At 37.1% G+C, this 144,179-nt stretch overlaps 3 protein-coding genes and 1 pseudogene across 3 annotated transcripts in view; 3 read left to right on the forward strand and 1 right to left on the reverse strand.

The window, feature by feature from the left end:
- The first annotated feature begins 598 nt into the window (after window positions 1-598).
- On the forward strand, window positions 599-76,090 carry AADACL2 (arylacetamide deacetylase like 2). The gene is given in 6 exon segments (XM_053598851.1): window positions 599-727; window positions 3,185-3,200; window positions 37,535-37,604; window positions 39,504-39,567; window positions 39,569-39,676; window positions 75,488-76,090. Coding segments are annotated over 6 exon segments (990 nt in total).
- A 9,579-nt stretch (window positions 76,091-85,669) lies between these two features.
- LOC128591806 (arylacetamide deacetylase-like) lies at window positions 85,670-104,880 on the forward strand. The gene is made up of 5 exons (XM_053599568.1): window positions 85,670-85,899; window positions 92,255-92,477; window positions 94,889-94,958; window positions 95,996-96,167; window positions 100,308-104,880. The coding sequence occupies exons 1-5, from the start codon at window positions 85,762-85,764 to the stop codon at window positions 100,902-100,904; spliced, it is 1,200 nt and encodes a 399-aa protein (XP_053455543.1). The 5' UTR covers window positions 85,670-85,761; the 3' UTR covers window positions 100,905-104,880.
- Window positions 104,881-111,041: 6,161 nt separating this feature from the next.
- On the reverse strand, window positions 111,042-111,204 carry LOC128591810 (60S ribosomal protein L39-like; annotated as a pseudogene).
- A 23,701-nt stretch (window positions 111,205-134,905) lies between these two features.
- LOC128591805 (arylacetamide deacetylase) overlaps window positions 134,906-144,179 on the forward strand; it is a 15,243-nt gene continuing 5,969 nt past the window's right edge. The window contains exons 1-3 of the mRNA XM_053599567.1: window positions 134,906-135,212; window positions 140,383-140,605; window positions 142,541-142,610. Coding sequence (XP_053455542.1) covers window positions 135,075-135,212; window positions 140,383-140,605; window positions 142,541-142,610 — 431 coding nt within the window. The 5' untranslated portion in view covers window positions 134,906-135,074. The remainder of the gene's footprint in view (window positions 135,213-140,382; window positions 140,606-142,540; window positions 142,611-144,179) is intronic.

The following is a 144,179-nucleotide window of genomic DNA, read 5'->3' on the forward strand; positions in this document are numbered from 1 at the left end:
AACCTACTTTCATGTCTAGAGCAGTGTTTTTCAACCTTTTTTATCTTGCGGCACCCTTGAACCTGGGGCACACTTAAATTACGTTAATCAATAAAATGGAGTTAAAAAATAAAAGAATATACTTCCTGCACTTTGAACTTCTTTCAAAATTAATGTAATTAATGATCTTCAAAAATTTTTCGCCACACACCTAAGATCATTTCATAGCACACTAGTGTGCCATGGCACACCGGTTGAAAATCACTACTCTAGACCTTAGACTAATAATAATTGTTTCATCTCTGAAATCTTGAACTTTGGCATTCTATCCTTTGATTGTAGCGTTTGACCCACTCTACTTGCTCTTCCAAGTCTTGTGTTCTTGACTGTCACCTGGTACTCCCGACTTCTCAGCTCCCTCCTCTTTTTCCCTGTCCAGCATGAACCCACCAGTTAATCATCACAACCATGGCCAATCCTCAAGCCAGGGCCCAGTGGACCGTCCCTTCTCTTTGGATTGATAAGTGCTGAAGAAAATGAAAGAGCAGGTTGATGAATGCTATCACCAATTTGTGATTTACAGTTATGGCTGAGCCCTTGGTAGACAATCACCAGGGACATGGGCTTCAGTCACTCATCTGAGCTGTGTGCCACATCCTGGGCCACTTGGGATCAGCAGCAGGACTTCATTGATTTAATGATTAATTCCACTCCAGAGGAGAATTCTAAGGAAGCAGCCAGGGAAATGGTAACATTAGTCACACGAGACACCATGTTTTGGAGTTTCAATAAAACTCGCTGTTTTCACTGCCAAACTTTCCCTTGCCACCACATGGGAATGTAGCAGCTGTCTTTTTGGAACGTGACTGGAAAACTGCAGCCTTCTCTGCTTCCTTATGTCTTTGTTGCTTCTTTAGGTTAATAGTATCCTATTCAGAAATCAAGCAATCATTTTGCTACAGGTATGAGGGTTCTTGTTTCTGTTAATGTCGAAGGGCTCAGTAATAGGGTTACCAATTTCTGCAATTGGGATGTTGATGGTCGTTTACCAGAGTCTTCTTATCTCAGCTCAACTTCTCTTACTTAATTCCTCTTTCCTAACGTAGTTTTCAAACTAAAGTGAGAATAGAATCTTTAGGATCCCCTTTACTGAAGAATGTTGGAGGAATCGTGCTTCCTTCCTTGGGTGACCAACCATCCCCATTGGCCCAAGACTGAGGGGTTTCCCAGGATGCAGAACCATCTGTGCTAAAACCTGGATTATCATGGAAAAACTAGGTCATTGTGATTTTGTCTCCTTCCCTATTACCTTGAATTTTCCTTGTATAAGAAAGATACTATTTTAACATCTTTGAGAAGCAGCATTCTTCAGGGACCACTTACAAGCTAACCAGCTCTCCTGTGGAGCAGTTAATTCTACCCTGTTTCCCAGAAAATAAGACATCCTCCGAAAATAAGACCTACTTGCAGGAAAGATAAGACGTCCCCTGAAAGTAAGACCTAGCACATCTTTGGGAGCTCACCTTAAAATAAGACACTGTCTTATTTTTGGGGAAACAGGGTAAAACTAAATCTTTTTATGCACCTATGAAAAAATGATAAAAGTAGCTCTTCGTTTCTGTTTGGATGTGTGGTTGCAAATACCCTCTCCCCAGCGTTTCACTTCCTTTACAAGAGGAATACAGCTCCCTGTTTAGGAGGTTGGAGTGTGTGCACACCGCCATTCTAAGGTGTGTGCACTCTGTGGTGACCTCTTGCTCCCACGGTGCTTCTCAGGTTTACCTTTGCCCATCATCCCCAAAAGAGAGACCCACACCTGAGGAACCAAAAGGGCTTGACAGTACAGGTTCTCCTTGGACTGTGTTTCATGATTCTGCTGGGTTGACCTGTGACTCTTTTAGCCCCCATGGCCTGACCACAACTTTGCAACTCGTTTTTCTAATCAAAGAATTGTTGGGTTTGCTATAAAGGACCATGACACTTATTTTGGTAGAAAACTGTACCTTGCTTCAAGTCTGATACATTTTCTTTCATTGTCCTTCACTCTACAGCAGGTGTGTGCCCCAAGTCATACATGCAAAATGTGACCAATTCCTTGATTCATTGACGATGAGGTTTCTACTTCTATTTTTTATTTTTTAGTTTGATGTTTTTGGTGACCCCCAAGGAGAGGAACAGAGAACAGCCACCTTTATTAGCTGTCTGCCTTACAACTGTTACTTTGGGGAAAAGAAATTACTCGTGATTCTATTTTTTCCTGAATATTCTTTTCTTTCTCTTCTCTTGGGCACCTACCATGTTTGGAGGTTCTATAGAGAAATGGGCTTCCCCAGGACTCCATTTGGGCTCATATTTCAACCTGATAACCTGGAGATCAACTATGCACAGAATCTATGTATTTCTTTTTATCACTTTTATCCATTCTGCCACTTCTTTTTCCACTAGAAAAAAAAATTAACAAATTTTATAAAAATAAATAAAGACACCTGGACATTCTTTCAACATTGGTGGAGGGTCTTAAAATAAATTTAGTGTTGTTGCATTAAACATTTTTTTTATCTCTTTAAAAAAAGGCATTAAATATCCAAGCTTCTCATTTTCCTAAGGAAAATATTTTTCAGAAAATTACTAAGGCATTTCAGTATAGAAGAAACTGAAGAGAGCTCATTCACTCTTTTAGAGACTCAGAATTTCCATTTAAAGATGATTGTGGTAATTAAAACTTTTTTCTTTGTGGTTGCCAAATAAGCTCTTTATAAGAAAGAAAGGTTTCTTTCTGTGTAGTTTATATACATCTCTAATTTAATGAAGCTGTAATAATTAAAAGTTTAATTTACCCTTTATAAGCCTGGGTTTTACAGGTCTACGTATCAGCCTTCTAAATGTCAAATACTACTGTGCATTTATTACCGTGTGGTGTAGCAGTAAAGCTCCTTCAAAGGCTTAACTCTGCTCTGTAAATAATGAGACCTAAACCTAGTGATTTCAAGGTGCATTAGCAGGAGTGAAGAGTTATTAGATTTGCTTGTGCAAAGGCGAATAAGGAAAACTTTGTAAGACTCATTTAACTCTGAGGCTGAAAACTTTGCAAATCTGTTAGCATTACAAATTATAGTAAAATGCTATTTTTTTCCACAAAATTATTTACCTTCCAAATGAATGTATGATATATTGTACCTGTTTTTGAGTTTTTACTGTATTCCAGGTACTAGGAATGAAAGGTAAAATACAGAACTCTTCTTTTAAAGAGGTTGTGTTCATTATTCCCTGTGTGGCAATGGCCTCTATGTGTTCTGAAGTTTTAGGAATACTCTTCAGTTCCAATTGATAGTCCCCATAAAGCCAGCCATATTTTGAAAAATATGGTTACTGGATTTTCATGGGACATGCAGATTCTCTGTGAAAAATGATCAAAGTTTTAACTCATGACTTTGTACTTGAGATTCTGCCCATAGCCTCCCCCCCACATGAAGGCAAATGTATTTAATTTGATTACATTTTTCTTTCCTGTGTCTTTCATCTTCCTCTGAATTCATAGCAAAGCTGACTATTTGGAACATGTAAGTCATTGAAGAGGGTGGCAGGATGCCCAAGTTTTGGGTTTTCATCCCATCTTTCTGGTTTCTCTTCTGTAGTCTCCTTTTCTGGATTCTGCTTCTATAAATGACCTCTAAATATTAGCATTCTGTAGGACTTCACCTTGGACTAGCATCCTCCTTTACAGATATGCTCTCCTCAGGTGGTATCAGCCATTCCCACGGCTATCAACACCATTTATCAACTGCCTCCACAATAGATTTCTGTGCCTCACACCTCTTCTCTGAGCTCAGTTTAGAACCTGCCCCAATTTAAATCCTGCCTTTGTCCTTCACCTGCCCTATGGACTTGGGAAAATTACTTAACCTGAATAGGCTTCATTTTTTTTCAAGTGCAAAGTGAGCTTAGTAATAACCCTAAACTTGTAGGCCTATTATCCAGATTAAATGAGTTAATGCATAAAAGTGAGTTTAATAATGATATAAAACTTATGAGACCCAAATTACTTTATATTAGACATATTCTATATGTCTTAGTCAGTTTGGGGTGCTATAACAATACCACAGACTGGGTGTCTTAAGCAACAGACATTTATTTCTCACAGTACTAGTGAAAGATACATCTTTTGGAGTCTGAGAAGTTCAAGATCAAAGTGCCAGCAGAGCTGGTGTCTGGTGAGTGAGGTCCAGCTTCCTTGTTTGCAAATGGGTATTTTCTTGTACTTCACATGATAGTGAGCAGATAACGTGGTGTAACCTTTTATATCTTACTTTATAATGGCATACTAACTATTTCTACCTATGCCAGCTCTACCTTTAGGACCTAATCACCTTCCAAAGGCCCCACCTCCTACATTTTCTGGGAATTAGGATTTCAACATATGAATTGGTGGGGGTGTGGGAGGGGCACAGATATTTAGTATGTAACAGCATGTCAAATGGTGAAAGATAAAAGTTTACAAGCTAATTATTATAGGTGCTGTAAAAGCAGAAAATTGCTTAATTGTAATGGCCCAGCAATAACAAGACTTTTAAATGAACAGCATATATTTAAAAAATTGGTAAACCACAAGCACTCTCCAAATACCAGTGCAGTGAGTGTTTACAAGACCCATAGAAGTAAAAACACAGGTGAAAAATGCAAGAAATAATCCTGTTACAAATTATTCCATTGTGTGTGACCTCCGCCGTTTCACACATGGTGCCAATTTGCTATGTTACATATTTCATCTTCATATCATTTCTGATACTGGAGTTATAAATTGTGTAAAGACTTTGTCTTAGGCGTGTCTTGCAAATTTTACCCCATAAAAGAGCATTATTGCAATGTTGACTTTGTCTGTAAGAATTTTGCTTGTGCATAAAAACATTTAAACTTCCCCAATTAATCATTCCTCAAAAAAATATGCATTTGTGAAAGATAAAGTTTCTCAATCTCATCTCTCTGGGCTACTGCACAGTCAATGGTGACCTATCCAAGTTTTGATCAATTGCCTGTCTGTTTAAACCTGTGGGACTGTCATTAGTATACCCAGTTATGTTTGCAAAACCATCCGTGGTAATATTTCCTATTTTATTTTGTAAAGTGGCCTATGAAGTTTTCTGTCATGTTTATATATGTTTCTCAAATAAGTCTCCCTTTAAAAAGGGAAGTAAATGTCTTTTTAATAATTTTTAAAAATTATTTTCAGAATTTTGATCTTTCTGGATTGTGATTTTGAGGATTTTAGGCTTCAGGAATTTTCATTTTTGAGGATTTCAGCATTCAGGATTGTGACATTAGAGATTGTGACTTTGGAATTACAGCCCAAACTCCTCCTCTCTGGACCTTTTTATCCTCTCATATGATATTCTAGATATCAGTAAATTCTCTTCGTCGCCATAATTTTAAAAGTGTACTTGGCCCTCTTCATTTCACTGCCAACTCTCTAACCAAGTGCTTGTTTGTTCCTCTGCACTATCCTATCGCAGGAGACTTCTAATGCACCTCCCTGCCTCCTCTTTTAACCCGTCCTCTCCCACACCCCTCCACTTCTTTCAATCCGCTGTCCATGCTGTGCATTGTCAGCAGATTGCTTAAATTCTTCACTGGATTTCTATTTTACTTTTACTGAAGTCTATCTCCTTACCAGGGTGGAAAGGTTCTGTGTGGTCCAGCCTGCCTTGCTTTGCCAATGGCATTTTTGGTTATCAACAAAAATGAAGTGTGCTCCTGGGCAGTGCCTGTGGCTCAGTGAGTAGGTGCCAGCCCCATATACCAAGGGTGGCGGGTTCAAAACAGGCCCAGGCTCTGGCCAAACTGGAACAAAAATAGCTGGGTGTTGTGGCGGGAGCCTGTAGTCCCAGCTATTCGGGAGGCTAAGGCAAGAGAATCGCCTAAGCCCAGGAGCTGGAGGTTGCTGTGAGCTGTGATGCCACAGCATTTTACCGAGGGCCACAGAGTGAGACTCTGTCTCTAAAAAAAAAAAAAAAATGAAGTGTGCTCCCATTACTCTTACCAGGTTCGGGCTTTTAGCAGAAATCAAGCTCCTCTCTTCCCAGGGTCTTGGCGTTTCTAAGCCTGCACATTCTTCCCTCATGTCTCCATACATTTTGATCTTTCTCCATCTTCAAGCATCAGCTTAGATGTCACCTCTCAGAGAAGCTTTTTCTGGCCACAGTTTCCGAAGCAATTTCATCCACTCCAGCCTTATTATTTTTCATCACATCTCCCAATATATTCCCTGCAGGAATTCTTTTGTCTGTTTAATTTTCACGTGTGTTGTCTCTTGTCCTAGAATGAGTGACATAGTGGGACAAGAACCAGGACAGTTTTGTTCACCACTGTATTCTTAGTACCTAGTAACGTGCACAGCAAGGAATGCCTATTTAATAAATAGTGTTAGAGTGCATGAATGAAAGACTACCTCATTATCACTAAGATGCTAGTAAGCCTCTGGATTTCATCAAAATGGATCTCTTTTGAACTGAAAAGTAGGCATCTACCCTGTTTCCCCGAAAATAAGATAATGTCTTATTTTAAGGTGTTCTCCAAAAGATGCGCTAGGTCTTATTTTCAGGGGACGCCTTGTCGTTCCTGTAAGTAGGTCTTATTTTCAGAGGATGTCTTATTTTCGGGAAAACAGGGTATTACAAGGAGAGAGGATACTGAGGCAAAGACAGAAACTAAATTGTGGGGGTGGCAGTGGATGTTCTGGGTGTGACTAACCTGTAGATGTGGGTAGGGAAGGAGGAGAAGGTTGAGAAACTGATCTGGGCCTTGACCAAAGAGATGGGATCCTTGGATATCTAATTGTGGAAACCCAAGAAAGATGGTGGGATGCTGTGCAGGTGTCTCTCATGAATGCAGAAGAGAAAGGCTGTCAGTGCAGTGAGCAAACAAGCTGATTTAGGGATCTGTGATGTCCCTGCTTATACAGTCAGAGAGCCCAGAACATGGGAAGTCATTTCAGTGGGGGAGGCAAAAGAGGGCGGGGTCGCGATGGAGCCAGTCAGACACAGTAGCTGACTGCGTGGAACCCAGGATCACTTGCTTTACTGGCCTATTAGGGATCTCCTGGGCAGCTCTGCCTTGAGTGTGGTTTCTCCTTGTCTCAAAGGAGCTGTGTCTGAAAAACAAACTGGTAAACCCTCAGGCAGGAGGTAGGGCGTTTATTGAGAATTCTGAGTCATTTTTAAAATTTGTGTAAATGTCATAAAAATAAAAATATTCAAAACCATCTACAATGAGAATCAAATCTTTCTTTTACTCTTTCTCCATAGACTCCAGGTCTTTCTCCCAAGAGGAGATGACCAGTCCTGAATTCATGTTCATTTTAGAGGAGATTAGCCATTTTACAAACAAATAAGTACATATCCCACACACAAAGGTATTGCCAGAATAAACACACTGTTATTCATCTTGATTTTTTAATATAGCAGTGCACATAGATAGGCTTTATTCTTTTAAATCAGCAGTTCTCAACCTGTGGGTCTTGACTGTATTAAAGGAACTGTATTAGAGGTCTGTGGCATTAGGAAGGTTGAGAACCACTGTTATAAGTAGTGAACAATTATTCTATCATACGGATGTGAACTGAGAATTTATTTAGCTAGACCTTTAGTTTGTTTTCAATCTTTGGATCTTATGAATAACACTAAAATGAATGACTTTGCTATGTATCAATTCCTAATATAAATGAGGTTATAATTATAGAAGTGGCTTTTCAGGATATGTACATTTTAAATTTAAGCTACTGCTAACTCAGCCCTCTCAGAAGCTGGTTCAATTTGTATTCTCACTGAGGGTGCATGAAAGTGCTGCTTTCCAAACCTTTGACAAAAGTTTTCATTTTTGTTTTTTAAATAAAACTCCATGATCACTGTCAATTTGACAAATGGAAAATGTCTACCTGCATGTGTGGTTAAGAGCTATTTGAGATTTTATTTTTATTTGTTTATTTATTTTTCTTCTGCTACTATTGTCCATGGCCTTTGCTGAAATTTCAGTTGGGATGTTAACACTTTCCTTGTGCAGTTTATTATCTAGTAATAAAATTAACACATTGTCTGTGGTTTAGTTGTAGATTTTTTCCCCAGTTTTATTTTGCCTTTATAGAATTTTTTCTTGGCTTTGAGAAATTCTTTTTGTTTGTTTGTTTTTCTTTTCTTTTTTTTTTTTTTAGATATTCTCACTCTGTCACTCTGGGTAGAGTGCCATGGCGTCATCATAGCTCACAGCAACCTTGAACTCTTAGGCTCAAGTGATACTCTTGTCTCTGCCTCCTGAGTAGCTGTGATGACAGTTGCCCACCACAATGCCTGTTCTATTTTAGTAGAGACAGGGGACTTGCTCTTGCTCAGACTGGTCTCCAACCCTGAGCTCAGGTACCTGCCTTGGGCTCCCAGAGGATTACTGCACGAGCCCCTACACCTGGCTTGAGAAATTCTTTTGGTAGTTGAATTTATAATTCTTTCAATTGGCTTATGGGTTTTGATTCAAATTTAGATAAACATTCTTCACTCCAAGTTTATTTTAAAATTAAGCTGGGGGCATCAGCATTCCAGATTTTAGTCTGTACTACAAAGCCATAATGGTCAAGACAGCATGGTACTGGCACAAAAACAGAGACATAGACACTTGGAATAGAATTGAAAACCAAGAAATGAAACTAACATCTTACAACCACCTAATCTTCGATAAACCAAACAAGAACATACCGTGGGGGAAAGACTCCCTATTCAATAAATGGTGTTGGGAGAACTGGATGTCTACATGTAAAAGATTGAAACTGGACCCACACCTTTCCCCACTCACAAAAATTGATTCAAGATGGATAAAGGACTTAAATTTCAGGCATGAAACAATAAAAATCCTCCAAGAAAGCACAGGAAAAACACTGGAAGATATTGGCCTGGGGAAAGACTTCATGAAGAAGACTGCCATGGCAATTGCAACAACAACAAAAATAAACAAATGGGACTTCATTAAACTGAAAAGCTTCTGTACAGCTAAGGAGATAATAACCAAAGCAAAGAGACAACCTACACAATGGGAAAGGATATTTGCATATTTTCAATCAGACAAAAAGCTTGATAACTAGGATCTATAGAGAACTCAAATTAATCCACATGAAAAAAGCCAACAATCCCATATATTAATGGACAAGAGACATGAATAGAACCTTCTCTAAAGATGACAGACGAATGGCTAACAAACATATGAAAAAATGTTCATCATCTCTATATATTAGAGAAATGCAAATCAAAACAACCCTGAGCTATCATCTAACCCCAGTGAGAATGGTCCACATCACAAAATCTCAAAACTGCAGATGCTGGCGTGGATGTGGAGAGAAGGGAACACTTTTACACTGCTGGTGGGACTGCAACCTTTCTGGAAGGAAGTGTGGAGAAACTTCAAAGCACTCAACCTAGACCTCCCATTTGATCCTGCAATCCCATTACTGGGCATCTACCCAGAAGGAAAAAAATCCTTTTATCATAAGGACACTTGTACTAGACTGTTTATTGCAGCTCAATTTACAATCGCCAAAATGTGGAAACAGCCTAAATGCCCACCAACCCAGGAATGGATTAAAAAGCTATGGTATATGTATACCATGGAATACTATTCAGCCATTAAAAAAAATGGAGACTTTACATCCTTCGTTATTAACCTGGATGGAAGTGGAAGACATTATTCCTAGTAAAGCATCACAAGAATGGAGAAGCATGAATCCTATGTACTCAATTTTGATATGAGGACAATTAATGACAATTATGGTTATGGGGGGGGAGGAAAAGCAGAAAGAGGGACAGAGGGAGGGTGGTGGGGCCTTGGTGTGTGTCACACTTTATGGGGGCAAGACATGATTGCAAGAGGGACTTTACCTAACAATTGCAATCAGTGTAACCTGGCTTATTGTACCCTCAATGAATCCCCAACAATAAAGAAAAGAAAAAAAAATTCCCCTGCCATGTTTTTACCTATATATTTAATTGTTTATGTTCTTTATGATGATGCCATCTATTGAATAAATTATATTTTCTTAATTGATTTGAAATGACACTTTTATTAAATACCAAGTCCTTTTATATATTTGATCTATTTATTGCTTTATTTTGTAACATTTTTTATTATTATTACTAATTATATGTGCTTTTTGTACCTTTATGATAGTCCTGCTCTGGTTTACTTATTATGGTTTCATAATATGTTTTCACTTCTTATAAATTAAATCCTTCAGGACATTTCCTTTCACCATTTTCCTAGTGATTCTCCTTTGTTATTTTTGTGTAGGAACTTGAGAATCCGCTTGTTTCTTTCTAACATGTCTTACTGATTATTTTTATGGTCTTGAATCTTCCTTCCTACAGACATGAACTTTGCATTTACTCTTTTTGTCTCTCACGTCCCACAGGGGCATTTTAAAAAAGTTTCCTCTGGAGAGATCACACCTGCTTCTATTTAATTTCATTATTTTGTGTTTTGTGTTGTTTGCTAATATTGTAATTGGGGCTATTTTCTAAAATGTATCTTTAACTTGTTTTTATAAATGAATCTTTTGATTGCTATACATTAATTTTAGATTTGGTTACTTCCTGAGTTCTCTTATTATACATTTTCATTGATTTTTTTGGTTATTTAGGAGCACTGGGTTTTTTACTAAGATATACATCTAAATCACCTAGGATTAAAAAAAAAAAAAAAGACTGATGCCTGATTTTTTAAGGTTCATACTTATGTAATAAGCCTGCATAAGTTCTAAACATCTATGTGTTATATAGTTTCACAGGTAACTTTTTTTTGATAGCTATGAGAGTACAAATGTTTAGGTTACATTGTTTTAATTTCCAAGGTAAAGTTCAAGTTATAATTGAGCCCTTCACCCAGGGAGTGTGCTGTGTACCCTGACATTGGGCACGTTAGGTGAGACCTTGCCAATCACCCTCCCTCCTCCTCTTTGCCTTTCCCTACTCCATCCCCTCTCTAGAATATACTTGTATTTGTCTTTTGTGTGGACATGAAGTTGTTTACATATTGGTTTCATATGTGTTTCAACTCCATCCAATTAAATACAAATAGAAAAAAAAACACACGTTAAAAAAATTATACATTGACTCGGTGCCTGTAGCTCAAGTGGCTAAGGCACCACATACACCAGAGCTGGCAGGTTTGAATCCAGCCTGGGCCTGCCAAACAACAATGACAACTACAATAAAAAAATAGCCGGGCGTTGTGGCGAGTGCCTGTAGTCCCAGCTACTTGGGATGCTGAGGCAAGAGAATCACTTGAGCCCAGGGGTTGGAGGTTGCTGTGAGCTGTGATGCCATAGCACTCTACTCAGGGGCAACAGCTTGAGTCTCTGTCTCCAAAAAAAAAAAAAAAAAAAAAAATTATGCATCATGATCAGGTAGATTTTCTCCCAGGGGTGTAAGTATCCCATAAATTACATTTATGCATAAGTCCATAAATGTAATTCACCACATAAATATAAGCAAAACCAAAGATATACAATCCTCTCAATTGATGCAGAAAAAGCATTTGACAAAATTCAGCATCCTTTTCTGACAAGAACACTTAAGAAAATAGGCATAGATGGGACATTTCTTAAACTGACAGAGGTCATCTATAACAAATTCATGGCCAATATCACATTGAATGGAGTAAACCTGAAAGCATTTCCGCTTAGAACTGGAACAAGACAAGGTTGCCCACCATCGCCACTACTCTTCAACATAGTGCTGGAAGTCCTAGCCAGTGCAATCAGGCTGGAGAAGATCAAGGGTATTCAAATGGGCGGCGCCTGTGGCTCAGTCAGTAAGGCGCCAGCCCCATATACCGAGGGTGGCGGGTTCAAACCCAGCCCCGGCTGAACTGCAACCAAAAAAAAAAAAAAAAGAATACTTGAAGGGTATTCAAATGGGGACAGAGGAGCTCAAACACTCGGTCATTGCAGATGACATGATCTTATACCTAGAAACCCCAGGCTCTTAGAAGTGATCAAGAAATAAGGTAATGTTTCAGGATACAAGATTGATGTTCACAGGTAATTTTCAAACCTACCCAGCACAAGAACAGTATTTAAATGAAAAAAAAAAAAAAGAGAGAGATAAAAGTGCTAAGTTCAGGCTGGTTGATATTAGAGATAACTTTATAGTAAGGAATCCATGGCTTTCTGAATATTAAATGTGTCCACAAAGTCTAGATTATAGACATAACCATTTCGTCTCTCTCTTTCCCTTTCTCCCTCCCTTTGTACTTACCTGAAAGCAAAACACCAATAATGCAACCTTGAAGCATGTATATAAATGAAATCTAGGCAACCTCTCAACCTTCACTTCCTCAGTTTGTTTTACATTAATGTGTTATTTTTTTATGTTCTGAGAACTTGTTGGCATTTCTCTATATTAATGATCCTAGCATGTTTTCTCTATTTACAAGCAGATTTTATGTAAAAAATAAAGGGAACTCAGGTCACTGAGCTGTTTTCTTGGATACAGTTTCTGTTTTATTAAATAGAACTGCTTATAAAAATTGTACAGCTGCACAATTACTGAAATTCCTGCTTAGCAATGAAAGTTCTGGTATCTGCACATATGTTTCCCTAGTCTAAGAGCCTTTAAAATTATTTTTTGTTTCAATAGGGAGAGACTGACAAATAAATACACAGTTGCAATTTTGTAAGCTACATTGTATCTGTGGAGTATTCAAGACTTTTAAAATAATATGAGAAAAGGAGACATTCTTGACATATTCAAACAACTGTTTTTTTTTTTGGCCGGGGCTGGGTTTGAACCTGCCACCTCCAGCATATGGGGCCAGCGCCCTACCCAGTTGACCACAGGTGCCACCCTCAAACAACTGTTAAACACAAGGCATGGTAAGGTTTACTGTGGAAGGTAAACGCATTTGTACTTTTCATTCTTTAGATTCCTTACTGTCTCTAAATAGTAAGTCGCTTAAATGTTTTTGTCTTGCCTGATATGAATTATCTATTTTCAATATTATTCTGGAAAATATTATTTGTTTATGAAATTCACCAATTTTCTCAAAAATGTATAGGTTGTTTGTGTTATAAAATGAGTGATTTCTTCTTGGAAGTTTGTGGGGGGAGTGGAGTGGCGGTTAGGTTGTGGGGAGCTGAGGTTAATCTTGATTTTTTTTAAAGGCATGCTGAATTTGCAAAGCTACAAAAACCTGTTGATTTTTTTCTAGACTATCCTGAATTTTGTTTTGCCTTTATTTATTGATTTCCAATTTCAGGAGCTTCATTAGTCTTCTGTCTGTTGTCTGAGATTGGCACATGTAGTATTTTAGCTTTTTAAGGCACTTTAGCCTCATTCTGAAGACCGTGAGAGCCCATAGGACCAACTGTCTTGATACTGTCTCTGAAACAGCCCTTTGTGGCTTTGTCATCATCTCCAAAGTATTATTTTAAGATACGAGTGAAGTTCAACCCTTTTTCTAGTTGCGGAAGATGAGGGTCGATTATCCTTAGAAGGAGAAGAAAGAAAAGAATGGAGAGAAAAAGAAGCTTCTTAGCATGCAAACCCCTGGATCTTGACCTTCCTAACCGGATACAAACCATACTTGGATTAAAATTTTGGGAGTGATAACAAACAGCATCAAGAACTGAAAAATTACACATAGTAAAGGAATAGTCAGGAACCCCATTTCACAAAATAACCCTGGTAAAGCCGTTTTTATTTAAATGAATTTTGGAAAACTAAGGTGATTTCATATAAACATGCCTTTCTTTGTTAATGGTTATTTCACTTTTTTCTTACAAAGTATTCATTGTTCAGGAAAACAATGGTCATCCAAGGGAGAAACATGTTACATATGCAGATGTTAAATGGAAACAAATCAATGTACTGCAGAATTTGTATGTATCTATCTATGAAAGCACAATAGAAGTTCTTAGTTCCAGTGTTTAGCAAGTCCTTTGTGTGTTATTAGCCTGCTGAGCTACAATACCCACACACTACCAGCTGGGTGGCTTGCACAGCAGAAATTGATTTTCTCACAATTGTGGAAGCTGGAAGTCCAAGACCAAACTGCTGGCAAATTTGGTACCTGGTGAAGAATAACTGTCTTCTTGCTAATTTCTCACAGCTTTTCCTCTATCAGAAGGAGCGAGCTCTGGAGTTCCTTCCTCCTCTCATAAGGACACAGTTCAATTGGACTAGAGCAGTGGTTCTCAGCCTTCCTAATGCCTCCTAATGCCTTGACCCTTTAATACAGTTCCTCATTTTGTGGTGACCCCCAACCATAAAATTATTTTCGTTGCTACTTCATAACTGTAATTTTGCTTCTGTTATGAATCGTAATGTAAATATCTGATATTAGGCACCCAAATGGGTCATGACCCACAGGTTGAGAACTGCTGGACTAGAGACTCACTTAATGACCACACTTAACCTTTATTACCTTCCTAGAGGGTCTACCTATCTCCAAATAGAGGGTGAAGGGTTCAATCTATAAAGTTTGGGGAGGAAGGAACTCAATTCTGTGCGTATACTTTTAAAAAAAGTTGTCTTTGATGATTAAACATGATGAGCATTTTTTCATATGTCTGAAGGCCATGCGCCTGTCTTCTTCAGAGAAGTTTCTCTTTAAATCCCTTGCCCAGCCTGCGATGGGATCCCTTGTTCTTTTCTTGCTAATGCATTTGAGTTCTCTGTGGATTCTGGTTATTAAACTTTTGTCGGAGACATAACCTGCAAATATCTTCTCCCATTCTGAGGGCTGTTTGCTTGCTTTACTTACTGTGTTCTTGGCTGTGCAGAAGCTTTTTAGTTTGATCAAGTCCCAGTAGTGTATTTTTGAAGCTGCTTCAATTGCCCGGGGAATCCTCCTCATAAAATACTCGCGCAGACCGATTTCTTCAAGGGTTTTCCCTGCACTCTCCTCTAGTATTTTTATAGTTTCATGTCTTAAGTTTAAATCTTTAATCCAGTGAGAGTCTATCTTAGTTAACGGTGAAAGGTGTGGGTCCAGTTTCAGTCTTCTGCAGGTTGCCAGCCAGTTCACCCAGCACCATTTGTTAAATAGGGAATCTTTTCCCCACTGAATGTTTTTAATTGGCTTGTCAAAGATTAAATAACGGTAAGTAGCTGGATTCATCTCTTGGTTATCTATTCTGTTCCAGACATCTACTTCTCTGTTTTTGTGCCAATACCATGCTGTTTTTGAGACATCATCTAACTCCAGTGAGACTAGCCTATATCACAAAATCCCAAGACCAGAGATGTTGGCGTGGATGTGGAGAAAAGGAAACACTTTTGCACTGCTGGTGGGAATGCAAATTGATACATTCCTTTTGGAAAGAGATATGGAGAACACTTAGAGATCTAAAAATAGATCTGCCATTCAATCCTGTAATCCCTCTACTAGGCATATACCCAGAAGACCACAAATCACATCATAATAAAGATATTTGTACCAGAATGTTTATTGCAGCCCTATCCATAATTGCTAAGTCATGGAAGAAGCCCAAGTGCCCATTGATCCACGAATGGATTAATAAATTGTGGTATATGTACACCATGGAATATTATGCAGCCTTAAAAAAAGATGGAGACTTTACCTCTTTCATGTTTACATGGATGGAGCTGGAACATATTCTTCTTAGTAAAGTATCTCAAGAATGGAAGAAAAAGTACCCAATGTACTCAGCCCTACTATGAAACTCATTTAGGGTTTTCACATGAAAACTATAACCCAGTTACAACCTAAGAATAGGGGGAAGGGGGAAAGGGAGGGGAGAGAGGGGGGAGGTCTGTAGAGGGATGGGAATTGGTGGGATTACACCAGTGGTGCGTCTTACAAGGGTATATGTGAAACTTGGTAAATGTGGAATGTAAGTGTCTTGGCACAGTAACTGAGAGAATGCCAGGAAGGCTATGTTAACCAGTGTGATGAAAGTGTGTCAAACGGTCTGTGAAGCTAGTGAATGATGCCCCATGATCCTATCAATGTACACAGCTGTGATTTAATAAAAAAAGAAAAGAAAATATCTTTACAAGACTATTCTTTTGTCTGCCACAGGAGCTAATTAAATTTTTTTCTATATAGTTAAGAAAGAAACTTTATTTATTTTTTTAAATTTCTGATTAATATGAGAGTACATACAATTAGGTTATGTTGTTGGCGTTTTTCAGACAAAGTCCAAGTTGTAGCTGAGCCCTCACCCAGGGAGGATGCTCTATGCCCTTACTTTGTGCCCGTTAGGTGAGAGCTTACCAGTCCCCCTCCCCTTTCTCTCTTCCCTGCTTTGTTTTCTTACATCTTCTCTCCCCATACTTGAATTTAACTGTTTTTCTTTTATGTCAGCATGTAGTTGTTTTTCTGTTCATTTCATAATTAAACATTTTTTAAAATAAATAAAAGTTGTCTTACAGCTAAATAAAATTGGCTTTGTAGAAACCCCCCCAAAACTGCAATTAGTTTTTGCATGGGCAAACTCAATTAGTTTAATACCTCTAAAATAATTTTTTTTCTTATCATTAAGGTTTTCTGAGTCTTATTTTTCTCCCCTCCCCTTTGAGATTTCCAGGGTGAAATGGAAGATGAAGGTTACAGGAAAGATAATAAATAGAACGGAAAAGAATGCTGTTTTGAACAAAAAGTGAGGGGATATATTCTGAATCAATTTGAAGAATGGAACTAAAAGTTATCAAAAGCAAAATGAAAATATACACCCTCCTCCACTGCTTGCTTTCTTCTCTGTACCTTCCAATGTCCTTAACACTGAATTGTAAGCTTAAAAACAATCAAAATAAACTTCGCACCAATCTTTGGTGGTTTATCATTTTAGTTTTTTTTTAATTGTCTGATCAAAAAAATATCAAGGCCATGGGTTTTTTCTTTCTGTCTTTAAATTTTTTAACTTTCTTTTGTGTGGTAATCATTTCTATAATCTGTGGATCTTTGAAAGATGAGTTAAACTAATGTAGTGGTATTATAGACAGAAAAATATTTTGAATCTTAAAGACAAAAGATGTGTCTCTAAAATGTTTTGTCCAATTTCGCTAAATAGTGGTACTGTGAATGTCAAGAAAGGGTTTGGCTAGGTAAGGAAGAGCTTCCTTTAAACATTTTCCCACAAAAACAGGAGTAGCGACATATGTATAGCTTGTATTTTGGCATCTAGCCTTTACTCAGTAAGCCCTCAATGAATTATGGAATGAAGGAAAGGGCTCCCCATTGAGTGGTGATCAAGTACAGGCTAAGGGGAAATTATTTGTCCGGTCTGGGAGTTTCACTGTTGATCAGCCAACAGTTTTGGAAAAACTGACTTTTCTTGGAGCTTGTCTCCTAAGCTCTGGAAAGTTGTGAGCGGTCTCTCTGATTTGAATGTCAAACACCTACTGAAGTTTCCTTAGATTTTCTCTCTGGCAGATCGTTTTGTTCCAAGGACATTTATAGAGAAACTGAAATTCCAGCAGGAGCTCAAAGGGGTGTTTTGATTCCTTTTTCTCCCTGTAATGTGTCAAAAAAGAGACAGAGGGCAGCAGAGTGCAGGACAAATGACTGCTTCTGTTGGCTTTGGGGGTGCAGAGATATGGCTAAAAAACAAAGGCCCTTGACCAGACAGGTTTGAGGAGCTTTCTGGGTTTTTGTAGGGGTGCACTGCAGAGAATTATGGAACAGAAGGCATCTGTGTAAGGCTGCTTCACCTTCAGGCGGGCATGGTGGAGTGTCGGCAGGTGGTGACCAAAGTTCTGTTTCCTTAGTTGGGCAAAGTCATTAGGTGTGTAGTGAGAGCTGCCTCAGATATTTGCGTCAGCTGTGCGAGCCTCTCCAGGGCAGGAGTCCTCTCCTCCCGCTTGTTCGTGGAGCTTCCCCGAGCATTCTTCTTTCAACTCCAGACTCCTTATTTTTAACACCCCATCACCACCTCATGAGCCCTACTTCAATTCTCATTTTCTCCTTAACATTTTAGGAGTGAACTGATGAGCTATATATGTAACTGGTTTGTAGATATGTGAATATTGTAAGGATGGTGCCAAAAAATATACACATTTTAAGAAAGAAAAAACTATTAAATTGGTAATGCTAAAGCCACATTTTAACTTCTATAATTACAAGAGCTGCCCAGACATGACTTATATTCATCTTTTGTTTTAGACAGACTCTTACTTTGTTGCCCCCACTAGAGTGCCATGGTGTCAGCTTATCTCCTAGCAACCTCAGAGTCCCGGGTTCAAGTTATCCACCTGCCTCAGCCTCCCAAGATTATAGATGTCCGCCATAACGCCCAGCTAATTTTTCTATTTTTAGGAGAGATGGGGTTTTGCTCTTGCTTAAGCTGATCTCGGACTCCTGAGCTCAAGTGATCCTCCTGCCTCGGCCTCCCAAAGTACTGGGATTACAGGCATGAGCTACCAGGCCTGGCCTATTATCAGTATATATTATTACAAATTTAATATAGTTTTTTTCTTTCTTAAAATCTTATACATTTTTTGGCACCCTCAGTGTATGCATAAATGCTCTTATGCAAGTGACATTTTATTTCATAATTTCCATGTGCAACAACTTGTTCTCATGAAGAATACTTTCACAGCATTTATTTGTCAGAGAAGGAGTTAATACAGAACCTTTCTATAAGGAGGGGGGAATACTCTGCAGAGTAAGTCAAAGCCTCTTTGCTACCTAAGTAAGTAGGAAATAGCATAGATTATTCTAGTTTATTCAAGCACAAATAATCAACAGATCTATTTGGCAAATATTCATCTACTACCGACCACATGTACGATACTCTCTTTTTGTTCTTCGCCCCACAGATAACCTCTCTCTCTTTTGTCACATGAACATGTTGAGATTGAAGGACTATTTTCTGCTTAAAATCAAATCTTGGACTCCCCAGAACAAAGCTATACCTACCTAGATACCAAACACTTCTTATTACCCAGTAATTTGTGATGGATGAATAGTTAGTGTTACTTTTGGGCAATAATTTGCATCTTGATTTTAAGCTTAGCTCAGTGTAGGTCTAAAAATTAGGGTATTTTAGTGTTTAGACTAATTGTACACTGAGTCTTCTGTTCCGAGATAGGAGCAGAAATCTAGAAAAACAAATAAGCAATGGAAATCATAACCAAGATTTTTGAATTTGGAAAACTGAGTTCTGGTTTTGGATAAAATTAGAATTTTTTTTTTTTGTCAGAGAAATATTTCTTTTTGTATTTATGTTTCTTTCTGTGTATGCTCCCATCCTTCTAATTAGTTTTAGGCTTTCTGGAGGGTCTTTCAAAAATCTTAGGCTCAAAAAAAACAAGAAAAAGAAATCTCAGGCTTGAAAGTTTGTTTGGAATTATTTTTTATTTCTTGAATAAAAGGTAAGAAACTAAGTCAAGAACACGTCTATGTTGATTGTTAGAAGATTTGAAAGTATTTTTTCTAATAGCCACTAGCTATGCCATGATGACAGATGTGGTAAAACTTTCTTAGCAAATTTCTCGCATTTCAATTCATCACTTTATTTGCTCTTTTACTCATTAAAAATCATTTGCTGTTATATTGTCAGAGGTATAAAGTAGGCTGGAAATACTAGAATTGAAATCCTCCTGTGTGATAGCCAATGGTTGAAAGGTGTGAAAGAATGAAATTGGTAAGGAAACAGGAGAGGAAGAAGGAAAGGGAACTAAGTGCAGGACTCAAGATAAGATTCGTTCCTAAACCCTGTTCAAACTAATGAATATCACAAGGGTAGGAAAATAGGAAATTTAATGGTGTAAAGCAATGTTTTATTTTCTTCCTATAAAGATATAATCCCCAAACTCATCTTGTAGTTGAGCAGATAATACAAATATAGTATTACTTTTCAAATTTAAGAAATATTTCAGGGTGGCACCCGTAGCTCAGTGGGTAGGGTGTCAGCCACATACACCTGGGCTGGCGGGTTTGAGCCTGGTCTGGGCCAACTAAACAACGATGACAACTGCAACAAAAAAATAGCCAGGCATTGTGGTGGGCACCTGTAGTTCCAGCTACTAGGGAGGCTGAGGCAAGAGAATCACTTAAGCCCAAGAGTTGGAGGTTGCTGTGAGCTGTGACTCTACCACAGAACTCTACCCAGGGCAACATAATGAGACTTTGTCTCAAAAAAAAAAAAAAAAAGAAAAGAAAAATATTTTAATCAGATGAAAAATACAACTTTGATTCCTTTGACAATTATAAAATTGTGTTTAATATAACCTTTCCTAAAGAGACATTATTTTATGTTTGCATTTCTTTGAGAACTCTCACATGATCAGGAAATAAGCATTTATTCTAATTCCCATTTTTTGGTAATATTATTGTGCAATGTCATTTGCAAATTATTTGTAGTAGCTTGGGTAAAATTTCCCTTGCATAAGCAGATAACTCTCCAAAATTTAGTGGTAGTAGTGGTTTTTTAACATATGTTAAGTATTAGCATTTATTTCTCTTCTGTGTTTTTTCTCCTTTTCAACAAGTAGTCTAGTAAAAATGGTATTGCTTCAACTTTGGAATGTGTAGAGCATCAAGGTTGTCGGGAGAATAGAGTCTGAAACCGGTTCTCCCTCTAAGGGGAAGGACCTGTCACATTCCACAGCTCTGTTGCAAGGGTCAAGTTCACTGGGTGACCAGAAGTACAAGTAGGTGAAAGGGCCAGAGCTTTAGAGGCCCAATAACAGATAACATTGGCAAAAAGGAAGAAGCAAAAGTGAGTTGTGTTATGTATAACAGGCTAGTTGTTCTTTATTTCTTGTGTAGTCTTTGAGTACCTTGTAATAAATATTTTCATTTCTGAGATGATTTTGTCTTTTCTATTAATTTTTTTCAGAGTTCAATCAACTATTAATATTTTTCATTTCTACCTATTTCTTTGGTCCATTTCTATTTTTGGTCCCCATTTCTAACTCAAGGTAGTTTTTTTCTATCCTCGAATGTTTGTTGAGTATGTTTACTCATAAGTATGACTATCAGCTTAAAATTCTTTTCCTGTCCCCTATGTTTTTTTTGTCTTTTGTTTTTTTGAGGATGAGGGCATGGAGGAAATTTTCCTAAGTTGGTATGTATGAAAGTTTGTTTCCCCAACATTTTTCAATAGCCCTGTATAGATTTCAATTTTCTTTTACTTATTCCAAAAAGTATCGGTTTTGGAACATTTGATACCATTCCCAGTTTAATTACCCCCTGCTCTTCCAAAACAGCACAGTACAGGTGCTTCAGGGGCTCTGTTGGTCTATTTGAGGAATTCAATTAGATAACCCATGTAAGTATTTGGAACAGGGCATAGAAAATAGTAACTAATCAACAAATGTTAGATACTATTCTTATTAATTTCATGGAAAGAGTTTTCAATCTTGTGTTGATCGAGAGAGTCTTCAATCTAATATTATTATCTTTATTTTCAAAGATGCCCCTTGCTATAAGGTAATCATGGTGTGAAGGGCAATTACTTATGTGCAGAGGAATTGTATTGCATTGTGGAAAGAGCACCAGTGACATCTTAACTTTGCCACCTACTTGTGATTTTGATCAACTTGATTTCTCTCAGCTTCAGATTTCTTATAGATAATTTAGAAACACAACCATTTTTCCTGGATAAGTCACAGTATTTTTCTGAGGATTGCATGAGGTAATGTATATGAAAATATGTAGACTGCACAGGTGTACAGAAATATGAAAAGGAAACACGAGCATAAAGGACTTGGGTTAATTTAGGGGCCTGGGGTGAGGGATGGTTATATAGCTATAGAGTTATGTGATAAACACCTACAGAGGTCACTGTCACATGGGTTATGATATAAATATAGTCCAAGGGTTACGTGTGTTCTGAAAAATCACACTGACAGTATGCACCTGAAAATTCTGAGTTTCTTTTTGAAGTCTGTGTTTTTGCTTCTGTGGTGGCTAAAGAAAAGATAAAAAAATCATAAAACAAAACAATAAACAAATAACAAGTCCTTGGGTTGCCAGAGATAGAGGTGAAAAAATACCAAAATGCAAAAAATATATAATGCCTCCACAGGTGTAAACTGAAAGCAAAACAATTGCCAAAGTCTTTAGGATGTTATGAAGTTGATGATAGTTATTTACCAAATTGCTGTCAGGAAGCATTTTTCAATACCTGGCCCTGCCTTGGTCTTCGGCAGTTTAAAGCTAAGTTCAAAAACAATTTAGAAGAAGGATTTCTTCCTGGTGTCTTATAAACCAGTCCTGGGGCTCGTTTTGATTGGATTAATTTAGATCAGGTGCCAACCTTTTAACCAATCCTGAGTTTACACTAGGCGTCAGCAGCCCGGAGGGAAGACTTACTTGAACCAGTTGGACGGAGAGTGAAAGAGAGATAAATATCCAAATGAAATCTGAGATGTCATTCTCAGAGGAGAGGAGAAAGGGATAATTCTGGGGAGGTAAAACATACACAGAAGCATAAATATAATAACTTATTGAATGTCCTTCTCTGGGTGTCTCTAGCCTTCTAATCATTCTAATCTTATGTTTGAGGCTATAATATTTTCTTCTGTTTTATACTTCCTATAATATTTACCATAGAGTAAGCTAGAAAATGTTACTGATACAAATCTTAAATAATTATTTCTTGTGAAATGTTCAACCAGGCTATGCAAATTGCAGCTTAAGGAAGGAAGTAAATACTGATTGCCTTCTCTGAACTTTTGAGACCAAAATATTCCTTGGTTTTAATCCATAAGATCCCATCCAACTGCCCATTCTATAAGGCGAGGCGTGTCTGCCTAAAGCAGCATTTCTCCCATTTTACTGTATTCAGACATTGTCTGAAATCTTAAAATGTAGATTCTGATTCAGCAGATCCAGAATGCTCTCTAACCTGGATTTCTACAAGATGATGCCTGTCCCACTGGTTTGAGGGCCATACTTTAAGTAATGAGGTCCAGATGTCATATGCCTTAGGCTTTCATGGTGAAATTGAAATGGTTCCTTGCACTGTTTGTTTGGTCTCAAAATAATAATATGGTATCTTTGAACAGAAAGCTTCAAGGCATGACCTCTGAGCTAAGATGCAAGGATTCCTCAAAATTCTTTTATGTTTTCTGATATATTTTACTTTATATGGATATGTATATAAAACCCTGGGTGGGCCCTTGTGTGGGGGGCTACCCTTGGTATTTCCTGAATGGGGGTTTCCAGTGGCATTTCTCATGGGCTTGGAAGGCACCAGGATCCCCAATTCAGTTCTACCTGCCCACTTTCTTTTCTCGTCATTCTGTGTCCCTTCACTTTCTATCTTCTTGGAAGCCATGGACCTTATAGTGCCTGTTTTGTCCTTCTAAGGACTAGGCTAGCAGATTAAGAGTGTCTTTGAAACATTTTCAATATCAAAGTTGGCCAGGGAACTTTAGTGTCTGAAATTATTCTGTGCCTACCAGGAATGGAAAGTGTTAACACCCTTGACCCAGGAATCCTAGCTTAAAATCTGATGCTTCCACCTGTGAGTTTTGCATGTATAATTAAGTTTTACATCCACTGTCGGAAATAATCTAACAAAGCAAGAGAAGACACTTTCATTACCCCTGTGTCCATAATAGACCATATCATACTTCTAATATGGCGAGTTAGCACTTTTTATATCTCCCAATTATCTTGGAAATAGAATATTTATATTGTATTAATTTTGTGTTAAATGTAGACATTTAAATATAATTCAGTTTTTTTTTTTTTTTTTGGCTGGGGCTAGGTTTGAACCCACCACCTCCCTACTCCTTGAGCCACAGGCGCCGCCCTATAATTCAGTTTTTTAAAAAAATTTTTATCTAAGAGTAATATGAGGGTACAAACCATTGTGTTACACTGTTTCTGTTTAGCAGGCCTGGGCTGGGTTCAAACCCACCAGCCCTGGAGCATGTGGCTGGTGCCATAACCACTGAGCTCAGGTTCCTAACATAATTCAGTTTCTATAAACTTACGTGAGCATGCCTGAACTTTTCAAAACATTGGCAGAATAAAAGAAAGAGGTTGTGTCTCTCTCAAATTCTGAGAAACTTAGCCTAAAATACAATGGCTACATACTTAACTTTTATAATATAAATCTACCAATGTAGCTAGCAGAACTTCTATTTTGCTTTCACTTTAATCATTAACTGCTTTTTCACTGAGATAAAGAAAACTAAATAATGAAAATTATGCTTTGATATGAATGTCCAAGCCTTCTAAGTAAAATTCTTTGTAAGTAGGAGATAGCAAGTAGAGAGTTGATCTGAGATTATATAATAACTCTAGGAGGAAAATTCAAACTAATGAAAGATACTTAACTGTTTCTTTTTTTTTTTTATTAAATCATAGCTGTGTACATTAATGTGACCATGGGGCACCATACACTGGTTTTATAGACCGTTTGACACATTTTCATCACACTGGTTAACATAGACTTCCTGGCATTTTTTTAGTTATTGTGTTAAGACATCTACATTCTACATTTACTCAGTTTCACATGTACCCTTGTAAGATGCACCACCAGTGTAATCTCACCAATCACCCTCTCTCCACCAAACTCCCCCCTCCCTCCCCTCCCTTTCCCTCTTCCCCCTATTCTTAAGTGATAGCTAGGTTATAGCTTTCATGTGAAAGCCATAGATTGGTTTCATAGTAGGGCTGAGTACACTGGATACTTTTTCTTCCATTCTTGAGATACTTTACTAAGAAGAATATGTTCCAGCTCCATCCATGTAAACATGAAAGAGGTAAAGTCTCCATCTTTCTTTAAGGCTGCATAATATTCCATGGTGTACATATACCACAATTTATTAATCCATTCATGGATCAATGGGCACTTGGGCTTTTTCTATGACTTAGCAATTATGAATTGGGCTGCAATAAACATTCTGGAACAAATATCTTTCTTACGATGTGATTTTTGGTCTTCTGGGTATATGCCTAGTAGAGGAATTATAGGATTGAATAGCAGATCTATTTTTAGATCTCTAAGTGTTCTCCAAACATCTTTCCAAAAGGAATGTATTAATTTGCATTCCCACCAGCAGTGTAGAAGTGTTCCCTTTTCTCCATATCCATGCCAACATCTCTGGTCTTGGGATTTTGTGATATGGGCTAATCTTACTGGAGTTAGATAATATCTTAAAGTAGTTTTGATTTGCATTTCTCTGATGATTAAAGATGATGAGCATTTTTTCATATGTCTGTAGGCGGTGCACCTGTCTTCTTCAGAAAACTTTCTCTTCAAGTCCCTTGCCCAGCCTGCGATGGGATAACTTGTTCTTTTCTTGTTTATACATTTGAGTTCTCTGTGAATTCTGGTTATTAAACCTTTGTCGGAGACATAACCTGCAAATATCTTCTCTCATTCTGAGGGCTGTCTGCTTGCTTTACTTACTGTGTTCTTGGCTGTGCAGAAGCTTTTTAGTTTGATCAGGTCCAGCTTTGTATTTTTGAAGCTGCTTCAATTGCCAGGGGAGTCCTACTCATAAAATACTCATGCAGACCAATTTTTTCCAGGGTTTTCCCTGCACTCCCTTCTAGTATTTTTATAGTTTCATGTTTTAAGTTTAAATCTTTAATCCATTGAGAGTCTATCTTAGTTAATGGTGAAAGGTGTGGGTCCAGTTTCAGTCTTCTGCAGGTTGCCAGCCAGTTCACCCAGCACCATTTGTTAAATAGTGAATCTTTTCCCCACTGAATGTTTTTGATTGGCTTGTCGAAGATCAGATAATGGTAAGTAGCTGGATTCATCTCTTGGTTATCTATTCTGTTCCAGACATATACTTCTCTGTTTTTATGCCAGTACCATGCTGTTTTGATCACTATCGATTTGTAGTATAGTCTGAGGTCTGGTAGCATGATTCCTCCTGATTTATTTTTATTTCTGAGTAATGTCTTGGCTATTCGAGGTTTTTTCTGATTCCATATAAAACGAAGTAGTTTTTTTCCAAGATCTTTAAAGTATGACAGTGGAGCTTTAATAGGGATTGCATTAGAATTGCATATTGCTTTGGGTAGTATGGACATTTTAACAATGTTGATTCTTCCCAGCCGTGAGCATGGTATGTTTTTCCATTTGTTAACATTTTTCAGCTATTTCTTTTCTTAGAGTTTCATAGTTCTTTTCATAGAGATCTTTCACGTCCTTTGTTAAATAAACTCCCAAATATTTCATCTTCTTTGGCACTACTGTGAATGGAATAGTCCTTAACTGTTTTTTCAGCTTGACTGTTGTTGGTATATATAAAGGCTACCAATTTATGAATGTTGATTTTGTAACCTGAGGCACTGCTGTATTCCTTGATCACTTCTAAGAGTTTTGTAGTAGAATCCCTGGTGTTTTCCAGATATACAATCATATCATCTGCAAAGAGTGAAAGTTTGATCTCTTTTGACCCTATATGGATACCCTTGATCCCTTTTCTTCCCTAATTGCAATGGCTAGAACTTCCATTACAATGTTAAAGAGCAGTGGAGACAATGGGTAGCCTTGTCTGGTTCCTTATCTGAGTGGAAATGATTTCAATTTAACTCCATTCAATACGATATTGGCTGTGGGTTTGCTGTAGATGGCCTCTATCAGTTTAAGGAATGTCCCTTCTAATACCATTTTTCTTAAGTGTTCTGATCATGAAGTGATGCTGGATATTTTCAAAAGCTTTTTCTGCATCAATTTAGAGAATCATATGGTCTTTGGTTTTTAATTTGTTTATGTGCTGAATTATACTTATAGATTTACGTGTATTGAACCAGCCTTGAGACCCTGGGATAAAACCGACTTGGTCATGATGTATAATTTGTTTGAGGTATTGCTGGATTCTGTTTGTTAGGATCTTGTTGAATATTTTTGCATCTATATTCATTAGTGATTTTGGTGTATAATTTTCTTTTCTTGTTGGGTCTTTTCCTGGTTTGGGGATCAGGGTGATGTTTGCTTCATAGAATGTGTTGGGTAGTCTTCCTTCTTTTTCTACATTTTGGAACTGGTTGAGTAATATAGGTACTAATTCCTCTTTAAAGGTTTGGTAGAATTCTGATGTGAACCCATTTGGTCCCGGGCTTTTCTTTTTAGGGAGGTTTTGTATAGTTGATGCTATTTCAGAACTTGATATTGGCCTGTTCAACATTTTCACTTGATTCTGGCTAAGTCTTGGAAGGTGATGTGCTTCCAAGTATCGGTCAATTTCCTTCAGATTTTCATATTTCTGAGAATAAAGTTTCTTGTAATATTCATTAAGGATTTTTTGAATATCTGAGGAGTCTGTTGTTATTTCATCTTTGTCATTTCTGATCGATGAGATTAGAGATTTTACTCTTTTTTTCCCGATTAGGTTAGCCAAAGGTTTATCTATTTTATTGACCTTTTCAAAAAACCAACTTCTTAATTTATTGATCTGTTGTATACTTCTTTTGTTTTCAATTTCATTGAATTCTGCTCTAATTTTGGTTATTTCTTTTCTTCTACTGCGTTTGGGGTTGGAATGTTCTTCCTTTTTCAGTTGCTTGAGATGATCCATTAAGTTGTTAACTTCCTCTCTTTCCGTTCTCTTGAGGAAGGCTTGCAGTGCTATACGTTTCCCTCTTAGGACTGCCTTTGCAGTATCCCAGAGGTTCTGATAATTCATGGCTTCATTGTCGTTTTCTTCCAAAAATTTGGCAATTTTCTTTTGATATCATCTCTGACCCAGCTATCATTCAGCATAAGGTTATTTAACTTCCATGTTTTTGTATGAGTATGCAGATTCCTGTTGTTACTGAGTTCAACTTTTATTCCATGGTAGTCCGAGAAGATGCAAGGAATAATTTCTATTCCTTTAAATTTACTGAGGTTAGACTTGTGACCTAAAATGTGATTGATTTTGGAGTATGTTTCGTGGGCTGATGAGAGTATTCAGTTTTGTTGGGATGAAATGTTCTATAGATGTCTGCTAAATCCAAATGTTGGATGGTTTGGTTGAAATCTAAAATTTCTTTGCTCAGCTTCTTATTGGAGGATCTATCCAACGCCAAAGGAGTGTTGAAATCTCCAACTATTATGGAGCTGGAGGAAATCAAGTTGCTCATGTCTGTTAGAGTTTCTCTTATAAATTGAGGTGCATTCTGGTTGGGTGCATAGATATTAATAATTGAAATCTCATCATATTGAGTATTACCCTTAACAAATATGAAGTGACCATTCTTATCGTTCTTTACTTTTGTTGGTTTAAAGCCTATTGTATCTGCAAATAAAATTGCGACACCTGCTTTTTTTCTGATTACCATTTGCCTGAAATATGGATGACCGTCCTTTCACCCTGAGTCTGTATTTTTCTTTTAAGTTAATATGTGACTCTTGTATGCAACAAATATTTGGCCTGAGTTTTTGTATCCAGTCAGCTAACCTGTGCCTTTTTAGAGGACAGTTTAAGCCATTCACATTAATGGAGAATATTTATAAGTCTGGTAAAATTTTGGGTAGCAAGTTTTTTGAAAGTCCAGTGGACATTTTTAATCCTTTTGCCACTGTGGAAGTTGAAGTTTGATCAAAAGTTTTTGAGTGAGTTTACTTTTGTGGTAGAGGATTGGGCTGGTCATTATGGAGGATAGGTCTGAGAATATCCTGTAGAGCTGGTTTTGTTATGGAAAATTTCTTCAACATATGAATGTCATTAAAGTGTTTAATTTCTCCATCATAAATGAAACTCAGTTTAGCTAGATACAGGATCTGGAGTTTAAAGTTATTTTGCTTTAGGAAAGTAAAAGTCGATGACCACCCTCTTCTGACTTGAACGGTTTCCGCATTAAGATCTGCAGTCATTCTAATATTCTTCCCTTTGTAGGTAATGGATTCCTTACATCTAGCTGCTTTCAGAATTTTCTCCTTCATATTAACTTTAGTTAGTGAATTATGATATGCCTGGGGGATGTGTTTCGGGACTGAGTTGTGCTGGGGTTCTGGAACTGTTTGCTATCTGAATTTCTGAATCTCTTGGCATGTCTAAAAAATTCTCTTTCATAATTTCATGGATAAGGGCCTCTGTGCCTTGTGAGGCCACTTCATCACTTTCGGGTATTCTAATGAGGCGGATATTAGTCTTCTTCGAATTATCCCAGAGCTCTCTAAGAGAATGATTCATTTTTGTTCTCCATTTCTCTTCCTCTTTGAGAGTTTGGGAGCATTCAAAGGCTTTGTCTTCAATATCAGAAATCCTTTTTTCTGTTTGCTCCATTCTGTTACTGAGGGATTCTACTGTATTTTTCAGATCTTTGAGGGCTGCAAATTCTTGCTTCAGTATGTCAAAATCTTTGGTGGTTTTGTCTTTAAATTCGTTAAATTCTTGAGACAACTTTTGAATTTCTCCTCGAATTTTGCCACCTGAGTAGATGCCCGGCCTCCTCTGGTTGCCCAGGGAAACAGAGGGTGTGGCTTCAGACTATCCAGGAGTGAGCCCTATTGTTGCTAATAGATGGCTGCTGCTCTGCACCTTGGGGCACCACCTCTCCAGTTTGGTTCCCTCTCAGCCGAATGTCCTCTCCTCACTCCTGTGCCCCAGAGTCAGCACTGACCAGCTGCAGTTTAGGCCCTGTCTATACCCCTTGAGAAATCACCCTAGAATCTGGACTTCTGGGGGAACAGGCCTCCAGACCTCAGAGTGAGAGTGGAGGGGAGTGCTGGGAGCTCAGAGGTGCAGGTTGAGAATATATTCAGTTTTATACAGTTTTATGCCTGGCAGGAGAATGCCATGGCATCCTAGTAGGGGAGGTAGGTCCAGTTTTTAGAGGGTCTTTCCCATGTAGTGTAGTGGGAGAACCTTTGATCTCTTCTCATTTGTTTGTGGGGCACTCCGAGCCATTTTCATGGGGGAAGGGACTCCCATCTGCTTGGTTATGGATCTTGTACCTTTTGTTTGTATCCTTGGGGGTCGCGGCTCGCCTCAGCGGGGTTGATGTGCGTTCATCAACCTTCTCTCTTGGTGTAGCTCAAATCCACCAGGTTACTTGCTAAATTTCTGTCCTTTAACTCTCCTTCTGGATGGGAGCCTCTGTGGAAAGCTGGCTTTAGTCCGCCATCTTGTCTCCGCCCCCTCTACTTAAATGTTTCTAATTACCAGATCTCTCTTAAAAATGGGTCCAGGACTTTGAGGATGTAAGAGTAAATGAATCTCTCACATTTGGATTTGATTTTACTTAAATTAAATGTTATTGCCTCAAAATGCAATTTGCTTAGAATAACGCTTTTTGAATTTTAGTAATCATTTTTGAAGTTATGGTGAAGAATTATGCATATTCCTTTAATGTTCATATTTGGAAAAGAAAGCTTACTTTCTAATGTTTTCAAAATTATAAATTTAATGTCACTGAGCATAAACTTAAAGAGATTAACTGGAAAATTTGCCTATACATTTATTAAATTAGCAGATCAAATATACTGCTTAAGCAAATTTTATTAAAAAAAGTATACCTGTTTTTTATGTTAGTATGTTATTTGTCATGAGGTATTTGTTTTCTTGAAAATTGATTTATATAGAAGTATTCATGTTAGAAGTAAATATGATCATTTGAGTTTCTTTCCATCATCCACAAGATAACTGTTATCAATATTTAGCTTAACACTTTTTTTCTATACATCTTAATATTATTGAGCTTCTGTAAAGATATTTTTATTCAGATATTTTTGCTAAACTTTTTAACCTAAATATTTTCCATGTTACTAAACATTTTGGGCATGATAGTTGCTTCATAAGCGGCTTTGCACTATTGTATCCTGTAACTGTATGGTATTTTGCTTTGGAGATCCCTATGATTACCTTGTTTCCATTTTCTCCATTTTATAAATGCAGCCAGAAGCACTTTGTGCACAACTTTTTTGTATAAAACTTTTACTGTATTTTTTTTTTTTTTTGAGACAGCATCTCACTCAGTTGCTCTATGCTAGACTGCCATGGCATTAGCCTAGCTCACAGCAACCTCAATCTCCTGGGTGCCTCACCCTCCCAAGTAGCGGGAACTCCAGATGCCCACCACAATGCCTGGCTAAGTTTTCTATTTTTAGTTTTGATGGGGGTGGGGGAGTGTCTCTCTTGCTCAAGCTGGTCTCAAACTCCTGAGCTCAAGTAATCCACGCACCGTGGCCTCCCAGGGTGCGAGGATTACAGGCATGAGCCACCACACTCAGCCACTTTCTTCTTTATTCAGAAGAATAAATAAATTACTAGATCAAAGAATAAAAATATTTGTCAATCTCTAGTGTCATCATTTTTTTTTCCCCAAAAAGGGTTGCATTGATTTACACTACTCTTAGAAGTGGAATTCCTTGAATAAAAACAAGTCTACCTCAATGACAGGCAAAATGTTATATCTTGTTATTTTAATTTTTATGGATTTGTTTATAAGCCTATTGAGATGTTAAGAGAATTAGCTCTTTTATTTTCTTATGTACTGTCTTATATTCAATAAAGTTCTCAAAGGTAAAGAAGAAGGCTGCACTTTTCCTGGCTATGTTGTGGAGGAGAAGGGATCTATGGATATATGTTTTCCTATTCATTTAGGTCCTCTTTCATTCCTTTTAACAATGTTTCATAGTTTTTGTAGAATATGTTTTGCATATCTTTCGTTACATTTAATCCTAAGCATTTTTGTTTCATTTCATTATAAATAGAATTGTTACCTTATTTTTGAATTATTCATTGCTAGCATCCACGAACATGATTGCTGATTGCTTTTTATGTATCCATCTTACACATTTGTGATATAGTTCAACATGTGCGTCTGTCTTCCATATTTCTGGCAAATTGGCAGATGGATTAGGCGTCATGATCAACCCCAGGTTGTTTCTGCTCAGAGTAGGTGGGATTGTGTTGTTTCATCAGAAGACCCCACTGACTGTTTCTTGCTCCTTTTTGGAAGCAATCATTAATGCTTAGTGCCTGGACCAATTAACTTGGGTGGTTGAGAGTGATGCCCCTGTAATTGCATCATTTCTTGTTCATGTGTTAGCTGTAGTGATTTTATAATGGACCTTTTTCTCTCATACACTTTAAGGTTGCTCAGTTGTATAGTTCATATGGGAAAGTCAGGATAGATTCTTGGTCCTCTTCTATCTTTATAAATGGTTTTCAAGCCAATTTATAAAGATAGAAAGATAGAATTGCTGGTTTGAAGGTGTTGTTGATTCACTTTTGAAATATCATTATGAATCCATTGATTAAACATTTTTGATGGGCTTTGATCTATTGCAATTCTTCTCCACATTAAAGCTAAAACTGTTCCACCTCCATATTAAACTGAACCTCTTTAAGTTGGCTCCTGAATTCTTTTGACATAACCATTATAGGACCTGACAGCTTCCTTGCTATTTGGTAAGACCAGGTATTCTAGGCTTAACTATTACATTTCTTGCCCTGGAATCATTTTTCAAGAAGTTCTAGTTACAGGTTGAAATGATATTTCAAAATCATAGTCTAGACACCAGAAACTGTACTGCTCAAGGTTGGTTATTGCACATCATTTGTAGGCTTCTTTAGTTGATAAAGCTAAAAAATTTTATGTGTATATGCCCACAAAGAGTTATATTTAAGGACTAAGTACTCTATGATTATGTAAGTGCTGTTATAAGTGCTTTTTTCCTCCAAGAAAAGGACAGTTAAACTTGGTTTATTTCCTATGAGAAAGTTCTGCCCAGCTTCTCCGAGCACCCTCTGGCCTCCTGTTTTTATTTGTGCTCCTAAAAGACTCATATTAAGGTTTTTCCTCACATTTCCAGGTAGCCTATTCTGAAAGTATAAAGTCATAGAAACAAGTGATTGTGAAAAATTTTGCCATCTGTATAAGAGCAAAATTATTTTTACTTAAATTGTAGTTTTAAAACTACAAATGGGCACTGTAAGTGCTTAGACTCTAGATACTTTGAGATAAACTTACTTTATTATAGAATATTTGTTTTGTTCAAAGTATTCCAGCATTTTTTCTACCCTTTTTTTTCTTCTGATTTAGGGGTCTTTCAAAAATAGCTATGTAATCTTTAAAAACACTACTTTATAAACATACAATAAGATAACACATAAAGGAATTAGATAATTCTGGGGGGCCACACTGATCATTCTCTTCTATGTGGTACTTGAGTTTTCCTTTTGTATGTAAAGTTCTTTTGATGAAAACTACTTTGGCCTAAACAAGCCTCAGGTATATGATATATTTAATATGCATTTATTTTTCTTTTGTACAGTTATGTGTTTATGCAAAGGATGGTTTATGAAACAAAGTCATTTGTTTCCCTTTATGCAAGTCCTAACCTGATAATTAATAACAGGTTTTTTTCAAACAAGAAAGAAAACCATTTTGAATTAAAACTCTTAAAGTAGTCCTTCTAGTATTTAGGTTTCATTTAAAGATTATTTGTTAAAACAAGTCACATTAAATGGGACCCTCTGCAGAATAACCATCCTTTCGATGAATCTATGGTGAAAACCACAGTCCTGGTCTTTTCTCCTTAAGACACGGAATGTTGTTAAGATCCTAAAATTATCATAAACAGGTGATATATATACCTTAATTTCTGACACAAACTGGGCTACCTTGAATGATTTGTTAAAACTCCCAGGTATATTTTTTATATTAAAATCAATACTTGTGGTGTGGCAGATGGGCAGAAATCTAAATGTGTAGGGCATGCCCAACTGCATCACAGACAGCCTTATGGAAGAGATATTTTTAAGAGAAAATATAACTAGTCCACAAAATATACAGTCTGCAAACATCAAGTACAAAGCTTCCCTTTACAGTTCTTTTAACACTTCTTAAACGTATTGCTAATTTTTGTTTGTTCTACCTCTTATAATTTCAAAGGGCAAAAGCCTTACATGATTTGGTTCTTTAGAATTCTTCCAAATGAGTGTTCTTTCTTTTTTCCTGGAAATATTTAAGTAGGTTATTAATTCTTTACCCATCAGCTTATTTAGGAATTGGCTATTATTAGATACTTGTATGTAACCTCTGATTCTCTCCATTTTAAAATAGGATGAATGTATAAAAATTTTGGCCTATGTGGCACTTATTTTCTTTAGGTCATGTTTGTTGTTTTGGATTTTGTTGTTGTTGTTATTGTTTGCTTTTAATTTGCTCAATAAAAGGGATGTAAGCCTTAGTTTCTGGGATAATTTCATTTCATTCATTCTGGTAAGGGAAATTACATTTCACCAGGGAACTTGAGTAGTTTTTTTTTTTTTTTTTTTTTGAGACAGAGTGTCACTTTGTCTCCCTTGGTAGAGTGCTGTGGCATCATAGCTCACAGCAACCTCATACTCTTGGGTTTAAGTGATTCTCTTGCCTCAGCTTCCCAAGTAGCTGGGACTACAGGCCAACCACAATGCCCGGCTATTTTTAGAGATGGGGTCTCAGAACTCTTGCTCAGGCTGGACTTGAGCCTGGGAGCTCGAGGCCTGCCTTGGCCTCCCAGAGTGCTAGGATTATAGGAATCAGCCACCATGCCCGGCCTTAAGATTTACAAATTAATTATTAAACCAAGAAAGCTTATAGATAATAAAGAAAAGAAAACAAATAATTGAATAGAAAATTGATCTTCAAATATACATGTAGTCTGCTCTTACAAAGAAGCACTACATGGTTTCTTTTGTGGATAACACAGGTTTTTTAAATTATCAAAAAAGAATCTCACTCAAGAGCTTGTTTTGTGTGTATGTGTGCTTTTTTTTTTTTTTAATTGTTGGGGATTCATTGAGGGTACAATAAACCAGATTACACTGATTGCATTTGTTAGGCAAAATCCTCTTGCAATCGTGTCTTGCCCCCAAAAGGTGTGGCACACACCAAGGCCCCACCCCTTCCCTCCTTCCCTCTCTCTGCTCTTCCTTTCTCCACCCCTCCCTCCCTCTTTCTCTCTCTGATCTCCCCTTCCCCACCCCCACCGTGTACTTAATTGTCATTAATTGTTCTGATATCAAAATTGAGTACATAGGATTCATGCTTCTCCAGTCTTGTGATTCTTTACTAAGAATAATGTCTTCCACTTCCATCCAAGTTAATACAAAGGCTGTAAAGTCTCTATTTTTTTTAATGGCTGAATAGTATTCCATGGTATACATATACCACAGCTTGTTAATCCATTCCTGGGTTGGTAGGCATTTAGGCTGTTGCTACGTTTTGGTGATCGTAAATTGAGCTGCAATAAACAGTCTAGTACAAGTGTCCTTATGATAAAAGGATTTTTTTCCCTCTGGGTAGGTGCCCAGTAATAGGACTACAGGATCAAATGGGAGGTCTAGCTTGAGTGCTTTGAGGTTTCTCTATACTTCCTTCCAAAAAGGTTGTACTAGTTTGCAGTCCCACCAGCAGTGTCAAAGTGTTCCCTTCTCTCCGCATCCACGCCGGCATCTGTGGTTTTGAGATTTTGTGATGTGGGCCATTCTCGCTGGGGTTAGGTGGTATCTCAGGGTGGTTTTGATTTGCATTTCTCTAATACATAGGGATGATGAACATTTTTTCATGTTTGTTAGCCATTCATCTATTTTCTTTAGAGAAGGTTCTATTGCAGTTTTGTTTTTGGCTGGGGCTGGTTTTGAACCCGCCACCTCTGGTGTATGAGGCCAGCACCCTACTCCATTGAGCCATAGGCACCACCCTGTGTGCTTTTTTTATACTTTTGAAAAAATTTCAAATCTGAAAGGACTGGAGTTCTTAATATTTATTACTCACTGCTGTATTTATTTTCAGTCTAAGTCAAGATTATAACCATTTCTTATAAATATTCATTATTTAAAAACAATCTATGACTTATATATAATCTTTTTTTGAGTGACAAATTAAGATTATAATTCAAAACCAGAATAGTAAAACTATCAATCTGTCTTTTACCCAGAAGGCTACTAGACAAGGTCAATTATTTGTCCTTTCACTTCATAAAAGAAGGTATGGAAAGATTGAAGTGATTCGGATATTTTAAGTAGCAAATCAGAAGGATGTGCTATTGGTTGCTAGAGTAATATTACTGACAATAAAAATATCAATAGTGGTAAAGCTTAGAATGCAGTTACCAGTCATGACTCTAAAAGGGGCATATGGGGGACATACAATTTTTTTAAATAGAACTATTTAATAATAAACTCTTCCCATGAAGCCCAGGTTCCCTACTTGTTTCTGATGATGATTCTAAGAGGCATATGCAGCAGATCCAAACATGAAAAACTTTACCTTTATTGAAATTTCGGAAAACTCCCATCATAGAGTGGTGCTGCTACATGGAGAATCACTGTTTAAGTTAAGTAATGAAATTAAACAAATGAATAGAATTGAGAAAAGTTCAACAAATTATTATTGTATTTTTCTATTTCAACCTGTCTTTTTCTAAACTTCATTTGCTTCTAAATTATTCGAGAACCTTTTAAAGCCATGTGAAATAGAGTGAGCAAATGTAACTTATGAGGGTTAGGCAAACAGAAATAAAACATGAAAATTTAACAAGGGACAAATACTCAGATTAATAGAAAAAAAAATGCTAAAATGGTTAGGCTGCAATTTTGGCTTTCTAGTTTTCTCCTCCCTAGTTTTCTGACAACTAACATGGGAAAAAATATAATCAGTTACAAATTACACAGTGACTAGTTAAAAGAAAACTATTTAGGTAACTTAGAGATTGAAGAAGTTATCTAGTGGACTAGCCTCAGGGAGCATTTGAAGAGCACGTGACTTCTTAGTTAAAGAAAGATGATGAATTTCCAGGATTTTTTGGTAAATAAAGCAGTACCAGGTGTCACAGAATTTGCCAAGGTATTGTGGCCAGGCCTCTGGGGGTAAATCAGACTTGTGGATACTTGTGAAAAGATTGTGTGTGTGAGAGGGGAAAAGTCTGTGGATTGGGTACTGACATGTCAAAATTCACATGTACATCCAAGTCTGTGCACTAGATGATGTCTCAAAATCTGTTGCTCCTCATTAAACTCTGTCTTAATGTGAATATTACTAGACCATTTCATGATGTACATGAAGGATAATGTTATTAAGCACTGCTTACTATATGAATATATACTATTCCTTCCTTTCTCCCCTGATTTCTAAACCAATTGAAAAATTACACACAGAATTCAAGTAAATGAACATAAAAACATTACCCTTATTTCTAATAAAGGCTTTTGTGAATCTATGTTTAGGTGTTGTTGGTAGTGTCATTCTTGAGTTAGAGAGATTAGCCCAGGTGTAGAGGATGGTGTACTGACCGATCATATACCTCTTCCCTGTGCACCTTGCCCCTTGGAAAAGCAGAGCAGGGTAGAACTCACCAGGACGCAAAAGGACCTTGGAAGGGCCATGTGTACAGACAACAGATGGCAAGTGAAAATTCAGTGGGCTGGGCCTAGTTTTTCTTTCTCTAAATACCAATTGGCAAAGTCATCTTCCCACCTCTGGAGAGAGTGACAAGAGATTAAGACAGAATGTGGCATGTGGATTCAGGTCTCTCTGCGAGGAAATGCAATAGGAAATAAAATTCCCATGTGACATTCACGAAGGACAGCTTTTTCCATGTTCGTAGTTATAACAATTCTTGTTGCTTTTAATTATGTGGAATATATTGACATTTATGTCTTCCTTTCAGAGATGACAGCTTTTGACTTCCTGAACAGATGGACAGCAAACAAACTTGACGCTGTTGTTGTAAGTGTAGAGTAAGAGTGCGATTTTTACCTTTACTTGTTGGAGGTTTGATTGCCGAATCAAGTCAGCTATGTTGACATATAATTTTTAAAAATTAATATACTTTACTTGTTACCATTGCAACATAGACAGCTTCTCAGAGAGGTGCAGTATCCTATGACTTTCCTGTGATTGTGTGAATCTCTGAGTTATTTTTAAATACCATTGCTCTAGTCACATAAAACTCAGGTCTTGTAAGGCTTTACTTAGGCCCCACATAACATAGCTGGACTGGGAAGTAAATTAGCCATTATACATTTGGGATGTTGGATTGTATTTGCATCAGTAAGAAACATTTAATTTCAGAATAATTTTTGTTGGAAGTGATGTAGGCAGTGAAAGTTGAGACTACCTGAGAGTTTTAAGCCTCCCTCAGGAAAAGTGATCATAAGACTTTGACTTTGGATTTTGCCAAAACATACCAGATTGTTTTAGATAGGTTTAGTATTTTTTTCTCACCCTGTTATACAGTGCTCTGGAATCTGAAGTCCAGAATGCATAGTGAAATTCATGAACCACAGGGGGAAATTGTTTTTCTCCTACCTCTTCCCTAGTCCCTAATAACAAAAAACTAGACTTCTAATCCAATAATCCATATAGGACTCAATATAGTTTTTTGATTTTATTTATTTGTTTATATTTTTTTAAACCTAGAAAGCCACAGAGGTTTAGAGATAAAACGAAGTGAGGATATGATGAGCTAAGAAAGTGTTTGCTATTATAGTTATGTTTATTCACAAAAAATCAAGAAGAATATCCTGTTTTTAGGAATATTTCTAACTAAGGCCATTCTCCTTTTCACCATCATAGCTTTTTGAAGTAATGTAAATCTTATTATTATCAATCTGTTTTAATATAATGGCATAAGCCTGGCTTATATAATCTATCTAATCTTTATAATTTTTGTTGTTCTTTGCCCCTCAAAGTCTAAATCCTCTCATTCTAAGTAAAGATACAACATCTTTTTGATGTATACCTATTATTTAGGATTTTCTAGATAGTTTATAATAAAATTCTAAGAACATTATCACCCATATTTAATGTTAAGTATAGATATTTACAAAATTTAGCATTTGGAAGTCCAAAAGGAGTTAGCTCTGAGAACAGGCTAGTAGAGGTATTTTCCTGTTTTATTGGTCCTCATATATTGGGGAAATATCCATTTGCACCCATTAAAACAATGACGTGATAATTTCCCTTAAAAATGAATTTATCAGAGATAAACAAGCTCCCTACCATATTTAAATTATATTTCAAAAATTTTATCTAGAATTAATTGCTGGTCATTATCCTTGATGAAGTGTATGCATCGAAGGGAGGGGGGTGGGGCCTTGGTGTGTGTCACACTTTATGGGGGCAAGACATGATTGCAAGAGGGACTTTGCCTAACAATTGCAATCAATGTAACCTGGCTTATTGTACCCCCAACGAATCCCCAACAATGAAAAAAAAAAAATAGAACATTTGCCTAGAACATGTGCTAATATCTGCTGCCTTCGAAAACACATGGTGCTTTTTTAACAAGGACTTTTAAAAAGGTTTACATCACTAATTACATTGAGAATATGATACAAGCTATAAAGCATTTCCAGTAGAAAATACTGTTAAGCTAAAAACTTTGCTTACCATCTTGACAGAGTTCATTACATGCCTCTGACTGCTCACCGACAAGGCCATCCATTGACCTTAAGTCCAAGATTGGGAAAACTTTATATGCTGATTTTTATTTGAATCAAGAGGTGGTAGAAAACTCAGGCTTGATTTTTAGAAGAGTGAATAATAAGGTTTGATATGAAATTGCATCTACTTGGTATTTGAAAGCTAGATGGACAGATATAACCATAAATGCTTTATTGTTCTTTTTTTTAAAGCTATAGACTAGCTCCTCAACACCACTTTCCTGCTGCATTTGAAGATGCCATTGGTGTAGTCAGATTTTTTTCTACAGGATAAAATCCTTACAAAATATGGAGTGGATCCCACCCGAATCTGTATTTCAGGTGACAGTGCTGGGGGAAGTTTAGCAGCAGCAGTAACTCAACAGGTACATCATATATGTCTTTACGGTGGGGGCTGGGGATTGAAGCTTATTTTTTTCTTGTAGATATTCAGTTCTTCCAGCATCATTCATTGAAAGGACTATCCTGTCCCAGTGAATTACAGAGCATTCAAGGAAACATTCATTTGACCTTAATGTGACAATTTCTCTATTTATCTGTTCCACTTTGTTCGTTCTTTTTAAAAAAATGTTTCTAGTACTTCATATCTTTGCTATAAAATATTAGAATATCTTGTCAATTAAAAAAATAATGTTTAATTAGATTTTGATTAGGATTTCATTGGACCTATAGATTTGGGGAAGACTGACATCTTAATAGAGACTTTACGTATTTCATGTTTACATGGATGGAGCTGGAACATATTCTTCTTAGTAAAGTATCTCAAGAATGGAAGAAAAAGTATCCAACGTACTCAGCCCTACTATGAAACTAATTTATGGCTTTCATATGAAAGCTATAACCCAGTTATAACCTAAGAATACGGGCAAGGGGGAGAGGGAGGGGTGGGGGGAGGATGGGCAGAGGGAGGGTGATTGGTGGGATTACACCTACAGTGCATCTTACAAGGGTACATGTGAAACTTAGTAAATGTAGAATATAAATGTCTTAACACAATAACTAAGAAAATGCCAGGAAGGCTATGTTAACCAGTGTGATGAAAATATGTCAAATGATCTATAAAACCAGTGTATGCACCCCATGATCACATTAATGTACACAGCTATGATTTAATAATAATAATAATGAGACTTCCAATTAATATATGTGGCACAACTCATGTTTTATTAGGTCCTTTTAAGTTTCTCAGGATTTTGATTCTATTTTCAGTGTAAAAGTCATACACGTCTTAAATTTATTTGTGAGTTGTTTTGTGAAAATTTTAAGTAAAATAATATTTTTCACGTGTTTACTGATAGCATGTAGAAATATAATTGCTTTTTATATTGGCCTTTTACCATCTTATCCTCAATAAATTCACTTGCAATTTTAGTAGGTTTCCTAAGATTTTTATAAACCATCATTTCATCACCAATTATAAACAGTTTTAATTCCTCCATTCTTATCATGTGTATTTTTCCTACCTTTTCTTGGTTGGTACACTGCCTAGGGCCTCCTATAACATATTTGATATAACTGCACTGCTTTGGATTTCAGGAAGGAAATTATTCAATATTTCATCAACCAATATGGCATTAATTGAAGGCTTTCCAGAGTTAACTTTTATCATACTGAGGGAGTAATTTCTATTGGTAGGTTGCTGATGCTTTTGCATAAAGGAGTATTGAATTTTTCAAATGTTCCTAATGCATCTATTCAGATGATCATGTGATTTTTTTCCCTCTTATTCATTTAATCTGGTAAATTATGCCAATTGACTTTCAAATGTTAAGTTACACTTACATTCTAGGCATGAGCCTCACATTGTCATGATAAATTAAAATTTTTATGTATTGCTGGTATCCATTGCTAGATTATTAAAGAGTGTATGTTTTTGAGAGCTTGATCTCTATTTTTTAAAGCTCTGTCAAATATAGATAGAAGGATTATATTAACTTCATTAAATACTTTGGGAATCATTCAAACTTCTCTATTTTCTTTTTTCTCTTTTGAAATTTTGTTTTTTTCTAAACAAAATTTAGACATTTGATATGCACAATGTGATGCTTTGATATTCATATACATTATGAAATGATCACTATAAACAAGTTACCTAACGTATTCATTACCTCACTTATTTTCCACTGTTTTGTGTATGATGAGAACATTTAAAATGTACTTTTTTAGCAAATTCCAACTATAGAATAAGGTATGATTAAGTATAGTCACCATGCTGTACATTCGATCTCCAGAATTTATTTGTTCTGCATAATGGAAACTTTACACCCCTAGACTAACATTTCCTCGTTTTCCCCACCCTCTCTATCACCTTGCAACGAGACCCTCAGCTCTTGACAACAGCCATTCTGCTCTCTGCTTCTGTGAAGTTGACTGTTTTTGATTCCTTATAGAAGTGAGATTATGTGGTATTTTTGTCTGTGCCTGACTTTTTTCACTTAGCATATTGATCTCCTGGTTTATCAATGTTGGTCATACCAATGACAGGACTTCCTTCTTTTTGAGGGCTGGATAATATTCCATTGTGGGTGGCATGCACATGTATAGATGAACATACACACCACCTTTCTTTCATTTGATAGTTAACAGGCATTTGCATGATTCCACATCTCGGCTACAGTGAATAATGCTGCAATGAATATGCATGTTCATTACCAATTTTGTTGCCTTTAGATATCTACCTAGAAGTGATATCACTAGATATGGTAGTTCTGTTTTTTAATTTCTTGAGGAAACTAAAAAAAAAATCGTGTTTGCAATAATGGCTGTGTCAATTTACATTCCCACCAACAGTGTGCAAGGGGTCCCTTTATTCTACATTCTTACCAACACTTTTTACCATTTGTCTTTTTTTATTATTAAATCATAGCTGTGTATATTAATACAATTATGGGATACAATGTGCTGGTTTTATTTACAATTTGAAATACTTCCATCAAACTGGTTAACATAGCATTCACTGAATTTTCTAAGTTATTGTATTAAGACATTTATATTCTACACTTAGTAGATTTAACCTGTACCTTTGTAAAATGCACTATAGGTGTGGTCCCACCAATTACCCTCCCTCCACCGACCCTTCCACCTCCCCTCCCTTTCCTCTCTCCCCTTCTTCTTGGGCTATAGTTGGGTTGTAGCTTTCATATGAAAGTGTGGGTGTTTATAAATTGGTTTCATAGTAGGTCTGAGTACATTGGATACTTTTTCTTCCATTCTTGAGATACTTTGCTAAGAAGAATATGTTCCAGCTCCATCCATGTAAACATGAAAGAGGTAAAGTCTCCATCTTTTTTAAGGCTGCATAATATTCCATGGTGTACATATACCACAATTTATTGATCCATTCATGGTTCTGTGGGCACTTGGGCTTCTTCCATGATTTAACAATTATGAATTGGGCTGCAATAAACATTCTGGTACAAATATCTTTGTTAAAGTGTGATTTTTGGTCTTCTGGATATATACCTAGTAGAGGAATTGTAGGATCAAATGGCAGGCCTATTTTTAGTTCTGTAAATGTTCTCCAAACATCTTTCCAAAAGGAACGTATTAGTTTGCATTCCCACCAGCAGTGTAGAAGTGTTCCCTTTTCTCCACATCCATGCCAAAATCTCTGGTTTTGGGATTTTGTGATGTGGGCAAATCTTACTAGAGTTAGACGATATCTCAAAGTAGTTTTGATTTGCATTTCTCTGATGATTAAGGATAATAAGCATTTTTTCATGTGTCTGTAGGCCATGAGCCTGTCTTCTTCAGAGAAGTTTCTCTTCAAGTCCGTTGTCCACACTGAGATGGGATCACTTGTTCTTTTTTTGCTAATACGCTTGAGTTCTCTGTACATTCTGGTAATTAAACCTTTGTCAGAGACATAACCTGCACAAATATTCTCTCATTCTGAGAGCTGTCTGCTTGCTTTACTTACTGTGTTCTTGGCTGTGCAGAAGCTTTTTAATTTGATCAGGTCCCAGTAGTGTATTTTTGGTGTTGCTTCAATTACCTGAGGGGTCCTCCTCATAAAATATTCTCCCAGGCCTATTTCTTCAAGAGTTTTCCCTGCACTTTCTTCTAGTATTTTTATAGCTTCATGTCTTGAGTTTAAATCTTTAATCCAGTGAGAGTCTATCTTAGTTAATGGTGAAAGGTGTGGATCCAGTTTCAGTCTTCTACAGGTCACCAGCCAGTTCACCCAGCACCATTTGTTAAATAGGGAATCTTTTCCCCACTGAATGTTTTTAATTGGCTTGTCAAAGATCAAATAATGGTAAATACCTGGGTTCATGTCTTGGTTCTCTATTTTGTTCTATACATCTACCTTTCTGTTTTTGTGCCAGTACCATGCAGTTTTGATCACTATCGATTTATGGTATAGTCTGAGGTCTGGTAGCGTGATTCCTCCTGCTTTGTTTTTATTTCTGAGTAATGTCTTGTCTATTTAAGGATTTTTCTGGTTCCATATAAAATGAAGTATTATTTTTTCGAGATATTTAAAGTATGACAGTGGAGCTTTTATAGGGATTGCATTAAAATTGTATATTGCTTTGGGTAGTATGGACATTTTTACAATGTTGATTCTTCCAAGCCATGAGCATGGTATGTTTTTCCATTTGTTAACATCTTCAGCTATTTCTTTTCTTAGCATTTCATTGTTCTCTTTATAGAGATCTTTCATGTCCTTTGTTAGGTAAATTTAAATATTTCATCTTCTTTGGCACTACTGTGAACCGAATAGAGTCCTTGACTGTTTTTTCAGGTTGGCTATTGTTAGTATATATAAAAGCTACAGATTTATGAGTGTTGATTTTGTAACCTGAGACACTGCTGTATTCCTTGATCACTTCTTAGAGTTTTGTAGTAGAATCCCTGGTGTTTTCCAGATATACAATTATATCATCTGTGAAGAGTGAAAATTTGATCTCTTTTCACCCTACATGGATACCCTTGATCACCTTTTCTTGCCTGATTGTGATGGGTATGTCTTCCATTACAATTTTAAAAAGCAGTGGAGACAATGGGCAACCTTGTCTGGTTCCTGATCTGAGTGGAAATGATTTCAATTTGACTCCATTCAATACAATATTGGCTCTGGGTTTGCTGTAGATGATCTCTATCAGTTTAAGAAATGTCCCTTCTATACGCATTTTCTTCAATATTCTGATCATGAAAGGATGCTGGATATTATCAAAAGCTTTTTCTGCATCAATTGAGAGAATCATATGGTCTTTGTTTTTATTTTGTTTATGTGATGAATTATATTTATAGATTTATGTATCTTGAACCAGCCTTGAAACCGTGGCATAAAACCCACTTGATCATGGTCTATAATTGTTTGATGTGTTGCTAGATTCTGTTTGCTAGGATCTCATTGAATATTTCTACATCAATATTCCTTTTTTTTTTTAATTTTTAAACTATTTTTTTTTATTAAATCATAACTGTATACATTGATATGATCATGGGGCATCATACACTCGCTTCATAAACCATTTGACACATTTTTATCACAGTGGTTAACATAGCCTTTCTGGTGTTATCTCAGTTACTGTGCCAAAACATTTACATTCTACATTTACCAAGTTTCGCAAATACCCCTGTAAGATGCACCACAGGTGTGATCCCACCCACCCCCCCTTCCCACTTCCCCCTATTGTTAAGTTGTAGCTGGGTTATAGCTTTCATGTGAGAGTCCCAAATTAGTTTCATAGTAGGGCTGTGTACATTGGGTACTTTTTCTTCCATTCTTGGGATACTTTACTAAGAAGAATAAGTTCCAGCTCCATCCATGTAAACATGAAAGAGGTAAAGTCTCCATCTTTCTTTAAGGCTGCATAGTATTCCATGGTATACATATACCACAATTTATTAATCCATTCGTGGATCGATGGGCACTTGGGCTTTTTCCATGACTTAGCTATTATGAATTGGGCTGCAATAAACATTCTGGTACAAATATCTTTGTTATGTTGTGATTTTTGGTCTTCTGGGTATATGCCCAGCAGAGGGATTACAGGATTGAATGGCAGATCTATTTTTAGATCTCTGAGTGTTCTCCATATATCTTTCCAAAAGGAATGTATTAATTTGCATTCCCACCAGCAGTGCAGAAGTGTTCCCTTTTCTCCGCATCCACGCCAACATCTCTGGTCTTGAGATTTTGTGATATAGGCTAGTCTCATTGGAGTTAGATGATATCTCAAAGTAGTTTTGATTTGCATTTCTCTGATGATTAAAGATGATGAGCATTTTTTCATATGTCTGAAGGCCTTGCGCCTGTCTTCTTCAGAGAAGTTTCTCTTCAAATCCCTTGCCCAGCCTGCGATGGGATCCCTTGTTTTTTTCTTGCTGATGCGTTTAAGTTCTCTGTGGATTCTGGTTATTAAACCTTTGTCAGAGATATACCCTGCAAATATCTTCTCCCATTCTGAGGGCTGTCTGCTTGCTCTGCTTACTGTGTTCTTAGCTGTGCAGAAGCTTTTCAGTTTGATCAAGTCCCAGTAGTGTATTTTTGAAGCTGCTTCAATTGCCCGGGGGGTTCTCCTCATGAAATACTCACCCAGACCAATTTCTTCAAGGGTTTTCCCTGCATTCTCCTCTAGTATTTTTATAGTTTCATGTTTTAAGTTTAAATCTTTAATCCAGTGAGAGTCTATCTTAGTTAATGGTGAAAGGTGTGGGTCCAATTTCAGTCTTCTGCAGGTTGCCAGCCAGTTCAGCCAGCACCATTTGTTAAATAGGGAATCTTTTCCCCACTGAATGTTTTTAATTGGCTTGTCAAAAATCAAATAGCGGTAAGTAGCTGGATTCATCTCTTGGTTCTCTATTCTGTTCCAGATATCTACTTCTCTGTTTTTGTGCCAATACCATGCTGTTTTGATCACTATTGATTTGTAGTAAAGTCTGAGGTCTGGTAGTGTGATTCCTCCTGTTTTGTTTTTATTTCTGAGTAATGTCTTGGCTATTCGAGGTTTTTTCTGATTCCATATAAAATGAAGTAATGTTTTTTCAAGATCTTTAAAATATGACAGTGGAGCTTTAATACGGAGTGCGTTGAAATTATATATTGCTTTGGGTAGTATGGACATTTTGATAATGTTGATTCTTCCCAGCCATGAGCATGGTATGTTTTTCCATTTGTTAACATTTTCAGCTATTTCTTTTCTTAGAGTTTCATAGTTCTCTTTATAGAGATCTTTCACGTCTTTTGTTAGGTATATTCCCAAATATTTCATCTTCTTTGGCACTACTGTGAATGGGATAGAGTCCTTAACTGCTTTTTCAATTTGACTGTTGTTGGTGTATATAAAGGCTACCGATTTATGAATGTTGATTTTGTAACCTGAGACGCTGCTGTATTCCTTGATCACTTCTAGGAGTTTTGTAGTAGAGTCCCTAGTGTTTTCCAGATACACAATCATATCATCTGCAAAGAGCGAGAGTTTGATCTCTTCTGACCCTATATGGATACCCTTGATCGCCTTTTCTTCCCTAATTGCGGTGGCTAAAACTTCCATTACAATGTTGAAAAGCAATGGAGACAATAGGCAGCCTTGTCTGGTTCCTGATCTGAGTGGAAATGATTCCAATTTAACTCCATTCAATATGATATTGGCTGTGGGTTTGCTGTAGATAGCCTCTATCAGTTTAAGAAAAGTCCCTTCTAGACCAATTTTCTTGAGTGTTCTGGTCATGAAGGGATGCTGGATATTATCAAAAGCTTTTTCTGCATCAATTGAGAGAATCATATGGTCTTTGTTTTTTAATTTGTTTATGTGCTGAATTACATTTATAGATTTACGTATATTGAACCAGCCTTGAGACCCTGGGATAAAACCAACTTGGTCATGATGTATAATTTGTTTGATGTGTTGCTGGATTCTGTTTGTTAGGATCTTGTTGAATATTTTTGCATCTATATTCATTAGTGATATTGGTCTATAATTTTCTTTTCTTGTTGGGTCTTTTCCTGGTTTGGGGATCAGGGTGATGTTTGCTTCATAGAACGTGTTGGGTAGTCTTCCTTCTTTTTCTACATTTTGGAACAGGTTGAGTAATATAGGTACCAATTCCTCTTTAAAGGTTTGGTAGAATTCTGACGTGAAACCATCTGGTCCCGGGCTTTTCTTTTTAGGGAGGTTTTGTATAGTTGATGCTATTTCTGAACTTGATATGGGTCTATTCAACATTTCCACTTGATTCTGGTTAAGTCTTGGAAGGTGGCGCGCTTCCAAGTATCGGTCTATTTCCTTCAGATTTTCATATTTCTGAGAATAAAGTTTCTTGTAATATTCATTAAGGATTTTTTTGATTTCTGATGAGTCTGTGGTTATTTCGTCTTTGTTGTTTCTGATTGATGATATTAGAGATTTTACTCTTTTTTTCCTGATTAGGTTGGCCAGAAGTTTATCTATTTTATTGACCTTTTCAAAAAACCAGCTTTTTGATTTATTGATCTGTTGTATTATTCTTTTGTTTTCAATTTCATTTAGTTCTGCTCTAATTTTGGTTATTTCTTTTCTTCTACTGGGTTTGGGGTTGGAATGTTCTTCCTTTTCCAGTTGCGTGAGATGTCCCATTAAGTTGTTAACTTCCTCTCTTTCTGTTCTCTTGAGGAAGGCTTGCAGTGCTATAAATTTCCCTCTTAGAACTGCCTTTGCAGTGTCCCAGAGGTTCTGATAGTTTGTGTCTTCATTGTCGTTTTGTTCCAAAAAATTGGTGATTTGTTTCTTCATCTCATCTCTGACCCAGCTATCATTCAGCATAAGGTTATTTAACTTCCATGTTTTTGTATGGGTATGCAGATTCCTGTTGTTACTCAATTCAAGTTTTATTCCATGATGGTCCGAGAAGATGCATGGAATAATTTCTATTCCTTTAAATTTACTGAGGTTAGACTTGTGACCTAAAATGTGGTCAATTTTGGAGTAAGTTCCGTGGGCTGATGAGAAGTATGTGTATTCAGTTTTGTTGGGATGAAATGTTCTGTAGATGTCTACTAAATCTAAATATTGGATGGTTAGGTTTAAATCTAAGATTTCTTTGCTCAGCTTCTTTCTGGAGGATCGATCCAACACTGCCAAGGGAGTGTTGAAATCTCCGACGATTATGGAGCTGGAGGAAATCAAGTTGCTCATGTCTGTTAGAGTTTCTCTTATAAATTGAGGTGCATTCTGGTTGGGTGCATAGATATTAATAATTGAGATCTCATCATATTGAGTATTACCCTTAACAAATATGAAGTGACCATTCTTGTCCTTCCTTACTTTTGATGGTTTCAAGCCTACTGTATCTGCAAATAAAATTGCAACACCTGCTTTTTTCTGATTACCATTTGCCTGAAATATGGATGACCATCCTTTCACCTTGAGTCTGTATTTGTCTTTTAAGTTGAGATGTGACTCTTGTATGCAACAAATATCTGGCTTGAGTTTTTGTATCCAGTCAGCTAACCTATGTCTCTTTAGAGGACAGTTTAAGCCATTCACATTGATGGAGAGTATTGATAAGTCTGGTGGAATTTTGGGTATCGAGTTTTTCAAAGGTCCAGTGGACATTTTTAATCCTTTCACCAGTGTGGAAGTTGGAGTTTGATCCGAAGTTTCTGAGTGAGTTTACTTTTGTGGTATAGGATTGGGTTGGTCATTGTGGAGGATAGGTCTGAGAACATCCTGAAGAGCTGGTTTACTTATGGCAAATTTTTTCAACATATGAATGTCATTGAAGTATTTAATTTCTCCATCATAGATGAAACTCAGTTTAGCTGGATACAAGATCCTGGGTTGAAAGTTTTTTTGCTTTAGGAGATTAAAAGTTGATGACCAGCCTCTTCTGGCTTGAAAAGTTTCAGCAGAGAGATCTGCAGTTATTCTAATATTCTTACCTTTGTATGTTACAGTTTTCTTTCGCCGTGCTGCTTTGAGAATCTTCTCTTTTATGTTAACTTTAGTGAAGCTAATTATGATATGTCTGGGGGATGACTTATTGGGGTTGAATCGTGCTGGGGTTCTGAAGCTGTCTGCTACTTGAATTTCAGATTCTCTAGGCATGTCTGGAAAATTTTCTTTCATAATTTCATGCAGAAGGGCCTCTGTGCCCTTGGAGGCAACTTCATCATTCTCAGAAATTCCTATAATCCTTATGTTGCTTTTTTTCGAATTATCTGAGAGTTCTCTGAGTGAGTGATCCGTTTTTGCTCTCCATTTCTCTTCCTCTTTGAGAGATTGGGAGCGTTCGAAGACTTTATCTTCAATGTCAGAAATCCTTTCTTCTGCTTGCTCCATTCTGTTACTGAGGGATTCTACTGTATTTTTCTTTTCTTTTTTTTTTTTTTATTGTTGGGGATTCATTGAGGGTACAATAAGCCAGTTACACTGATTACAATTGTTAGGTAAAGTCCCTCTTGCAATCATGTCTTGCCCCCATAAAGTGTGACACACACTAAGGCCCCACCCCCCTCCCTCCATCCCTCTTTCTGCTTCCCCCCCATGACCTTAATTGTCATTAATTGTCCTCATATCAAGATTGAGTACATAGGATTCATGCTTCTCCATTCTTGTGATGCTTTACTAAGAATAATGTCTTCCACTTCCATCCAGGTTAATACAAAGGATATAAAGTCTCCATTTTTTTTTAATGGCTGAATAGTATTCCATGGTATACATATACCACAGCTTGTTAATCCATTCCTGGGTTGGTGGGCATTTAGGCTGTTTCCACATTTTGGCGATTGTAAATTGAGCTGCAATAAACAGTCTAGTACAAGTGTCCTTATGATAAAAGGATTTCTTTCCTTCTGGGTAGATGCCCAGTAATGGGATTGCAGGATCGAATGGGAGGTCTAGGTTGAGTGCTTTGAGGTTTCTCCATACTTCCTTCCAGAAAGGTTGTACTAGTTTGCAGTCCCACCAGCAATGTAAAAGTGTTCCCTTCTCTCCACATCCACGCCAGCATCTGCAGTTTTGAGATTTTGTGATATGGGCCATTCTCACTGGGGTTAGATGATATCTCAGGGATGTTTTGATTTGCATTTCTCTAATATATAGAGATGATGAACATTTTTTCATGTGTTTGTTAGCCATTCGTCTGTCGTCTTTAGAGAAAGTTCTATTCATGTCTCTTGCCCATTGATATAAGGGATTGTTGGCTTTTTTCATGTGGATTAATTTGAGTTCTCTATAGATCCTGGTTATCAAGCTTTTGTCTGATTGAAAATATGCAAATATCCTTTCCCATTGTGTGGGTTGTCTCTTTGCTTTGGTTATTGTCTCCTTAGCTGTACAGAAGCTTTTCAGTTTAATGAAGTCCCATTTGTTTATTTTTGTTGTTGTTGCAATTGCCATGGCAGTCCTCTTCATGAAGTCTTCCCCCAGGCCAATATCTTCCAGTGTTTTGCCTATGCTTTCTTTGAGGATTTTTATTGTTTCATGCCTTAAATTTAAGTCCTTTATCCATCTTGAATCAATTTTTGTGAGTGGGGAAAGGTGTGTGTCCAGTTTCAGTCTTTTACATGTAGACATCCAGTTCTCCCAACACCATTTATTGAATAGGGAGTTTTTCCCCCAAGGTAAGTTCTTGTTTGGTTTATCGAAGATTAGGTGGTTGTAAGATGTTAGTTTCATTTCTTGGTTTTCAATTCGATTCCAAGTGTCTATGTCTCTGTTTTTGTGCCAGTACCATGCTGTCTTGAGCACTATGGCTTTGTAGTACAGACTAAAATCTGGTATGCTGATGCCCCCAGCTTTATTTTTGTTACTAAGAACTGCTTTAGCTATACGGGGTTTTTTCTGGTTCCATACAAAACGCAGAATCATTTTTTCCAAATCTTGAAAGTACGATGTAGGTACTTTGATAGGAATGGCATTGAATAGGTAGATTGCTTTGGGAAGTATAGACATTTTAACAATGTTGATTTTTCCCATCCATGAGCATGGTATGTTCTTCCATTTGTTAATATCCTCTGCTATTTCCTTTCTGAGGAGTTCATAGTTTTCTTTATAGAGGTCCTTCACCTCCTTCGTTAGGTATATTCCTAGGTATTTCATTTTCTTTGAAACTATGGTGAAGGGAGTTGTGTCCTTAATTAGCTTCTCATCTTGACTGTTATTGGTGTATACAAAGGCTACTGACTTGTGGACATTGATTTTATATCCAGAAACATTACTGTATTTTTTGATGACTTCTAGGAGTCTTGTGGTTGAGTCTTTGGGGTTCTCTAAGTATAAGATCATGTCGTCAGCAAAGAGGGAGAGTTTGACCTCCTCTGCTCCCATTTGGATTCCCTTTATTTCCTTGTCTTGCCTAATTGTATTGGCTAGAACTTCCAGCACTATGTTGAATAGTAAAGGTGACAGAGGACAACCTTGTCTGGTTCCAGTTCTAAGAGGAAAAGCTTTCAGTTTAACTCCATTCAGTAAAATATTGGCTGTGGGTTTGTCATAGATAGCTTTAATCAATTTTAGAAATGTGCCACCTATGCCTATACTCTTCAGTGTTCTAATTAGAAAAGGATGCTGGATTTTATCAAATGCTTTTTCTGCATCTATTGAGAGGATCATGTGATCTTTATTTTTGCCTCTTTTAATGTGGTGGATAACGTTTATGGACTTGCGTATGTTAAACCAGCCTTGCATCCCTGGGATGAAGCCTACTTGATCATGATGAATGACTTTTTTGATGATAAGCTGTAATCTATTGGCTAGGATTTTGTTGAGAATTTTTGTGTCTATGTTCATGAGTGAGATTGGTCTGAAATTCTCCTTTTTGTTTGCGTCTTTTCCTGGTTTTGGTATCAGGGTGATGTTTGCTTCATAGAATGTGTTGGGGAAGATTCCTTCTTCCTCAATTTTTTGGAATAATTTCTGCAGTACAGGAATAAGCTCTTCCTTGAAGGTTTGATAGAATTCTGGAGTGAAGCCATCTGGACCAGGGCATTTTTTAGTTGGAAGCTTTTTTATTGTTTCTTTGATCTCAGTGCTTGAAATTGGTCTGTTCAGGAGGTCTATTTCTTCCTGGCTAAGTCTAGGGAGAGGGTGTGATTCCAAATATTGATCCATTTCCTTCACATTGTCAAATTTCTGGGCATAGAGTTTCTGGTAGTATTCAGAGATGATCTCTTGTATCTCTGTGGAATCAGTTGTTATTTCCCCTTTATCATTTCTGATTGAGGTTTCTAGAGATTTTACTTTTCTATTTCTAGTAAGTCTGGCCAATGGTTTATCTATTTTATTTATTTTTTCAAAAAACCAACTCCTTGTTTCATTAATTTTCTGAATGATTCTTTTGTTTTCAATTTCATTGATCTCTGATTTGATTTTGGATATTTCTTTTCTTCTACTGAGTTTAGGCTTAGATTGTTCTTCTTTTTCCAATTCCATAAGATCTCTTGTGAGACTGTTGATGTGCTCTCTTTCTGTTTTTCGAATGTAGGCATCTAAAGCGATGAATTTTCCTCTCAAAACTGCTTTTGCAGTATCCCACAGGTTTTGGTAGCTTGTGTCTTCATTGTTGTTATGCTCAAGGAAGTTAATGATTTCCTGTTTTATTTCTTCCCGCACCCATCTGTTATTCAACAGAAGATTGTTTAATTTCCATGCCTTTGGGTGGGGTCGAGCATTTTTGTTAGAGTTGAGTTCCACCTTTAGTGCCTTATGGTCTGAAAAGATACAAGGTAAAATTTCAATTCTTTTGATTCTGTTGATATTTGTTTTGTGTCCCAGGATATGATCAATTTTGGAGAATGTTCCATGGGGTGATGAGAAGAATGTATATTCTTTATCTTTGGGATGGAGTGTTCTATATGCGTCTATCAAGCACAGTTGTTCTAGGGTCTCATTTAAATCTCTTATATCTTTGTTTAATTTCTGTTTAGAGGATCTGTCCAACTCTGTAAGAGGTGTGTTAAAGTCCCCTGTTATGATGGTATTATCAGATATCATATTGCTCAGACTGAGTAAGGTCTGCTTCAAGAATCTGGGAGCATTTAAATTGGGTGCATAAATATTTAGAATTGAAATGTCTTCTTGTTGTAGTTTTCCCTTGACCAATATAAAGTGACCATCTTTGTCTTTTTTGACTTTAGTTGCTTTAAATCCACATGTATCTGAAAATAAGATTGCAACTCCTCTTTTCTTCCGAATTCCATTTGCCTGAAAAATTGTCTTCCATCCCTTGACTCGGAGCTTTAATTTGTCTTTTGAAGCCAGGTGTGTTTCTTGCAGACAGCAAATGGATGGCTTGTGTTTTTTAATCCAGTCAGCCAATCTATGTCTCTTCAGTGGGGAATTCAAGCCATTAACATTTATTGAGATAATTGATAAGTGTGGTAGTATTCTATTCGTCTTATTTGGTGAGAGTCCATTGCTTAGTTTTATCTTTTGCATCAGTGTGGAGGTTAGGCTCTGTCGTTTAATTTCTGAGTTCTTACTTTGCTGCTGATCCATTGTGGTGGTCAGTGTGCAGAACAGGTTGAAGTATTTCCTGTAGAGCTGGTCTTGTTGTGGCGAATTTCCTCAATGTTTGTATATCCGTAAATGATTTGATTTCTCCATCAATTTTGAAGCTTAGCTTAGCAGGGTACAGAATTCTGGGCTGAAAATTGTTCTGTTTAAGTAGATTAAAGGTAGATGACCATTGTCTTCTTGCTTGGAAAGTTTCATTAGAGAAGTCTGCGGTCACTCTGATGGATTTGCCCCTGTAGGTCAACTGGCGCTTACTCCTGGCAGCTTGCAGAATCTTTTCTTTTGTCTTGACTTTGGACAGGTTCATCACAATGTGTCTTGGAGAAGCTCGGTTAGAGTTGAGGCGACCTGGGGTCCGATATCCCTCTGAAAGCAGTGTGTCAGAATCTTTGGTGATGTTTGGGAAATTTTCTTTTATAATATTCTCTAGTATGGCTTCCATTCCTCTGGGGCATTCTTCTTCCCCTTCTGGAATTCCTATAACTCGTATGTTGGAACGCTTCATAAAGTCCCATAATTCTGACAGTGAACGTTCTGCTTTCTCTCTCTTCTTTTCTGCCTCTTTTACTATCTGAGTTATCTCAAAAACTTTGTCTTCTACCTCTGAAATTCTTTCTTCTGCATGGTCTAACCTGTTGCTGATACTTTCCATTGCATCTTTAAGTTCCCTGATTGACTGTTTCATTTCCTTCAGCTCTGCTATATCCTTTTTATATTCTTCATATCGTTCATCTCTGATTTGATTCTGTTTTTGGATTTCCTTTTGGTTATTTTCCACTTTATTAGCAGTTTCCTTCATTGTTTCCATCATTTCTTTCATTGTTTTCAACATGTGTATTCTAAATTCCCTTTCTGTCATTCCTAACATTTCTGTATAGGTGGAATCCTCTGCAGTAGCTACCTCATGGACCCTTGGCGGGGTCGTTCTGGACTGGTTCTTCATGTTGCCTGGAGTTTTCTGCTGATTCTTCCTCATGGGTGATTTCTTTTATCTGTTTCCTTGCCCTAATTTTCCTTTCACTTCCTCTTGCTCTTTAAGATCTTGTGCCTGTGGACTAAGGGTTACAGGACTAGAAGGGTGAGAAGATTGAAGAGCAAAAAAGGGATGAAAGAAAGGAGGACCAAGTGATAAGAAAAAAAAAAAAAAAGAAAGATAGAGGAAGGAGAGGGGGTGGGTATAAGGAATATTGACAAAAAGAAGAGAGGCACAGAAAGAGGGAGACAGGGCAATATAGGTGTACAGTAGGGTACTTTGACACAACCTTAAAAAACCCCACCTTCTGGGGGTGCCCCAGTTGGGTGGTTCCCTTGAGGTCAGCAGCTCTTTGCTAACCTGATCAGACACAGTACCCCACCTCCACCAAGTAGAGAGGAAAGACAAAAATGCTATAAATCAAACCAAAACAAGCAAACAGAAAACTTTACGGGGATACAATGGGGTGAAAAACCAAATGATAGAGGTAGAAACACTAGCAAAAATGAAGTTGTAGTTATTAAAAAAGGCAGCAATGGGAAATTATAATTAAACTAGAAAAATTGAGAAAGAAAAAGGGATCTGTATGGAAAAGATTGAAATTAAAAAACAAAAGAACATCAACAATGTCAAAATAAACAAACAAACAAAAAAAAAAAAAAAGAAAAAAATACACAACCAAAAACAAAGCAGTTTGTATATGTTATTGAATATTGTCTGGGCAACACGTGGTCTTATGGGGTATGAGATGTTAGTCACAGTTCTGATACGACTGGAGGCAGCTGATTTCTCAAACCCCAGCAGGTAGACACCCTAAATCTCTCTTCAGCCCACTTAAAAGGCACTTTGAACTTGTAAACTTGCTGAGCAGAAGCTTTCCCAGCTTTCTTGCTGGAATCACTGCTGAAGTGGCTATCCACTTACCCAGGGTGCCAAAACCGGTCTCACTCTGCCCCTGAGGGTTAGGGCTGCAAGGCGGCTCAGACCCCACCCTTAGGCTACTTGGTTGCTGGGTTACCAGCTCCCACCCGTTTCTAGCTCTGCGACCATGAGGGCGGAGCTTGCCGGGGCAGATCACTGACAATGGATCCGTGTGACCCACCGCCAAACACTATTAGCTCCGTCTGGCTCAGCGGCTCAGACTGGGGCCCTAGACAACGGCCAAAGTTCTCCGCACTCCCGCTCAGGCCTTCCCCAAGGCAGTTCAACTCAGTGCCAAGTCCAAGGACATCAAAACAGTTCACAGGTAAGGCCTTTCTGGTTTGCAGTCTCGCTGCTACTGAACTTACAGTTGTGGGCGGGTTTAGACGGATTGAACACATGCGACCACTTGCCGGTTTTCCACTGTTTTAGTCCTCCTCTTGGGGTCCAGAAGTCTCTCGCTGACTCCCTGTAGCCTCATAGGAGTGATGATAGGCAGTTCCCACCAGCCAGAGATGCCTGGAGTCCTATCTCCCCCGACTCACGGTGCCCAGATGCAAGGAAGCTGTTACTCAGCTGCCATCTTGCTCCGCCTCCCCTCTACTGTATTTTTCATATCTTTGAGGGCTGTAAGTTCTTGCTTCAGTGTGTCTAAGTCTTTGGTGGTTTTGTCTTTAAATTTGTTAAATTCTTGAGACAATTTTTGACTTTCTCCTCGAATTCCTAATTCCATTTTATTAATCTTGTCTGCAATCCAAATTCTGAATTCTATTTCTGACATCTCAGCCAGTTGTTTATGAATTGGATCTTCAATCACATCTGCCGTATCTTTTCTTGGGGGGGTTGATCTATTCTGGTTATTTATGTTACCAGAGTTTTTCCGCTGATTCCGCCCAATGGTTATTTTACTCCCTTTGGTTTTTCCCCTGGGGTTTTATCGAGGGCCCATACAGTGTTGTGGCCTGAGAAACTGGGGCTCTGTCTGGTGTGGTGGAGCAAAGTGGTTCTGTCTTATTTTCAGCTGGTTTCTGTTCGATCCTATTGCAACTTCTACTCTGGCTTGAAGTCTCAGCTGTGTGGAAAAATCAGCAATTAAGTCACCCTGCCTGCCCACCTCTGGCCCCAGTTGGAAAAGGAGAATCAAACCTTCCTACAATCGCACACCCAGGGCACCGCCTGAAAAGTCCTCAGTCTGTTAGCCCAGTTCAAAAGGTCCAAATCAGCTGTCTCAATCGGCACTTGTCTCGGGTGGGAAAGTTCAAGATGTCTCTGGGAACTGGATCACAGGGGCCTGCTGACTCCTCTGACACGGCTCACCCCAGTGCAGCGTGGAGTCAGGAGGAGCCACCCAGCAAACAGAGCAGTCTAGGAAGGTTGACGTCTCCTTCCCCACTTTGCCCCTCTGTCGAACCCAGTCACTGGTATCTCTGCAGATGGCTAACCCAGTTGCCTGCAGTGAACAGACACTCCAGGGGTTTGGACCTGCCTGAATCACAAGGAAGTCTGCCAGGCCCCCGCAGACTGCCGCTATCTAGCAGGAGGGGATGGGGCCTGACATCGTTGAGTGTTTGATGTAGGTGATGGGAAGGAGGTGTTCACTCAGGCTTAGCCCCGTCCCTGATGGATGCTGCTAACAGAGCAGAATAGAACAGAACAGACAACTTTGCGGGGTTCTGTCTCTGTTCCTGTCGAAATCGCCTACAGAAGACGGGCTGTTTTGAGTTCAAACATCTTTGCTGCTGGAAATTTGCGTTCGAACACCTCTCTGGGTCGGCCCCGCCCTGGAAGCTTCCCGGGTTTGTGAGCCGTGTCAGGAAATCCCCCGCTCACCGGTGGCCTCCTCTGGTTGCCCAGGGAGACAGGGGGTGTGGCCTCAGAATATCCAGAAGTGAGCGTTCTGCCCTTAAAGAAAAAACGGCTGTTGATCTACCTCCAGGGAACTGCTGCTCTGGTGTGGGCACTCAGGCGATCCTTTTCTCCTCTGTCCTGCGCCCCAGAGTCAGCACTGAGCGGCCGTAGTTTGTGCTGGGTCCACTCCCCTCAAGAGATCCCCCAAGAATCAGAACTCTTGGGGGATGGGCCCCCAGACCCTGATTGGGAGTCGGTGGGGGGGGGGAGTTAGAGTTTCATTCAGTTTTACGCAACACTACGGTCCGGGGAGGGCTCCTGCACTGCACCGCAGGGAAGTGCCGCCAAGGCTTGATTTCCCCTCAGCAGAGTGCCCTCTCCTCGCTCACGTGTCCCAGAGTCAGCGCTGACCTGACGCAGCTCAGGCACTGTGCACTCCCCTTGAGAAATCACCCAAAGATCCAAACTCCGGGGGGATAGGCCCTCAGACCCTAGTGAGAGTAGGGGCTCTCAGCTCTCAGCGGGGAAGCTAGAGTCTTATTCAGTCTTGTGCCCCGTAATGTTGCCCGGGGAGGGTTGGTGCACTGCACCACAGGGAAGTGCCGCCAAGGCGTGACTCCCCTTCAGCCCGGTGCCCTCTCCTCACTCGCGCGCCTCAGAGTCAATGCTGACCAGTCGCAACTCGGGGACTGTCCACTCCCCTTGAGAAATCACCCAAGGATCCGAATTCCTGGGGGACAGGCCTCCAGACCTCAGTAGGTGGGAGGGGAGCGCCGGGGATTCAGGGTTGCCAGCAAAGGATTCCCAAAGTTTTATTCAGCCCTATGTCCGGCAGGAGAACACCACGGCACCCCAGTAGGGGAGGTAGGTCCAGTTTTTAGAAGGTCTCTCCCTGGAGTGTAGTGGGAGGGCCTTTAATTTCTGCTCGCTTGTTCAATTGTGGGGCTCTTGAGCCGGTCTCATGGGGGAGGGGGACTCCCGTCCGCCTGGTGGTGGATTTTGTACCTTTTGTTTGCGTCCTTGTGATCACAGTTTGCCTCAGCGGTGTTGATGTACGTTCTTCAACCTTCTCTCTTGGTGAGGCTCAAGTCCACCAGGACACCTACTAAATTCCTGTCCCTTAACTCTCCTTCTGGACGGGAGTCTCTGTTGAAAGCTGGCTTCAGTCCGCCATCTTGTCTCCCTCTCTACATCAATATTCATTAGAGATTTTGGTCTATAATTTTCTTTTCTTTTGGGGTCTTTACCTGGTTTGGGGATCAAGGTGATGTTTGCTTCATAGAATGTGTTGGATAGTATTCCTTCTTTTTCTATATTTTGGAAAAGGTTAAGTAATATAGGTACTAGATCCTCTTTAAAGGTTTGGTAGAATTCTGATGTGAAGCCAACTGCTCCTGGGCTTTTCTTTTTCAGGAGATTTTGTAGGTTTATGCTATTTCAGAACTTGATATAGGCCTGTTCAACATTTCAGTTAATTCTGACTAAGTCTAGGAAGGTGGTGTGCTTCCAAGTATTGGTCTATTTCCTTCAGATTTTCATATTTCTGAGAATAGAGTTTCTTGTAATATTCTTTAAGGATGTTTTTAATTTCTGAGGAGTCTGTTGTTGTTTCATCTTTGTCATTTCTGATAGATGAAATTAGAGATTTTAGTCTTTTTTTCCTGGTTAGGTTAGCCAAAGGTTTTTCTATTTTATTGACCTTTTCAAAAAACCAACTTTTTAATTTATTGATCTGTTGTATAATCCTTTTGTTTTCAATTTCATTTAATTCTGCTCTAATTTTGGTTATTTCTTTTCTTCTGCTGGGTTTGGGATTGGAATGTTCTTCCTTTTCCAGTTGCGTGAGATGTCCCATTAAGTTGTTAACTTCCTTTCTTTCCATTCTCTTGAGGAAGGCTTGCAATGCTATAAATTTCCCTCTTAGGAGTCCCTTTGCAGTATCCCAGAGGTTCTGGTAATTTGTGTCTTCATGATCATTTTGTTCCAAAAATTTGGTAATTTCCTTCTTAATCTTGTCTATGACCCAGCTATTGTTCAACATAAGGTTATTTAGTTTTTGTATGAGTATGCAGATACCTGTTGTTACTGAGTTCAACTTTTATTCCACATTGGTCTGAGAAGATGCAAGGAATAATTTCTATTCTTGTAAATTTGCTGAGGTTATACTCATGACCTAAGATGTGATCAATTTTGGAGGATGTTCTATGGGCTGATGAGAAGAATGTGTATTCAGTTTTGTTAGGATGAAATTGTCTGTAGATGTCTGTTAAATCTAATTGTTGAATGGTTAAATCTAAAATTTCTGTGCTTAGTTTCTTATTGGAGGATCTATCCAACACTGCCCAAGGGGTGTTAAAATCTCTAACTACTATGGTACTGAAGGAAATCAAGTTGTTCATGTCTGTTAGAGTCTCTCTTAGAAATTGAGGCGCATTCTGCTTGGGTGCATAAATGTTAATAATTGAAATTTCATCATGGGGTCACATCATGGGGTCCAAATCATTCCCAATACTGATATCAAGATGTTTTCCCTAAGGTTTCTCTCAGTATTAGCTTTACAGTTGGGGTTGATTTTTGTATATGAAATGAGATGAGGGTCCAGTTTCATTTTTTTGCATATGGATAGACAGTTTTCCTAACAACATTTATTAAGGAGTCTATCTTTTCTCTTTGAGTGTTCCTGGCACCTTTGTCAAAGATCAGTTGACCATTGTTATGGTTTGCTTTGTCCAGCAAAACTCCTATTGAAATTTGATACCCAATGTGATGGTGTTGGGTCATGGGGTCTAGTGTGAAGTGTTTGGGACATGACCATGGATCCTTCATGAATAGATTAATGTTTCCCAGAGGGAAAGGGTGAGTGAATATGTTCTTGCTTTCAAGGGAATGTTTTGGTTCCTGAGATAGCAGGGTATAAAAATTCTGACTTTTTTGGTTTCTCTTTCTTGCTTTCTTTCCCACCAAATGAACACTTTGTATACACAACCTCTCTTTGCACTTTCCTCCATGAGCTAGATTAGCCAGAGTCACTTACCAGGTGCAGCCACTCAGTCTTAAACTTTTTAGCCACCGGAATTGTAAGCCAGTCTTTATTTACAAATTTACTCAGTTTGAGGTATTCTGTTATAGCAACACTAAATGAACCAAGAGAACCATTTATTTCTAGGCTCTCTATTCTGTTCCTTTGGTCTATATGTCTATCTTCATGTCGGTATCATGTTGTTTTGATTACTATTACTCTGTGGTATATTTTGAAATCAGATACTGTGATGCTTCCAGTTTTGTTCTTTTTACTCAAGATAGTGTTAGCTATACCAAGTCTTACATGGTCCCATATGAATTTTAGGATTGTTTTCTCTATTTCTACAAAAAATATCATTGATAGGACTTGCATCCAATTTGTAGATAACTTTGGTTAGTATGAACCTTTGAACAATATTCATACTTCAAATTCATGAACAAGGGTTGTCTTTCCACTTATTTACATCTTTTTCAGTTTCTTTCATGAGTATTTTATTGTTTTCTGAGTAAAACAATATTTTATTGTTTTCTGATTTTTTCACCTCCTTGGTTGAATTTATTCCCAAGTACTTTATTTATTTACTATATTTATTTTTGATGCTATTGAAATGGGGATGTTTTCTTATTTTCTTTCTTAGTTCATTGTTAGTATGTAGAAATGCAAATAGTTTTTTGTTTGTTGATTTTGTATACTGCAACTTTACTGAATTTGTTTACTTGTTCTAATAGGATTTTGATAGAGTTCTTGCAGTTTTCTATAAATAAAATTGTGTAATCTGCAAAACACAGACTACTTTACTTCTTTTCTGTTTTGAATGCCTTTTATTTCGTTTCTTACCTAATTGCTCTGATTAGATCTTCCAGTATTTTATTGAATAGATGTGGAAGAATGGGCATTCTGGTCTTGTTCCTGATCTTGGAGAAAAAGCTTTTAGCTTTTCACTATTGAGTAAGACATTAGCTATGACCTTGTCTATATGGCCTTTATTATGTTGGGCAACATTTTTTTGTACCTAATTTGTTGTGTTTGCATAATGAAAAGATATTAAATTTTCCCAAGTGCTTTTTCTGCATCTGTTGAGATGATAATGTAATATTTATCTTTCATTCTTATAATATGATGTATCACATTTTTGATTTGCATTTACTGAAGCATCCTTCATCCCAGGGATAGGATTTATCAAGAGGATAAATCCCTCTTGAGCATGGTGTATGATCCCTTTAATGTGCTATTAATTTGGTTTGCTAGTATTTTATTTAGAATTTTTTCATCTATTTTCCTAAGAAACAGTTTGCCAGCCTATCCTTGCCTTTTATGACCTTGACATTTTGAGCAGTGCTTTTTTGCTGCTATTTACTCATTAATTCAACTTTCTCTACCTACACATCTAGGTTGATAAGTTCACTTATGAATCTATGTTTATAATTTTCTCTAATTATACATTTATGTTCATAAAGGATAGTTTGCCAGTCTTTCTTTGTTGTTCATTACCATGACATTTTTCAAGAGAGCTGTGTTTTTCCTGATATTTTCTCTTTATGTCAACTTTTTCACTTTTTTTATAGAAAGAAGCATGATGAATTTAGTCTTCTTCAGACTTCTTTTTGAGAAATACTACTCTGTTCTTTTATAAGTATGACTAGATGTAAAAACATAAAGCAAAATATTATGCTAAGTGCCTTTCCATTTATTTTTTAAATTAAGTATTAAAATAAAATATTGAGGAGTACAATAACAAAGGAAGTTTATGTACACATTTATACATATAGATAAATGTGTTTTTTGCCTATCTATAGAATAACATATAGATATCTATATAGTTAGATATAAATTTTATATTTTATACTTGCAAATATACATTCATATACACATATATGAGTATATATACAGATACATATGCCTATATGTATATATTAATCTGCAACATCACACACATTCACACAGCCCTCTTGTAAAGCCAAAATGGCAGTGATAGCAAAACCTTACACTTCTTCACCCTAAGCCTCCTTTCAACCTAACCTGTTGTATTTAATCATCTTCATGTTTAGAGTTCCAAGTAAATTTCTTTCAGAGGAAAAGTAACTTGTCTTGGGATATGCTCCTCATCTCAGCAAAAGAAGTATCTCAATATGATCATTAGATTAAATAAAATACTGGCTAACTTCCTGAGATCTGTAAAACTAAAACCCGCTTACTAACAGTGCAATTCTGAAATTTATAGGAGTACCACTCATTGACATTTGAAAGCTTTCATCAGATAGACTGTGGCAACAAAGTTGTTTTACTTAGCAGTGACATATGGAGGTCAATCTGGCAGTTAAGAAAGTTGTTTTGCTCCAACAGGACATCAGAAATTCAGCAATTGTACTTTTGTCTTTTTCAGGTTTGGGATAATTGTTTTTCTTCTCACCATTAGTGAATGAAATTCACAGTAATGTAATTAATTTGTCACTAACTATAACCTTTTCTTTTAACATGAACTCATAACAGATGAAGGAACTATGCTTGTATCTATGCTAAAATTTTAGATTCCAAGTGGTACATGATTATACTGAGGATAATTTTAATGCAGCACTGTTTTTCTTAAGTAGCTAGGTTATTTTACATGAAAGTTTAAAGGTAAGATCATATTGAGATATTTCTTTTGCTGAGATAAGGAGGTATCATCCAATGTCAAAGGGTACCACAAGTCAATCTCTTTTTCTTAAAAAAAGCATCGCCATTAAGACATATTTGTATTAGCTGGATAAAGAAAGAATAATATGCAAAGAATCTCTCTTTCTTGCTCTCTCTGATCGCTGTCTGTCCTCTAAAAGACCTAACTTAAAATTATTTTTGATTCACAAGTTAATTTTTTTGTTTTTTTTGTAGAGACAGAGTCTCACTTTATGGCCCACAGTAGAGTGTCATGGCATCACACAGCTCACAGCAACCTCCAACTCCTGGGCTTGAGCTATTCTCTTGCCTCAGCCTCCCAAGTAGGTGGGACTACAGGCGCCCGCCACAATGCCCAGCTATTTTTTGGTTGCAGTTCAGCCGGGGCCGGGCTTGAACCCGCCACCCTCGGTATATGGGGCTGGCGCCTTACCGACTGAGCCACAGGCGCTAAGTCTATTGTCTATAGTGGCCAAATGACCATTAGGCATACACCTCTTTTAAATCCTTTATTATTTCCAAAAACAATAGAGGACAACTGCTCAACCATCAAACACAATTTCTCTCCATCAATGCAATATATATATATATACATACATACATACATTGTCTTCTCCTTTATTTTTTTATTATCCAAAATTATCCCTCCATCTTTGCTGAGTTATTTTCTTCTCACCTCCTACCTCTTCAGGGACCTTTCTCTAAAGGTTATAACCTTTTTGTCTAGTACTTTCAAAATATCTAACTTTATTTGCTCTTTCACTTGAGCATATAATGAATATGCAGACTTTCCTATTCTTAAAAGAGAAAACAGAAAAGAAAGACAAAGCTAATAAGCCTTTTTTAACCCTTTAATGTTTTGTTCTGTCACTAGTCTTTCTATTCAAGAAATAGACTTCAATTAATATCAAACTATACTCTATTTTCCTACATGCTCATAATGCACGTCCTCCTCAGTCATCACTGCATGTTTTACCCTGCCTATTTCTTTTAACTTGCTGAGGCTAGGTTTGTCAATTACCTTTCCTGTTTTCCCTAAATCTAAGGGCAATTTTTATTATTCTTATTTTAAATAACTCATGTTCATCTTTTAAAACTTTTTTTTAAAGTTTTCTTAAAAACTTTTCTTCTTGCCAACTTTTATCTTAGAAAACTCTTTTTTCTATGATGTCTACAGTAGCACCCCCTCATTTTTCTGTTACTTCTCTTCCACTATATTTTATGTGAGATGTACATAAAATTTCTCTGTACTCTGTACTCCTTTAAATCTGGCATTTCCCAGGCTTCCACCTTGGTTATTCTGTCTTTTATGTTACTCTCTGACTGATTTATCTGATGAAGGCTCTCAAATATGTACCTTTTACTGAGGCCCCCACTATCCTGTGCTCACATCTCATATATCCAAATAGATTTCTATACCCTGATGTTCTATAAGTTTTAGAAACATCCCCAGGCAAACTTATTGTATATTATCTTTTTATTATCAATAGCAATTTATACATAGCTACAGTATAGTGATTATCTTATTACTTATTTCATGTGCAAATCCCTGACCAAACTCTAAGTATTTTGGAATCTGAGACAACAACTTTTTTTTTAAGTCTCTGTATTTCTTAATCATGGCATCATACCTGTACACTTTTTTCTTCTCCCTGCACTCTTCAGAACATCCCAGGGTCCCAGGGTTTAACTTCTCTGCCTCTTTTCAACCTATTTTATATGATTAGGAATTTTCTATAACTGGACCTGTCATGTAACAGAACACTGTTTCACAGGTTATCCTCAATGTGTCCCTGTGGAGCAAATTTAGAGCTTAAATAAACACTTTGGTTTGCACATCTGTGGAACCAGCAACAATTGATTGCTCATCTTTGGAATTAGGTATAGTGGGATTTGCTATTTGCCTGAGAAGGATGTGAGTGGATTCTTTTTTTCCCCTTTGTTTATGTAGTCACTGTTTCTTTCCTGGGCTCTTTGTCCAAAGAAATCAAAGAAACAGATACTATGTTAGAGGAAAGGTGAGTTATGGCACGAAATAAGTTCAGAGAGGTTGGCAAGGGCAAATTATGAAAGGATATTGTGAGATTTTCTTTTTACATGACTCTGAGGACATTGTGAAGTCACTGAAGAGTTTTAATTACATTTATCTTAAAAATACTATTGTCGCAAATTGAGGGTAGATTGGAAAGTGGGATAGAGTAGAAAAGAGAGCAGTAAGGAAAGAACTGCAATACTTTGAGCAACAAATAGAATGCTGTTGATTAGGGTGGTGGCAGTGAGAATGGAGAAAAGTAGATGGATTAGTAAAATATAAAGAAGAGTTGATAGGTTGGGGAGGATTGTTGGGTTTGGGGGAATATGCATAAAGAAGAATCAAGTAGCATTGATGAGGAGATGGGTTTGAGGGTTTTGACATGTATACAAAAAGAAATTTAATATAAAAAACTAATCAAGATGTCTTCCTTGAAAAAATGCTCATTGAATATAAACAAATCATGACTTGTGAAAATGTGAATGGATTCGGATACAAGGTGAGCTTCTTGGAGCTAGGTTTGTGTTTGAAAGTAAAGATGGGGCTGGTCAAAAATATCTATTCAGGAGAAATAAGAGAAATGAAAACAGGAGAGAATTTGATAACAAACCAGATTGGGCAAGTGATAGAAATGATGAAAAGGAACAGAGTATAACAATGCTACTCTATTGTAGAGTAATACTGACATAGAGTTGAGGGGAGGACATGTTTTTCAGAAGGCTTACGAGTTTAAAGCTGAGGTTTATACACAGGTTATTAAGATGCTTGTCCAGACACTATCTCTGCATCCTTAAACAAAATGGAGCTGAGCCAGTATTTCCTCTGGTTTGCTTACTGGATAATCAACAAACATTTTCTGAACCATGTCAAGGATTGACTGTTGGGTTCCTTTTACATTAGTTGCAATGATAACAATATACATAGTCAACATTTACTGAATGCTTACCATAGGCTCAGAACTGCAATTTAAATGTTTATATGATCCCCATAAAACCACATGTAATATTTACTAATATTATATTAATTATTTTAGAGATCAGGTAACTGAGGTTTTATGAGGTTAAGTAACGTGCCTAAAGTCATAGAGTAAATCGTCGTAAATACAGGACTCAAACCTAGTTACAAAAATCTTAATCATTGAGCTACATTGAATTCAGGTCTTTCTTCTTTGTTCACTGGATGTAGTATCACCATAAGTACAGCAATTTTGATTGTATTACTGTCCTGCTTTAGGAGATAAGGGGAAGATGAGGTTTGTGAGTAAGAAATAAGGAGCAGAACAGGGTGAATCTGCAAGGAGGAGAGGAGGTTGATCATCTTGAGGTCTTTGGAGGGTTCTATCTAGTTTATGTTGAAATTTTTCAGCTTCCAGAATGATTGAAATGTGTATACTAGGAAGGCAAAAATCCTATGTTGGAATTTATTCCCAATGATTGATAGTTTATCTGGATGGTCATTGACTATATACCATTAGAATTGGATTCCGAATGTTGTTGGGATGGTTGATGAAAAGGAACATTGAGAAGGGGGTAGTAATCACTGTTGCTATTGAGATTGGGTGGTCTGAATCAAAAATAACAAATGCAAGCTGAGCTTAGTGAGCAAAACTTAATCATTTGCAATGTAGAAACTTCTCTAATAACAGGTTAGTATTTTGCATACATCCATCTTTCCTTGGCTGATGGGCCATGTATAAGTTGGCATGGACATTCATTACTTTGAATAACACACTAAAACCAAGGAGTTAGATGATAGGGTCCCTTCTAAGCCAGTGGCTGGGTTAAGGACTGTAATATAGCAACTTGGCAACATATCATTTGCCAATGGTATGGGCGATGTACCACTCTCTAGGAGTTTCATGTTTTTTGTATGGTCTCAGGGTACTTGGATAATGAAAGAGTATTCAATAATTCCTCAGACTGTCTTGAATGGGCTTTATACCAAGCATAGGTGTCTATGGCAGATTACTGCCTTTAAAGGGTTTCAGAATGAAATCATGGAATAACACAGGGCATAAAGTCATGAAGAATCCTCTCTGACAAGTCTTTTGAAATAACACACTCAGACAAAATTAAGAAAGAAGAATAAAGAGGAATGAACAAAGCCTATGTGACATATGGAATAAAATAAAATGCCAAAATATTCAGATAGTTATCATTCCAGAAATGAAGAGAATGTAAGGAGTTAGAATGTCTATTTTAAGAAATAATGGGGCTATATGTTCTGATTAATTGTTCTATGTCTTTGTTCTTCTGCAAGTACCATGCTGTTTTGGTCACTATAGCCTTGCAATATAGCCTGAAGTCTGATAAATTGATGCCCCATGATGTGCTGTTTTGGTTAAGGTTGTTTTGGTTATAGGAGGTCTTATTTGGTTTGACATGAAGTGGAAAATTATTTTTTCTAGATCTGCAATAAGTGACATTGATATTTTAATGGGGATTGCATTGAATCTGTAAATGATTTTGGGTAGCATAGAGATTTTAACAATTTTGATTCTGCTAATCTATGAGCATGATATGTTTTTCCATTTGTTTACATCCTCTGCAATTTTTCTCCCTGTGGAGGTCTTTCATTTATTTGAGAATATTCCTAGGTATTTTATTTTCTTTGTTGTTATTGTGAAAGTTATTGAATATTTGATTTTATTCTCAGATTGACTGTTGTTGGCATATTGGAATGCTACTGATTAGTGTACACTGATTTTGTAAACTAAGACTTGGCTGAATTTATTTCTTAGTGCTAGGAATCCTTTGGCAGAATCCTTGGGCTTTTCTCAATATAAGATTATATAAGAGTCTCAAGGTGCTGGTGAGGATGTGGAGAGAAGGGAAAACTTTTACACTGCTGGTGGGACTGCAAACGGAATGCAATCTTTTTGGAAGGAAGTATGGAAAATCCTCAAAGAACTCAAATTAAAAAAAAAAAAAAAAAGAACTCAAATTAAACCTCCTATTTGATCCTGCAATCCCATTGCTAGGTATCTACCCAGAAGAAAAAGCCCTTTTATCGTAAGGACATTTGCATTAGACTGTTTATCACAGCTCAATTTACAATTGCCAAAATGTGGAAACAGCCTAAATGCCCACCAACCCAGGCATGGATTAACAAACTGTGGTATACCATGGAATACTATTCAGCCACTAATAAAGATGAAGACTTCACATCTCTTTCTATCTGGATGGAGGTAGAAAACATTCTTCTTAGTAAAGCATCTCAAGAATGGAGAAGCAAGAATCCAGTGTTCTTTATTCTAACATGAAGGTAGTAGATGAGCTAATACAAGGTGCGAGGTAGGGAAATGAGTGGGTGGGTGGGGGGGGTGGAGAGGGAAGGTGGGAGGAGGAGGGGGATCATGGTGTATGGCACACTTCTTTCTTTCTTTCTTTTTTTTTTTTTTTTTTGAGGCAGAGCCTCAAGCTATTGCCCTAGGTAGAGTGCTATGGCATCACAGCTCACAGCAACCTCCAACTCCTGGGCTCAAGCGATTCTCCTGACTCTGCCTCCCAAGTAGCTGGGACTACAGGCACTTGCCACAATGCCCGGATATTTTTTGGTTGCAGCTGTCATTGTTGTTTGGCAGGCCTGGGCTGGATTCAAACCTGCCAGCTCAGGTGTATGTGGCTGGCACCTTAGCCGTTGAGCCACAGGCGTCAAACCTATGGCACACTTCTTGTGGGGGAAGGACACAATTATAATAGGGACTTTTTCTAACAAATGTAATCAGTGTAGCCTAATTCTCTGTATCCTCAATGAATCCTAAACAATAAAAAAAAATTAGATGTTATTTTTAAAAAAGATCATATCATCAACAGAGAGCAATAGTTTGACCTCTTCTTTCCCCATTTGGATACTCTTGATTCACTTCTCTTGCCCAATAACTTTGGCTAGGACTTCTAGCACTCTGTTTAATAGAAGTTGTGACAATGTGGAACCTTGTCTATTTCCAGGTCTAAGGTAATGTTCTTAATGTTTTGCCTTTCGGTATGATGTTGGCTGTGGATTTGTCCTGTCTGTCTTTTGTAAGTTTGAAGCATGTTCCATGTATGCCTATTTTGTTAAGAACTCTTATCCTAAAAGGGTGCTGAATTTTGTGAAATGCTTTTCCTGATTCTATTGAAAGGATCAGATGGTCTTTGTTTTTGCTTCTATTTATCTGGTGAATCACATTTATAGATTTGCATATGTTGAGCCATCCTTGCATCTCTGGGATAAAGCCCACCTGGTCATGGTGGATTATTTTTTTGATGTGCAGCTGCATATGGCTTGCTAGGATTTTATTGAGAATTTTTGCATGCATATTTATAAGAAATATTGGTCTGTAGTTTTCTCTTTTTTTGTTGTGTCCCTGCCTTGCTTTGGTATCAAGGTGATATTGCTTCACAGAACATATTGGAAAAGATCCCTTCCTTCTCAATGTTATGAAATACTTTCTGCAGTATAGGTACAAATTCTCTTTTGTAGGTCTGGAAAAATTTGGCTGTGCAACCATGTGGTGAGAACTTCTTTTTGTTGGAAGTTTTTCTTTTTTTTTTGAAATTGCTGTTTCAATTTTGTTACTTGACTTTTGTCTGTTCAGGAATTCTTTTTCTTCCTGATTGAGCCTAGAGAGGTAGTGTGTTTCCAAGAATTTGTCCATTTCCTCAACATTTTCACATTTTTTATAGAGATTTTTATTGTATTCAGAGGTGATATTTTGTATTTCTGTAGTATCAGTTGTAATATGTAACATCTCCTCTTTTCTTTCTTTCTTTTTTTTTTTTCCTTTTAGCACAAGGGAAGTTGAGATAAACTGAATCCTTTTTCATTTCTGATTGACCTTATTAGGTTTTTTTCTTTTTTCTTTCTCAAAGATATGATGTGTTGTTTTATCAGTCAAATTGTATGGATTTTATATAATATAGGAAAAATGTAGACTTTCTATTCTAAATAGATCTGTAGAAGAATTTATTTCTATAGTCACATTTCAAATATAGAATGAAAGAGTTATGAAGAAAGAAACTTTTTTCTTCCATTGCCAACATATCCCCATGCCTTGACTATACTGATTGTCATTAACTAAAACAATATATAGAGGACTTTATTTTTTGTTTCTGACTAATCCAGTGAGAGGTCTCTCAATTTTGTTTATATTTTAAAAGCATCAACTTTTTGTTTTATTGATCTTCTGTGTAATTCTTTTCAAATCAATTTCATTTAGTTCTGCTCTGTCCTTACTTTTAGTCTTCTTTTGGTTTTGAGAGTAGTTGGCTCTTCCTTTCCAAATCTCTGAAATGATTCACTAGATTATTAATTTGTGATCTTACTGTCTTTTGGACATAGCCACTTAAGGCCGTCAATCTTCCTCATAAGATAGCTTTTGCAACATCTAACGTTGAGATAACTGATGCCCCTTTTGTCATTTGCTTTGAAGAATCTTTGGATTTTCATGTTAATTTCCTTCTTGATCCAATAATTATTCAGCAATAGGTTGTTTAGTTTCCATGGTTTTGTATAGAGTTGAATGGTTTTTATAAATTGATTTCTAATTTTATTACATTGTGGTCCAAGAAGATACATGGTGGAATTTATATTTTTAAAAAATTTTTGAGGCCTGTTTTGTTGCCTAGGATGTGATCAATCATAGAGAATGTTCATTGAGCTGACAAGAAGAACGCATATTCAATAGTTTGGGGATGGAATGTTCTGTAAATGTCTGTTAGGTCATTTGTTCTAGAGTCCCATTTAAGTCCTTTGTTTATTTTCTGCTTGAAGGATCTGTTCTTTTCTGTCAATGGGATGTTGCAGTTTCTGACTATTCCAATGTTGCTGTTTATTGTTTTGTTTAAATAAAGTAGGATTTGCTTTATGAATCTGGGCACACCTGATTTAGGTGCATAGATATTGAGGATTGTTATGTCTTCTTGTTGAATTGTTCCCTTCACCAATATATAATGTCCATCTTTTTCTTCATGCTTATTCATTTGAAGTCTATATTATCTCATATGAGAATGGCTACACCAGCTTTCTTTTGGTTTCCATTTGAATGAAATATTTTCTGTCCCTTTACCTTAGGTCTGAATATGTCCTTTTGGGTTATATTTGTTTTCTGGATACAACAGATAGTTGGCTTGTATTTTTTATAATCCATGCACAGAGCCTATGTCTCTTCAGTGAAGAGTTCAAGTCATTCACATTCATTGAACGAATTGATGAGTGGAGAGGGTTTATATGCATCCTGTTGCATAGAACTTTATTGCTTTGTTTTACCTCTTGAACTACTAGGGTATCTGGGCTCTGACCTTCAGCATTTTTATGTTTTTACGCTGGTGAGTGTCTATTGTACTGATTGGTGTATGATGCAGATCTGAGTACTTCCTGCAGGATGGGTTTGGTATTGACAAATTCCCTCAGCATTTGCTTGTCTGAGAAAGTCTTTTTCTCCCCTCATATAAGAAATATGGTTTTGCAGGATATAAAATTCTAGTGTAGACATTATTCTGTTTGAGACAACTGATAAGGGTGCTCTAGTCCTTTCTGTCTTATAAGGCCTCAGTTGAGAAGTCTGCAGTTAGTCTGCTGGGTTTTCTTTTGTAAGTTACCTGATGCTTTTGCCTGGTGGTTAATATAATTTCCTTTTTACATGTTAGCTTTGGCCAGTCTGATGGCTATATGTTGTAATGATCGACTCTTGGTAATGAATTACCCAGGATTCTGGAATTATTGTTTTCCTTTGGAGTTTCCTTTCACTGATGCTTTTTTTTTTTTTTGCAGTTTTGGCCGGGGCTGAGCTTGAACCTGCCACTCCCTGTTTAAGGGGCCAGCGCCCTACTCCTTGAGCCACAGGCCCCTCCCCACTGATTTTCTTCATATACTCTAGATCTTTCACTGATTTACCCTCATCTGGAGCAGCTTTGTTTCTCATTTTTGAATTTTCTTCCCCCCACCCCAAGTCTAGCAAGAGATTTAGATATCTAGATATAGAAGACAGAGATATCTTCAAATATATATGAGGTAAAAAGATCTTTGCTATAACACATTATAGTCAAAATTTCTAAGGTCAAAAACAAAAAGAGAACTCTAAAAACAACAAGAGAAAAGCATCAAGTAATCTGTAGGGAACAGTTATCAGATTGACAATGGAATTCTCAGCATAAACCTTATAGGCCAGGAGAAAATGGGGTGATATATTCAAAATGCTAGAAGAAACAAGTGACATTCAAGGGTACAATTATCAGGAAATTTATCCTTCAATAAGAAGGAGAAATAAAGTCCCAGATAAATGAAACTGAGGGTATTCTTCACCATGAGAACAGCCATATAAGAACAGCTTAAAAGAGTCCTATATCCAGACATAAAAGAATAATATCTGCCATCGTGAAAACCCACTGATAGAAGAAATGCACAAGTAGGAAAAATAATGAAAATATTCAAATGTTACCAACCCACAAAACCACCAAAACATAATGATAAAAAGAGAAACAAAGGAAAAAAATATGGAAAACAACCAGAAATCAAATAATAATATGACAAGAACAAGACCCAGTATAGCAATAAAAACCTGCAATGTAAATGGATTAAACTTCCACTTAAATAATATAGACTGGCTGAATGGGTGAGGAAACATGGCCCAACTATTAGTTGTCTACAAGAAACTCATCTCTCTTCTCTTTACCCAACACATAAACTGAAAGTAGAGGAATGGAAAAAGACCATCACATGCAAGCAGAAACAAAAAGCTAGCAGTAGCTGTAATTATTTTAGATAAAAACCAGACTCTAAGCAAAAAAAAAAAAAAAAAAAAAAAACAGTAAAAAGTGAGAAAGAATGTCATCATATGATGATAAAGGAGATCATTTCTGCAAAAGACTATAATAATTCTAAAATGTATGCACCCAACAGCACAGCATCCAGATACATAAAGCAAATATTATTAGATATAAATACAGAGACATACTCTCTCTTAAGATCTAATACAGTAATCTTTGGAGACTTCAACATCCCATTTTCAAAACACTTAGAAAGAATATTAACAAAAAATATGGATTTAAACTGTACATTAGACCAAATGGATCTAGTAGTCATTTACAAAACTTTTTATCTGACAGCTATAGAATACACATTCTTCTGATCAGCACATGGAACGTTTTCCTGAATATCCCATGTGTTAGGCTACGTACAAATTTCATCAAATTTTAAAATATTAAAATTATATCAAATATCTTCTCAGGCCACAGTGGAATAAAAGTAGAAATCAATAACAATAAAGACTATAGAAACTGTACAAATCCATGGAAATTTAAAAACATGCTTTTAAATGACCACTTAGTCAAGAAAGACATTAAAGAGAAAAGAAAAAATCTTGAAATAGATAAAGATTGGAACACAACATACCAAAATCTGTTAGTAAAAGCAGTGAGCAGTGCCAAGTGAGAATTTTCTAACAATGTGCCTCTATATCAAAAATTAGAAATTTCAAATAAATAATGATGCCCCTTAAGGGACTAGAAAAGCAAGAACAAATCAACTTCAAAATTAATAGATGGAAAGAAACAATAAAGATCAGAGCAGAACTGAACAAAATAGAGACCAAAAAACAATATACAAAGGATCAGTGAAATGAAAAGTTGCTTTTTGAAAAAGGTAGGCAAAATTGATAAACTACTTCCTAGATTAAACAAGACAAAAATGTGATAAAATCCAAATAAACAAGATCAGAAATGAAATAAGACACATTATAAATTATACTACAGGAATATAAAACATCAATAGAGACTATTATGAGCAACTATGCACTAATGAACTAGAGAACCTGGAGGAAATGTATAAATTCCTGGATACATACAACCTACTCATATTGAGTCAGGATGAAATAGAAAACATAAACAGACACTCACAACAAGTAATGAGAGTGAAGTAGTAATAAAAATTCTTCCAACAAATAAATAACCAGGACTGAATGTCTTTACTGCTGAATTCTACCAAGAATTCTACCAAAATACCAAATATTTTGAAAATAATTATGAAATATAATTCTACCAAGAATTCAGCAGAAAACTTTTGCCCCCCTCCCTGCTTGTATAGTATGTTTTTGTCCCATATTAGTGAGAATGAGAGTAGAATGAATGAAGATAGGATGTTGATAGTAGTCTCCTTTGGTTAGTAAATCATCCACCTGAAGGTCCTGGGGAGAAATTAGGGATCTAGGAGAGTTTCTGTTAGAAAACTTTATATCATCTCATTTTCAGACTACACTTGCTAAACCTCTAGCATCCTAGGAGAACATTGTGGAGGTGATAGGATGCCATTTCCTTTTCTGAACTTCCTCTTGGGTTGTAATTTAGCTACTCTTTTGAGTTCAGCCAGCCATTGTGATGAGAGGTTGATTTAGAGACACATATTCTGGTCCTGAGTATTTTACTCAGTGTAGAAGCAGGTATTTCCATTTGCGGAGATACCAATGTTGCCAGAGATATAATTGCTCCTGGGAGATAAATTAAGGTCAGGCCTCAAACTGAAATAGGATACTTCTCTTTGGCTTGAAGAAGAAACTCCTTGTCAAACATTCCACATCTTCCCTTTGCACATAAAGCTTTGTGGACCTCAACAAGTTTTTAAAGAATTTTTTACCCTTTCTTTCCTAGACACTACACCATCCTCTCATAAGATATTTATCAACTAGCTTTTTCTCCTTAATATGGTCCATGTGGTTTTGCATTTGAATAATGTTTCTTAAATATTATGACATGATATAGAGAATGTTTGCCTCGAAGCCAAAAATATTATTTTAAAATTATTTTGTATTTTTATAAATATAAATATTTTTAAATTTAAAAAATAAATTATTATTTAATAGTTATATTTATTTCATTTACATTGGTTACTTTAGTCAAGATGAATTTTATAAACATATATACTCTCAATTTCCCCCCAAAATATTACTCTATAGGATTGGGTCATTTCCATTGGTGATTTTTGACCAAAATCATCATTATATGTATCTTTCTCTTCTTGTAGCTTTTTTTCTTTCTCTGTCTCTGTATCTCTCTCCTTTCTCTCCCCCATTCTTTCATTTCCCTTAACAAACAGAACCAATTTTTAAAAACTTTAATGTTGAAATAGGCTTGACATATTTATGCCATTGATATGCAAATATTTTGAAAATAATTATGATATATAATATCACATCAATTTACGTACATTTGTTTATCTCATGATTGTTTGCATGAGGAAAAAGAAATTTCATCCCTCTGGTCTTGGAACTTTTTGCCTTATAGGATATTATTATATTCTTTTCAGATACAGAATGATCCTGAAATAAAACATAAAATAAAGATGCAAGCTTTACTTTACCCATCCTTACAGTTAATTGATGCCTATTTACCATCTCACCAAAGAGATGAATATGATATAATTCTGACCAGGGATGTAGCCATAAAATTTGCAAGTTTATATTTCACCAAAGATGAAGTACTTCTTCAGGCCATGAGAAGAAACCAATACATGCCTCTGGAGTCAAGACATCTATTTAAGTTTGCTAACTGGAGTGTTCTTCTCCCTGAGAAGTATAGGAAGGGTCATGTTTATACTGAACCAGTTCTTGGAAGACTTGGCTATTCATTACCAGCACTTATGGACGAAAGAGCATCACCCTTGTTGGTCAATGATTCTTGGTTACAGAATTTGCCACTAACCTATGTTCTTACCTGTCAATATGATATTTTAAGAGATGATGGACTTATGTTTGTTTCAAGACTTCAAAATGTTGGCGTTCAAGTTGCTCATGACCATATTGAGAATGGAGTTCATGCGGCTTTATCATTTATGACAACACCAATTTATTTACGTCTAGGTCTTAGAATAAAAGATATGTATATTAGTTGTCTGGATAAGAATTTATAAATACACTTATGATGCAAATCAAAACTACCCTGAGATATCACCTACCCCAATGAGAATGACCCACATCACAAATTCTCAAACCTGCATATGCTGGCGTGGATGTGGAGAGAAGAGAAAACTTTTATACTGCTGGTGGGACTGCAAACTAATACAACCTTTTTGGAAGGAAGTATGGAGAATCCTCAAAGAACTCAAATTAGACCTCCCATTTGATCCTGCAATCACATTACCAGGCATCTACCCAGAAGAAAAAGCCCTTTTATCATAACGACATTTGCATTAGACTGTTTATCACAGCTCAATTTACAATCACTAAAATTTGGAAACAGCCTAAATGTTCACCAACCCAGGAATGGATTAATAAGCTGTGGTATATGTATACCATGGAACACTATTTGGCCACAAAAAAAGGTGGAGACTTCACATCTTTTGTATTAACCTGGATGGAGGTGGAATACATCCTCTTTAGTAAAGCATCACAAGAATAGAAAAGCAAGTATCCAATGAACTCTATTCTAATATGAAGGCAGCAGATGAGCTAATACGGGGGGGACAGGGGAATGAGCAGGTGGAGGGAGGGGAGAAGGGAAAGGAATGGGGGATTTTGGTGAATGGCACACCTCTTTGGGGTGGAACACAATTATAAGAGGAACTTTATCTAACAAATGCAATCAGTGTAACCTAATTCTTTGTACCCTCAATGAATCCCAAATGATAAAAATAGGGGAAAAAATGAATTTATAAATATATAATGTGTATGTATGGTCCTTACTTAGTGGGTTGTAATTTGTGATATTTTATAGTTGTTGTGCAAAAAACAGGTTATTTGTGTTGCCTAAATCTAGATTTGAATCAGTTGTAACAGTTACTGTTGTATCTTTGAACAGTTATCAAATTTTCTGACTTGCAGACTTTGCATATGTAAAATGTGGTAATCCTGTCTATTTCCCCCTTACTTATAATTTATTACAGATATGTTGGTCTTAATAGGGAGCAACATTTATTAAAGCTGAGAAATAAGAATGGTTATTAACAAATTAGAGGGGATAGTTCTCAGGCACAGAAATTGTAGTAGTGAGTAAAAAGAGAAAACACAAGAAGCAAAATAGCTGCTAAAAGAATATATGGAAACCATTGAACTAGATAAACTCTAAGGGCCCTGTGTTAACTGTCCCGACCCGCGGGACAGCAATGGGGGACGCAGGAACCATCTAAAGGAGAAAAACAAACAAGGGGCGCGAGAAAGGGAGACAAGACAGTTTTCTGATCAAGTCTCAAACTTTATTGAAAAACTTGTGCCTTATAAGCATTAGGGGAAGGAGGGTGTGTCTTGTTGGGAGGTTCAGAGGAGTTGCCAACTGGGGATTGGCTAGAATAAGCAAGATGGAGCATAAGGTGATTGGTTGGCTAGTTGCCAGGTAAAGTTACCGGGTAAAGGTAAAATTGTTTTTTACTTAAAGAGGAAGTAAGGCCGAGCTGTGCCTTATATGGCTTCCGACATCTCCTCCCTTTTTGTTTTAAGTAGGTGGGCATTAACCGAGAGAGGGAGTAGTGACCTGGCTCCTCTCGTGGATTTCCCAGATCCACATTTGTTATTTGCGGTATCTTTTGGAGAGGAGAGGTAAGCGAAATTTTTGATACCAACCTCTATGCAAGCCAGGTTTGCTCTCAGAGAAAAATCAGAGGGGGTCTGATCCTTCATTTGACTTCTCCTTGGGATCGGGAGGTGGAAGGATTGTGGGACCTTCTCTTGCAATGCTTTGCTGTGCACTCAACTCAGTGCCCATACTCTTTTTTCCTTTTATTAGGAATGGGTAAGTGTACCTCTGATCTATACACTGCCCTCATTATGAGGGGAAGCCATGAGATAAGGAATGGTTGGCTTCCTGGTCAGATAAAGCTAGGCGATGGTAGTGAATTTGAATTGGTTTTGCTAGTGCAGAGTCTATTTGTTGTTTAATGAAGGTGGTGACCTTTTTGAATAGCCAGGGGCCGAAGGAAAGGACTAATAGAAAACCTAATGGGGGGCCTAGGAGTGGGAGGAGATAAGGGAGAAGTCCATTGAGTCCTGACCAAAGGGGGTTATCACGAAGTTCCTTTCTTCTTTCTTCGAGCTGGTCTTGCAGGGTTTTTATCTTGTCTCAAACAATGCCTGACTTGTTGGTGTAGAAACAGCATTTTTCCTGTAAAGCCAAACAGATACCTCCCTGCTCTGCCGTGAGGAGATCTAGGCCTCTACGATTTTGTAGGACTACTTCTGCTAGGGAGTCTATTTGATCTTGAAGATCATGAATTGTTTCAGAAAGAGCTGAGACATCCTCTATTAGTTGACGAGATAGTTTGTGGTAGGAATGTATAGATATTCCTGTTCCGGTAACCCCTGTGGCTACTGCTGTAGTGATGCCTAGTCCTGCTATTAGTGGGATAAGTTGAATAGCTCTTTTAGAGCATGGATGTCCAGCTATATAATCAAGACTGGGGAGAGGAACAGGTTGATCTCCTAGTATAATAGAGATATCAGGGAGTAGTTGGGCGGTTATGCAATAGCCTGTCCAGTTACTTGGTAGGGCCATGTAGGCCAAATTTCCTCCACATACAAAAACATGTCCGGGAGGGGGGCATGTCCGGTGTGAGGTGTTGTTAGAAATGGAGGAGCAGTTTGTGAAGGTGATGCTTCCTAAGTCTACATCATAATTATTGTTCTGGGGAGGTTTATATATACAAGGTGTTTTTGTAAATTCTATAGGTTGGACTCTGAAAGGTAGACTGTCGCTACAGTTTAGATGTGAGTTGTTTAGATGTGAAGTGGAGGTGTTTGTTAGTAGGGCCAGGGGCATAGGTATGCCAAGAGTTAGACATAGCCAGCAGTTTGCCGTGAGGGTTGGGTTGGAATTATTTAAAGCTTGAAAGTGGCTTCTAAAATATCAGAGGTTTGGATGTCGAGATCTATGTCTCAAGATTTAGGTAAAGCTAAGGGGTGGTATTGTAGGGGAGTATATTTTTCTCTAATTATTTTTTCAATTTGTTTTTGAACCGCATCTTCTCTTATCCTATCTGATGGCCCACCGCCATCAGATGTGTGAATTGGTGGTTTTAGTGGCCAGCAAACATTTTTGCCAATAGTGCCTAAGCAAGAGACTTGGGCATATTTGGAGTGTCCCAGGTTATGAGTAGAATCAAGCTCACCTCCAAAGGAGCCAGAATAAGTTCTTTGTAAAATGGCTGTTAGATATGTGTTGCCGTTTGTGTGGGTGCCCTGCTGGACACTATTGTAGCACATAGAGTGCATTTGATGGGTTCTTTCGCACTCTGTGGGACAAGGTCCTGGTTCATTTTGAATTGGGAGTATTATTTTGGGTGCATTAACACACTGCCAGTTTTCCTTATGTCCTCCTCCTACCTGTGACGTGAAAGTTAAATAGGCAGTTTTGCCACTGCAATCAACTTGGCTAGTGTGGGAGGTGGGTATTATTGTAGTTGTTCCTCCCTTACAGTCACAAGGTGCCCCATATAGTTTTTGGAGTTTTAAGAGCGTTGTCGGGGCTGTTCGGGGGTTTAGGGGAAACTGGGGGGTTGTCAGGAATTTCTACCATGACAGAGGGGCAGGTGGAAGGAGGGCGAGAAGCCTCTTTAAGGACTTCTCCTACTTTGATGACATCTTGAATGTCAGGATCTAGTGAATGAACTTTTAACATGTCATGAATTAAATTCCAGTAGGAAAAGGCTGTAACTGGGACTTTGTCAGGACCAAAGGTGTGGTAAAAGTCCTGCAAGGCATCTCCTACTCGTTCCCAGCATTTTTGGCTGATTGTTCCCTCTAAAGGGAACCAGGAGCAGGTTTCATGAATAAAATTAAAAAATTCTTTAAGGTCCTTTCTTTAAACCCTTACTCCTCGCACTCTGAGTGATCCCTTGAGTCCGTCAAGGAACACTTCATGTGTACTAAGCGAATTCCCCATTATGTTGGCTGGATGGCTCTCCCAGGATTTCGGTTCACGCAAGTCTCCAGTCGACTCGGAACTTAAGTTTCTCTGTGTGACCACTCTCCCTGTGCCTTACGATCTCTGCTCCGTGTCATAGGTCGGCAGGTATAATCCGCCTGCTCAGACCCTCTCAGGCAGGACATCTGCCTACCGCCCTCAGGCTTAGCCTTTGGGAGGCAGCATCCCTGGGGGTGCCCTTGAGGTGGACGACCATATAAGACGTAGCAAGCTCAGAGTTTGTTAGAGAGTGTTAGGCAGAAAAACTAGTCCAAGTGTTTTGGAGTTCTCACTGCCGAAACGGGTACCTCTCGTCCTTCCCCGCTTTGGCGCTGTGAGCGTTGGTAAGTGGATTAGATCCGGGAGAGCCAATAATAACAGCCAAGACAAAGGGGTGAAATGTTTGAAATCTTGTAAGTTATTGTTTGCCTACCTTATCCTCTGATGCGTCTCATGGCAGGTGAACCGAGGCGATCTGAATGGGGAGTGCACGCGGGTCCTTGCTGCAGCTCTGAAGGGTGCTCGGCCGGGGCTTCCGTAGGCAAGTGTTCTCTTCCAGGGGGTCCTGATCGCCCCTTGTTGGGCGCCAGGATGTCCCGACCCGCGGGACAGCAACAGGGGACGCAGGAACCACCTAAAGGAGAAAAACAAACAAGGGGCACGAGAAAGGGAGACAAGACAGTTTTCTGATCAAGTCTCAAACTTTATTGAAAAACTTGTGCCTTATAAGCATTACGGGGAAGGAGGGTGTGTTTTGTTGGGAGGTTCAGAGGAGTTGCCAACTGGGGATTGGCTAGAATAAGCAAGATGGGGCATAAGGTGATTGGTTGGCTAGTTGCCAGGTAAAGTTACCAGGTAAAGGTAAAACTGTTTTTTACTTAAAGAGGAAGTAAGGCCGAGCTGTGCCTTATATGGCTTCAGACAGTTAACCACACGCTTGGTTGCTTGAAAAACAGAAGTTTATTCTCTTAAAGTTCTGGGGCCTAAAGTTCAAAACCAAGGCATTGGCAAGAGCCATGTTCCCTCTGACCCTCTAGAGGGAGCTCTTTGCTGTTTTATCTTCTGATGACTTGCTGGTGTTCTTTGACTATAGCCAAACTACTTTACCTTTGAAATAAAGCATCTTCAAATCTCTCTGCTTCATCTTCACATGATTTTCTCCTCTGCTGGTGTAGACATTGACCTGTATGCACATTTCATATCTCTGTCTAGAACAAGTAGTGATGTGGAACTTGAGAATCAGGATAAATACTCATTAAGTACCAAGAGAAGGGTTTGCACTGTAGTTTGTCTTGACCAAGTTTAGATGATACTTCCCCATAATCTTTTTTTGCAACATGCTAGTAAATTAGGCAGATGAAATTCTTAACTTCATCAGTCCAAATTTCTATAATATATACATCATTAGAAAAGACATTATCTATAAAGGATTCATAGCAACATGAGTTTTGTCATAGTAGCATGAGTTTCACTTAAAACCCATTAGTGCCAGTGTACTTGAAATTACTCCAAGTAATAGATAAACAATAAAAATTTCCCACTACTTTTAGCAATACAGTAATCTGTCAAAGTCTAAGACAATTTGAGCAAATAGATATGCCATGATGACTCAGGACCACCATATATATCAACATAATTTATTATATCAAAAACTTATACTAGGGTGGTGCCTGTGGCTCAGTGGGTAGGGTGCTGGCCCAATATACTGAGGGTGGTGGGTTCAAACCCAGCCCCAGCCAAACTGCAACAAAAAAATAGTGGGGGTGGTGCCTGTGGCTCAAAGGGGTAGGGCGCCAGCCCCATATGCCAGAGGTGGTGGGTTCAAACCCAGCCCCAGCTAAATAAATAAATAAATAAATTCTTAAAAAAAAAAAAAAGTGATTATGGCAGTCGCCTGTAGTCCCAGCTACTCAGGAGGCTGAGGCAAGAGAATTGCCTAAGCCCAGGAGTTGGAGGTTGCTGTGAGCTGTGACACCATGGCACTCTAGTGAGGGCGATAAAGAGAGACTCTGTCTCTACAAAAAAAACAACAAAAAAAAACCAACTTATAAAGATCATATGAGCAAATCAACAGATAAGGAAAATGTGTGACAAAATTAATAATAGCTGGTCCTAAATAATTTACATCAGAGGAAAATTTTAATAGATTAAAGTTTGTTAAAATGATAAAGGCTAAATTACCAAACACAACAGAAAACATTATCATAAATAATCAATCACTGAAATATTTTTCCATTGAAATTTAAATAAGAAGTGAGGACCATTTGTCGTGAACCAGCGTGGCAAGGGGAGCAAACCTAGTGGAATTGGTGGGGAATGAGGAAAATATAGCATGAGAGAAGAGACAGAAATGAAAGATGGGATCAGGAGGACTGACTGAGCTGAAGACTATAGCCAGCACCAAAGCACAAAATCAGCTTCATTTTATAGTATCTGTACAGGGTTGTCCAGGGGGAAGTAGCATAGACAATATGGGGAAATAGCATAAACAAGACATAGTTGTTAGTCTTACAGTACAATAGGAAAATGTAAATAACTTTAACAAAGACAAATCATCTTGTTAATGGTTTCTACTCAACTTTGTTAACATATGACAAGAAGCAAGAAGGGAAAGATCATGAGGATCTCAGCATAGTTAACAAAACAAAGGAAGAACTATGTGACTTAGTGGTTACTACTTAATTTTGTTAGCATATGATGAGGAGAAAGAAGGGAGTGGTCACAAGGATTTCTGCGTAGTCAACTAGACAATGAAAGGGCTACATGACTTCTGGCAGAGAGAGCATGAAGAAAGGAATTTGGCTGTTTTGGGAATGGAGGAAAAGCAGTTGGGGGTTCATTCTCTGAATGTTCCCCAGGCTGTGAGGGCCCTGTCAGTCTCACTTTCCACAACCATTATCCCTTAATATCTCATAAGTTCATACAATTTTTAATATAGATTGGTTTATTAACATTTCTACCTTACATCTATATCTTCTTTTCTTCACACTGGGATTCCCGGTTCTCTCATTGGAGATGACAAAGTTATCAATATGCATGTAGTATTACATAGTTGTTCACCTGCTTTTTCATACATTACACAGAAATCATCTTCTGGATAGCATACCAATACCATCAACAGTGTGATCAAGAGGGGATACCGAGAAGAGTGAGGACTAGGAGAACAGGTCTTTTTAAGAAGACCACAAGGATACACCTGCAGGGTCCTCTCCATGATGACTCAGCTCTTGGAAATTTGTAAACTTAACTTCCTGGAACTTGTAAATTTCCAAGTTCTGTGAAATCCTGTAGTGCTATAGGAGCTGGAATAGCATCTCCTGCTTGATTCAAAGTGGCCAATGAAAAGGATACCTGTGGGTTAAAACTTTTTGACTGTCGATAAAAAGGGAAAGACCAAGCCAGTTGAGGAGCATGGCCATTTGGAATTCTTCTATGCCATAAGCTCCCAGCTGGTGACTAAAACCCTTCCTCTTATAAACGTGGTGTTTGGGTGCTCTTTCTCTCTGTTGGACCTTGTCTTCCTGAAACATGATTATTGAAAATAGTTAAAATTTTTTTGCATGTTCTCTCCTTCTTTGCTTCCTACTTTAAAAATGAACTTTTTACTTTGAAATAAGTTTTAGAATTTCAGAAAAGTTGTAAAAATAATAGAGAATTGGGTGGCACCTGTGGCTCAAAGGGGTAGGGCACCAGCCCCATATACCAGAGGTGGCAGGTTCAAACCCAGCCCCCGGCCAGAAACTGGAAAAAAAAAAAAAAAAAAAAAAAAAAGCATGGAAGGCCATAAATAGACTCTACATCTGGATTATGGTGAGAATTTAGACGAATACAGGCTTCTGTAACAAAAATACCATCATCCAAGCCACTTAAATAATGAACATTTCTTATAATTCTGGGAGCTGTGGAGGGCAAGATAAAGGTTTTGACTGATTCAGTAGGTTTTGTCTCCCGGTTCATAGGTGACTGTCTTCTCACCATGTTCTCAACATAGCAGAATGAGACAGGATTTCTCTGTGAGGTCTCTTTTATAGGGACACTAATTCTATTCATGTGGGTTCCACCTTCATGACCTAATCACACCCACAAGACTCAGTCTCCTAATACCATTATCTTAGAAGTTAGGATTTTAGCATATAAACACAGTATTCATAACACACTCCATACATTTATAACACACTATATGGACATACTAGCTCTTTTGGATTTCTTCTTTTTATTAATTTTCAGAGTGTTAAGAATAAAGACTTCTGAGTCAGAGGATACAGGCTCAACTGTTGGTTTTGAAAATGTATAATCATGTGACCTGGTTTTGGAAATGTATGATCATGTGACCTTAGGAAAGAAAGATAGCTTCTCTTAATATTAATTCTTACAGTCTCATGTTGATACAAGGAGTGAGAAAGTATTTTTAATTTGATATGAAGGTTAAGTCATGCAGTACATTAAACTTGACATGAAAGTTGCTTGCTGCTCAAGAAAATTATTATGGTGTTTGATCACCTGATTCCTTGGGTCACTCAACAATCCAAACTGGTTATGTTGTGTAATCTCACCATTCAGAAGATTGTTTTGTTGTCTCATGGATTTTAACTACTTCTGCTTAGAAGTGATATACATGACTTCACATCAGATTCTATGCCTGGCATTTGTTCCATAATCTCACTTAACTTCCAGGGATCCAAAAATTGTAGAGCGTGTTATAGTTTGTTCAGACTACTATAACAAAGCACCTGGACTGGATAATTTATAAGCAATAGAATCTTACTGATCACAGTTTTGGAGACTAGAAAATCAAAAGGTTAAGGTGAGCAGATTCAGTGTCTGGTGACATGCAGTACATTCCAGCTGTATCCTCACACGATGGAAAATGTAAACAGACTGCCTCAAGCCTCTGTTATAAGGGCAAAAATTCTATTCATGAGGGCAGAATGCTCATGACATAGGCATTTCATGATGAAATGTGGGGAGACACAAACATTCAGATCACAGCAGAGGGGGCACGCGAATTTCATAGAACAATAAATGTCTCTGACATTTCTACTTGGGTTTTTATGACCTTGTTAAGTTCAATTGCTTTTCTTTTATTGGGCTGCCACAGAAGACTGTACTGACTTCATTAAATACAATTGAATGAACTTGTACAACTTCCCGAACTTTCCACAGTCTCAGTTTTTCTCTCCAGTATGACATTAATACTCTTGAGAGGACTACAGAAGTTTTAATTATTTTAGTACACTGGCTGAAGTGCAGGGTAAATGCTCGAAAACTCTGAGCCATCTCCATGATCGTTGTATAACTGCAACACAATTAGTTTTATTCACCAATAATTGTAATTGTAGCAAGAAAGTAAAAGTAGTGTATGTCTGTCTTACTTCCCCAAATCTCACAATACTTTCAAAATATTCTATTTGTTCTTCTCTAAGATTTGTTATTTGAGACACATACTGAATTTCCTGTATTTTCAAATGGTCTTTTGTTAAAAAATAAAATATTCCACACCTAATAATTGTGCAATAAATGTTTATTTATTAACTGCCTATGAAATAACACCGTCAGCAGTGGAATTTGTAATCAGGAGGTTAGGTAACACTTTATGACGGTGTTCAAAGTGACTATGAAAAGTCAGTGTCTGAATGTTCCCAAAGTGTATTTGCTGTGTTGCCAAATTAGAAAGAGCATAAGGGAAAGATCATGGGAAGAAAAACAATTTTGTTTCTGATTATAGGGGTCCTTGGGGCATATTACTTTTATATTCCTCTCCCAGATAATATTGAGGAACCTTGGAAAGTGATGCAGACTTACATACCTGTGAACATCATAACAAATGTGGTAAGTTCTGAATTTAATCACCTCTGAAAATACTTAAGTTTAATCAAGAGAAAATAATTACCTATTTTCTTTTTAATTTCTACTCTCTTGGAAATGTTGCTTTTAAAGTTTGCTTGCCAGTTTTAAAAACTTTAAAAAATACGGTACCTTTATTCCTTAATGCAGACCTCTCACAGAATGAAGATAAAGAAGATATTCAATTAGTCTTAATTTTAAATAGTAAGAAATAAAATGTGCTGACTAAGAAAAACAAACAAATACAAATCTTATTGTGAGTTTCACGGCATGAACTTGGTCAGAAAAAAGCATGTCTGAAGTCTGAACTTCAGATAAGGTATGATAGAGCAGCACTGTGATAGGTTATATGACATTCTAGGCCATAATCTTGGATTCAGACTTGAAAATGCATTCTATCTGAAATATTCTAGGAAAAGATCAACTGGTGAGCCAAGGGAAACAAGGTGCAAAAGTTGTAGGAAGGTCAACAGCTGAGACTACAGGGAAGCTGGCTTGGCAGCTGCCCCCTAGTGTCCATGCTGGCCTCAGAAACCTTTGTTTCTTTTACAGTGAGACTAATTAAGAAATGAAACCATACATTATTTCCCTTAAACTTCTTCATAGCAAATTACCTCCCAGTAGCAAATAATAATAATTATTGTTATTATTATTCAAGGACACATAGCCTCGGTATTAAATATATGGTTCATTATCTATTTCCCTGGATTTTTTTCAGGTGTTTCAAGACTCTCTTCTGGAGTTTAATGCTCCAAATAAGTGTGATACATGCCTTATTTTCATTTTCTTGTTAGGTATCTCATCATCTTTAGTAACTGTATTAGCACATACCATTAGCTCTCCATATAAGTGGTTTTCAGATCCCATATGTAATGCATTTTTGATGTACTAGTTTAGTTGAAAAAAAATCCAGGGCAGCGCTTGTGGTTCAGTGAGTAGGGCTCCGGCCCCATATACCAAGGGTGTTGGGTTTGAACCTGGGCCCGGCCAAATTGCAATAAAAAAATAGCTGCGCCTTGTGGTAGGTGCCTGTAGTCCCAGCTACTCCGGAGGCTGAGGGAAGAAATCGCCTAAGCCCAAGAGCTGAAGGTTGCTGTGAACTGTGATGCCACTGCACTCTACCGAGGGTGACAAAGTGAGACTCTGTCTCTAAAACAAAAAAAAGAAAAAAAAAATCCAAATATAAGTGGACCCAAGCATTGTAAACCCATGTTGTTCAAGGGTCAGCTATATGTTGTTGCTGGATTTGGGTCAGTTTCACTGGAATATAGTCTCAATTCTTATTTTTTTTAAGTTATTCTTGAATTAAATATAAAATATTTATTTTGATTCATTGTTTTATTTTGAAATATTGTATAATGTATTTTTTCTTCTCTGTAGCAACTTTTCTCTAGTCTGTTTTCTTCAAGTGTTGGAGATTGTTATAATTTTTCATATGATTTGTAGAACCTTACATGAAGGGTATGTATACCACTTTTGTTTATGTATATTAAAATATATGTATTATATATAAAATTTTATTTATGTATTTCTGTTATTCATATATACAACTAATTCACCCATCAGTCTATACATATAGGTAGGTAGATATAGATAGTAAATCCTCCTTTATATTTTCACGGGGCATGAGTGGGCAGGGAGCTGCGGGCCAGCCATAGGAAACAACAACCCTGCTGGACCCTGGGCAGGGTTTCTGCCTAGTCTCTCATACCCATGAAAGTTCTACAAATACAGAGGAATCTTTGACAGATGTGTCCTCTGTCACCGTCTTTCTTTTTGGGGACTTTTCTAATGATGATCACTAAAGGGCAGCATATAGGTGGTCGGAAGTGACCTCTGGCTCTGATTTGGGCTAAAGTCTCCCATGCTAGCATTTGCTGTCTTTGTGGCTTAATCCCTTTCATCTTAATATTTTCATCTAAAAACCTGGGAATATATTACCACTTACCAGGTTTTAGTGAGAACTAAATGAGTGCGTGCCTGGCCAACAAATACCTGGCAAAGGCTTTATCTCTTTCTCCATACAATTGCCAGCGTCATCACTTCATGATTGTGATTTTACTTCCAGACATAATCATATGAAAATTTTTCCCAGCTAAACTTTAACAATATTGAAAAAAAAAATACTGAAACTAGTGCCCTAGTGACATTGTGGAAAAATAAAAGTTTTATGGAAATGGACATGTAGACGTAGATAGAGGGATGGGCAGAGATATGCATATGAAAATGGACTTGGCCATGGATTAGATACAGATTGAAAGAAGATATATAACTCAGTAGAAATACCTAGATTACACTATATAAGTGAATATATATCATGAAGTTTTTAGTATCTATATCTTTCTATCTCCCTGTTAATTTCTTGCTATCTTTTATAATTTTCCTTTTTTTTTAAGACAGAGTCTCACTTTGTCACCCTTGGTAGAGTGCCCTGGAATCATAGCTCACAGCAACCTCAAACTCTTGGGCTCAAGTGATCCCTTTGCCTCAGTCTCCTGAGTAGCTGGGACTACAGGTGCCTGCCACAATGCCCAGCTAGTTTTGAAGATGGAGTTTTGCTCTTGCTCAGGCTGGTCTCAAACCTGTGAGCTCAGGCAATCTACCCTCCTTGGCTTCCCAGAGTGCTGGGATACTGTTTCTTTTAATTACAACTTTTTAACTTCAGGAAAAATCTAATGACAACTCCTGAATACATCTATATTATAACATTCTTGATTTGGGATGAAATTAGTCTGAGACCATATTAAACTAAATAATAAAGAATAATAACTAGGGCGGCGCCTGTGGCTCAGTGAGTAGGGCGCCAGCCCCATATGCCGAGGGTGGCGGGTTCAAACCCAGCCCCGGCCAAACTGCAACCAAAAAATAGCCGGGCGTTGTGGCGGGCGCCTGTAGTCCCAGCTGCTCGGGAGGCTGAGGCAAGAGAATCGCGTAAGCCCAAGAGTTAGAGGTTGCTGTGAGCCGTGTGACGCCACAGCACTCTACCCGAGGGCGGTACAGTGAGACTCTGTCTCTACAAAAAAAAAAAAAAAAAAAAAAGAATAATAACTAGAAAAAAATCCTTCAATATATACATTAGAAAAGTATGGACAGATTATCATGTAGTTTAACTCAAAGATAATATTTTGAAATGCTTACAATTTAAAAAATATTACTGGTTTAAGTAATTTATTTAACAATTTTATTTACATATGAATATCATAGATACATCATTTATTTTGCTGTTGGCTATTTATAACATATTAAGCTGTTTGTTAATATTCCTAAAGATACGTTGTATTCTGAAAACAGCTCCCTGCAATGTAGTCTCAACAGAGATTCCCAGGATAATTTAAACCATTTAGCCCAAAGAAGTTAATTTCCAAATAAAATGATTTTGCTAATACTGTGAAATTCCTCGCCTTTGTTCAAGTCTTTGCTCTTGCTTGCTTTTCTAAATTAAACACAATTTTTCAGATCCAACAGATGAAGATCAAGTAGGGCACTCATCAGAAATTTTCTTGGTCAGTTAGAATTGATCTTACTTCTCTTCCTACTGTGGAACCCTATTCAAGATCTTTCTCATTCTGCTTTGTATTGGAGTGTATTTATGAGTAGAGTGGAACTTATTCATAGTCTGTGAAGATTAGTAACTATATCACAAGCATCTTAAATCCATCATGGCTTCTAGCACAGTGTTTTGCATACAGTAGGCATTCGGTACATTTTATTCGGTCATAACATACTCCCGTGCATTGAAGACCTGCTCTTTCCCAGAAGAAATTACACTTCAGGAACTCCTCAAAGGTTTGCCAAAAGGGAGTCCCTGCAGAGACTTCATTTCTACCAACTCATCTCTGAGGTCTCTGAAGTGGGGGTTAATGTCCCCAGTGCAATTAAACAGGACTCATCAGTGAACTTGCCAACCCAATAAACACTCAGGTTAGCAAAAAGTAATGTTAATGTGTCTTTTTCTTTAAAACCTCCAGAGAAATTGTGCCTTATAATCTTTCTTAAATGCATCTACTCCTGAAACTGGTTGTTGCTGCTTCTGCTAGGGGAGGCTTGATGAGATTTGGGAGTTCAGGGTGTTCAGGTATAATAGAATCCGTAGAAATGTTTCTAATCCAGTGCTAAGAATATTATTTAGAGGGGAAGGTTAGACCAACTTTAAATCTCAACTAAGACGTTCTGCAAGACTGTGAATTCACTTTGCATTGCATTTCCACAATCTGCAAGATCAATCAGTGGTTCTATTTTCAGACAGAGATGTAAGACCTAAGGCTTTTCTTTCAGGAAAGGTATTGTAGTTATCTGCTATTCTGACTGTGATTTCAGATGCTAAGAATGTAATTTTTTATTTTTGTTTGTGAATCCTTCTATGTACTGTGGCTGCTTGACGTCATCATCTTCTCCATAATATTTTTATGCAGTAGCTACTTGGTCTTTCAAAACTCTCCCTTAATAGAAACTACAACAGGTGTTGAAATAACTATTTTGCTATTCCACTTCATGCATTAACAAACTCATTTTACACTAGCAATTAAGGTTATTATTGTTTTTATTTTATCATTATTATTATTTTTTTTGAGACAGAGTCTCACTCTGTCACCATGGATAAAATGTCGTGACGTCACAGCTCACAGCAACCTCAAACTCTTGGGCTTGAGCAATCCTCTGGTCTCAGCTTCCGGTGTAGCTGGGACTATAGGCATGAACCACCACAGCCAGATAGTTTTTCAATTTTTTTAGTGGAGACAGGGTCTCGCTCTTGATCAGGCTGGTCTCAAACTCTTGAGCTCAAGCAGTCCACCCGCCTTGGTCTGCCAGAGTGCTAGGAGTATAGGTGTGAGCCACTGCTCCTGGTCATCATTATTGTTTTTAAATCTACTAGATCGGATACCTAATTCCAGCACATGTTAAATGTTCTCTTTTTTGAAAACGCCCCTTCTAGACTGTATTTTCAATCAATTATTATTTTGTCAGAACACAGACCCTACTATACGTATCTCAATAGGATTTGATTCAGAATACATAATTTGAGATACACAGTCTTTAGAATTGGGGAATGAAGTAAGTTGACAATAATTGCAGCGTCCTGTGTTATGTAAGTAGTAATTCTCAGGAGGACAATCAGAAGCATTGAAAGCCAAGTGTTTGTGAATGTCCTGAATACCAACAGTAGCACAGAGAAAAGAATTTACTCTATAATTACACTGGTAAGGAGTTCTGGGAACTGTTTTCCCTGACTTCCCTTTAGAAGTATGGTGGGGATGATTCAGTGTTGAAAACAGACAATTTTGCCTATGCCTTTGTATGTGTTTCATCTTTGTATAATGAGAAACAGGTTGGTTGATCAAACAGCTGAATTGATCGTCTAGCTCCATAGTCCACATGTTTCTGATTTTGAATCGAAACAAGTCTTTTTGATTCTTTTTTTTTTTTTGTAGAGACAGAGTCTCACTGTACCGCCCTCGGGTAGAGTGCCGTGGCCTCACACGGCTCACAGCAACCTCTAACTCTTGGGCTTACGCGATTCTCTTGCCTCAGCCTCCCGAGCAGCTGGGACTACAGGCGCCCGCCACAACACCCAGCTATTTTTTTGTTGCAGTTTGGCCGGGGCTGGGTTTGAACCCGCCACCCTGGGCATATGGGGCCGGCGCCCTACTCACTGAGCCACAGGCGCCGCCTGTCTTTTTGATTCTTAAGGTCCCCACATTACAAGTCTCTTATGATTTGCCTCGCTTTTACCTCTTGAGGTCCCTTGTCTTTCACGCATCCCTATTTGGTCCTGACATCATAGCTTTACCGAACCACATGCATTTAGGGAGTGCCCCCAAGGCTATTCCCATGGCCTCAAATGAGATTTCTTCCTTTAGCCAAACTCTACTCCCCTTTCAGTACTCATGTCAGAGTTCACTTACTACTTGAAAACTCCTCCCCGATTCTCATATCCTGGCAACTAGTAGACTCACTGACCACTGCCCAAGTTCTTTATATGTATCTGTGAGACATGTGCTTATGTTGCTTTGTAACTGCTCATAGATCCATTTCTCCCACTTGACTCTGAACTGAAAGAACTTGCCTTGTTTGTCTTTGGACTCAAACTATGATATTTAGCATGAAATCTGTCAGCTTGTAATCTTCAACAATTTTCTTTTCTTTTTTTTTTTTTTTACCTGAGGCAACAATTGTAGTAACACAACTAAACCTCCAGTATTTCTAACTCAGCCATTCAGATTCATGTGTGAGGATATGACACAGGACCCTTAAGAACACGTATGTGTACCTTTATGCTCGTATGTAATGCTGGCATTGGATATTTGTAATATAGTTATCTTTTTCCTGTCTCCTCTTTTAGGCTCTGTTTGCTGAACTCTTGGGAATCAGCCATTTCATAGACACTCTACATTTCTTAATGAGCTTTCAAGACGTTCCACCCACATCTGATGAAAATGTCACTGTGATGGCAACGACTTTTAACAACGTTCCTGTTCGTATATATGTGCCAAAGCGGAAGGCAAAGATGCTAAGAAGGGGTTTATTTTACATTCACGGTGGTGGTTGGTGTTTGGGGGATGCAGGTACGTGTTCCCTTGTTGAAAGTTTTAGTTTACCACACAACATAGATTTTACTGAGATGTTGCCTTCAACATATCAAGACATGTAAGCCAGATAACAAAGCATTTCAGTTGTCTAAAATTTATTCCTTTGAAGCTATCTTGGCTTAAAGAACTATTTTGAATCTTTTTCTGAAAGAGGGAAAAAAATCAATATCAAAAGCTGTAGCAAATCACAGGTAAGAAAAAAGTGTTTGATGAACTTAGAAATTTATTATTAATAGCAGTTTGATGGAATGTTGCGGTAAAAGACAGAAATGAAGTGAGTTAAACAGTGGTTAAAATATGAGGAAATAGTGATAGTGACTCTAATCTTTCAATAAGTTTGTATTTAAAGGAAATGAGAAAGGTGTTAGAAAAGCAGCACAAAATTGAAAAGAGATATTTTAATTTAATTTTATGTTATATATTTTACTTTATGCATTTACATAGTTTTATAAACATATATAATAAAATGTTTTACCATATATAATTTTATTTGATATATACTTTGAATTTTTTAATTTTATTTATAAATCTGTTTTATATTATGTATATTTAATATTATATATATTTTATATTTGTGTATGGGAGGTCTATAAGCATAATTATAAGCTGAAATTAAGATGGTGGAAGGATAGGTATGTTGGAGAAATATCTTTTTCCTCTCTGTCTCCTCTTTTAGGCTCTGCTGACTCTTGGGAATTAGCCATTTTATAGACACTCTACATGTCAGTGAGGGCTGGAGGAAGGGCTGGGGGGTCATGTGACCTAGAGACTATGGAAGGGAAGTGGACTCAGTCTACCGTGGCAGGATGGGAAACACATGAGAGGAGGAGCACGTCTCCCTTGACGAAAGAAAAGGAGGTGGTGAAGGGCATTGATGTAGACTGGGAATGTAAACTGGAGCAGTAACTAGGGGATCGCGACTATCACTTTCTATAAATTCAGACAGTGCAGTCATCAGCTGAGAAAGCAGTGATGTTCCTCACACAAAATCTGACTATGACACACCATAATTTCCACAAATCTCTGCACCCCAAATACATTTTTTAATTTGTTTGTTTGAGACAGAGTCTCATTCTGTCACCCTGTAGAGTGCTGTGGTGGCATCATACCTCATAGCAACTTCAAACTCTTGAGTTCAGGTGCCTCCCAAGTAGCAGGGACAGCAGGCATGCATCGCTATGCCTGGCTAGTTTTTCTATCCTTAGTAGAGACGGGGTCTCGTTCTTGCTCAGGCTGGTCTTGAACTCTTGAGCTTAGGCAATCTACCACCCTTGGCTTCCCAGATTGCTAGGGTTACAGGTCTGAGCCACCACACCCAGCCCGAAGTACATCTTTAAAAACTTTTCAATCAGTGGATCCTTGAAGAGTAGTTATGTTTGCTAAGGTAAAGGAATTAAATACGAATATAGTCTGAAACAACACGGCATTTGCACAATGCCTCCTGTCTCACTATTAAAGAGAAACACAGAAATGTATATTCTAATCCAAAATATAAGCATGACTTTGTATAATAAAGATGAAATAAAAGTTTAAGATGTTGTGTGTATTTGACATTTAAAGAATACTCAGCACTTGATTTTGGAACTATTATAAGATAATATCTATTTTTCTTTTCATGGCCCCCCAAATAAGGTTTTTGTGAGAACATAATAATCCTGACACTTTCCCTCTAGCACTTTGTGATCTCTCCAAACACTTAGTACTGCCAAATTCTGTTTTATCTTTAAAAAGTGTTCTTATTTGCAAAAGGGCGCACATGTCCAAGTCCAACGGCAGACACGGGCAGCTCCTTCTCAGTTTATACACATGCCAACCAGCCAAACTAAACAGAAAACATGTTCCTCCCTGTCTGCCTAGAAAATGAATATATAAATCAAGTCCCAGCTCCCTCCACTTCTTCTTTACTCTTTATCTCTCTCTGATCTAGTTCTATTTCCAAAGTGCTCTTTCCGATCCTTCCAATAAAGCAGTTATTATTTTGCATTATTGCTTTTGCATTATTGCTTTTATTGCTCGCTCCTCCCTATCCCTATGCCCAGTAAACTGTGATTTCCTTAAAGTCAGGGAGTTAATACTTAGGTATTTGTATTTTCAAAGCCGACACCTGCTAAATGAAGGAAGCAGAGATTAATCTTGAGGAGAATAAAACTGGTTTAAATTATCCAGGGTAAAAAGTGTAGTAAAGGATAAGAAAGCTGGCAATGCACGTGTAAAAAGATCACGGAACAGAATTCATGTTCTAGTGCTATAATGACATATTAGAAATGTTAGAAATATTTTCTCTAGAACATGTGAATGAGGAACAAGGTGCATTAGTAGGCTTTCTACAGAAAGAAATACCCAGTGATTCGTTTGTCAGTCTGTGATATTATTTTCTTTTATTTCAGCTTTTTTTAATTATGACTTTATGTCAAGACGGACGGCTAACAGACTTGATGCTGTTGTCGTGTCAACCAAGTAAGACCACCGTTGGTTTCTCTGAGTTCTGGTCAGGTAGCCTGTGCTCAGCTTTTTTTGTCATTACTTGATTGTGCTAAGAGAGTTTCAAGTGAAATTGAGAGGGTGAGCCTAGAGAAAGTGAAATTGCGCATAACAGGAACAGTCAGAGAGAAAATGACGTTAGATCAAACAGGAATCAAAAACAGGAAGTCTACAGAGAGCTAGAATAAAATTGAACAATTACGTCTCGTGGTCAAATTACCTCCGTGGTGATTCTAGTTCAGCTTTCATTAGCAGAGAAAATAAAAATAAAGGCTTCTGAATCAGAGAAGCAAGTTAAAATTTTGATACTAAATTGATTCTTTGACCTTGAGTAAGTTGAATACTGTCTCCTTAGTTCCATTTCCTCACCTGTAAACTGAGAGAATCATATGATGTTTTCTACCTAAGAGCATTGTTTTGAAGATTAGATGATAGAATACATTTAAAGCAGTACAATGTATGTCCTAGTGTCACCCTTCATTAAAAGCAATTAGTCACCAAATTGCACATAGAGACAGGAAAAATCCATCCTTAAAAAGCATTCTTGGTCAATAATTAATAGAAAATCCTTCCAATGGGAATGACTAGAAGTATGACTAAGTTATCAAAAAACATGGTTTCATGGCTTGGTGACCACATGCCAAGTTGATCATTATAGTAAATGAGAATAGAATCATTCCTAAGATTTTTTTTGCCTTTTTTTGGTTACCACCAAGTATAATGATTATAAAGAAACCAGGATTCTTGGAGACATTTAGTTCAGAGACTCTAACACCTCTTAAGCTGAGTCCAAGTTTTGTATTTAAGCTTTGTAAAAAATGACATTTATAAAATTTTTTGTATCAACCATCATCATAAAGGATGAAATTTGTCTTTGAATTGATAATGACTCAAAAATCAGGTTTGCTAGAGAAAAAAAATCTTAGTTTTGATTTCAGAGTGAAAACAAACACACCCACGTTTTTCCTTTAGATTAACAATGATTGACTTAAAAGTTGTTATTCTGCCCCCAGCTACAGACTAGCACCTAAATACCATTTTCCAAGTCAATTTGAAGACGTATATAATGCATTAAAGTGGTTCTTACATCAAGATGTTCTTGAAAAATATGGTGTTGATCCTGAAAGAATTGGTGTTTCTGGAGACAGTGCTGGTGGAAATTTAGCTGCAGCTGTGGCTCAGCAGGTATGATACTTGGATTTATTTTATTTTAGAAAATTTCCTACATTTAAACACATTGATGTCAGACATTAAGCTATCAGTGCAAGTATATAATGACATTAATATATCAAACATTCTGGGTGTGCAGAGATTAACATTAAGAACACTTACCTGTGAGGCCACGGCACTCTACCAAGGGCCATAAAAGTGAGACTCTGTCTCTACAAAAAAAAAAAAAAAGAACACTTAACTGTCTAGTTCTTCTATCCCTACCTCATGTCAGGTTTCTTTACTTTTTAAAGTCAAATGATAAAATACTCTTTCTCTATCATTGATTGAAAGGTGATTATTATGGTCAGTGAAGTACCCTCCTGTTTTATTAGGGGAGGTACTTATAAAATCAATCAAAGACACCCATCACCATAACTAGAGCATCAGATGATTCTAGTATTCTTCCATAGAGTATGCCAAAAGCTGCGCAAAGACTTTTGCTATTGGAATAATCAAATTGCTCATTAAAAAAAAGTTACCAGAGTCATAGATACTATTTACTTGCAGAGGAAATCATAATTTTCAGATACTAATTGTTCATGCTAGTTATATGACATTTAGCTAAAGCTATCCACTTATGAGCTATCAATTTAGAGTATTACATTACTGTAATTATCCTACTAGATTATGAGTAAAATTGATTTTGAAACTGGTTTTCTGACCTAAGAAATAAACCAGACACTGATGTTCTAGAAGCAATGTTCTTATAGGAAAAAAAAAATTATATAGAGTTTGAAAATTAATGTCTCCAATTTAATAACTGACCCTAACCACAAATATTGCCTATAAAATTATTGTTTAATAAAATATTGCTATTTATGTGAATTTTATTATTTTTATGTGTATAAATTTGGCTATTGCTATATGTAAGATAGCCTTTTCATTATCTCTAGCCAAAGGAAAAATCCAAATTCTGTGATTTATTCTAATATACTATAGAACAGATACATGCAACTTCCCCACAATTAAATTTTACACAGCCTAGTCAGTGTTATTCTGAGAGGCACTCAAATGTAGAACAAATGACCCATCATGAGGCATGAATTTTTGGAGCTAAAGCAAAAGCTGGCTTGGATAAGTCATGTCATCTCTTCAAATATCAGTTTCTTTTTACTGGGCTATGTAGTGTCTTGTCTTACGTAATTCACTGAAGTACTGGGCCATAAAGCTTTTGAATGTTTTGGACTCCTTTTAGATGTTTTCCACGTTTAGAGAGAAATTTTATGGGAAATTATACATTCTTCAAAGGATATATTAAAAAATAAGAAGGGACGGCCCCTGTGGCTCAAAGGAGTAGGGCGCCAGCCTCATATGCCAGAGGTGGCGGGTTCAAACCCAGCCCCAGCCAAAAACTGCAAAAATAAATAAATAAATAAATAACAAAAGGAGAAAAGTTGAAAATATGTACCTGACTCAAGGAATTTTAACTAAGAATAGAATAAGTTCCTAAAACTATAAGAAAGGTAATAATAATGATAAGATCAGAAATTATAATATTCCCAACAAGCTTACAGTACATATGAACACAAAGCAAGAACTTAAAGCATTGAAATGACTAAACAGAATTTTTAAATCTCTAGAAAAATGAATAAAAACAGATATTAAGTACAAATAATTGATATGATTGGAAAAAGAGCATCTCTATTCCTCCAGAAATAAAAAACAATTTAGCCCTTAATACATTAATAATGAATATTACAATTCTTTTGATTTACCTAATTTTGAGAAAGAGACTCACTCTCCCCCAGGCTGGTGTGTCATCGCATTAGTCCAGCTCATAACTTCAGATTTCTGGGTTCAAGAGACCCTCCTGCCTCAGCCTCCTGAGTATTTGGGACTACAGGCACCTGCCATAACATCCTACTAATTTTTCAATTTTTAGTTGAGACAGAGTCTTGATCTTGCTTAGACTGGTCTTGAACTCCTGAGCTCAAAGGATTCTCTCACCTCAGCCTTCCAGAGTGCAAGGATTATAGGTGTGAGCCACTGCACCCAGCCCTATATTGTAATTCTTTTTTTTTTTTTTTAACCCAAGAGACAGAGTATCAGGGCCTAGGACTGGCCAGGTCTCCGGCCAAGCTTAACTAGGTTCCGAACGTGGACCACAAAGCTACCTTGCTCAGGAACCATTTCTCTTAGGTGCCTGAGGGCTATCTACTTCAGCAGGAGAGAGAGAGTGTGCATCTTAGAGAGAGTAAAGCAGTCTTCTTAGAATAGATAGATCTTAGTCTTTAGCAGAGCTTGGTAATCTTCAGCAGAGAGACGCTGTGCTGGCGTTCTGCAGGCAGGAGAGGAGACAGAGTCAGAGTAAGCGGGTCCGTGATAGAATGCGCATGCTCCCGACTGCCTTCTCCTCCAGCCTAATATAAGGCTGATCTCGTGCCTCTCAACACCACAGGTGTAAAGATTGCCCATTCATCAATGCTCTCATCTCGAGAGCTCTCATGCTTGTTAGGAGAGCTAAATCCCTCTCCATGCCCTTTCCACCAAGGTGTTCCATTATTGAGCTATACAGTTATTTCTTACAATTCTCACTCCTCCTAGCCATAGGCTATATGGGCTGCTACAACAGAGTCTCGTTTTGTCTGCCTCTGTAGCTGGAACTACCACACCACAGAGTCTCATTTTGTCACCCTCAGTAGAGTGCCGTAGCATCACGGCTCATAGCAACCTCCAGCTCTTGGGCTTAGGTGATCCTCTTGCCTCAGCCTCCTGAGTAGCTGGGACTAAGGTGCCCACGACAAAGACCGGCTATATTTATTTGTTGTTGCAGTTTGGCCAGGGCCGGGTTTGAACCCGCCACCCTCAGTATACGGGGCCGGCACCCTACTCACTGAGCCACAAGTGCCGCCCTATTTTATCTTTTTGAAACTCATATTTATGCCACAGGAAAAAATGTTAGATTGCTGTGGTTTCTTCAACACTATGTAGAAAATGCTGATGCAAGTTTTCAAAATTAGACCTCCAATTTGCTCCTTATACTTTACTCTGAGAAGCACTAGAATGCTTTTCACTCCAATAATTACTATTTATGATCTATTCCAGTGGATTTCAACATTTACCATGTATCAGAATCCCCTGAAGTATTTTTTTAAATTCAGATTTCTGGTCTCTATTCCCTGATTTGGTAAGTGTTGGCTGGAAGTGTAAGAATCTATGTGTTTGTAATAAATCCCCAGGTAATTTCACTGTACTTTGAGGACCTCATCTATGAGACATAATAGGCCATTCTAACTTGTAGGATCAAATAAACATATATACAAATACCTGGTAAACTCTAAATGCTCTAAAGTACTAATCTGCATTATTTTTTGTCATATACATATTGATCACATTTGTCTTAATGAACTGATGTGTGTTGAATATTTAAAACATATAAAAATTAAAATTAATTAGACTTTTATAATGGGAATAGAAATTCTAGTACTTTCATGTTTAACTTTAATAAACATTCTTGTATTTATTGCTGCCAACTTCCACATAACACCTAAAAGAATTATTGCCCAATTCAGGTGCCACTGCCTCATGGAAATCAAAGACATAATTATATGCTTATTAGATGATCTTCTCACAAAATTATAAGATAGACTTGAAATACTATCACAAAAAAACTTATCAGACCCACATCTTTCACAGGGGCGCTCTAAGGCCTACTCAGAATTTTTTGTTGTTGTTGTTTAGTGTCAGAGCCAAATTAGAATCCCTGGTTATTGGATCCTTCCCTTAAATGTTGATGTTTGATAATATAATAATAAATGTACACACATTTTTTAGTTCCAATCAAATTCCTGTGGTGGCCATTTTTGATTTTGGAAGTAGAGATTTTGCTTTGTAATTACAGATTATATGATCCCTTTCCCACTCGTAAGGAAAGTAGTACAAACCATTTTGCTTACATTGACAGTATTAATAGACTTCTATATTATATTTCTATAGACTTCTATATTATATTATATGTTAAAAACTGGAAAGTTCTTTAAGATATATTTTTGGTTGTTTCTGATTATCTTTCTGAGATTCTGAATTTATTTTATAACAATACATTGTTTTTAAGGGAAAGTACATGGTTTTAAATGAAAATTACTCATTTAAGCAACTTCATTTGTTTTTCAGCTCACAGAAGACCCTGATGTCAAGATTAAACTTAGGATACAATCTTTAATATATCCTGCTCTTCAGACTCTTGATATGGATTTACCATCACATAGGGAACTCCCACAATTTCCAATGCTGACCAAACAATTTATGGTCAGGTTTTGGAGTGAATACTTTACTACAGATAGATCACTTGAAAAAGCCATGCTCTTAAATCAACATGTACCAGTGGAAGCAAACCATCTATTCAAATTCATTAATTGGAGTTCCTTGCTCCCTGAGAAGTTTAAGAAAAGGCACTCTTATAATAGTCCAACTCATGGTAATTCTAAGCTGGCTAAAAAATATCCAGGGTTTCTGGATGTGAGGGCAGCCCCACTGTTGGCTGATGACAACAAATTGAGTGGTTTACCCAGGAGCTATGTCATCACTTGTCAATATGACGTCTTAAGAGATGATGGAGTCATGTATGTCACTCGCCTTCGGAATGCTGGAGTTCGAGTGACCCATAACCACATTGAGGATGGATTCCATGGAGCATTTTCCTATAATGGATTTAAAATTGGGTACAGAATAGAAAATCAGTATTTGAGTTGGCTAAGTGAAAATCTATAGTCGCCCATAGCACAGTGGTTACGGCACCAGCCACATACACCAAGGCTGGTGGGTTCAAACCCAGCCCAGTACAGCTAAGCAACAATGACAACTGCAACAACAACAACAACAACAATAAAATACCTGGGTATTGTGGTGAATGCCAGTGGTCCCAGCTACTTGGGAGGCTGAGACAAGAGAATGGCTTAAGCCCAAGAGTTTGAGATTGCTGTGAGTTATGATGCCATGGCATTCTACCAAGGGCGACATAGTGAGACTGTCTCAAAAAAAAAAAAAGGAATCTAATCAATGGTTTTATAAAAATATATAAACCTCAGAACAGTACATAAATTAGTGAAAATCAAAAGCTCAGTGTTTAAATTGTTGTTTACCATCTGTGGCCTTCCTAATATTCCTAGCCATAGTGTCATTTTTCGACTGTTAACAAGTTTTTCTCCATCTATTCCCTATTCTAGATGTTATTTACTTACTTTTAGGAAAATATTTTCCTATTTTTTTCTGCAACTTTTACTTATTTCTTATACATTTAATTTACTGTCCTTGTTTTGTGATAACCTAAAAGTATTGCAATTGAGAAGAAAGATTTAAACAAATACATCTGGTTGGAGAAATACCAGAGTTTTAGTCAGTATGGATTTAAATTGAGATACTGCCCTGTGTGAACTGATATGAATTATGTGCCAACACTTTTCAAAAACGTTTGCCTATTACTGTAAAATTCACTTCTTAATTCAAACCTATTCCTATTCTAGAATACTAAAATTAAACCTAATTATGTCCTAGGCATTTTAGGGAAAGCCAGCTCTAATCTGGTGACAAAGTGGGGACATTGAGGTAGGCAAAAATGTGTCATAGGGCAATAGCTCCACATGTGACATGGCTGAGAGTGGTGAGTGACCTTAAAACATGGAAGAAATAATGTAGCCAAGTTGAAAAATTTAAATTTCTGAAAGTTCTCATGTCCATATGGGCATAGTGGAGGAAAAACCAAATTAAACTTGTTTGTTCTTACAACACAGATTAAGCTGTAGTGACCATCTCTTATGTAGTATTTGATCATATTGGAGATGCATTGTGAAACGCAGCTTACAGCCAGTATAAAGTCGCCTCACAGCCATCAGAAATCAAGGCTTGTATGCCTTTCTTCTCAGCTCTTGTCAGGCACAAAGAGGTGTTGGGGGAGATTATGGGGGTTAATCACACATTTTCACATTTGTTTGTTTTGTTAAGAAAAACAATTGCAATCTTGGAAGCACCACCCTATTCATTTCTAATTTTATCCTATTTTGCAGAACTGTATTTCATATGGTCACTTAACTGTTAAGATTGTCTAGAGATCATATTTTTTATCTTTAGCACATCATTCTGAACAAAACTAATATTTCAAGTAAATCCATATGAGTAGATAGGCAATTGGAAAATAGGCCAAAAATTCTAAAAAAGTAAGTGATTAAAATTATGTGTGGGGGAAAAAGTAGGAATGTTTTAAGTCATTAAGTACACAGGATGGATCTATAAATGAATCATATGTATGGTTCCCAATCGAGGATCTCTGCAATGTTTTGTGTATTCAGTTCTTTGAAGAGGGCCTTTCTGCAGTTTTTTACTTGTATGTCTACATCCTTCTCCCTTATCCCATTCAAACACATGCCCACAAGCCAAAATAATCTCTTAACTACCCGGTGGGGACATTGTCTTAATTTTGAATTGGAAGATACATTTAAATATAGACAGGAGTTATGATATAAAATACCTTGTTGAAACTACATAAATAATGATGATGAAAGAAATCAGTATCAATTATATGATGTTTCTCAAGATTCTTACCTGAAAAAACAATCAGTTGAATGAGGGAATAATAATAAATCAAGTAACAGAAACAAAAAAAATTCTTACCTATAGATTCAATTTATGGTACAAAAGTCCATCCAGGTCCCAGTGTTAGTTTGTACAAAGTAAAACAGGATAAAAATTTTGGATAATAATTTTTGTTTATTTATCCAAATACCTTATCAAGTGGCTCCTTGGATTCTAATCACCAGAACTACCTATTACTAATTGCTTTTTATTCCTCTCTATATAAGTTATCACTCATAACTCACTCTTACTTCCCAAACCCTAGTCACTGTAAAGCATTCCCTACCACTTATTCTGTTCTTTTTACAGTCCTTCTTCAATTCTTATAATCTTCACTGCTCTCTGGCATTCATGGTTCATCACAAGTGACATCCTTAAGCTTTCATCGATTCCTTCCATCAACTTTCTTTTGAAATCTAGTCCTTAATTTATGACAATTCTTCCTCCATTTTCCTCCAACATTACTTACCCTTTTCAAAACTAGAGATGAGATAAAAATAGAGAACACTAATCAGATTTGACATAAATAAGACTTCTCCAAAACTTATAAGCAAGTTCTCAAAGTCAAGGACAGAGAGAGAGAGTTCTAAATGTAGTAAAAGGAAAGCAGCAAATAACACACAAAGAAGCTCCAATTCATCTGGCAACAGTCTGCTCAAAGGAAACCACACAGGCCAAGATGAAGTGGGACAACATTTTTAAAGTACTGGGTAAAAGACCGTCTTTCAAGAATACTATATACAGCAAAAGTATCCTTCAAATATGAAGAAGACGTAAAGTCTTTGCCAGACAAACAAAAGCTGAGAGAATTCACCATGGTTAGGCCCATCACACAGGAATGGCTAAAGGAATTCTTCAATCTGAAAGACAAGAACACTAAAACAAACAAATAAATAAATTAAATAAAAAGAAAGAGAGAGAGAAGAAAAGTTTGAATGTAGAAAATTCATGGGTAAAATTAAGTATATGGGCAAACCCCAAATACTTTAATACTATAATTGTGGTGTGCATAGACAAGACTTGACCTTTCCAAACTGCATCCCTTGCCTACACAGTGGCTTTCCCAGGAAAGTGTATGTTGCTGGGATCTCTCCAGAAGTGGTTTCCCCACTTATCAGACATGCCAGAACTGGCCTTGCACTAGGAACTGGAGGGCTGAGTCTGCAGGGCAGCTTCCTGGCCTGCAGCTGAACAATGAAAGCTCCCATCCACCTAATGGCTCCATCCTGGCCCCTTGATGCTGTTCAAAATCAGTTGTTTGCTTGCCCAAGCTCTCCCAAGGTAACTCAACCAAGTGCCTAGGTCCAAAATCATCATCATCATCATCATCATCATCCCTGCAGGGCTCCCCAATCTGAACATGTTAGTTCACAATTTTCTCCTGCTTCCGATAGCATAACTGGTGGCCCTGCTGGGTGAGGTGCTGTATTTCATATATTAATATTTGCCTTTTGAAAAAAAAGCTGTATGTTCATATAGCATGATTTATGTCAATGTTAGCTGTGGGAATAGATAGGCTGAGACACCATGAGCCTTTCAAAAGCCCGGGGAAAGCCCACAGGTGGTGCAGTACCCCTGTACTCCTAATTGAGAAGATAGGAATGTGAAGGTGCCCAGTCAGGGAAATGTTTATATGCCTCTCCCTGCATGGGGAAATAAGCAATGCAAGTGAGCTGAGGTCATCAACTAGTAGCTTAGTCTAGAGAAGCTTTGATGTCTGGCTATGGAGACTAGGTTTGTTTTCCCCCCCTCTCTGGTTGCATCATTATTGACCACTTCAGATCTTCCGTTACCCTATGTCCTTGCTTACCTTTCACTCAACCTTCTTGGGGGTTATAAGCTCCCCTTTCTCATTCTCAACCTTGACTGCTGACTAATGACTGCTGTGGATTCTTACACATATACTCTGCTATGTACCCAATAAAAAGAGTCAGGGGAAAATGACAGGTGCTTCATTGTTTTCATGCTGCTACCAGGCACATGTGTATGCCCTTACGGGCTTCCAGTTTTGTTCACTAAGTTTAGTGTAAGTTTTATGATTTCTCCAGCATCATCTTACTGACTTCTGTAAGGTTGGGGTCCACTAGATTCCCAACAGTTAGCCTTGTGTTTTTATGTAACAATAAAGATTGCTTTAGTTAAATTTCCTTTAATCCATCAACAACTAATTATCAACCCATTTGATAAACAGATTTCTTGAAATCAAGTTATTTTTTCTAGATGGGGTGAAAAGATTAAAGGGAGTAAAACCACTTTCATAGTATTTTTCTTTCACTTACAATATCTTTTTCAATATCCATAATATTTTAAGTTTGTGAGTACATTTTCTGAGTCCTTTGGAAAAAAGGATGAGTATTAATTAAAAAGATGGCATGAATGGGGCAAGAATGGTACACTTCTAAATCACAATCATTTTCTAACTGGGCCCTGATTGAGAGTAAATAAGTCAGGAAGACAGGAACAAATCTTTGCAACTAGAGAGTGGCTTTCTGCCCCCATCTTACACAGCAGGTGGGTGTTCTCTTTCTCCTAATACTGCAGCACCACTTGGGAACCAGGAAATATATTGCAATATGTATATGTATATAACACACACACACACACACACACACGCATATATTTTTCTCTTTTCATGTTTTGCTCTTTCCCCCAATTTCCTTTCCTTAATTTTTTCTCTTTTTTTCTTTCTGTTTTCCTTGTTGTTTCTTGCTTTGCTTTGTTTTGTTTGGCAGTATTTTTATTTTTCCATTTTTACTTTCTGCAATAGCAAAGGCTTCTCAACTTTGGTTACAGCATTTCAGTTCCTTCCTTCCTCCCTCCCTTCCTTTTCCTTCCTTTCTTTCTTTCTTTTTATTTCTTTCTGTTTCTATACTTTTTTATCTTATTTGGTAGTAATTATTCCACTTTTCTTTTCTTCCCCACTTCAGTTTCTTATATAACAACTAAGATATCCCTTCCCCCCCTTCATCTTATATAATTATATATTTAATTTTCTTTATCAGTTTTTATTTTTTTTCATATTCTCAGAGGGCTAGGGGGTCATGACAATGATTCTGGCTCAAGGAGACCATGAGCTCAGGGCCTATAATATCCTTCTAACTTTGGCCTTTGGAAAGATACTATTGGTATGTCCCCACTGTGACATACTACTGATTTTTTCTTTATTTGGTGCATGTAGGGTCTTATTTCTTTCCAGGGATGGTAAGGAAATCCTAACATTGAGGTACTCATCCAGCCTGGTCCTCCAAAGTCCTAGAGGTGTGGTATTGGGTCACAGCATCCTGCTGACCACCACTATTTCTCTTGTTGCTTTATTTCTCTTGTTTGTTCCTTCCTCTCTGCTATTCTTCATTTCTTAACTATCAACTGCCCTTCCTTTTTTCTTTTTTACTATTTATTTATCTATCTTTTCCTTTCCTTTTGCTCTTCTCACTTTTTGCCCTTCTCTTCCTTTTGAACATGTACCAAAAGGCCACTTCAACACCTAAACTCAGAGACAAGGGACTTTAAAGTGAAGGAGGTAGTATGACAGCAAGAGCAGGGCAAGGAAGTGAACTAGAAAAAAATAAACATAAAGGGGAACAAACAAAATTTCTGGCAGCAAGAAAAACCAGAACAGAGCAACCTCTCCAAGGGATCATGAAGTAGCTAGCACAGAGGATTCTGCCTATAAAGAATTAATAGAAATGACATAAACAGAATTTAAAATATGAATGGCAAAAAGATAAAGGCAATCAAGGAGAAAGTGGAAAAACAGACCCCCCAAATGGATGAAAGATATAAAGACTATAGAAAGGATAGGGTGGAGCTTGAGCACATAAAACATTTGATCAGGAAATTTAAAGAAGTAGTAGAAAGTATCAACAACAGATTAGACCAGTGGTTCTCAACCTGTGGGCCGTGACCCCTTTTTAACAATGAAAATACATTGGAGCATTAGGAAGGTTGAGAACCACTAGATTAGACCATGCAGAAGGAAGAATCTCAGAGTTAGATGATACAGCTCTGGAGCTAACCCAGGTGGTTAGAGAGACAGAAGAAGAGAAAGAAAGTAGAATTTTCAATCATGGAATTATGGGACTTCATGAAGCACTCAAACTACAAATTATAGCAATCCCTGACAGGAAAGAAGAACATCCCAAAGGAATGGAAACCCTACTGGAGGATATCTTACATAAAAATTTCCCAAGTAACAACAAAGATTTCAAAACACTCCATTTAGAGGGATATAGAACCTTGAGTCATCTTAACACAAACAGAGCGTCTTCATGACACATTATCAGGAAACTGTCCAAAGTCAAGACAAAGGAGAAAATTCTGCAAGCAGATAGGAGTAAATGTCAAATGACCTTGAGGGGCAGATCCATCCAGGTGACAGTAAATAAGAAAATAATGGTCATTTACCTTTAATCTTCTTAAACAAACAATTTTTAGACCAGATTTTTGTATCCTGCTAAACTAACCTTTAAAATCAATTGATAAATCAAATTTTTTGCTGATATGCGTACACTGAAGAAATTTGCCACAATGACTCTAGTTCTACAGGAAATACTTAGACCTATTTTACACACTGACCATCACAATAGACTGTGAGAAAAGTAAACACATAGAAACTAAAGGGCAAAACCTAACTCATATACTGAATAGAGTAACACTGAAAGCTTTTCCAGTTAAGAATGTCCACTATTGCCACCATTATTCAATATAGTGCTGGAAGTTCCAGTTAATGCAATCAGGCAAGAGAAGGATATAAAGGGTATCCAAATGGAGGCAGAGGAGGTCAAACTCTCTGTCATTGCCAATAATACTATCTGATACTTAGAAAACCTTGGTACTCAACCATAAGACTCCTGAAAGTATTCAAGAAAACACAGTAATGTCTCAGGATATAAAATCAACATCCACAAATCAGTAGCTTTTGTATTGCCAATAACAGCCAAATTGAGAAATCAATCAAAGACACAATTCCCTTCATCATTCCTTCAAAGAAAATAAAATATCTAGGAATATACCTGACAAAACAGGTGCAGAACCTCTACGTGGAGAATTATGAAACCCTAAGATAAGAAATAGCAGAAGACATTAACAAAAGGAACAACTACCATGCTCTTGCCTGGGAAAAATCAACATTGTTAAAATGTCAGTCCTTCCCAAAGCAATCTACAGATTCAGTTCAATTCCCATTAAATACCAACACTATACTTTGAAGAACTGGAAAAAATAGTTCTTTATTTCATATGTAACAACAACAACAAAAAAAACCCTGTATCAACAAGGCAATGATTAGTAATAACACAAAGCCAAAGGCATGACTCTAGCAGACCTAAGATTATATTACAAGTCTACAGTGATCAAAACAGCATAATATTGACACCAAAGTAGAGACACAGACATATGGAAAAGAATAGAAAACAAGTCTCTTATAGCCATCTGATCTTTGATGAACCAAACAAAAGAACACATTGGGGAAAGGAATCCTTATTCAACAAATGGTGCTGGCAGAACTGGATTACCATTTGTAAAAGACTGAGACTGGACCCATACCTTCTACCACTTACAAAGATTTACTCAAGATGTATAAAAGATTTAAATCTAAGACATGAAATGATAAAAATCCTAGAAGAAAGTGAGGGAAAAATCATGAAGATGTTGGTTGGGGGAAGATTTTATGATGAAGACTTCAGCTGCAATTACGACAACAAAAATAAACAAACAGGACTTAATTAAACTGAAAAGCTTCTGCACAGCTAAGGACACAGCAATTAAAGCAAAAGGAAAACCTTCAGAATGGAAAAAGATATTTGCATGTTACAGAGCTGACCAAGCTTTGATGATTAGGATCTATAGAGAACTCAAATTAATTAACAAAAATAGAGCAAACAATCCCATGTATCACTAGGCAAGAGATACCTGCAGAACATTCTCTGAGGAAGATAGTCGAAGGACTAACATATGAAAAAATGCCCATAGTCCCTAATTATCAGAGAAATGCAAATCAAAACCACCCTGAGATATTAGCTCACTCCGGTGAGAATAGCTCACAAAGACCCAAAGTTGCTGATGCTCATAGATGTTGAGAGACAGGAACACTTTTACACTGTTTGTGGGACTGCAAGCTCCTATAGCCTCTTTGGAAAGAAGTATGGAAAATCCTCAAAGAATGCAAATTAGACCTCCCATTTCATCCCACAACTCCATTACTAGGCATCCACTCAGAAAAAGAATCATTGTAGCAAAAAGACATTTGCACTAAATTGTTTATCACAGCTCAATTTATAATCACCAAGATGTGGAAACAACCTAAATGCCCATCAACTTAGGACAGGATTAAGCAACTGTGGTATTTGTATACCATGGAATACTATTCAACCATAAAAAGATGGAGACTTTACATCTTTGTATTAACCACAATGAAATTGAGACACATTCTCCTCAGTAAAGTATCACAAGAATATAAAACCAAATATCCAACATACTCAATACTAATATGAAGCCAGTAGATGATCTAACATGTAGCTTCATAAGAGAAAAATTCAACTCAATTCAAGTTGGGGGATGGGGTGACAAGGAAGGAGGGAGAAGAGAGGAGGGAGGGGATTGGTGTGCTCCCACGTAATGGGCACAATGTAAGGGTATATGCACACCTTTTGTGTGTGGAACAGAACTGCAAGAGGACTCTACCTAACAAACACAATTACTGTAATCTAGTTGTACTTTCATGTTAACTTGAAATAAAAAATTAATAATAAAATAAATCTTAACATTTAATTGAGTCACAGTAACTAAGACGCTATGTTTTTGTTATTATTTCAATTGTGAAAGTATTTCCATGAACATTTTTTTTTACATTAATGTACACAGCTATGATTTAATAATAAAAAAAAAAATGGTATAGAGGGAGGGTACTTGGTGAGACCACACCTACGGTGCATCTTCCAAGGGTACATGTGAAATTTACTAGGTGTAGAATATAAATGTCTTAACACAATAACTAAGAAAATGCCGTGAAGACTGTTAACAAGTTTGATGAAAACATTTCAATTGTATATAAAACCAGCACATTGTACCCCATGATTACATTATTGTACACAGCTATGATTTAATAAAAAAAAAAAATTGGTAGAAGGAGGGGATGAGTGGAGGGAGGGTAAATGGTGGGACCACACCTAGGGTGCATCTTACAAGGGTACATGTGAAATTTACTAGGTGTAGAATATAAATGTCTTAACACAATAACCAAGAAAATGCCATGAAGGCTATGTTAACCAGTGTGACAAAAATGTCAAATTGTATACAAAAGCAGTACATTGTATCCCATAATTGTATCAATGTACACAGCTATGATTTATTAAAAAAAAATTGGTATACGCTTTGCGCCTACAGCTCAGTGGTTATGGAGCCAGCCATATACACCAGAGCTGGTGGGTTCAAATCCAGCCCAGGGCTGCCAATGACAACTACAACCAAAAAATAGCCGGGCCTTGTGGCGGGCGCCTGTAGTCGCAGCTACTTGGAAGGCTGAGGCAAGAGAATCGCTTAAGCTCAAGAGTTTGAGGTGGCTGTGAGCCATGATGCCAGAAGCACTCTACCTAAGGCAACAGCTTGAGACTGTCTCAAAAACATAAATAAAAAGAACTGGTATAGAACAGCTTTATGCAGATGTTTAAGGAAGAATGTGGCTCACACCTGTAATCCTAGCACTCTGGGAGACCAGAGTTGGGAGGATTGCCTGAGCTTTTAAGACCAGCCTGAGCAAGTGACCTCATCTCTACTAAAAATAGAAAAAAAACTGGCCAGGTGTCATGGCAGGAGACTATAGTCCCAGCTACTGGGGTGAGCCCAGGAATTTGAGGTTGTTGTGAGCTCGGCTGACACCAAATCACTCTAGCCTGGGTCAATGGGCAACAGAGACTCTGTCTCAAAAAACAAAACAAAACAAAAAAAACACTTTAAATTTAATTATAATAAACTGAAAAAGTGAAGCTATATTAAGCATGTCAAGAACTTGGTAGCTAGGGGCATTTCTATCATTGCAGAAAGTTCTACAGGACAGTGTTGTGTTAGGTCTTCTGGGGGAGGGGCAACTCAGTACTTCCAACACAAGGTCTCACATATTTATTACTGCACCAGCTTATTAGGAATAGCACATAAATGAAGAGAAAACTCATTTTCCCAATGAAGTGTGGCAAATGTCCAACTGATGACATTTTCAGCTTGATATGGTAAGATGATGATAGTGACCGTGATTCAGCATAAGTACATGCCGTCTCATGTAATTTCTTATAGACCCAGCCTGGTTCTTCTCCAGTGTCTCCTCTCCGAGTTGTACCTGATTTTATTACCGGTTTTCATTCAAATCCACTGCGGCATGGGACGATTTTGTTTTTGTTTTTTGGCCAAAAACCGCTTGATTCTGAAAGTCTTATGAGAGGACATGGCGACAAACGAGACTACTCACACTCACCACAATGGAGAAGAGCGAGAGAAAAGCACCATGAACATTTTGGAGACTTATTCACACATGTAAAATTAGAAGTCCCGCATTTTCCACTTTGGTGGAAAGTTTATTTCACATGTATAAATAAAACTAAATATCTGAATAAAAGTCAAGAATTTGGTTCCATGTGAATCTTTTATGTCAGTATGTATACACACACACACACACATATTATATATATATATATATTTTTTTTTTTTTTTTGAGACAGTCTCACTTTGTTGCCCCTAGTAAAGTGCCATGGCAACATAGCTCACAGCAACCTCAGACTCTTGGGCTTAAGCGATTCTCTTGCCTTAGCCTCTTGAATAGCTGGGACTACAGGTACCCACCACAACGTCTGGTTATTTTTAGAGACTGGATTTTGCTCTGGCTCAGGCTTGTCTGGAACTCATGAGCTCAGGCGATCTGCCTGCCTCCATCTCCCAGAGTACTGGGATTACAGACGTGAGCCACTGCACTCGGCTTTTATTTTTATATTCAGTTGCATATAATTTTTGATGTATCATTATTTTTATTTTCCTCTTCTGTTCTCTAGTACTGATCCATGTATAGGAAAATGTCCTTTTCCTAGCAAGCATATTCCTTGCTCACATACTCGCTTTATGCACAATGCTTCTGTGTATTCAGTATGTACTCAGAGGTAAGGAAGAAGAGTTTTTTGCATTAGTTCACTCTTAGCAGCATGACTTTTTCTAACCTTACAGATTGTGTATTAGTCAAGAAAGGAGAGTGTGATCCAAGAAGACTGGGAAAAAAATCAACAACTTTTTTTTATTTTTGTGAAAGCTGCTCTCTTTTAATTTATAAAATTCCACATAAGATGGATGATTTATATATTATTCTTTGTTCCATTTTTAACAGATTCATACTCTGTTAAAGTCAAGGAAAAGATTTTAACTCTCATTGGTCATCATGCCTTTATGTGCTACACTTTCTGCATTGTACAATCTTGGCCTTTCCTGTCCTACCACACAATTTACAGAGCAGTGTTTAGGGCTCATACATTAACTGCTACCATTTATGTATTTTACAGGTCAGAAGTTTATGCTGTAATCTGGGATAATTTTTTTTTTTTAATGGTGGAGAGATTAAGTCAGATACACCTCAGCGTGAATCACGATTATTTCTGTTTCTCATTATAATGATAATAATATTATGTACAGTGATAACTGGTATTGGTATAATAGTAACTACAACATTACCATTTATTAAGGAACTGCTACATGCCAGGAATTGTGCTTAATTCTTTGCATTCGTTACTAGCTAAATCCAAATAACATTATTAGATATGAATTAACATGCCTTTATTATAAATGAAATAACTGCATCAAGAACATTCTACCTTTGATCATAAAGTTAGTAATTATGTGAGTTTAGATACTCATTTTTAAAACAGTAAATGTGACCCAGGCTTACTATGGAATAGTTTTTTTAAACAATAAATAACTTTATTAAAAGTTTTTGTATGGAAGAAGTTTTTTGTTTTTTTCTTTCAGCTTTCTTTCCCTTGATCTTACTCAGAATTTCATTTTCTTGTTCTGTAGCACATTGCAAACTTTTGATTACATTGAAATTGGACTGGCCCCAGAGTGGTGAATGCAAAGTGCTTTCTGATAGAATTGCAGCTGAAGTCTACTGATCTTAGCTTTCTCTACTCATATTGCTTTCAAATTTACTCCTTTTCCTCTGGATTCTGCAAATAAATATGGAGATTAGATAGAATTCAATAGGGCATCCAGCTCAACTAGTGAAAACCCTAAGAGGACAGCCTACTCAAAATTGTAATATTTTGAGGAGAAATCTATCTATTTATGCCATGTATATACGTTATAGAAACAGATAAGGTAGATTTACACACACACATACACACATATACGCAATCTAGGAAGGAAGACTCCTCAGAAAGCCTCCCTTATGGTATAAACCTGGAAGGGAAACAGCTGGTGCTGCAGAAAGCAAAAGAAGTCCCATGGGACTCTCATCCTCTCTCTCTCTCTCTCTCTCTCTCTCTCTCTCTCTCTCTCTCTGTCTCCCCTATGAAGTAAAACCGGAACATGTAAGGAAAACAAGGCATGAAAAAGTTGTCTTTGGGACATTAGTGAAAGTTCATTGGAGCTGGGGAAAAGGAATTTTATGCCATGTGGAGAAATAGCATTTGAAAATGAGGATATTGCCATCAAGGAAATAAACTTAAAAAAGAAGTTTAATTTTCACATATTATTTTCATCAATATATGAAGAAGGTTTGATTTTGCATAAGATTAAAGTTACAGTTCACAATTCCCTCTTCTTGATTGCTAACTGTATCTGCATGTAGAATCACGATGAATCCAACGACCAAGGAGTCCAAGCACCTTTTTACAATTGATTTAAACAAACTTTGTTGATCCTTAGTCAGAAGATAATCACATAGATTCAGGTCAGGACTATCAGGGTTACTTAAAGGTCATGGTTCTTCAAGAAGATTAGTGTTAGAGAGTTGTCGTGAAACCATTAAGCTTTGATTCTTTCCCAGGCAACTGCTGTTGTAAGTTGAAGTTTTTCCTTTCATACCATCACCCACCATAGAGGAATTCTCTCAGTGACACAGAAAAATGTGGTTATCCAAATTCTTTTTCTTAGTTTTCTAAAAGTAGACCAGTTGTAAGAGGAGAAACAGCCTCAACTGCTCCCCCTGGCCTTAGCGGTAGGTTACTTAATACTCTACCAGACAGTCCTGTCAGCCAATCCTCCCCTAGTTCCAACACTGTGAAGGTCATCACAAGCCTGGACTGAAGAAAAACACCAGACATACAGGTTGGGAAAGTAACAAACACTGAGTCCTTAGCTAGAGATCAGAGGGCTGGATGATGTACAGCTAAAGATAGCAACTGTTGGAGAGGGCCTAAGATCTCTGTGAGGCAGGGCACCTGTAACTCAGTGGTTAGGGCACTGGCCACATGCACTGGGGCTGGTGGATTTGAACCTGGCCCAGGCCTGCTAAACAAAACAAAACATAACTCTGTGAAACTTTCTGAAGGCAAGGCAGACTTCAAGAATAATCTCCCTGTCTTCTTGGGATTCTGAATTTTGGTAATAAACAACAACTTTAACCCATGAGAGTTTGGCTCATGCTCCTGGTTCCAGCGCTGGTTAAAGTCATCAGATTAAGCTTAAGAATGCACAGAGGACAGCTTGAGTACACATGAAATGAAATTTATTCAACAACATATCAATAAAGGTTACATATTAATCAAGATAGAATTTGAAAGAGCAAAAAGTTGTATGTTAAGATAAGAATTTCACTTAAAAAGTTGTATTTATAATATCCACTTCAGTTCCCTTCATTTCATAGGGTCTTTTTTTTAAAGACACCAAACAATCAACTACTCTAAGACATGACTCAATTCCTTTTGTAACAAAATTTCCCATTGTTTACTACAAAAAAACTCCAATCACTACTTAAAATATTAAGGTTGTCTATAATTGGTTGGCTTTTATTAAAGATAAAAATGTAGATAAATCATTAAAAATATACAGAGTGGCCATAAAGTTCTTGTGCAATTTACAATATTTGTCTATTTTAAATTGCACATGAACTTTATAACCACCCTGTATTAGAAATTTTTAATGAATCAGTTCACCATCATGGCAGAAAGTGCTTCTACTATATTTCCAGGAACTCTGAGAATAACATTCTCTTCTCAAAGTTGGTAGTCCACAGATAATCCAGTGACTCGGAAGATTTGATAAGGCTGGCAGTTTTAACAGAACTTGCCCAAGGTGTGAGTTGTAGTTAAGTCCTTCACCCAGGAAGTGTGCCATATTCTCCTACCTTGTAGTTGACAGGTGGAATTTTCTGAGCCCCTTCCCTCTTCTTGAATTTAATTGTGCTTTTCTCTAGTGTGGGCCTCTATTTTTTTCCTTTTTTTTTTTAATTGTTGGGGATTCATTGAGGGTACAAAATGTATCACACACTGAGACACTATCCCCCTCCCTCTTTCCCTCTCTCTACTCTTCCTTTTCCCCATCCAGCTTCCTTCTTCTCTCTCTCTGCTCTCCCCTTTCCCCACCCCCACTGTGTCATTAATTGTCATTAATTGTCCTTATATCAAAATTGAATACATAGGATTCATGCTTCTCCATTCTTGTGATGCTTTACTGAGAATAACGTGTTCCACTTCCAGCCAGGTTAATATAAATGCTATAAAGTTTCCATTCTTTTTAATGGCTGAATAGTATTTCATGGTATACATATACCACAGCTTGTTAATCCATTCCTGGGTTGGGGGGCATTTAGGCTGTTTCCACATTTTGGTGACTATAAATTGAGCTGCAATAAACAGTCTAGTGCATGTGTCCTTATGATAAAAGATTTTTTTTTTTCCTTCTGGATAGATGTCCAGTAGTGGGATTGCAGGATCAAACAGGAGATCTAGCTTGAGTTCTTTGAGGTTTCTTCGTATTTCCTTCGAAAAAGGTTGTATTAGTTTACAGTCTCCCCAGAAAACTGTTCCTTTCTCTCTACATCCACGCCAGCAGCTGCAGTTTTGAGATTTTGTGATATGGACCATTCTCGCTGGGGTTAGATGGTATCTCAGGGTGGTTTTGATTTGCATTTCTCTAATAATTAAGGATGATGAACATTTTTTCGTATGTTTGATAGCCATTCATCTGTCTTCATGAGAGAAGGTTCTGTTCATCTCTCTTTCCCCATTGATATATGGGATTGTTGGCTTTTTTCATGTGGATTAATTTGAGTTCTTTATAGATCTTAGTTATTAAGCTTTTGTCTGATTCTAAATATGCGAATATCCTTTTCCACTGTGTAGGTTGGTTTGGTTATTGTCTCCTTAGCTATACAGAAACTTTTCAGTTTAATTAAGTCCCACTTATTTGTTTTGGCTGTTATTGCAAGGGCCTCTAGTTTTTTATCTGCTAGTTTCAAATTAGTATTGAGTATATGGGATTCTTTTCCATACTTGAGATATTTTACTTAGGAGAATGTTTTTCAAATCCATCCAGGAAAATACAAAAGATGCAAAGTCTTCCTCTTTTATAGCTGAATAGTATTCCATGGTATCCATCTTCTACAGTTTATTATGGCTTATTTGCACATCTTTGTAATTGTAAATAGCTGTGATAAACATTCAAATGCAAACGTCCTATGGGAAACTGATTTTTTTTCTTCTGGGTAGATACATAGATTTTTTTCTTCTGGGTAGACGAGAATCAAATGGGAGGTCTAATTTTAATTCTCTGACTATTGTTCATATACCTTTTCAGAAAGACTATACCAGTTTGCAATCCACCAACAGTGCATATGTGTACTTCTCTCTCTGTACCCCCTGCCAACATCTGTAGCTTTGTGACCTTGTGATGTGGGCTATTCTCTTTGTTTGTATTAGGTGATATCTCAAAGGGCTTTTATTTTTATTTTTAGAGAGAGTGTCAGACTAGAGCCCGAGGGCCTCAGCCTAGCTTACACCAACGTCAAACTCCTGGGGCTCAAGTGAGCCTCTTGCCTGAGATTCCCAAGTAGCTGAGATAGTAGCTGAGGCTACAGGTATTTTCCACAATGCCCAGCTCATTTTTTCTATTTTTAGTAGTGATGGGCTCTCACTCTTGCTGGTCTTGAACTCCAGAGCTCAACCAATCCTCCCACCTCAGTCTCCCAAGAGAGTTAGGATTTCAGGTATGAGCCATCACACTCAGCCCTCCAAGTGGTTTTTATTTGCATGCCTCTGATGATTAGGGACAATGAACACTTTTTCATGAGTTTGTCGACCATTCCTCTGTCTACTTGGGAAAAGGTTCTGTCCATGTCATTTGCCAGTTAACTGGGGGTTTCTTTTGCTCTTTCCTTATTCTTTTGCTTGAGTTCTTTGTATATTCTGGTTGCTAGCCCTTTGTCCAATTTGTAACATGTGAATATCTTCGCCCATTCTGAAGGTAGTCTATTTACTTTGTTGATTGTGTCCTTGACTGTGTAGAAGCTTTTTAAAATCAGGTTCTGTTCATTTATTTCTGCTGTTGCTGCAGTTTCCAAAGTGGTCTTCTTCATGAATTATTATCCAAGGCTGATATTGTTAAGGTTTTTTTCCCTTTTTTGCACTTTTTGGCCGGGGTTGGGTTTGAACTCACCACTTCTGGCATATGGGGCCGTCGCCCTATTCCTTTGAGCCACAGGCACCACCCTGTTGTTAAGAGTTTTTTCCCAAATTTTCCTGTTGGGTTTTTATTGTTGCATGTCTTAGAATAGCCCTTGGTCCCTATGACATGACAACCTCTTTTGCTAATAAGGAGTCTCTGAGATAGGAAGATACATCATAGTTTTGGATGGGGTTTGTCCAATGTCTATTTAATTTCAGACATTGAAATAAATTATAATGTGCTCTTGTTGGGAAAAAAAGGACTTACAATATGGAAAAAATATTTTTTACATTTTGATAGTGGGAGTCCTCATACCATATTGTATTTATACACACCTCCCAGAAATTGTTGAGGAACCATGGAAAATAATACTGTTAAATGCTGTTATGGAAAGTCATCATATTTGGTAAACGAAAAATTTTATTGACTTGGAAAGTCAAGTTTTCCAGGATTCTATGTTTTAATAAGTATTGTATGTGTGTGGTTTCCTGCTCTCAAATTTTGCTGGCTTCTTTTTTTATACAGTGGCATGATCCTAAAGCATACTGCTAACAAGATAAACAACAAAGATGTATTCAGGTTATATTTATAATAAAAAGATCCATTCTAGTAGCAATAAAGTCATAAAAAATATTTGATAAATTTTTATTGTTTTATCGACATGTAATTTTAAAATTTCACATACAACTCAGAAGTCATATGTTTAAGCTACTCTGTAATTATCTATTACATTTAATCATTAATAGTCTATTTTAGATATATACTATATATTGCATGTACTATAGACATGCAAGTTCTTATGAAAATATAGTATAGATTTTCTGACTGAAAAAATTTTTGATTGAAACTTGTCTGACAAAAGCTATGAGAGGTACAGATAGTAGCTATGGAAGAATGCTGACCAGAAAATGTGCAGTTAGTAGCTATGGAAGAATGCCTCTGTTATGACTACTTCATTGAGCACTTGATCCAGTTTATCTCCTTTAACTCTCTCAGTACAAAGTTAACTTTCTCTGTCTGTGTATCTCTGTCTCTCATTCTTTGTCAAATTTCTCTCTCTCTCTCTTTACGTAGAATAATTCTTAACTATAATCAGTAGGATTATTTTGTTCCTAAAACTGAAAACTTCTCGGTAGGAAGAGACCTGTGATCCTCATATGCACATTCCAAGGAATGGAGAGTCCACCACCTTCTTACATAGCCCACCTAAGATTTATAAAATAATGGAAAATAAATCTTACTGTTCAAATACATTCATATAGTTCAAAAACGAAAATAATATGAAAAAGTACACACCGAGGCATCTTGCTCCCATTCCTAACTTTATCCATCCTATTCTCTGCCAGTCCTCTATAGTTCATCAGTTTTATTAGCTTCTTATGATCCATCCATGTGATTCTAAATACAGTAATTATAAATACAAGTGATAAAAACATGTATTCTCATGTATTCTTATCCCACTTTCTTTCTTGTACAAGAAACAACATCACATTGATGCAATTTTGGTCTTTATATTTTTCATGGGTACAAATATCTTTACACATAAATCTTCCTTATTCTTTTACATAGCTGCATAAGATTCAATATATGTATAAACCATAGTTTACTTAATAAGGCATATTTCAATGGAAACTTTCTTATTGGCATTTTTTTATTGCAGACAGTAAAAAAATAGTATTACAAGAATATCATGCTTCTTTTGGAGGCTGCATTTTGTCAAAAATAAATTCATAAAGTGAAGTGAAACTTTTAGATCAATTGTAATTTTGCTATTCTTTGCAAAATTGTCCTTTACTAATTTCTACTTCTGCAAACAAGTCATGAGGGTATTTATGTCCTGTGAGTTTTTCAATAAATTGTGTTATGAATTTCTGGACTTTGTTTTCTTAATATAAGTGAGAAATGACAGTTTAGCATAATTTTATTTTATATGTCACTTATAACTTATATAAGTTACTAAGAGTAACTTTCAGAATCTTTTATGTTTCAGTCATTTGCATTGCATTTTTTTAAATTCTGAAATGCTTTCTTGTCCAATTTTAACTGGGTTTTGGTTTTTAAATTTTTTTTCTCTGCTAGGAATAAACAAATTTTATTCCCAGTTTGTCTTTTGCCTTTATTGAAATAAGTTTTCCATGATGAAGTATTTATTTTTACTATTGTTAATTTTTTTTAAATTATAGTTTATCAACCTTTTAAGTTTTGTCTTTTAGAACTTGATTTATACTTAACAAGATCTTCCCTAAGTCACTAGGAGAATTAACCCATGTTCTCTTCCAGGGCATTCATGGATTCCTTTTTATCTTGGAATATTTATTTATATCAAAATTTATCTTAATAAATAGTAGTATTTACTTTTCTTTAATTTGGTATCACAATGCCACTTCTTGGAAAAGTCCTAGTGATTTAAGGTCGGTATGATAGATTTACATAAGTCAGGTATCTGAAAAAGAGCTGAAAGGAAATGCTTTCTACTTTATCTATGAATATACTTAAGATAAAGATATGTGTGGTGAGTAGCATTGTGCTCTAAAAGGGGATGGGTTGCATTCAGTGGAAAGGAGTTGATTTTCCTTAAATGCAAAACAGTTGACCAAAAATGGCAGCAAAAATGGCAATTTGAAGTACTATTCTCAAAAACAGTGGAAAACTATCACAGGAACTTACCATGAACCTAAATTTGAATCACCCTTTATAAATCAGTAAAGGAATATAAGGCAAGACTGTGCCAAGGGCATAACATTCTGTAAAGGCACAGGGATAGCTAAAAATCATGATAGTAAACACCCACTGTCCTCTCTTTTGTTTGATAATAATCAGCCACAGTCCCCCTGTGTGTTTCTCTATAATTACTACTCTGGAGTTACATAGCCCATGGTCATAAGGACACTTAATTTTCTTCAGAGGTAAAATCACCCTTCTAAAATCTAAGTCTAGTTTTTGAGATAACTTCCCGGCCCCAAATTTCAGTGGAACGGCTGACCATCTCAGAACAGTGGCCCATATCATGAAACTGACTCAAGTAGTCTTGTGATGCCCACCCAAGAACCAACTCAGCAAAGAAGATAATGTCTATACCCTTATCTTTCTGCTTGGAACCCAGTCAATTAACAGACTTAATTTCTTTCTTTTTGCCCATCAAATTGTCTTTAAAAACCCTTTCTCCCCAGATAAGACTCCAGGCATCTCTGGCTGATGGGATCTGCCTATAATCATCCCTTTTAGGATACAGAGAGTCAGCAAGGGACTTCTGGACCCCAAGAGGAGGACAAAAACAGTGGAAAATTGGCAAGTGGTTGCGTGTGTTTGATCAACCTAATCCCACTGGCAACCGTAAGTACAAGCAGCAGTGATACTGCAAACAAGAAAGGCCTTATCTGTGAACTGTTTCAGTGTTTTTGGACTTGGCACTCATTTGAACTGCCTTCTGGAGAGCTTGAGCAGAAGTGCAGAGAACTTTGGGCATTGTCTAGGGCCCCAGTCTGAGCCGCTGAACCGGACAGAGCTAATACTATTCAGCTGTGGGCCTCAGGGAGCCAATGACAGAGAACTGCCCTGGCAAGCTCCACCCTCAGGGTTGCAGAGCAAGGATCGGGCGGGAGCTAGTAACTAGTGACTGAGCAGCCTAAAGGTGGGGACTGAGCTGCCTTACAGCCTTAACCCTCAGGGGCAGAGTGAGACTGGTTTTGGCACACTGGAGCCTCGAGCTGTTGCCCTGGGTGGAGTGCTGTGGCATCACAGCTCGTAGCAACCTCAAACTCCTGGGCTTGGCACTGCCTGGACCTCCATAAGAGCTGCCCCACGACCCCCGACCCTCGAGCCACACCTGCTGGGCCTCCGCATGCCCTGACAAGGAACTGCGGGAGCCGCGCAACCCTGTGTCCTCCCTCCTGTATCCTCCCTGCCTCCACACTGGCCCACTCATCTGGCCAGGGACACTGGTAGCCGCATGCCCTCTGGAGCCCTCCCTGCCTCTGCACAGAGCCCTTCTCCTGGGCAGAGACTGCTGGAGCCTTGGGCTCCCTGTGTCAAAGTCACTGGGTGCCAGGCACTCCCAGAACCGTATGCAACACCTCCCACCCTGTTGCTGGTTCCGGGCATGTCACATGCCAGAGTTGCTTCCACAACCAGAACTCCCTGGGTGGGGAAGCCCCAGAGGAACTACACAGGGTCACTACCTACAAAGATCCAGCAACAATAGAGTGATCCTGTTGGGGTCTCATCTTGGAGAGACACCTCCCCAACTCTGAGGACAGCCAGAGGCAACAGTGAAAAACAATCATGAGGCAAAATCAACAGAAAAACTCTGGCAATATGAATAATCAGAAGAGATCAACTCCCCCAAGGATCAATGGGGCAGACACAGCACAAGATCCCATGTACAAACAAATAGCTGAGATGTCAGAAATCGAATTCAGAATCTGGATAGCAAATAAGATCGAATTAGAATTCCAAGAACTAACCCAAAAGATATCTCAAGAATTCAATGAATTCAAAGACCAAATGACCAAAGATTTTGACACATTGAGACAAGAAGTTGCAGCCCTCAAAGATCTGAGAAACACAGTAGAATCCCTCAGTAACAGAATGGAGCAAGCAGAAGAAAGGATTTCTGACATTGAAGACTGAGCTTTCAAATGCTCCCAAACTCTCAAAGAGGAAGAGAAATGGAGGGCAAAAACAGATCATTCTCTCAGAGAGCTCTGGGATAATTAGAAGAAAACCAATATTCGTCTTATAGGGATCCCCGATAGTGACAAAGTGGCTTCACAAGGCACAGAGTCTCTTCTCCATGAGATAATGAATGAGAACTTTCCATACATGCCAAGTGATTCTAAAATTCAGATAGCAGACAGTTTCAGAACTTAAGCACGACTCAACCTGAATAAGACATTCCCCCAGACACATCATAATCAATTTTACTAAAGTTAATATGAAAGAGAAAAGTCTGAAAGCAGCCAGATGAAAGAAAACCATCACCTACAAGGGGAAGAATATTAGAATAACTGAAGGTCTCTCTGCTGAAACCTTTCAAGGTAGAAGAGGATGGTCATTGACTTTCAATCTCCTAAAACAAAATAACTTTCAACCCAGGATCCTGTACCCAGCTAAACTGAGTTTCATTTATGATGGAGAAATTAAATACTTCAATGACATTCACATGTTGAAGAAATTTGCCATAACTAAACCAGCGCTCCAGGACATTCTCAGACTTATCCTCCATAAAGACCAGCATAATCCTCCACCACAAAAGTAAACCCACCCAGAAAATTTTGATCAAATTCCAACTTCCATAGTCGCAAAACTATTTAAAAATGTCCACTGGACTCTCAAAAGGCTTATCAATATTCTCAATTAATGTGAATGGTTTAAACTGTTCTCTAAAGAGGCACAGGTTGGCTGACTGGATACAAAAACTCAAGCCAGATATCTGCTGCATACAAGAATTGCATCTTACATTAAAAGACAAATACAGACTCAAGGTGAAGGGGTGGTCATCTATATTCCAGGCAAATGGAAAGCAGAAAAAAGCAGACATTGCAATCCTATTGCAGACATAATAGGCTTTAAACAAACCAAAGTAAGGAAGGATAAGGATGGACACTTCATATTTGTTAAAGGTAATACTCAATATGATGAGATCTCAATGATTAATATTTATGCACCCAACCACAACGCACCTCAATTTATAAGAGAAACTCTAACAGATATGAGCAACTTGATTTCCTCCAGTTCCATAGTAGTTGGAGATTTTAACACACCTTTAGCAGTGCTGGATAGATCCTCCAAAAAGAAGCTAAGCAAAGAGATGTTAGATTTAAACTTAACCATTTAACATCTGGACTTAACATTTCATCCCAACAAAATTGAATACACATTCTTCTCATCAGCCCACGGAACATACTCCAAAATCAACCACATCCTAGGCCACAAATATAACTTCAGCAAATTTTAAAAAATAGAAATTATTCCTTGCATCTTCTCAGACCATCATGGAATAAAAGTTGAACTCAATAACAACAGGATCCTGCATACACATACAAAAATATGGAAGCTAAACAACCTTATGCTGAAGGATACATGGGTTATAGACGAGATTAAGAAGAAAATCACCATATTTTTGGAACAAAACAACAATCAAGACACGAATTACCAGAACCTCTGGGATACTGCAAAGGCAGTCCTAAGAGGGAAATTTATAGCATTACAAGCCTTCCTCAAGAAAACGGAGAGAGAGGAAGTTAATAACTTAATGGGACATCTCAAGCAACTGGAGAAGGGAGAACACTCCAACCCCAAACCCAGCAGAAGAAAAGAAATAACCAAAATCAGAGCAGAATTAAATGAAATTGAAAACAAAAGAATTATACAACAGATCAATAAATCCAAAATTGGTTTTTTGAAAAGATCAATGAAATAGATAAACCATTGGCCAACCTAACCTGGAAAAAAAAGAGTAAAATCCCTAATTTTGTCAATCAGAAATGGTAATGATGAAATAACAACAGACCCCTCAGAAATTCAAAATATCCTTAATGAATACTACAAGAAACTCTACTCTCAGAAATATGAAAATCTGAAAGAAATCGACCAATACCTGGAAGTACGCCACCTACCAAGACTTAGCCAGAATGAAATAGAAATGTTGAACAGGCCTATATCAAATTCTGAAATAGCATCAACTATACAAAATCTCCCTAAAAAGAAAAGCCCAGGACCAGATGGTTTTACATCAGAATTCTACCAAACCTTTAAAGAAGAACTAGTACCTATATTACTAAACCTCTTCCAAAATATAAAAAAAGAAGGAATATTACCCAACACATTCTATGAAGCAAACATCACCTTGATCCCCAAACCAGGGAAAGACCCAACAGGAAAAGAAAATTATAGACCAATATCACTAATGAATATTGATGCTAATGAACTCAATAAGATCCTAATGAACAGAATTCAACAACACATCAAAAAAATTATACACCATGACCAAGTGGGATTTATACCAGGGTCTCAAGGCTGGTTCAATATATGTAAATCTATAAATGTAATTCAGCACATAAACAAGCTAAAAAATAAGGACCATATGATTCTTTCAATTGATGCAGAAAAAGCTTTTGATAATATCCAGCATCCCTTGACGATCAGAACACTTAAGAAAATTGGTATAGAAGGGACATTTCTTAAACTAATAGAGGCCATTTACAGCAAACTCACAGCCAATATTGTATTGGCTGGAGTTAAATTGAAATCATTTCCACTTAGATCAGGAACCAGGCAAGGTTGCCCATTGTCTCCATTGCTCTTTAACATTGTAATAGAAGTTTTAGCCATTGCAATTAGGGAAGAAAAGGCAATCAAGGATATCCACATTGGTTCAGAGAGATCAAACTTTCACTCTTTGCAGATGATATGATCGTATATCTGGAAAACACTAGGGATTCTACTACAAAACTTTTAGAAGTGATCAAGGAATACAGCAATGTCTCAGGCTACAAAATCAACACCCATAAATCTGTAGCCTTTATATAGACCAACAATAACCAAGCCAAAAAAACAGTCAAGGACTCTGTTCCTTTCACAGTGGTGCCAAAGAAGATGAAATATTTGGGAGTATACCTAACAAAGGACATGAAAGATCTCTACAAAGAGAACTATGAAACTTTAAGAAAAGAAATAGCTGAAGATGTTAACAGATGGAAAAAAATACCATGCTCATGGCTGGGAAGAATCGATGTAATTAAAATGTCTATACTACCCAAAGCTAAATATAATTTTAATGCAATTCCTATTAAAGCTCCATTGTCATATTTTAAAGATCTTGAAAAAATAATACTTTGTTTTATATGGAATCAGAAAAAACCTCGAAAGCCAAAACATTACTCAGCAATAAAAACACAGCAGGAGGAATCACCAGACCTGAGACTGTACTATAAATTGATAGTGATCAAAACAGCATGGTACTGGCACAAAAACAGTAGAAGTAGATGTCTGAACCAAGAGATGAATTCGGCTACTTACTGTTATTTGATCTTTGACAAGACAATTAAAAACATTCAGTGGGGAAAAGATTCCCTATTTAACAAATGGTGCTGGGTGAACTGGCTGGCAACCTGTAGAAGATTGAAACTGGACCCACACCTTTCACCATTAACTAAGATAGAATCTCACTGGATAAAAGATTTAAACTTAAGACATGAAACTATAAAAATACTTGAAGAATGTGCAGGGAAGACTTGAAGGAATCAGCCTGGGTGAATATTTTGTGATGAAGACTCCCCAGGCAATTGAAGCAGTATCAAAAATACACTACTGGGGCCTGATCAAACTAAAAAGCTTCTTCACAGCCAAAAACATAGTAAGTAAAGCAAGCAGACAGCCCTCAGAATGGGAGAAAATATTTGCAGTTTATACCTCCGATAAAGGTCTAATAACCAGAATCCACAGAGAACTCAAACGTATTAGCAAGAAAAGAACACCTGACCCCATCTCAGGGTGGGCAAGGGACTTGAAGAGAAACATCTCTAAAGAAGACAGAGGCACAATCTACAAACACATGGAAAAAAGCTCATCATCCTTAATCATCAGAGAAATGCAAATCAAAACTACTTTGAGATATCACCTAACCCCAGTAAGACTAGCCCACATAACAAAATCTCCAAACCAGAGATGTTGGCGTGCATGTGGAGAAAAGGGCACACTTCTACACTGCTTGTGGGAATGCATACTAATACGTTCCTTCTGGAGATGTTTGGAGAATACTTAGAGACCTAAAAATAGACCTGCCATTCGATCCTACAATTCCTTTATCAAGTTTATACCCAGAAGACCAAAAATCACAATATAACAAAGACATCTGTACCAGAATGTTTATTGCAGCCCAATTCATAACTGCTAAGTCATGGAAGAAGCCCAAGTGCCCATCGACCCACGAATGGACTAGCAAATTGTGGTACATGTATACCATGGAATATTATGCAGCCTTAAAGAAAGATGGAGGCTTTACCTCTTTCATGTTTACATGGAAGGAGCTGGAACATATTCTTCTTAGCAAAGTATCTCAGGAATGGAAGAAAAAGTATCCTATGTACTCATCTCTACTTTGAAGCTAAATTATAGCTTTCACATGAAGGCTATAACCCAACTATATCACAAGACTATGGGGAAAGGGCCAAGGAAAGGGAAGGGAGTGGGGAGGTTAGGGTGGAGGGAGGGTATTGGGTGGGGCCACACCTACGATGCATCTTAAAATAGGTACAGGGGAAACTTACTAGATGCAGAATACAAATGCCTACATACCATAACTAAGAAAATGCCATGAAGGCTACTTTGAACAGTTTGATGAGAATATTTCAGATTGTATATGAAACCAGCACATTGTACCCCTTGATTGCACTAATGTACACAGCTATGATTTAACAATAAAAAAAATTTATTAAGAAAAAAAACAACCCTTTCTCCCATCCATTTGGGAAATGTATTTTTAGAAATTCCTCCCATCTCCTCACATGGTGCATGGAATATTAAACACTTTCTCTGCTGTAAGACCTGCTGTCACAGTGTGACTTCAACAAGTTTTAGCTTTCCCATCTGAAAAATCTGAATAGTAGTATTTGTCAGGTTTTGATGTGAAAAAGAATCTAACATGGGCTTCATCATAGTTATGGACCAGGAGGACTCCATAAAATCTGTTTTTAATTAACTGTTTTTTGATTTACTTGGAGACCCAGGGACATCTGGACATGTTGTACCTTAGATACATCAGCACTTTTCCTATTATTTCAGGTTAATTGAGGGTACGGAGTATTAGGTTACAATGTTTGCATTTGTTAGGTAAAGTTCCTCTTATTATTGTGTCCCGCTCCCAAGATGTATGACATACCCCAATGTTGTCCCATTTAGTGGGAGCACACCCATCTCCTTCCCTCCTGCCCTCTCCCAGCAACTTCAAACCCCTAGTCCCTACCTTGATTTGATTTGAGCTTTTCTCTTATGTGAATAATAGATCATCTACTGAATTCTTAGTAGAATTGAGTACATTGGATTTTTGCTACTGTATCTTGTGATACATTACTAAGAAGAATGTGTTACAACTCAATCCAGGTTAATATAAAAGAAGTAAAATTTCCCTCTTTTTTAATGGTTGAATAGTATTCCATAGTGTACATATAACACAGTTGGTTAATTCTATGGTGTACATATAACACAGTTGGTTAATCTATTCCTGGGTTACTAGGTATTTATTCAGTTTGATTTCACATGTTGGTGACTGTAAATTGGGCCGTAATGAACTATTTAGCTCAAATGTCCTTATGACAAAATGATTTTATTTTCTTCTGGGTGGATGCATAGTAATGGGATTGCAGGATCAAATGGAAGGTCTAATTTAAGTTCATTGCAGGTTCTTCATACTGCCTTCCAAAAAGGTTGTACTGGTTTACAGTCCCACCAACAGTGTAAAAATGTTCCCTTCTCTTCACATCCACATCGGCATCTTCAGCTTTGAGACTGTTATGTTGGGTATTCTGAGAACATCTCAGGGTAGTTTTGATTTGCATTTCTATGATGATCAGGAAGGATGACCATTTTTTCAAATATTTGTTAGCCATTTATCTGTCTTCATCACCGAAGGTTCTGTTCATGACTCTCGCCCAGAGTTAGATGGGATTGTTTGCTCTTTTTTTGTTGACTGATTTGAGTTTTCTGTAGATTCTAGTTATCAAGCATTCATCAGATTCATACCCTGAAAATATCTTTTCCCATTCTGAAGATTTTCTTTTTCCTTTACTTGTTGTGTCCTTAGCTGTGAAGAAGATTTTCAGTTTAATTAAGTCCCATTTGTTGTTGTTGTGATTGCCACTGAAATCTTCTTCATAAAATCTTTTCCCAATGCAACACCACCAAGAGTTTTTGCATGCTTTCTTCTAACCTTCATATGATTTTATGTCTTAGATTTAAGTTTCTTACCCATCTCAAGTCAATCTTTATAAGTGGTTAAAAGTGTGGGTCCAGTTTCAGTGGTTATCTAGTTCTGCCAGCACATTTGTTGAAGAGGGATACTTTTCCTCACTGTATGTTTTGTTTGATTTACCAAAGATCAGATGGTAACTAGAAATCGGTTTCATCTCTTGGTTTTCTATTCTTTTCCATATGTCTATATTTTTGTGTTAATACCATGCTGTTTTGATCACTATGGACTTGTAACATAGCCTAAAGTCTGGTAGGGTGATGCCTCCTGTTTTGTTTTCATTTCTAAGAATAGCCTTGGCTATACAGAGTTTTTTCTGGTTCCATACAAAAAGAAGTACTATTTTTTATGTTTCTTCAAAGTATCTAGTTGGTATTTTAATGGGGATTATATTGAATCTATAGATTGCTTTGGATAATATAGAGATTTTAACTATGTTGATTCTTTACAGCCAAGAGATCATTTGTTAATGGTTCTTCTATTTCTTTACTTAGGGTGTCATAATTCTTTTTGTAGAAGTCCTTCACCTCTTTTGTTAGGTATATTCCTAAGTATTTCATTTTCTTTCAAGCTAATGTGAAGGGAATTGTGTCTTTGATTAGCATCTCAACTTGGCTGTAATTGGTGTATACAAAGGCCAGAAGTATAAGTTCCAATCTATTGCTGGTGTCTATTGTTGACAGATATTAACAAGGGACATGAAGTTTGGGAAATACAGTTTGCAGAAATCGAACCCAGAATTACATAGAAGAGTTTGAAAAGATGGGTTGTAATCATATATATATGGTAAGTGTGTTGCCAAATATTATAAAAAGTAAACTAAATATAAAATATTTCAGAAAATTGAACATAAATTGAAACAAATGAACCTAACCCTATATCCACATATAAGATGAATTTCTAGAGTCTTTATTGATACTTGACTCAAGTGAATAAATTTAAAGCAAAAGCACTGCAAATAAATTTTTAAACATCCTTTGGTGAAGGTACTGATTATAGTAATGTTTGTGTTGATATTTTGATACTTTTCAAATATCTTTATGTAAAGAAAATGTCAGATAATATCGGCAATCAAACTTTTAGGATGATTACAACATACAGGGAATGGGTAGTGAACCAACTGTTAAGTCCAGTATGTCTTATTCTGAAGACAGCATAGAGCAGTGGTTCTCAACCTTCCTAATGCCATGACCCTTTAATAGAGTTCCTCATTTTGTGGTGACCCCCAAACATAAAATTATTTTCATTGCTACTTCATGAAGGTTAGGGTTAGGGTTAGAGTTAGGGTTAGGGTTTCATTACTTCATGAAGTAGCAACAAAAATAATTTTATGGTTGGGTGTCACCACAAAATGAGGAGCTGTATTAAAGGGTCATGGCATTGGGAAGGTGAGAACCACTGGCATAGAGGGAACAAAGAGATGATTTTCCATTTAAGAAATATTTAAGATTCTCCATTAGTAATAAGAAACAATTATGACACAATAAGATAATTAGCTATGCATACTTGATGAGTTAATCATACTGTCTATGTAGTAGTACCCTCATTTTTAAAATGCAAATAGTGTCAATTCATCGATTCTTTTGAATAGAATTAAAGGAGAAAGCCGTACAATATCACCGATGTTAGCTATAACCACTATTACTACTGTTGATACTTTCTTAGTTTAAAGATATTCCCTATAGAAAATATCTCACGTGACTTGCTGAAGGGTAAAACATAATGATAAGGATCCAAAGAGAGAAGGCCCAAGTAAAACAGATTCACCTTATTGCAGGTATTCTAAATATTACAAAGATAAACGTCAATACAGGAGGGTGGAGCAAACCAGAAATAACAGAATGATTACACAGCAATAATCCAAAGTGTGTAAAGGTAGAAATTGTCATTGGGTCAGAGTGGTATCTAGTTCATTTCATTATTTTTCCTTTCACCATTTTCAAAAATTATTATGGGTACATAATACAGGGTGTTCCAAACATTGCCCACAAAGTCACTATACATGGGTAAAATGGAGAATTGTAGCCACTGAATGTACCTTTATAAACAAAATATTCACTACAAAATTTTGCCAAGATGTGGCTGACATGTGAAGACTATTTTGTAAATTTTTAAAAAAATATTGTAATGAATATTTTATAAATAAAGGTACATTTAGCAGCTACGATTTCCCAGTTTCCCTATGTACAGGGATTTTATGAGTGATGTTTGGGACACCTTGTATTTGTATATATTTATAGGATACATGTGATGTTTTTCTATAGATAGGTGTACAATGTGAATTAATCAAATCAGGATAATTGGGGTATACTTCATCTCAGGCATTTATTGCTTCTTGGTGTTAGAAACATTCTAATTCCACTTTTTATTTATTTTAAAGTGTACCCTAACTTATTGCTGATTATAGTCACTTGGTTTTGTTATCAACACAACACATAGAATGTGTTATCATTCTATCTATTTAATTATAATATATTATTGCACCCTTTAACCATCCTTACTTCATCCCTTACTTTCTGCTCCCTTTGTAGTCTTTGGTAACCATCATTCTACTCTCTGTCTCCATGAGATAAACTGTTTTTAATATTGAGCTCAAACATATGAGGGAAAACATGCAAGATTTGGTTTTCTGTGCTTGGCTTATTTCTCCAGTTCCACCACGTTGTTGCAAAGGTCAGGATTTCATCTTTTTGTGGCTATATGCTATTCCATGGTGTGTATGTACCAAAATTTCTTTATCAATTCTTCCAATGATGAACACTGCAAATATTGGTTATTGTGAATGGTGTTACAATAAACATGTTAGTGCAGATATTTTTTCTATATAACGAGTTCCCCTACTTTGGATATATGCCCAGGAGTGGGTTGTTGGGTCATATGGTAGTTCAATTTTTAGTTTTATGAGGAGCCTCCAGACTGTTCTCCTCTGATTGTACTAATTTACATTCCAAAGAGTGTATGAGTTTCCCTTTTTCCACATCTTCTCCAGCATTAGTTATTGCCTGCCTTTTTAATAAAAGCCATTTTAACTTGAGGGAGCCGGTATCTCCTCAGTTTTTATTTGTATTCCTCTGATGAATAATGATGTTGTGCATTTTTTTTTTTTTTGCCTGGGGCTGAGTTTGAACCCGCCGCCCCACCTTCAGCATATGGGACTGGCGTCCTACTCTTCTCAGCCACAGGCGATGCCTGATGTTGTGCATTTTTTCATATACTTGTTGCTGTTTGTTTTGTTTTGAGAAATGTCTATTCAGATTATTTGCCCACTTTTAATTGAATTATTTTATTTTTTTTATTGAGTCATTGAAACTCCCTAGGTATTCTAGTTATTAATTCCATGTGGAGTGAGTAGTTTGCAAATATTTTCTTCCATTCTGTGGATTGTGTCCTCCAGTTGTTGATTCTTTACTTTGCTGTGCAGAAGCACTTTAGCTTACTGTGATCCAATTTGTCCAATTTTGCTTTGGTTACCTGTGCTTTCAAGGATTTCTCAAGAAGTCCTTTCCCAGACTAATATCCTGAAGTGTTTCCCCTATATTTTCTTTTCATATTTTCCTAGTGTCAGGTCTTAGATTTAAGTCTTTAATCTATTTTGATTTGATTTTTTATATGGTGAGAGATAAGGGTCTACTTTCATTCTTCTGCATATGGATATCCATTTTTCCCAGTAACATTTTTTAAAAAGACTATCCTTTCTAAGTCCTTTATTTCACTGGGCTGTTTGTCTGCTTTTATGCCAGTAGAATTCTGTTTTTGTTACTATGGTTCTGTAATATAATTTGAAGCCAGGTAATGTGATTTCTCCAGTTTTATTGGTTTCCCCCAACCCCCACCCCCCCAGTTGGCTTTGGCTGCTCTTTGTCTTTTATGGTTCTGTAGAAATTTTAGGATTATATTTTCTAGTTCTGTACTGAATGTCATTAGTATTTGATAGGAATTGCACTGAATTTGTAAGTTGCTTTGGGTAGTATGGATAGTTTAACAATATTGACTCTTCCAATCCATGAATATGGAATATCTTTTCATACTTTGTGTCTTTTTCAGTTTCTTTTATCAGTGTTTTATTGTTTTCCTTATGGAGATCTTTTCACTTCATTAGTTAAGTTTATTCTTAGGTATTTTATTTTATCTGTAGCTATTGTACATAGGATTACCTTCTTTGTTTCTTGTTCAGGTTGTTTACTGATGGCATATACAAATACTGCTAATTTTTGTATATTGACTTTGTATCCTACAATTTTCCTGAATTTGTTTATAAATTCTGATAGTTGTTTTGTGGAGTCTTTGGGTTTCTCTAGATCTAGGATCTCATAGTCTATTAACAAGGATACTTTGACTTCTTATTTTCCAGTTTGGATGCCCTCTTATCTAATTGCTCTAGCTAGAGCTTCCAGTACTCTTCTGAATCACAGTGGTGAAAGGAAGCATCCTTGTCTTGTTCCGCATCTTAAAGGAAAGATTTCAGTTTTCCCCATTCAGTCTGATACTAGCTGTGGATCAGTCACACATGGTTTTCATCATGTTGAAGTAAGTTTATTCTATACCCAGTCTTGAGAATTCTTATGATATGATATTGAATTTTATCAAGTGATTTTTCAGCATTAGTTGGAATGATCATATAGTGCTTATCCTTTATTCAATTAATAATGATGTATTACATTGATTGACATGCATGTGTTGAGTCATCCTTGTATTCCTGGGATGAATCCCACTTGATGAGAATGAATCATTTTTTTAATGTGTTATTGTACTTGGTTTGGTATATACTTTTGAGAATTTTGCATCTATGTTTATCAGAAATATTGGCCTATAGTTTTCTTTTTTTGTTGTGGCTTTGTATGGTTTTGGTATCACAGTGATTCTCATAGAATGAGTTTGGGAATATACCCCCTTCTTCAATTTTGAAATAGTTTAAGTAGGATTGGTATTAGTGTTCTGAAGAATACAGTTCTATGAGATGTTTTAAATAGGTGTTACATGAAAAATCCAACGGATCATTGGAGACCACTATGAGCAACTGTATGGTAATAAAATGGAGAACCTAGACAAAACAGATAAATTACTAGACACATACAACCTACCAAGTTTGAACCAGGAAGAATCCAAAATCTGAATAAATAAATAACAACTAACAAGATGGAAGCAATAAAAAATAGTCTCCCACCAAAGAAATAGTCTCCCATCTAGAACTCAACGTCTTCACTGTGGAATTCTACCAGTCATTCAAAGCAGATCTAATACAATCTTAGTTCTTTCAGTAATTTAAAAACAATTTTTAATATTGTATTATATTGCTCCTACACCCAAAATGAATACATAGAAAGTATCAAAAGAACCCTTGAAATTTTATCCATTTTCTCAGAATGCTACTTTCAAGCAAAATAGTTTATTTACTGAATGCTCTAAAGTACTTTCTTTTCCCTTTGGAACTATGTAAATATTTTCTAATATCACAATAGCAGCACATAAGACTCTGTTAATACAAAATGAAAATGAAATATTAACTTGAAAAACCATGTACAATCATAAAAATAGAGAAGTCAAAGAACAAATATGTAGTATTAAATTAGATTTAAAAATTATTATAAACTCATCATTTCTAAATATATATTTTCTAGCTCCACATACTCAAGTGGTTTAGCAAAAGTGTACATATAGTACCAATCTCTTTTCTAAAGGAAACTAGACTACTTAAAGAAATGATTATTTCTATGTCTCAGGCGGGAAATATGTATGTGTAAAGAAAAAAGATGGCAGGAAATACACTAGGGTATCAATAACAATGACCTCATCATTGAAGGAATGTTATTGATTATTATTATTTATTTTTGTATTCCCATTCTATAATGTCTCTAGGAAATACTATTCTATAAATGTGTCTACAGGTCTTGGAAAAAAATTAAAAAGTTGTTTTAAAAAGTTTTCTATGTACTATCCTTGCTGAATTGATTTTTCTGGCACCAATACTTAAATTTCTATAACTTTGGCCAAGTTATTTAAAGAATTTAAAACTCAGTTTACTCATATGTGAGAAATAAATAATATTGTTCTTATAGATTTATTGTTTAGATTCAAATTATGTATTTGTAAATTACTTAGTATAAGGGACTGGATCACAAAATAAATAATTCATACATCTTACGTATTGCTCTTACACTACTGTCAGTTTATTTTTATAAGCCTCTTCTCAAAAAATTATCAGAACTAATTGCTGACATTTCTATTTCCTGCAAGGTAGTGTAAATCATGTAATAGCAGAGACATTGGCTATATTATTTTCTGGACTCTCAACATTTTAAAAAGATGTTTATTTGTTTTCCTCTATTCCATAATGAACTATTTTAAAATAAAGGTTCTGCATTCTTTATACGTTCCATGAATGACTTAATTAAGATTAAAAAATTTTCCCCGTGGTATTGCTCAATACATGTTTATTAATTGGAATAAAAACAAAGAGTATGACCTTTGACAGAACTTGCCTGAGTTTTCCATTACTCATTAAACCTTGAACTCTCTTTCAATGTGACTGTATCTGATAACCAATGAAACTTTAACCTCATTATATCAACCCTTATCTAAGTGAATAACTCTATATTCATAAAGCAATATAAAGCTCCTTGGTGGAGCTGAGAAGCTTCTTGAAGAACACTAGTCAGGCATATTATGAAAGTTTACTTTCACTGTTTCTGAAGACAAAGAAGCACAGGAACTACAGCATGGGAAGAAAATCTCTGTGCCTTCTGATTGTGGGAGTTTTTGTGGCATACTACATTTATATACCTCTCCCAGATAATTTTGAGGAGCCAGGAAGAATGATATGGGTGAATACATACTTGAAAACTTTCGCACATTTGGTAAGTTTAGAACTTTGTGATTTCAGAAATGCAGTCAGTTAACCTGGAGAAATAATTTTTCCAGGATTTTGTTCTTTTGATTTATTGATCTATTGACCTTTTGATCTTTGTAAATACGTGTTGTGGCTTTGACAATGTACTAGTCAGAAATGTTGCTTGTTTTTTGCTTTTTATTTTATGTATTGGAATTATGTTTAAAAATGTAAATAACAATCATTGAGGAGCCATTTGAGTAGGTTTTCCTGGAAAATGCTTTGGTTCTTCAGTATCATTAATGTCATAACAGTGACTGTCCACTGAAATTCTTGCAGGGAGAATGTGGACTGAAGACAAGGGAAGGGAAAAACATCTCCAGAAAGGGAGAAAACCAGAGGAATAAGCTGAACAAGGCCGAATGAAAATAATTTAGTAGCTTACTTTTAACCCAGCAGCTGAATTACATATCTGAGCAGTTCCTGCTTTTACTAGAAGCCTGACCTGTAAGGTATACAGCTAGTAAACACCCCCTGCTGTGATCTGTAATCACTCTGATGGACAATGGCTGTAACAGAAGTACATGCAAGGCCTGGGAAGGAATATTATCCAGCTGTTCCCTGCCCAGTCAATAGTCAATGCAAATACCCACAGTTGGTATTTGTATTATGGCCAGAGCAGAGGTCAAGGGAATAGCTCAATGCCTATAATATGGACTGGAGAGCTTTTACCCTAATCACAGAGAAAAATGCCTTCAGGTGGTTATAAGAAGATAATTCTTCTCTTCCACCCATTCTTCAGAGGAGCCTGATGCCGGAGCATCTTTTCCATGGAGAAACTAGAGGGATTTAATGTCCTCCAAGCAATCTGTGTGCCTGACCACAGACAGGAGGCTGCCTCCACAAAAGCCTCAGGTTTCAAATTTCTCGAGGCTGCCCAGACCTTTAGAGTTAATGATTATGGATAGAATAAGAGCTAACATGCTTACTCAGAAAACTGTTGATGTTTTTAATTCTCAGCTTACCCTCTCAGATAACTGAGAAAATAACCTTCAATAAAAGCTAGGTGGAACAAATACTCAGGCCACTCACCGAAACCTCATGAACTAGCAGTGGTCTCCTGTGTTCCCACTTTTGAAAACTCTGTTCTGTGTGTTCTGTCTCTTTATTTCTCACTACTTTTACCTTTATTTTTCTTTAGTCGATAGCCTCCAGTAACACAGATCTTAAAGGACCCTGCCCCTGGGCAGACCCTGGTAATTCTTACCTTAGGTATATAAATTTGTAAACAAACAGAAATTATGCAATGTTGTTATAGATGTAAATAAATTCTCAGGAAATCTCAATGAAAATCAAGCTGAAGGGAGGTGGGTGCAGCGAATGGGTGAATTCACTCCTACTATTTGCTAGAGTGCACACTATAACTTATAACTTTGACTCAATCTGGGCAAAAACAAAATATATATACAAGCCATGTGTACCTCCTAATGTTTGGAATAAAGATAAAGTTCAAGGAAATACTCTATAGGTAAGCCGGTTGGCACATGCCCAGGGTTAGCCAGAAAATGCAAGATAGGCAGAAATGAAGGAGGGTCCTGGGGTGTCATAGCAACTGGCTGCTTGCCATAGCAACGTTGTCCTTGGCAAGTAAAAAAGGTATAGTTCTCTATGGTGCCAGCAACTTTTTGCCTATTACTTCTTTGATTATTTATTCCCTTCATTTTTAAAATCTTTTTCAGGACAGAAATCAGAGACCATGTAGATGTTGCAACTCCTCGATTGATCTTTTATTTCACATTCATTTAACCATTCAAATCCCTGTCAAGTCCTATTAGGGAAACAAGGAGTCTGCCCCCACAGAGTTGACATTGTAGTGGTAGAGGAAAAACCAAATTAGAACCAAATGAATAAGTGACTTCAGATCACAAGAAGTGCCTTACAGGAGATAAAATGAGGAAAAAGAGAGTAATTTGGGCAGAAGGAAGGGGTGGGCCTTACTGCATGTCTGGTCAGAGGAAGCCATTATGAAGTCTGCTTAAAGACCAGAAGATGAAATGAAACCAGCCATCCTCGGTGCCAAGGAAAAGATTTTTCAGGAGGGAGAGCAACAGGTGCAAAAATTCCAGCTGCAAAGTTCTGACAAGTTCAAGAAATCATATACAACATTTGGGTTTGATGGGAAAATTGTCGCAATTTAGTTCAATGAGCTTACATGACATATAATACAATGCTTTATGGACAAAGGTAGTGAGATTTGATATAATTTACATGTACTATAGAGGTATCAGAGGGTTTTAATAAAGAACAATTCCTTTCTCTCATATTTGTTATTGTTGAGCAACAATTTGCAAGAGGTCATTAATTTCTTCTTGGAGCTCTGCTATTAATTATCTTTTTTTATTCATTTAAGCAAAATTTAAATTTATGTGTATGTGTACAAATATGGAGATACATATCTGTATGTATATATATACATATATATACACACCCCTTCTCTGGTAGTCTTTGCATTTATTTCTTCATTTGCATTCTCACCACAATTTATGAATGGAATATACTTTCAGAGCCCTCAAAGAACACGCATTTAAAAAATTGCTTTTCTGTCATTTCTTATTGCCAAATTATCTCCTTCTTGTTTGGGTTTTGTATTTAATTACTCTCCTGCTTCATCTTGTTTTTTTCTTATTTTTTTTGGCTGGCTTCTTTCAAATGTCTGGCAATCTTTCAGCATTCATGCCCTTTCTTAAAGGATTGCACTATGAATAGTAAATCAAAACTCCAACCGATGGATTTAGAAGTCTGGTAAATATCCCTTACTAGCAATATAGGCTTAAATTGCTTATTTATCCTCCCTGGGCTCATTTTTCTCCTTTTTGAAATGGATAAGTTAATATCATCTATCTCTTCCATAGGCAAGTTGTTAATATTATAAATGTTATTAATACACACACAATGCTTAAGAGCTGACTCATTCTAGGGTGAAAGACCAGGAGGCAGGCTGCCTCCCTTTTCTTCTTACCCATTCCATACCTCTCAATTCTTCCATTCAGCTCTCCAGCTGTAAGGCCATACCTCACAAAAAGAGCTGTGTCAATTCTAAGCTAAACCAGTTCTGCCACATGGAAGGGTTTTTTCCTTTATTTGTGAAGCTGGTTTCTTAAGACAAAGCATTTCTTTCAAGAATGATAAAAATGTCTTCTTGTCTGAAAACACTTTTCATTTGCTACAACTCCCCCCATCCCAGCTTTTGTAATCACCTACTGATTGTTCCCCAAGTTAACTTGTGTAGAGCTCTGTAATATTTAAGTTGTTCTGTAACAGTTTACTAAACTGTCTCCCCCTTTTCACTCTGATATTCTTAAGAAGAACACTTATCTTGTTCATCTCTGGAACCCCAAAGCTTTGTAGAGAACCTTACTCTTTATGTGTGTTTGTGGGAAGTGTGGCTTTCAAGGCTGCTGCCTGTCTCCTAAAACATCAGAGTTTCAACAATAGCCTACTTCCTCAATTCTTCCAGTTGTCTCTGGAATAACCAGACCCCCCAAAGTAAGGCACCTGTGAAACAGAGTTCATTAAAGAAGAGAAAGGTTTGCAGGGTAAGAGCAAGACACAAGTTTGCAGAGCAAAGTATGTTTGCCATGGATAGGGAATAGGCCCTCATTATCACCACAAGAAAAAGGCAAAGAGGCATAGATTATGGCCACAGCTTCTGTTTTATACTGTGTTGATCAGGTCTACCTCATGGTTCAGAGGTCTTCTTAGAAATAGAGTCTTATCGGTAGGAGTTAGAAGGTTTTAAATAGGGACTGGGAAAGGGCTTAGAGAAAAAGACGAGGGACCCCTTCAGGGCGATTTGTGCAGCCATTGGACAGTGGCTGATGCTAAGCAGGGCAATCCCTCTAGGAATTGGGTGGAAACAGTTCTCCAGCACAAACAAAGGGTCAATCAACAGAGGCCAGTCATAAGGTTTAAAGAAACCAATGTCAGCCAGCTAAATTTCAAGGACACGATCAGTCTTTGCCAGCAGGTTTGGCAAACAAGGTATGTAAGCCCACTCAACCAAGTTGCAATAGTAAATCGTTCCAGGGACCCCTTCTGGTTGTGTTAGAAGCTTTCCTGTCTTCTATTAAACTATCCCATTATTGTGCATGAGGACTCCTCATTAGCCTCTCTGAAAGCCCTTTGGGGGTGTGGATCCCAATATAGATTTAAGCTAATGGCATGATAATTAGTCTTAAGGCTGTTCTAGGTCACCTTTAAGACCATTGTGCACATTCTTAGTCTAGAGAGTCTTCTACAACGTTTTGCAGTTGGCTGCTATGCTCTGACTGATAGACTGGGGTAGGGTGTTTTCTCCTCCCTAGGTGTGGACAATCACAGACATGATTAAAGTGGGAGCTCTACACTTGTCCTTTTTCCTTGGAAGAGCTGGATTTCTAGCTATCTGCCTAACATAAGGTATAAATGAGGTATAAGGGCCAAGAGAAAACTTCCATTTTGTCCTCGGAAGGTGTGCTAGCTACAACTGAAAAATATATAATTAATGGGAGAAAAGGCATACCAACTTTTTAGTGGGCATAGAAGTTTTACAAAATAAAAATTCTCAATGAAATGGCCAGATGGTTGACGCTTTTGTAGCATTTTGAGGTTGCAGAAAGAATGGGAGCTTGGAGCCTGGTCAAAAATAAGTTGTGATGGAAACTTATGGTTATGGGAAGAAGAGAAGAGGAGGCCTGGCTAGCAGAGCCAGTCTTGTTATGTAGCTGAGACCTCACAGGTAACAACCTTCAGAGAGAATAGATGGTCAATATTTCTTTTACACCTTTAAAGGTGTCAGAGTCTCGGCTAGCCTGTCCTGGGTGTGGACAAGAGAAGGTCCTCAGTGAAAGCCTGGCTATTATCAATGCACATTTTCTCATAAGATGAAAAATTCCCACACCAAAGATAGCCCTTCAACTACTGTATTTTCATCACTTCCGAACTGCCATGTTGAAATATATTAAGGAAACCCATTTGGGGATGATGTATTGTGGTTTCCTTCAGAGTGCTCTCCCTCTTTTCAAACAATTACTATAGGCATAATATTTGCACTTCTGTTTCTTTTCAAAGGACTGAACAGGATTCATGTAAGTTAATGTGTGCTCATATGTTCATAAATCTCTTTGAGATTCTAAGATGTGCGTGAATTTCATTTTCAGGCTACATTTATTGAGCTGCTGGGACTATATCATTTTATGGAGTCCTTTATGATTTTCATGAGCTTGGATGAAGTCCCACCAACCTCAGATGAAAATGTCACTGTGACTGAGACACAATTCAACAACATTCCTGTTCGCGTATATGTGCCAAAGAGGAAGTCAGAAGCACTAAGAAGGGGATTGTTTTACATCCACGGTGGTGGCTGGTGTTTGGGAAGTGCTGGTAAGTGAATTCTTTGAAAAACCTGTTTCTGACATAGTTTAAAAAATATTTTACTAAAGCTGTAGTAGGTATACAATGATCTTCACTATGGATATTACAATCTCTTTGTCTTCTTGTGCTTTCTTCTTTTGACACAATTTTATTCTTCCTTGAAGCTTCTAGTCAGTCTTTTCCTACATGCCTTTCCATATCAACTTAAGTAGAGATGAGAAGACAAAACTGTTCCTATTTATTGCTAAGAACACACATTGGTGTCTCTGTTATTCTCCACTTGACATTACAGGATGATCTAATCTGTTAATTCATTTGCTCACACACTTTGTGCATTCCTGCCAATGTTCTAGGAGTAAAGGTAGCATTCTTTGCCTGCTCGGGGCATACATTCTAATAATGACACTCTCTAATCAATTGATAAATAACCAAAAAATACCGTGAGTTTAAAAGTGACAAATGTAGGAAAAAAGATGTGTGTGAAAGTTACATATTGACTGATATATAATTGCCATAGAAAGAGAAATATGCTTAGAAGTATAAAGATGTGTGACTGAGAAAAATCACCTAACCTACCTGAGTCCAGACTTCTTGATAGGTGTATTCATCTGTTTACCTCTGACAAATGGAATGTAGTATGTAGATCAACTGGGTGAGTAAAGACTGGATTGCACCTTAGTTAAGAAATACAAACTCCAGAGAGGAAGAATCAATTAGTTCTGTCAAGAAAATTATGCAAACTTGAAGTTAAGAAAATTTGCCTGTTGATGTGGGAAGTTGGGGTATGGTGGGAAGAGAGAGTGGGAAAGATCTGAGATAAGAAGAGTATCTTGTTGTGACAGGATGACTGGGAGGGTCAGGACAGATCCCTGGAGAACCAAAGTGTTGGGTACAGGAATAGGCAATGAGCCAAACATGAAAAGTGATCAAAAAGGCCATAACATTTTTAAAAAGCCAAAGAAAGTGAGAATCTCAAGAAAGAGATTAATAAAAAGTATGGAATGGTGTACAGATACCAAGTAAGTGGGAAGAAAGTTTATCTCTTGGATGTCAAACTTGTTATGTTACTATTGTCAAGGAGAGACTTCACAGACTACCCACGGATAAACATTGCAACAAGCAAACACTGAGGGTAAGGAGGCGTGAGAATAATTTCTGGCCTTAAATGGACTTAGTTATGAAAGCAATACATAAGAAAATCATAGATTAACAGGAGAATAAAGTAGGAGCATTTTATTTTATTTTAATGTGGAAGAAATATGAACAAGTTGGTAGACTGAAGGAAATAAAGGAAATACATAGAGATATGTTAAGAAAGAGATGGGCTGAGAGTGTTGACCAAAGAACAAATAACCCAGAGGAAGTAAGAGGAAAGAAGATTTGAAGTATAGTGGCTAAGGGAAAAACTTCTCTTTCACCCTCTGAAGGTTCACTGAAAAATCATTTCATAAGATGTAGATCAATTGGAGAGAAAGCATACAGATTTATAAATGTGTTCATAGGGAGAAACAGAGTGATGGTCCAACCTCCCAGTGTGGTACAGAGTCTATCTGTATGTCTTTGAATCACATATCTGAGAACACATTGGTCCAGTCAGTGACATTGTCTTTCCACTGTTGTATATCCATCATCTGGAATACAGCAGGTCAATACTTCTTCCAATAAGGAAGCTGGGTAAGTCTTCTGGAGAATATGGCTGGCTTAAAAGGACTAATGCCAAAATATGCAGGACTGATGATAAAAGGTTGAAGAGCAATTAGAAGGTTCATGGGCAAACTCAAATTCCACTGAGTTGGATGAGTAGTTTCTTATAGATAATCAGTACAGTGTTAAATTTTTCTCCAAAATGTACCCATAAAAGAGGCAATGTAGAGTTTTTGTGAAGGAAATAGACTTTGTATCTCCATTCTCACTAATATCTTGCTATTATTTCTTTTATTTCAGCTTTACATAATTATGACTTGCTGTCAAGATGGACAGCAGAGAGACTTGATGCTGTCGTCATATCCACCAAGTAAGAGCCATGTGGTTTTGTTTTCAGGCCAGATGCCATGTGTACCAACTCCCTCAGCTTCCTTAGATGATAAACAATTATGCAAAAAATACATGTTTCTCAGACTATACTAAGGAGGTGATTGAAAGTGAAGGCTAGGCCTATCCTGATTAGAGCTGAGAAAAAAGTGTCTGTCTGTGTGTGTGTGTGTGTGTGTGTGTGTGTGTGTGTGTGCACGCGCGCGCGCACTGTACAATTCAGGTAAGAAGAAAGAGCTAATCGTAAAGAATATTCTTTTCACATAAATTTAAATTGTGTCATCCATGGACCTGATTGTTTGCAATAAATATCCCTTCACTCTTTATTTTACAGTTTTTAAAGATGAGTGTTCTGGAGAAGGAGAACAATTTATAAAATTACATTATGAGTAATTCCTACCTTTGATGGTCATTGTGAAGAATAAATGATAAAATACTTAAAACAGAATTAACCTGGCATGTGGCACTTGATGAGTCTAAAATATTAATATTTATTAACAAATTGAAGAAAGTTAATTGTTCAATTTGTTTCTGTGTAAAGTAGCGTTAGATCAACAACCCATGTTTGAAAGGAAAACATAAGGACAGTAAAATTGGGGGTAGATTGCTAGGTAGCCCCATGCTTATTAGAATTAAACATCAGAAAATAGATAAAAAGTTAAGGAATAATGTAGTGATGACTATTTGCCAAGTTAAATCATTATTATAAAGTTGTAAAGTGGGAACATGATGATGCCCAATATTTAAGTCATTATTAGGGCAGAACCTTCTAATGTGGGATGACACAGAATTCTTGACACAAAGATTAGGATAGAAAGAAGTAAAATCTTTACTTTTGGAGAGAGAGAGAAACAGGGGGAGGGAGAGAGAGAGAGAGAGGATAGGGTGCTGCAGATGAAAGAAAGAAGAGGTGCCATCCCTAAGGATAAAGAGAAAGAAGGAAAAAAGTTATTGCTGTCAGCTGATCCAAAAAGGCAGAAGCTTCTGTGCATGGTTTGTGTTTCCTTTTTCCCCTTCTCTCTGAGATGCCTTATCAGACTGCTTGGAATGTGGTCTGTGAGTAACTGGGTGAGACTTCTCCTTCTATTTTCTCAGTTTTTTCCCATTGCTGTGAAAACAAACCCTAAGAGAAGCCACAGGTAGTTAATCAAACAAAGGAGGCAGCAGTGGGCTGTGATTTTTCTCTTCAAAGTGGGTAATTTTGTGTTAAGAGTTTTCTTCTTTTTTTTCTATTTGTTTATTTCTATTTTTTGCTTTAGATAGGAGCAATGCCATCCTTTCAATCATCAGTAATAAATGTAGTATAGTAGGTAGAATAAAACTTTTAAAAAGGGAATTAGAAAATCCAACCTTATACCAAGTTTTATATTACCACTTTATTTTTGATGATTTTCTTAAAAACGTAAGTCAAATGGCAGTGTAAGTCACATCCCTACATCTGAGTCATTGAAATGACTTATAAATCATATGTACTTAAAAGATAAAATAGACTTTTAAATATTGATACAAATATGTGTCTCACTGTTGAATGCACTCTCATTTCACTTATATT

The sequence above is a fragment of the Nycticebus coucang genome, chromosome 8 (assembly GCF_027406575.1).
Source record: "Nycticebus coucang isolate mNycCou1 chromosome 8, mNycCou1.pri, whole genome shotgun sequence".
NCBI lineage: Eukaryota > Metazoa > Chordata > Mammalia > Primates > Lorisidae > Nycticebus > Nycticebus coucang.

Excerpts from the sequence above, each read along its gene's own strand:
- LOC128591806 (XM_053599568.1), top strand. The coding sequence starts at position 85,762 with ATGGGAAGAAAAACAATTTTGTTTCTGATTATAGGGGTCCTTGGGGCA. Across the intron at positions 85,900-92,254 it reads TGAACATCATAACAAATGTG|GCTCTGTTTGCTGAACTCTT; the intron begins GTAAGTTCTGAA and ends CTCCTCTTTTAG. Across the intron at positions 92,478-94,888 it reads TTGGTGTTTGGGGGATGCAG|CTTTTTTTAATTATGACTTT; the intron begins GTACGTGTTCCC and ends CTTTTATTTCAG.